This window comes from Corylus avellana, chromosome 8 (assembly GCF_965113065.1).
Source record: "Corylus avellana chromosome 8, dhCorAvel1.hap1.2, whole genome shotgun sequence".
Taxonomy (NCBI): Eukaryota; Viridiplantae; Streptophyta; class Magnoliopsida; order Fagales; family Betulaceae; genus Corylus; species Corylus avellana.
In genome coordinates this window covers 14,319,170-14,463,348 of record NC_142497.1, presented here as the reverse complement: position 1 = coordinate 14,463,348, position 144,179 = coordinate 14,319,170, and the positions used below count along the sequence as shown (strand labels likewise).

General features: G+C 37.1%; 4 protein-coding genes and 1 non-coding gene across 8 annotated transcripts; 4 read left to right on the top strand and 1 right to left on the bottom strand.

Annotated features, from left to right (window-relative positions):
* Window positions 1–52,646: 52,646 nt before the first annotated feature.
* MOM (ATP-dependent helicase family protein) lies at window positions 52,647–103,883 on the bottom strand. 4 transcript variants are annotated; one of them, XM_059574752.2, is made up of 20 exons: window positions 103,523–103,883; window positions 100,181–100,729; window positions 99,202–99,805; window positions 89,010–89,094; window positions 85,117–85,262; window positions 84,693–84,886; window positions 84,288–84,445; window positions 83,596–83,874; window positions 82,356–82,505; window positions 81,201–81,455; window positions 80,741–80,881; window positions 80,310–80,621; window positions 79,567–79,740; window positions 61,033–61,948; window positions 60,636–60,865; window positions 60,421–60,525; window positions 57,504–59,135; window positions 56,673–57,239; window positions 56,376–56,589; window positions 52,647–53,527 (listed from the first exon to the last, which is right to left on the bottom strand). In XM_059574752.2, exons 2-20 carry the CDS (start codon window positions 100,719–100,721, stop codon window positions 52,866–52,868), a joined length of 7,365 nt encoding a protein of 2,454 aa, XP_059430735.2. In that variant the 5' UTR covers window positions 100,722–100,729; window positions 103,523–103,883; the 3' UTR covers window positions 52,647–52,865. The 4 variants fall into 4 exon arrangements, with proteins under 4 accessions (XP_059430735.2, XP_059430737.2, XP_059430738.2 ...); XM_059574754.2 differs by having other exon boundaries at window positions 84,315–84,445; XM_059574755.2 differs by having other exon boundaries at window positions 85,117–85,196.
* On the top strand, window positions 63,566–66,294 carry LOC148584149 (uncharacterized). Its single transcript, XM_088519277.1, has 3 exons — window positions 63,566–63,933; window positions 65,341–65,814; window positions 66,099–66,294. The coding sequence occupies exons 1-3, from the start codon at window positions 63,636–63,638 to the stop codon at window positions 66,134–66,136; spliced, it is 810 nt and encodes a 269-aa protein (XP_088375403.1). The 5' UTR covers window positions 63,566–63,635; the 3' UTR covers window positions 66,137–66,294.
* Window positions 103,884–127,171: 23,288 nt separating the features above from the next.
* On the top strand, window positions 127,172–131,577 carry LOC132162970 (uncharacterized). Its single transcript, XM_088518772.1, has 4 exons — window positions 127,172–127,663; window positions 128,379–128,594; window positions 130,191–130,465; window positions 130,800–131,577. The coding sequence occupies exons 1-4, from the start codon at window positions 127,172–127,174 to the stop codon at window positions 131,575–131,577; spliced, it is 1,761 nt and encodes a 586-aa protein (XP_088374898.1).
* Window positions 131,578–131,590: 13 nt separating this feature from the next.
* Window positions 131,591–132,657, top strand: LOC132162969 (uncharacterized). Its single transcript, XM_059573176.2, has 2 exons — window positions 131,591–131,721; window positions 131,829–132,657. The coding sequence occupies exons 1-2, from the start codon at window positions 131,591–131,593 to the stop codon at window positions 132,655–132,657; spliced, it is 960 nt and encodes a 319-aa protein (XP_059429159.2).
* Window positions 132,658–143,097: 10,440 nt separating this feature from the next.
* On the top strand, window positions 143,098–143,236 carry LOC148584148 (small nucleolar RNA Z247). The gene has a single exon (XR_015913057.1). It is a non-coding gene; the product is annotated as a small nucleolar RNA Z247 (small nucleolar RNA).
* Window positions 143,237–144,179: the final 943 nt, after the last annotated feature.

Below are 144,179 nucleotides of genomic sequence, written 5' to 3'. Positions count from 1 at the left end.
ACTCTTCTTCAAAATCATCTGCTTGAAAAACAGATAAGGGACATGCAAAAGGAAATAGCTGACCTTAAGGAGGATTTAGGTGCTCTCAAGAAATTGGTATCAAGGGTTGAAATTGCCTTAACATCACTTCTTCGTAGAACTACAAACTCAAACTACCCATAGGGAAATGAGGAAGTGTCTAAAAACACAGAGGTTGCAGATGTAGCTCCAATTGAGAGACCCTTCTCTTCTGGATCTTCCTACTGCTCCAAATTTGTCAAAGTTCTTACTCCGATGAAGAATTTTGTGATGTCCCAGCTTTTTGATGAAGAGTCTAAGGATACAGAATGTTTTGAACTTTTCAAACAATGATACTCCTTCATTAAGTTTCTTTTTGATGTTTAAAGTTACTTTAACTAGTAATGTTTGTGTGTTGTTGTGCTGCTTGTGTTTGAATAGTTTATTTTGGATAATGTGAGAACTATCTCCTTGCATCTTATGCCTTACGTCTTAGTTCATGCTGTTGATAAATGTCCCAATTCTAGCATCTTGCTAAATTTTTGTTTTTGATCGTCTAAACACACTTGTTCTAAACCTCTAGTTGTGACTTGTGGCTCTTGTGTGAGAATATGTCTTGATAGCTATCCCTTTGGCCCTTATGACAAAAATGGGGAGAATTGTTTTTGAAATGTTTTCAAAATTTCGTTGGTTGGTGTTGTTGAGTGGTGTTTTCATTTGCCCAAAGTTATTTTCATTGCTGGTTGGTATTTTTGATTTCATCTACTTTGAATAAGGTGCAGTAATGTCTTTTGTGTGACTTGTTTCTGAATATGCTCTTGTTCCTTGTTCTTAAGGTTGTCTTAAGAGTTAAATGTTGAGTTGGTTTCGGGTTAAATAATGCAACAACGGTCTTGGTGAAGTGTCCCATGACCTAGCATTTTGGTTGCCTTGGTTTGGCTTGAAAGGAGTAGTCTTTATGGTGTACTGGTCTTCTGCTATTTCTTTTGTGGCTTTGTGCCTTGTAAAAGTCTTAAACATTTGTTTTAGGGTTCTGTCATTGAATGGCCAAAGGGGGAGATTGTTAGGTTTTAGATTGGCCATATTCAATGACTGTTCATGTAATGTCTATGTGTTTAAAACTTTGTTGAGCCATGCGGTGTTAATTCTATGGTTTTTAGGGCTTTTTGAAGGGTTCCCTATTTTCTCGTCAGAAGTGCCATCAGAACAAGGTTTGTAATGAGACTGAATGAAGAGCCTCTATTTTCCCGTTAGAAGTACCGTCAGAATGGGACATGTAACGAGAGTAAAAGTGGTCTCCCTGGTTTCTTGTCAAGATCAGTGTCAAGACAAGGATGTGTGGGAGCAAAAGTTGGACTCCCTAGTTTCTCATCAGGAACTGCATCATGACGAGGATGTGACAGGAGCAAAAGTTGAACTCCCTGGTTCTTCGTCAGGAAGCTCGTCAGAATGGGACAAGTGACGAGAGCAAAATTGAAGCGTCTGTTTTATCGTCAGGAACCCCGTCAGGACGGGACATGTAACGGGACCAAACTTGGACTCCCTAGTTTCCCGTCAGCTGGTACGTTAAGACAGGGCATGTGACGAAGATGAGACATTTGTTCTTCCCATCATAAAAGAACTGCTTTCTTGTTAAGACGTAGAATTCTCAGATCTACGAATCTGTTCTTTCTGTCATAATAGAAAAGTGTCCCGTTAGGACATGACGAAGAAAATAGGTCTCCTATAAATAGTCTTCTTGTCACTATTCATTCTTCAGACTTTGAAATTTTATTTTGAGAGCTCTCTCTTCTTTGAAGTCTCTTTTTCTCCACTAGCACAGGGTCCTGGTGGTATTGATATTCAAGAAGGGATGTTATATAGATTGAATCTACCCTTTCTCTTGTTTGGCGTCATAACCTTCGGCATGTTGCCTTACTTGCTTGATGATGATAAAGCTGGTATCTTTGATTAGTGCTTGGTGAAAGAAGTATACCGAAGGGTCGGTAAAGGGAGTCACTGTTTGAAGATGGTCACGATGGAGACAAGCTGAGAGGTTTGTCGTTCTTACTAAGTTTAAAGGTCTTGAAAAGAGTGGGTATTGTCTATTCTGTAACTATGAATCTTATTTTAGTGGTTTCATGGGTTTGGTTGCCTCGGAGTGGTTTTTACCTTGAGGCGATCAAGGGTTTTCTACTTCGTAACAAAATCTGTGTTGTGGTTGTGTTTGTTTATTTTTCCGCTGCGCATGTTTTGTGCTTGATGATATGGCTTAGCTTTTATTGTTAAATATTTTGGTTGCAAGAGGTAGAACACGATCCGTATAAATTTTCAAAACCTAAATAAAATACCTTCTTTTTTTTTCTTCTTGTTTCCTTCTTGTAACATCCCCAGCCCGTTAAGGTTGAGTTTGCCACTTTTCTTCTTTTGCAACAAAAGTTTTTGCAAAGATCTATAAGGTCTATCAGAGTACTTGAATTTAAAGGATACGATAAATATATAGAACATTCTTCAAGAGATTTTATTACAAGCAAAATTAGAAAACATTAAACTTTTGTTGTGGAATATTATATTATTAGAATAACTGATATGAAAAGACTTTGAAAGTTAATAATTATTCTCGCCCCCATTCCGGCCTCCTATTCCAGCGTCCTTTCTACCTGAAAACAATAAATAAAACTGAATGAGCCCAAAGGGGCCCAACAAGTAAAGTCCGCAACCATAAATAGTTTTATACATCCAGCCATAATAATATATGTATGTACAGTTGCATCCCCCGTAACATATACATACTATTACATCTAGTAATAAATCATCGTTATAAATCATCATCACAATACATCATTATAAATCATCATTGTAACTCATCATTGTAAATCATCATAGTATATCATCGTTGAAATTATATTATCATTTTCTCATATTAGGGCCCATGTACACTGTTACCCCTGTGAACAAGGGTTGCGGGTCCTTGTGACAATGGCAATGAACTGTGGCATCAGCCATACTCGACCATCAATTAACTCTTTCTTGGTGCACTCAACGGTCATGTTGATAGAATACCATCTTCTTGCATAGCCTCCTTTAGTGGTTTCACCTCCATCCGAGTATCGGTACAAAACTCCTCTCATCCTTACTTATCTTGGGGCCAAAAATACTCTCCTCCATATATGTGCCCTCATTTCATAAACATTTAACTCATTTCTTGTACTTCTCTTTGTACTTCGTTTGATGCATCTTAGGGCAACATGTGGGAGGGTTTATCATCATTCTTCTTTCTTATAATCATCATCATTTCTCAACTTTCTTTTCTCAAAAATGGAAACTTTTCCAAATATAAACTTGTTGTACTTAGAAAGCATTTAAAGAAATAGAAGCTTTCTAAATAATTCTTTTAGAAATCTTTCATGCATGCAACATATCCCCATGACAGGTAAATAAAATAATTATTTACAATTTGATACAAGAATGTATAAATAGCATGACATGAAGAAATTTTAGAAGGGGTAGTGAATTTACTTACCTCTAGACATAAGCTAAAAGTGGTCTGAAGGATCTACTTGCTCCAATCTGACTAACACCACTAGTAGATCTTTTGAAACTAATTTCTCAAGTCCGTTCTCTCTCATGTTCTTTATTTCTTGCAGTGCTTTCTCTCGCCCTTTCTCTCTCTGCTCTGTATAAACACTCTCAAAAAGAAGAAAGACCGAGTGGAAAGCGGAAGAAGGAAGAATATATGGAAGAGAAGAGAGAGGAGTGGTGAAATTTGTGAAGGGGAAGAGCTCTATTTATAGGAAAAACCAAATACTATTCTACCTTCCATTTACAATTCTACCCTCATTTTACTATTCCACCTACCAACACTATTATACCTACCATTGACTATTCTACATTTCATTTACAATTCTACCATACTTTTATTATACCAATACTATTATACTTACCATTAACTATTCTACCTACAAAAACAATTCTTCCTACCATTTACTATGCTATTATTTCACCAATTACCATTCTCTAATTACCACTCTCTATAACACCATAATTTTCCCAAGAATTAAAATCAATGGCTAAAATGGATATTAAAATAACATCATCATCAAAATAATCTATTTAAATAACTTTGAAAATTCTGGAGCGCTACAATCTTTCCTCCTTATTGGAATTTCGTCATCGAAATTAAAGCCTATAAATTATCGTCCAATCTTCAAATTGAGTGACTCAGATTTAAAATATTCTTTTCAATCCTTCATCAGAGCCTACTCTCCAATATTTACTTTTATCATATTGAAATTCCATCTCCTTCTTCTAGGAGTAAATCTTATTTACAGTCTAAAGTCTCGATTTCTGCAATCATTCATTAGTTCACACTAAAAATCTTACCTAAAAATCTTTTCCATTTTTTTTTTTGCCAACCTCAATAAGAACAATCGAATTATTCATCTCCTTATATAAGACAGTCTATAGTCAAGGTTTAAACATCAAATTAAAAAATCATGTGATCACTAGTCCATACGTCCAAACATCATAGTCCTCCTTGCAAGCCCGCAGTAATTTCCTCGATCTAATTTAATCAATCTTATCAAAAAGGTGTAAAAATCATCCCTACCAATATTTTCTTTAGTATCTCAATAATCCAAATCATGCATACAAAATATTAATATGATGCTTTAATAATTAGGGGAAAATGCAATTTACCCTCTGAAGTTTAAGGAGATTTTGAATTTTAACCCCAAAGTTCAAAAATTGGCAATTTATCCCCTTGAAGTTTCAAAAATTGACAATTTAAACCCTCCGTTTAATTTTTCCGTTTAAATTGACGGAAATCTATGAAATTACATCATTACCCTCAAGCATTTTTTTTAAAATTTCCGTCCAATTTAACGGAAATTAGTAAGGGAAGGTTTAAATTGCCAGTTTTTGAAACTTCAGGGGGGTAGATTGCCGATTTTTGAACTTTGAGGTTAAAATTGAAAAACCCCTGAAACTTTAGGGGGGTAAACTGCATTTTTCCCTAATAATTATTAACTTCTCACCATCATAAACTCGTAAAAGTAAATAGCACCAACATTCTACAGTTTATATCTCCCAAAAACGTCATTACATGAATATACCTTAGAAGTGACATCATAATTCGATTCATTCTAAATACACAACCATTTCTATTTTCTCATCCCACCTCTTGTGTCGATGCTACAATATCAGTGAAAATCTCTCTGTACTACATCTTTACTTGATAAATCATAACTCAGGAAAAGAAATTAGGATTCCAACTCCATCGAAATACATGATTACATCAAATGTAAGATTCTTATCCATTATTGACTAATACATGATGTGCTTTTCTGCGTTCTAGAGATGAAATTGATAAGCAAGCAAAGTAGGATATAGGTAAGTTTCCAAGCTGGAAGTCCCAAAACACTCATGTTATAATTTCTCTCTCTTGGGTCTTGCAAGGTCAAGAAAAGAAAAAGAGAGACAGATAGTCCTGTTGTTTTCCAGAAATGAAGATTTAATAAGCATTTCAGGATATGATATGCATGTGACTCCTTTCCGAGACTTTGAAGATACCTACATTAGATGCTCTCTCTCCTTTGTCATGTATGGAGACTTGAAGAAAAGAGAGATATTTATCCTGAGAAGCATGATCAAGGATAATCTTGCTTCATCAGGACATGATCAAAGATTATCTTGCTTCAATGGTTTACTATTGAGAGTATAAGGTGTTGGGTTTGTGAATCAAGTCGTGATGCTACATTTTTCTCTTGAGGATACGCTCAACAAGGAGAAAACTCGAGCTTTCATTGTATGGAAGGCTATTAGCAGAAGATCTCAGGTGAAGGGGTATAATCAGAAAGCATGCGTTGCAATGGAGAAAGAGGTATGAATTTATAGGAAGGATTTCTGGATAATGAACGAGCGCGTGTGGTGCGCGTTGGCATGACAATTCATTCGGTTGCCCACGCATGGAATTCAAAGTCGTTGAGTGAACAGTAAGTTTGAAAAATGAGCGCTGAAAGTCTAATGGTGTCAGTCGAATTTATGATAGGAGACCAGCTCTTGCTTTAACGAGATCTTTTGAAAAAAAATCCTTCGTGGCCCGAGGTTGCCTACGTTTGTTGTTTACTTTTTATTTCACCTGAAGTGAAAAATTTCTTTAAAGCCACTCGTCTGCTGCTTCCAAAAACTTCAAAAAAAAAAAAATCTCTTCAGTTTCTGACGCTCAGTCTCTTCTGCACACTTATTCCCAATACTTCATCTCTCTCAAATTCTTCGTATTCTCAACTATTTTCCTTACGCTCCTAAATATGGCAGCATCATCAGATATTAAGAACATCGATTTGAATGTTGCTCCTGCAGCACAATCCATTGTTATGCCTAATGTGCAACCGAACGTGCCTACTGTTCCCCCTGAAGTGCCTGCTATACATCCCGTCGTACCTGTTGAACACCCTAATGAACCTGCTGCACATCCTGACGTGTGGTAGCCAACTTTTGTCTTTGACAATAGTCTTATCACTATTCACGATTCTATCATGCTCCATGATTCTACTGGTGTAGTGGTGGCTAAAGGTTTCGTAATTCCATGGGATCAAACATTGTTAGCTGATAGGTCGGATATTGATGCCATTAATAATTCATTGGCGATCAGTATCCAAGGTGCTACTTCAGTTTTTAACATGGCACGACGTTTGAGTGCCAAAAATGTTGAGCTGAAAGTCTTAAGAAACCAAATTGGGGTCTTAAAGCGACTGCTCAATTACTACAAACGACAACACATGGATTTGAAGCAGGAGAATATTCAGCTGAAAAAGCAGGTGTTATCTTACGCGGAATACTTGGGACCAAAGGTGCTAGAAATGGAGAAGAATACCGAACGTCTCCAGTGATAGCACGAAAAACTCCGGGTCGATGTCCAGGGGTGTTGCACGTCTCTCCACACAAGCTCTAGTCGGGTACCTCATTAGAAATAAATATTCTCTTTGATAATTCAATTATATAAATATATACGACTTTGCTCATACTAGGTTTTCTTTGTGCAGAAATAATCTTCCTGGAGCAGCTCTAAGGAATCATCTGCTCATCATTACCACATGTCTCTTTATGCAACGATTTTTTTTTTTATTTATTTTTTATTAATAATGGACACTGGTGTGTAATATTATAAGGAGCTTGTTCTCCTAAGATTTCTTTTCATAATCATTCAGTTCTCATTCAATAGTCATTATGTAATCATTCTGTCATTGTAATGACTTCCTTTAGACAAACAATCTGTTTAACAAGTTAATCACTCAATAAAACATCTAAATATGCACAATGACATGTTATCTACCTCTAAAATACCTGAATATCATTGAACATATATCTTATAAAAGAAATTTAAATCATATCACTATATTATATTGTCTTTCAACTCTTACTTTTATGCTTCAAATTATCTCAAGAATAATAATCCATCATCTTTACCTAGTGAAAGAAAATTATATCAAAAGCTTTGGCATGTAACTACCATACCCACTAATGCCTCAAAATTTAAATATTATCAACAACCTAGGAGCAACAATTCATCCTCAAAACTTTAAGCGTCACTTCAATATAGTTTACCTGCATTACAGAAAACCTAACACCTCAAATTCTAAGAAACACCTCAAAGATTTCATGAATTGTACCTTAAAGTCATCACAATCATTTGAAAATACCAAAATCCTTAAACCACAAATGTAAATATGAAAATATCTTATAGTTTCTAGGGTATTCCTCATGTGCATTTATCCCTGCAATACTTAGGCATTCACTTCATGTCACTACGTAATCCCTATTCATCAATCCATATATTACAACATTAATCATAGTGTCATTATTGTCATCAACTAAACCTTAGCCATTTCCAAAAACTCATATAAACTCTTATATCATTCATTCAGTTCAAGAATCATTTCACAACCGACATCTATAAGACCATTCGTTACCAAGTCACTTACACAATTTATCTCACAACCTAAATCCATGAAACCATTTTGTCACCAAGTTAATTACACAAATCATCTCACAATCTAAATCTACAAAATCATCATACGATTTTTAAATACCATCCCATGTATCCATTCGTTTACACAAATCACAAAAGAAACCCAATTTAAATCAAATCATCAAGTGTATTCGTAAGTCACAGCAAGATATCCAATTTAAATCAAAACATCAATTGTATCCATAGAACAAATAACAAGGGCTATCCAATTCTTTTATGAATTAAAAGCCAAGCAATCAATTGTATGAAATTATCTCAAATCATCAAATGTATCCTTGAATCACAAAAGATATCCAACAATCATCTCACAAATTGATTAGAAGTAAAACAATTGAAATATAAAATCTCAATAAAATTGAATAACATTGACTTACATGAACATAATGTTGCTCTTCATTGATGAGGCTTCTTCCTCAACTTTAATTGAGAATTAGCTCCACATGACGGAAAATAAAACCTAAACCTAAAGAACTAAACTAAAAAGAGAGAAAAGTTGTGGATCAAAAATTGTCTATTTTTATTGAAGGCTTAGAGGTCTATTTAAAGGGCTTAGGAGAGTCCTAGAAGCCTGTAATCCTAGGAAATTCAGAGGTCTGTCTCCAAGTCCAAATAAAAGACTAAAAACCCTATCTGGCTTGAAAAAGGAGTCTGGCCACAAGCTATCAGCCGAGTGCGCTCGATCGCACTCGTGCATGTGATGTTTCTTCTACGGCGCAGCGGTCACGCGTTGATGACTTGTTGGTGGGAGAGGTTGCACCCAAACGCAACCATGCTAGGATCGAGCGCATATCCGCTCGAGCGTAGGATGGTGCGCTCGATCCTACTTCTTCAGATGGGTGATTTTCCAACTTTCTTCCAAACTTTGCATTTTTCATTTAAAGACACTATTTTCCTTCAACAACCTACAAAACACTACAAACACATAACTAACCTAAAACATTAGATTAAGACACAACTAAAGGATTAACAAATGTAAATTAAGGGGTCCAAATGTGCAATATTTGGCACACATCAAACACCCCCAAACTTACATTTTGCTAGTCCCTTAATAAAACAAAACGAAAAATAAAATGAAAGCATGAAACCTAAGTCCTCTTTCGTGGGAGAGACAATTGCATTTAGCATATGCAATAAGCCTTTTAAACCCCTAGACATCCATAGTGGACAAGTGAAGTCTTGTGAGAGTTTAATAGAAATAATACCCACAAACATTGTAGCACTATGTTATTGAAAAACATGAAGTTTCACACAAATATTGGTTCTTATTCATGAGTGAACTTCAAAGAAAAAAAAAAAGAAAAAAAAAGGCAAACACCATCATCACAATTAAAAGGGAATCCAGAATCAAAACACTCAATAAATAGACAATCGAGACATCATATGTTCCGATAAGTGCAAAGTAAAATTAGCATATGATCATGAAGCTTCAATTTAATCTGAAAACAAGTTCCTCAAAAGTTGTAAGAATCCCTATTAGATGAAACAACCAAGGCATTTTTTCTTTTCTTTTTTTTTTTTTTTCTTTTGTGTGTGTGTGTGTATGTGTGTGTGTGTAGGCTGTGCAATGTTTAACTCCCTTAAGCTTTCTAATTGACCCATGTAACAAGTGTTAGGCCAATGACTCCCAAACCAAATGGTTTTAGGGCACTAGATGCAAAACATTCCTAAGGGCTTATTAACTCAAGTTAAAAAGGCTACGAAGCCAAATTAGCCATACCTTCAATCAATTTGAACTTCACACCTTTTGACGCAAACACTCAATGCTTAATGAAGCAGGAGGTCCGGTTACTTAGTGAAAAACTCAAAATGATCTTTTTGTTTTTTGTTTTTTTTTAATCTTGCAAGTTTTTTAATTTTGAAAAACTTAGGCCATCCACCAAATCTCAAAAGGAACATGATTAAGGTCCCATATCATACCTCATAGAATACATGCTAATGTGCTCATTAAAATTCAACTCAAAACAAGTGAAATCTCTTTTACCCAAAAATAAATCGAAGGACTCAGATTCCTAAAGACATGATGATGTGTTCAACACTTTAAGCAATCCAATGGAATGTAAACCACAATTACAGTTTAACTCAAACTTGTCAACAACATAGCACAAATAAAAAAAAAATTTACTTTTTTTATAACATAAAGACAGATAAAAAAAACAAACAGAGTGTCTTTCCACACCCCCAAACTTGATTTTCACATTGTCCCTATTGTGTAGCATGAAAATACATTACCAGAAGTAAGAAAATATATGAGTGTGAACACCAGAATACCATAATACATGTCACAAAACTAACAGCAATATTTTCCATAGAAACAAACATCAAAAGATTAATTGCTGCTAGACACAAAAATAAAATGTAATGAAAGAGGAAAGAAAAAAAATCATCGAGTGAAGTGCAGAAAATAAACTTGAAAAGAAAATTTTACAGCGCTTTTCACGATCATTCAGATGTCCAACCAATCCCTTCCACCCTTTCTTCTTCAAAACTTCATAGCACTTTGGAAGGATGTTTCGCCATCTTATGTAGCTAACTTGCTTAGGAAAATGGTTCCTAGATTTTCGCGCTTATGTGCATAAGTCCTTGAATAGCTTGACATAAGATGGCTCTTTGAGACATTCAGGAGATGAAGCTTTAGGTTCTTGATGTGTCAAGAGGGATAATGATGAAAGCAGGAGCTTCAGTACTCACTTCCTTGTCAATGGACAGATTAGGATCTGTTGGGGCCTCAACTTGCTCTTCTTTTTCTTCCTCATTGTTATCCACAATTTCCTCACTCTCGAGTATGGTGGTGGGTTTGACACGCACATGATAAGAATTGCTAGCATCATACTCATTAATCATGCTCAAGTAGTGTTTAATGAATGGAGATTTGCTTGCATGGTGAGAAGGATGCAAACAATATGAGCATGACTTAGGTGGTGCATAAGTGCGATTAAACAAGGCATGGGCAAACCTAGCAGCCACAAGTTGGTTTGCTCTCCCATCTAAGTCATCGATGTGAGCAGTTGCAAAATGTTCCCCACCACTAGTGGAATCATGTTGCACCCAATCAACAAAATGGTTGTTCCAGTCTGGGTTGTAGCAATTAGAATTTGATTTAAACCCCGGGCTGATGTGGGGTGTAAGTGTGAAAAAAATGGGTCAAGGCAAATTCAGCTGCTATGAGTTGGTTTACTCTATCAGATAAGGCATCGATCTTAGCTTGCAGATTTCTGGACTTACTTTCATGAGAAGGACCTTCATTCTTTTAAGAATTTGGAGGATGTGCCCTGCCACTAGTCGAACCATATTGTACCCAATCACAAGGATACATGATCACTCACACTTTTTAGCATGCAAATATCCCACACAAAACATTAACCATTTTTTTTTCTAAGAAATAAAATATAAAAAAAATAAGTATTGTAAAATCAAAAATGAAAACTAACACAGAAGTATTAAACTGAACAAAAATACCAAAGATTAAAACTAAAACTTAAAAACTCACAAAATGAACCAAAATTAAATTTGGCAAAATTTTTCAACTACTGCCAGTCTGTTGGTGCTGCCCACTGCATTGGTACGCTCGAGTGTAGGCTGGGTGGGATCGAGCACAAGGGCCCTAATCCATCAATAATGTTGCCTGCTGTATGCATACGCTTGAGCTTGCGCAGGAATTGGTCGAGTTCAGGTGTGCGCAAATGAACGAGTGTTTGCTTAGGACGCGAGTGCGCTTGAGCGCAAAGTTGATTGGATCGAGTGCAGGTACGCTAATCCATCAATGGTGTTTCCTATTCTTAAACAATGACATATGAATGAATAAAATTTGTCATTAAAATATGGAAGGAAGCGCAATTGAAAATCATGTAAGTGGATTCTTTATAAAATCCCCAACATTTTTCCAAAGATTTATAATAAAATTTGTTGGAGTTTTTGGTGTTGTGTCCCCTTACCTAGCATTGCATGCCCTTATTTTGAATCCGCATCCAACTCACAATTCCTACAATGGAGGTAAAAAGTACCTTAATCTTCAATTCGTTTTCAAGTCTCAATCATGCATCACTTTAGTTGCTAAGGATCTTAACTCTAATCTCTATCCCACCATTGTCTAACCTTAGCAAAAAAAAAAAAAAAACATTACAGTGACATCAAACCCAACCATGCTTGATTTATATGCCTCCCTTAGAATTCTAATAATTAACTCCAATTATATGACATATTAGCACCTAAACCTAATAAGCACCAACTTCTATGGACCCCATAGTAATTTGTGGTCAATTAACACTCTAAACATAATTAACCCCTCCAAATAGCAATTCTAGTGTTCCTACACTAAAAGCCCCAATTTAATATTAGGAATTTAGCTCCATTCTAAAAATATCATAAAAGATATGAAAATATTGCCTTGGCAAGTTCTTATTTTTTTATTTTTTATTTTTAATTTCTTCATCCTCCTCTTTCTTTCTCTTCTTTCTTTTCTTCTGGTTCTCTCCCTCATCTCACGCTCACTTGCTCTCACACTTTTGAGAAATTGAGGGATTTGCTCCACTTAAATACCTACCATAAGTGGGACATTTCACTCAACTTCTGCTACACACAAGACAAGTGTGAGAAATGGGGAGAATTGCTCCTTGTGAGCTTGCCACGTGTGGGACATTTGTCCCACATGCACTCCACTCCAGCTACGACAAAGACAAATGTCCAGGAATGTCTCAAGAGAATGACACCCACCTAGAAAGCATGCTATCTAACACCTGTAGCTTTAGGTGTCAACCAAGCAACTTAAACTTGGTCCCCAAGCAACTTATCATGCAAGGCCATCATAAGCTTGTCAAGCTTTAAAACAAACTCCTTATGCATTTACATTAGAACGTGGTCATAAAAAAATCTACAATTAATCCTCAATGAACCTAAATCTTTCAACTACCACATACCCAAAAATCATGGCTTACAAACATCATTAACCCATCCAATTAATTTTCCCAAATCACAGGCACTTTAACTACTTGACAGCTTGACCTATTAAACTTGAAAAAATCATAACTTTTTCAATTTAACTCCAAATGACACGAAATTTGGGTTGAAATTTTCCTCATTCAAAGACCCACAAAATATCTAAAACTCATGGCAACCCATAACTTTTGGTACCTCAAAAGTCCCTTGAAATCCTGTGCCACTGTTTGACTGAAATTCCTGTTTTGACACTTGCATCTTCTAAAAATCATAAGTCCTTCTACAAGCGTCCAAAAATCATGAAACCACTTTTAAAATCTCCTTTCTAATCATTATATAAGGTCTTAAAACATTTTAATTTAAAGTTACTCATTGAATTTTTTGGCGTCCAAAACAATGTGACTACTCTTTCAATAACCCACTAAATTTCTAACTAGCAATTTCCATCATCTTTCACATTAAGTATAACTCCATGTAAATTTTAATAAAATTGCAAATCCTCCTTATCCTTGATGTTAATATCACCTTTATTCTAGGGTATAAGTTTTGGGGTACTACACCATGACGGGTTATAGGAATCCAAATAGTTGTCGTTCTCCGGTCTAGAGAACAATGTGTTCATATGCCCAAAAGAATTGTTAGAAATTTATCTTATTGAAGACATTCTCTAACATGGTGATAAGGGTCATGGCAAAATGAACATGGTTCATGGGCCGTCGGAATGCCTCCCCACATGTCTGAAAACAAAAATAAAGTAACAAAAAGAAGTTAAAATTAAAAGGAAAATAAAAACAAAATTAAAAATAAAACTGACGAAGATGCAGACTCGAATAACCCTAAATGGAACGAAAAGAAAAAAACCAAATCTATAATTAAAACAGTTTTTGTGCTTCTGTTTGGATGTATGATCGATCGCACTTGCTAGTGCGCTCGATTGCCCTGGAATGGGCGTGATGTGGTATTTTTGTGTCCAAAAATATCAATAATAAAAATTACCACTCGCAATAGTACGAATCCTATAGGATAGGGCTATATTGAGGGTGTCGAACCTCAAGGACTGCAGGGGTTTAATTATCAAAATTAAAAGATCAAAGTTAACTTAATTAAAAGCGAGTGATTTGTTTGTGTGAATTTAAAGTGCATAAAATAAACGAAAATAAAGGAAGTAAATATATGAGAGAGAGAGTAGGGTACTGATTTCACCAAGATCCGCACACCAATGGTTAACCATATTTAATTCTAGCAATTCTTTATATGCATGTTATAAATTAAACAAGAAAACATATAAAAATAAATTCATGCAATCAACGGAATAGCATAACCCATCTTTGGTTGGCATGGATCGTCTACCTAAATTACACTAAACTAGGGTGTAGTACGATCTGTCTTTCCTAAGTATGGTCTATCTAACCCTATTGATTACATGCCAATTAAGAACCATTGTATAACCATCATTCTTATAATCACAGAAAATAAGAATGATTTGAGTTCAATAATAGTAAAATAATTTCTAAGACAAGATAATAATTTTACTAATATTGAATTGGAATTAAAGAACAATTGCATTTAATATGAAGAGCAGAAATCAATTGTAACAATCCTCATAGTTATAAAATCAACATGCCTAAATAGAAAAACTAGAAATTAAATACAATCAAACCATAGTGCTTGGAAAAGGGTTATATCAATACCCCACAATTGGGTTTAGCTGCTCATGCTCTTCTAAGCTCCAAAGACAATTTTACTAAATTTTGCTCTAGAAAGCGGTGCCTGTTTACAATGTTTAGAGCCCTATTTATAGGGATTTGGAAAACCCTAAAACCCTAGAAATCCTTAGAAAATCGGAAGTCAGTCTCCCAGTCCAATTGGGAGACTGAAAACCAAGTTCAAGCTGGAAAATGATTCTTGCCGTCCACTGTACGCCCGTGTGCGCTCGATCCGAGATTATGCGTGCTCGATCCTAGCTGATATGCGCGCGAGCGCAGACATGCGCTCGATCCTTGGCCGCAGATGCTCGAGCGCAGGTGCGCTCGATCGCAGGAGTGCTGCGATCGATCCTAGATCCAGAATGCTCCAATTGTTGTCTTTTAAGCCCAATTTCTAATAGTTTGTCAAATAAGACCTGAAACACAAAAACAAAACAAAATCACACAAATAACAATGCTAAGGAATTAACATATGTAAATTAAAGGGCTTGAATGTGCAACATTCGGCGCTTATCAGGGCGCTCGAGCACACCTCCGGAGGCAGAATAGGAACTAGGAAGAACTAGAAAATTCCAAACAAAATCAAACAATCCCTGGCAACGGCTCCAAAAACTTGTTGTGCCAAATACTGCCTAAATTAATAGATAATAATTAGTGTGTTTTAACTCGCAAGTGTACAAGATCAAAACAGCAGTATAGTGCACCAAGTACGAAATCGTTCCCTCTGAAATTGTTGATTTCGCTTAGAATTGATTAAAATATCAACTTTGTTATGAAATTGATATTGATATATTGAAATTAAATAAAGATAAATAAAAGGTAGGGCTTTGATATCCACCACTAATCATGCTCAAATAATATAATAATATGACAATGCTCTAATCATATTATGAATACCTAATGTTTGCCAACCTAAGGGTATGGGTGTCTACTCCTTAAGCTATTGATCTCCCTAAGTAACGAATTAGGCATGAGTGTCTACTCTAATTCTTTTATTTCTTAAAGGATTTAGCATGGGTGTCTACTAAGTTGCTCTTTAAAAATGCATAAATTTGTGGAAATCGACAAACGCATGAGGCCTAGGGCATAGGGGTCTACTCTCGATTCCCCACGTTGATTAACCCAAGAACCCGTGGTGAGGTTCTTTTGTTACTCTATTAAGCCCCGAACTCGATAATCCAAATTGACTTAAATAACTAATCCATACCACATGCATATAATGACTAATCACACACATATGAAGAATTCAATAAAACAGGAATTAATCAAGTTAAGCATCACAATATAATTATCACAAAGGCGCCAACATTGAAATATTAAATAAACATAATTAGAGCTTCAATCTCTCCCTATTAAAGGTTTAGTTACACATAATTAAAATAAAACTAAAAAGAAAAGGGAAAGAAAGAACCAAAAACGACTCCATGAAGCAGCCTCCACTTCTTCTCCCCAAGAGTTGTCTAAAGATGGATCTTGAATTGTGAGGCTTAGAGGTCTATTTATAGGCTTAGGAATACTCTAGAAATCCTAGAAACCCTAGTAAACTCATAGGGTTTAATCCTAGTGTAACTAGGACTAGAAAAACCCTAATATGGAAAGCAAAAGAAGTGTGGCCGCAGCTTCTGAAATTCTCCGGCACACGAGTGTGATCGATCGCAGCCCATGTGTGCTCGATCGCATGTCTGCCATCGAGTCTCCTCTTGTACGCACGAGTGCACGCCTTGCTCACTTCTTGGCCTGAACCACGTTGGAAGTGCGATCGATCGTACTGTCAGAGCCTCTACCTTTTCCCAAATTTTTCCTTTAAGTTCGATACTTCCAAGAATGCTTCATTTTCTTCCAACAGCCTACAAAAACACAGAAAAGACATAAAAGAAATAAAATAGCACAAACTAACAAAACTAAGGAATTAACAAATATAAGTTAAGGGCTAAAATATGAATATTTTGGCACTTTTAACAGGGTGGAAGGGATTGGTTGGACACCCAAATGATCGCGGAAAGTGCAGTATTTTTTCTTCTTTTTTATTTTCTGCACTTCATTTTTGAGTTCTTTTCCTTTTGTCATTTTATTTTTTGTTTCTGACAACAATTAATCTTTTAATGTTTGTTTCTATGAGAAAATATTGTTGTTAGTTTTGTTGACAGGTGTTTTGGTTTTCAAGTTTAGGGGACGCCTTGGCCTTTTTCACACCTTGATGTCCGTACTTCTGGTAATGTATTTCTTTACTACACATTGAGGGCAATGTGTAATTCAAGTTTGGGGGTATGGAAAGACACTCTGTCTTTTGTTTGTTTTTATTTGTTTGTTTTTATCTGTCTAAAAACAAAAATTGCTATGTTGTTGTTAAGCATGAGTTAGTTGTACCTGTGGTTTGACTTTCATTGGCTTGCGTCATTAGGAATCTGAATCCTTTGACTCATTTTTGGGTTAGAGAGACTTCATTTGTTTTGAGTTGATTATCATGAGCACATTAGCATAGATGTTGTTAAAAATATCTACCAAAATTAATAGGCAAATAATTGCATGTTCTATCCACAAGTGCACGAGGTCAACATAGTAGTATAGGATGCAAGTACGGGGTCATTCCCACGAGGATTGCTAAATTTGACTAAAATAAATTCCAAAAGTAAAATAAAACAAAGATTGGATTTGAGTTGATAATAATAAAAAGGCAGGACTTTGATATCCACCACTAATTATATTTAGATAATATATCAATATGTCAATGCTTTAATCATGTTATGTATATCTAATGTTTGTCGACATAAGGGCATGGGCGTCTACACCTTAAGCTATTGATTTCCCGAAGCAACAAATTAGGCATGGGTGTCTACTCTAATTATTTTCTTTCATAAAGGATTTAGCATGGGTGTCTACTAAGTTGTTCTTTAAGAAAGCATAATTCTGTGGAAATCGACAAACACATGAGGCCTAGGGCATTAGTGTCTACTCCTGGTTCCCCATGTTGATTAACCCAAGAACCTGGTGTAGATTTCTTTTGTTACTTTTGTTAAACCCAGCACTCGGTCATCCAAATTGATTTAACTAACTATTCCATGCCACATGCATATGTTGATCAGGCACACACATATGAGGAATTCCTGAAAGCAGGGATTAATTAAGTTAAATACCACAACATGATCATCACAAAGGCGCCAATATTGAATATTAACTAAACATAACTAGGGCTTCAATCTAGCCCTACTAAATAAATTAGTTACATATAAGTTTGATGTTAAACATCTTCATAAAATAAAATAAAAGAAATGAAAAGAATAAACCCGAAACTTGAACTTGAAGAGCTCCAATTCTTCTCCTTGGAAAGTGTGTCTTTTCTAGCTTCTTCATTCTCAAGGTTTAGAGGTCTATGTATAGGGCTTTAGAAGTCCTTGTTACACTAGTAAACCTAGAAAATTCGTAGGGTTTTATTCCTATTACAAGTGGGAGTTGAAAAACCCTAATATGGAAATACTAATAGTCTGGTCGCCTCTTGATGTGTCACCTGCGTACGGGTGTGCTCGATCACAACCCGTGTGCTCTCAGTCGCACGTCTGCGATCGACCCTCTTCTGTTGTGTGCTCGATTGCACATGGCCGCTTCATGCTTTGTCTTATCTGGTAGTGCGCTTGATCGTAGGGAACCTGCATCGATCGCATTGTCAGGGGCTCCAACTTTTCCCATTTTCTCTCTTTGAGCCCAAATCTTTCAGATTTACTTCATTTTCTTCCAAAAGCCTACAAAAATAAGGAAACCACATAAAGGAACTAAAATGGCATGAATTAACCAAAATTAAAGGATTAACACATGTAAGTTAAGGGCTAAAAATATGAATATTTTAGAACTTAACAATAGAGTCTGTGAGGTATGAAATTTGAACTAAATCATGTGTATCTTAAGATTTGTTGGAGGATTTGTTGATGAATAACCTTGGCTTAAAGACAAAAAAAAAAAAAAAAAATCATTTTGAGTCCTGCCTAAGTAACCAGACCTCTTGCCTCAACAAGCATTGAATGTTCACGTAAAAAAGGTGTGAAACTCAAGATTGGTTGATTTTATGGCTAGTTTGGCTTCATAGCCTTTTTTACTTGAGTCATTAAGCTGTTAGGGATGTTTTTACATCTAGTGCCCTAAAACCATCTGGTTTGGGAGTCATTGGTCTAACACTCGTTACATGGGTCAATAGAAAGCTTAAGGGAGCTAAGCATTGCACAGCCTACACAAAAAAAATAAAAAAATGCATATCTTGCCTTGGTTGTTTCATTTGATAGGGATTCCAACGAATTTTGAGGTATTTATATTGAGAGTAAATTGAAGCCTCATGACTGTATGCTAATTTCATTGTGCACCTATCGAAATATATGATGTCTCAATTGTCCATTTATGAGTTCTTTGACTTTGGATGCCCTAATGAGTGTGATGATGGTGTTTGTCCTTTTAAGCTTACTTATGAATGAGAACCATGGTTTGTATGAAACTTTATTCTTTTCAATGACATAGCACTGACAATGTTTGTGGGTATCATTCCTGTTAAACCCTCACGAGACTTCACTCGTCCACTAGGGATGCCTAGGTGTTTAAAAGGCTTGTTGCATATGCTAAATGCAATCGTCTCTCCCACGACAGAGGACTTATGTTTCTTGCTTTCAGTTTGTTTTTCATTTTGTTTTGCTAAGGGACTAGCAAAATGTAAGTTTGGGGGTATTTGATGAGTGCCAAATATTGTATATTTGAGCCCCTTAATTTACATCTGTTAATCCTCTAGTTGTGTCTTAATCTCACGTTTCGTGTTAGTTTTGGTATTTTAGTTTTTTGCAGGTTACTAAGGGAAAACTGTGGCTTTAAGGTGAAAAATACAAATTATGGAAGAAGGTTAGAAAAATAGCCATGTGAGGAAGTAGAATCGAGCACACACTGATCGCAGAAGTCTTACGCTCGAGCGCATAGATGCCCACAAGCAGTCCATCAGTGCGCAAGCGCTGCACTGCAAGAGAAGTCAAGCATGCTCGAGTGCGATCTAGCGCACCTAGTGTACGATCGAGCACACTCGTCCGACCTAGAAGTGATGAAACCCTAAATTAGGGTTATAAATACCATATATTTCTAGGGAAACGTACGGAGGCGTGCCAGGGGGCGCTGTTCTTTGTCATTTTTGTGTTTTCTGGGTTTTTGTAGCTCTGAACACCAATTCTTTTGTAAGTTATTTGATTTTAATGAATTTAATTAGTTTCTTTATGATTCCTTTTGTCATGAGAGACTAAACCTTCAACTAAGGTTGAAGATGAAGCCTCACCATTGATTTGTTTGCATATTTTTATGTTTTGTTCATACAATTCCGACGTTTAGTGTAATGTATGTTCATTTCAATTCAATTATTTGATTAAGTTCTTGTAATTTACTGTTTAGATTAACATTTGTGCCAAAGTTGGATATTCAATGTGTTTCATCTGATGGATACATTGCATCTTTCAATTTAAATTGGATGTCCATTGTCTTTCATTCATCAAAGAGATACATTGGATGATTTTGATTCAAGTTGGATATGCATTATGATTTGTATAATGGATGGATTCATGGAATCTTTCAATAGGTTATTTTATAAAAAAGAACATGCATAGGATTTTATTGAAATTCAGATGTATGAACAAACATAATAATGTGTGCTTTGATTTGGTGAGTGTGAATTTTAAAACCTTAGTATTTATCTTTTGATTAATTTTATTTTTGTTTTGTTTTCAATTTCAAAAATAAAAAATCTTTTGGAACTAGGTTAGGATTTAATTAGTTTAGATTAAAATTGTTTTCAAAAACACAATTCTCTATGGGATCAACCTCGCACATCAAAACCCTTTATTGCAAATGATTCGTTTCGAGTAATTAAAATTTGCACAACATATTCAATCATTATAAAATTCTTCTCTTGTCTGAAAAAACCATTTATCTTAATTGAACTTATTCCTTCATATTTTCTGTGATTATATGAATGATTGTTATACAACGGCTTTAATTGACACATGATTAATAGGATTCGATAGGCCATGCCTAGGGAAGGCGAATTTGTCTACACCCTAGTTTAGTATAATTTAGGTAGACAATTCGTACTAACCTAAGATAAGTAATGCTTATCCATTGATTATGTCTAATTGATTAAGATATTTGATAGTCCATATGTAGGGAAGATGGGTTGTAACGACCCAGGGAAAAGCGCTAGCCACATCTGCACTATCACCCCAAAAGTACTAGTCAATTTGGAGCTTCCCTAGAATTCATTATAAAGTCAAGTTTCACCTAGTAACTAGGCAATGTGGGACTTAGCACCCATGACTATCTCTATAAACCACCCACTCTATGTGGGCTTCTTCTCATCTTCCCAATATGGGACCGTGGTGTTACAAATTCCCCCTCTGAAACTCCTGACGTCCTCGTCAAGTCCACGTCATGCAGTGCTCCAGTACCACATGACCTGGTGTTACTAGGTGGCTCTGATACCACTTGTAACGACCCAGGGAAAAGCGCTAGCCACATCTGCACTATCACCTCAAAAGGACTAGTCAATTTGGAGCTTCCCTAGAATTCATTGTAAAGCCCAACTTCACCTAGTAACTAGGCAATGTGGGACTTAGCACCCATGACTATTTCTATAAACCACCCACTCTATGTGGGCTTCTTCTCATCTTCCCAATATGGGACCGGGGTGTTAAATGGGTCATACCGCATCTAGAGGTTAGGTAGACGGTCCGTGCCAACCGAAGATGGATTATACTTATTTCTTAATTATGATATTTTCTTGACTACTCGAGTGAGACGAGCCCTATATCATGCATAGTATGAATTTTCCTTGTAAATTTATGATTGACCATTGTTATGCGGTTAGTGGTAAACTCAACCCCCTATTCTCTCTCTCATCACAATCTACTTTAGGTAGATGGCCCGTGCCAACAATCATCTTTTGAATTGTGTTTTATTTGACCTTGACAAGCTTTATAACAACACTTGCGCAATCCTTGAGGTTCGACACCCTCAATATAACCATATCCTACAAGGATTCATCCTATTTTGAGTGGTATTTTATTATTAGTATATTTTTGCTTAAAAAGGACCACATCAAGTGGTCCTCCTTCCATCTCTTCTGATTCCATGTATGATAAGTGCCGAATGTTTCACATTCAAGCCCCTTAACTCGCATATGTTAATTCTTAAGCATTGTTAACTGTTTGATTTTGTGTTTTGGCTTAAAACATTCCTTAGCATTTTAGTGTGTTTAGGTTTTATATGAAGAGGCCAGCAAATTCCATTGATTTGTGGCCTTAAAACATGACTTTTGGAGATGCAGTAGAAGTAAGCTGGAGCACACTCACATCGACTTACTGAATAGAAACGTAGGACTGATATGGAAACAAGCCTAGGTCTCCGAATTCAACTAGGGGATGGAAATCCAGCATTTCTGGGACTCCAACGGCTCCTAGGGTCTATTTTAAACCCTTCAAATAGGCCACTTTGGTTGGCATACCAAAATATATATATGTGTTTTGCACAAGTATGAGGATAACGTAAAATCGGTGACTCAAGGATAAAGAGGTAGAGAATTAAATAGTAGTATCCATAGCCATAATTCTGTTACATAATATTTTATGGAGGAATCATAAATCAACATTAAGTCAAATGGTTTAATTATTTAATCAAAAATATTTATTGAAGTGCAGTCACAATTATTTAGTGGAATTAATTGTAATTAAAATATGGTTGCGTAACAAATGTTGGGGAGACATGGTTACGAACATATTTAAGCCAACAATATTTTTTCCATTAGGTCCCTCTCCAAGCTGATGTTATTTAACCATAATAAGGCTTTTTTATTAATTGGGCTAAATGTTGTATTTATTTAAAACATGGGTTAGAAAGAGATGGTGCAATTGGTCTTGGGATAAAACCTAGTTACTATTGTGAGTTTTAAATGTTACTCACAAGAGCACGACTCTTTTGAAAGTGTGAGGTCGAATCCACAGGGAATTGTGTTTGTGTACATAAACTTCTATCTAAATCGATTGAATTTTAACCTAGTTCTGAAATTGAGTGATTTTTCTTGCTAAAATAAAAACCAAATGAAATTGACTAAATCGGATAAAAATACTAAGGTTTCCAAATTCACACTCACCAGATCAAAGCATACATTCTCATGATTGTTCATACATCCGACAAGCAATTAAACCCTATGCATGTTCCATGTTTTTTCTAAAAATAATCTATTGAAACATTCGACAAATCTATCCATTGTGCAAATCACAATGAATATCCAATGTAAATCAAATCATCCAATGTATCCATTTAATTTACAAATCACAATGGACATCCAATTTACCTTGAATGATCCAATGTATCCGTCGGATGAAACACACCGAATATCCAATGTTTACACAAGTGTTAATTAAAACAACCAATTAAAAGAATTTAATCAACTAATTGAATTGCAATAGAACATCAATACAAAAAATGTTAGAGTTGTACGAACAGTAGATGAAAACATAACGCTAATCAATGGTGAGGCTTAATCTTCAACCTTAGTTGAGGGTTAGCCTCTCATGACTACAAAAATCATAACAAATCTAAAAGAATTCATTGAAATTGATAAACTTACAAAGGGAATCGAGTTCAGAGTGACAAAATGCCAAAAAAATGAGAAAATACAATTGAACGGCACCCCCTTGGTGTGTTTCCCTAGAAAAAGATTATATTTATATGCTAATTTTAGGGTTTCGGCGCTTCCAGGTCAAACGAGTGCGCTCAATCGCACACTAGGTGTGCCTGATCGTACTCGAGCATGCTTCAGTTCTCCTGCGGCGCAGCGCTGTGCAAGCTGATGGCTTGATGTTGGGCGCGGATGCGCTCGATCCCAGGACGGATGCGCTCAAGCGCACTCGTGAATGAGTTCTTCTTAAGTGGCATAGTTGCACTCATGAGCTGCTGTGGTCATGCTCGAGCTCAAATGCGCTCGAGCGTAAGGATGCTAGGCTCGAGTGCAAATGCGCTCAAGCGCTAGTGTGGTGCGCTCAATCCCAATTCCAGAAATGCTTTACTTCAACTTCTATACAACTTTCACTTTCAAGACCACAGTTTTTCCTTACCAACCTGCGAAACACTAAGACACCAAAACTAACACAAACATCAGAACATAATAAACCTAAAGGATTAAGAAATGAAAATCAAGGGGCCCAAATATGCAATATTTGGCACTCATCAGTTACTGTAGTGACCCAAATAATTAACTAAGCTTAGGTAGCTTAGTTAGAGAGTTAATTTGGGCTTTGGGTCACTAGGAGTAGCTATGAGGGCATTTTGAGAATTTTAGACTTTTGACCGGACGTACACATGGGAGACCACGCGGACGTACACCTGCAAATAGTATGCGGACGTACGCCCCTATAGTACAGTATGTACTCTACTTTACATGAAACATCCTACAGCACCCACAGCTTTTCCTACCCTATAAATACCTCTCCCTACTCGACCCTTAAGCCTCATTCTGCCCCTGTTGCCCTCTAGAACCCCTGCTTAAGTGATTTTGTGAGTTGTGAGAGTTCTTGGAGAAGAATGAGAGATTTCTTGGAGGTTTTGCTTTAAGGAGGTAACCTTCTAAGCTTAGCTTGTTCCTTACTTAGTTGTTATGCTATTTAAGTGTTTTTCATACTTAGCTTAGTTGGTAGTTTTGAGCTTCTAGTTATGTTGTTGCCCTTAATCTTGGTTTAAGTTGGTTTAGCGTTTCATCTTTGTTGAACGTATTTTCTTATTCATGGAGGCTTTGTTTTGAGATAGAAAGTCCTAGAAATCCTTTAGGCAGCTTTAGAACCAGTTTGGGAGGATAGGAGGACGTTTGAAACAAATGAGGTTCTACCTGAACCTTCTGGCCGAACGTATGGCCATGAGCCTGGACCTACGATCCGAAGCGTTCTGGGAAACGCCACTTTGGCCAGTCGTCCGATAGCCTCTGTTTTCATGTTCTAAGTTCGTTTTAGTTAGATTTAGAAATAATGATAGGTCTTTTCTCAGTATTCGAGGTTATGGAGCCTCAAGAGGATTTATGGATGAACCTTACAACCCAAGTGAGTACAAACTCACATAGATACTTCTTGTTACTTTTCCCGTATTGCACGATTATTTTATATATCAAACATGCATATTTGCAACTCTCATGAAATACATTTTGGATTGTTGTAAACTCTCTTTTGCAAAAACGTATGTTGAATAACAAGATGATGATGCAACTTGTAAAACTATGCATGTAAAAGACGGATAAGATTAATTACATCGTATGATAAGGTACACCAGTACGTGTGGGATAACGGCCATGGGCTTCTTATACAGGTTAACTTTATGGCCAAGTGTATGTGTGGGCCTTGGATCCAGTGATTTTTGTGATCGATACAACCATTGCCAAATGGTTGGTCATTATAGGACATACATCACTAGTAGCGTGGGCCACCTGAGATTGGACTCGGTCGGGCTATTAGTGGTGGACAGTAGCGTACAATAACCGAGGCATATGTATTGTATTACAGGTCCCTCGGGACAGCACCAACCCTACTGAGAAATTGTAATATCTCGAGTAGACCATACTGTTAAACTATAACATGATTCTTATTTTATAGCATACTAACTCATAACCCGTGCTATGCGCGGGATTTTCCTCATAATTCAAACGCATCTTCGTCGTACTTTTTATCATATGTTAAAAAAGATGTATAAAAATATATCTCACATCCTTAAATAAAAAAAAAAATTTGAAGTTGTACACCAATACATTACTAAACATAGTGACACAAAGTTACACAAAAATATTACATGAATGTATAAATCACAAAAAAATAAAAAAAATGACAATCATAAGACACTTAATTTTATTTTAATCCATACAAATTTAAACATGTTAAAATATTTCTTCCTATATGTATAATTTATAACAAAAAGAAGTACATAGAAAAATTTTTTTTAAAAAAAAAAAAAAAAAAAAAAGCAAGATGAAAATCTGAATTTTGATTATTAAAGCATTAATAGAAAATTAGAATAAATTAATTGTGATGATATTTGTGTAATCCCTATTATATTTCAATACAAATAAAACTCATATAATTATGGACATTTAAAAAATAATACAAAGCAAAATAACAAATCTTTTTTTTATGGATACAAAAATAACAAAATATTTCATTCAATATTTAATGTAATCAAATAAATCATTTCGCGTCATGTTCAATGCTTAATTATATTTTTGGTATTTTGAAAGCGTTTCTATTCCTTTTCTAGACAATAATCAAATAAATTTGTGTCTTACTTCGCTTTAAAAGCAAAAAATTCAAAAAATTATTTGAGTAAATCATTATAATTTAATTTCAAGATTTGAACACATTTTTCTTTCAACCACCCTAATTCGCATATATACATAAAAGAAACTACTATTAGAGTAGAAATAAAATACAATATATGTAAATTTGAACAAAAAATTAGAAACGAAAGAAGAAAACCATAAAGAAATAAAGACAAACAAACGAAAAATGAAAAACACTCATATAATAAAAAAATAACTATATTTTTTGTATACTTTCTTTCGCTACAATGAAATTCATAAATTGTTAGTTCGCTAGATTATGTGAATTTGTAGTATTTTTAGGGAGTATGGAGAGTTTTAGAGAGAGATAATTTATGGTATGAAAGACAATAAATAAGAAAATAAGAGAGATTGAGTAAAAAAAATTAAATCTAAAAGACTAAAACCCACTCTAAAAAATAATAATATATTAGATCAAAAATAGAATACTAATTTAATAAATAAAAAAATAATAATATATTTTGGATTTGGACATTAATAATACTTAATTTATTAAATAATTTATATATAGAAAACTCTTGAAATATAATTAAATGCCCTTAATTAGCAAATTTAATGACCGGTTTTTTAATTAAAAACTGGTTCGCTCTTAAAAAACCAGTTCAAAAAGTATGCCTTAAAAAACCGGATTTGTCTTTTACAAAAAATGTTTTTGTCTTCTAGCTCATAACTCGCGCTATGCGTGCGATTTTTCATTATAATTTAATTTTAAAATTTAAATGCATCTTCATCGTACTTTTTATTATAGGTTAAAAAAGATGTATATGTAAAAAAATGGTGTAATTACCTTTTGCCCCCATGAACTACAGCGCCTTGCCACTTTTCCCCCATGAACTACCAACTATGATACTTGACCCCATCAAACTACATCTTATGACAAAAAACCCACTTCCATCAGTCAAATGAGTTAAAATTGACGGTCAATAGTCAAGTGCAAGCCATGTGCCAATTTAAATTTTTTTCTTCCACTTTTGCCCTCACTTCATACTGAGAAATTGACGCTTATACCCTCCTAAAACCTAATCCAACACATGAAAACAACTTAAAATGAGGGTAAAACAAGAAGAAAAAAAAATTAAAATGGCACATGACTTGCACATAATCGTTGACCGTCAATTTTGACCCCCTTTGATTGATGGAAGGGGGCTTTTTGTCATAAGATGGTAGTTTGATGGGGTCAGGTGTCATAGTTGGTAGTTCATAGGATGAAAGTGACAAGGCGCTGTAGTTCATGGGGTCAAAAGGTAATTACCCCTAAGAAAATAAGAGAGATTGAGTAGAAAAATTTAAATCTAAAACCCACTCTAAAAAATAATAATACGTTAGATAAAAAAAATAGTATACTTGTTATTAGCACCAAATGCACCAAACTTTTGTAAGAATTGAACCACAATGACTATCACATAAACGATTTTTTCTTTTCTTTTTTTTTTTTTTTATAAAAAAAATCCAATATATGGTTTTTTTCTATATATATATATATATATATATATATATATATATATATATATATACACACTACTAATTTTATGGTTTTTTTTTTTTTTTTTTTTTTAAATCAATCGCATCTATTGGATTTTAATTATGGTTTTTTAAGTAAGGTATTAACACGTTCTTTCAAAAAAATAGAATTAGCTAGCCGCCAGAGAGAAAAGCAAAACCCTTCAGCCACACAAGGGAGGAGGGTTGGATGTTTGGCTGCCTCCCTCCTCCCCTCGTCCTCCTCGCTCTTGTTCTAGTTATTTACCTGATGCCCTAGCCCCTGTGCCTCGTCTCTTCCCCTCCCTTGCCACTCCTTTCCACCTTTGTTTTCTCTGTTTTTGCCCCTTCCCTGTTGCGTTTCTTCCCCCGCCTTCATTTTCTGCTGCAGCCTCCTTGGCCTTGTTTTGTCTCTTTGTGGGTTCGGTTTGTGGGGGGTTTTCTTTCAACACCCCCCCCTCCCCCCGGATTTTGTCTGTGGTCGCCGCCGACCAGTGTCACCGCTTCGCTGCCCACTATTAGGGTTTTCTTTCATGCATCCACACTGCATCGAACTCCCACACCCCCTACGCGGCAGTTTCCGGCTACCGTCTTCTTGCTTTCTTCTCCTTTTCCCCATTTTTTCCCTGTTTTGGTGGTTCCTTCTTGTTTTTTCCATTTTTTCTTGTTTGTGGTTCTTTTCAGGTCCTACCTTACCAGTCCTCTCTACGCCTATTCGCCGCTCACTGTCCACTGCTAGGCCTTTCGACGTGTTCCCGCTGCAATGAGCTTCCAATGCCCCTACGGTTTTCGGTTCCCGGCGTGTGCGTTATCAGTATTTGACATTTTTTAAATGCATAAATAAAAAAGAACATGTGTCTTATTTTTATTGAGTGTGATGTGGCAATGTAACGATTTCCATTAAGTCATTTAACGGAAAATGAGTTCAAGCAGTAAAATGTTATTTTGGCCTACCCTAGGGACCTATAAATTATTTTTTAGACCACATGGAGTGATTTGTAAATTTGGCCAACCACAAGGACCAATTTTGCATTTATCCCTTAATTATAGAACACATTTCAATAAGACAAGATGGAAAAATGTTTGAAATAAATTTAATGGAAAAACTGGAAAACAATATTGCTATGAATGACTAAAGAACAAGTGGGATAATTTGAAAAAAGAGTTGAACATTTGGAAGAAATTGATAGGCAAGGAAACTGGCCTTGGATGGGATTCGGTGAAAAAGACAATTAATGCTCTCGATGATTGGTGAGAAAAACTGCAGGTATTATATTTTTACTTATCTGTTTTTGCTTAAATGGTTTATAAAATGTTATTATTGGTTTTTACATATCTCTAACTATAAGAAGTTGCAAAAGCAACGAAGTTTCGCACTGTAGGTTTGGCATATACTATGAAGGTGGAAATATTGTTTAGAGATATAGCTACCATCGGAGAGGGATCTTGGGAACCATAAGTAGGGTTGGTTCCTAATGATATTGGTGTCATAGCTGGTGTATAGTAATGGTTGATGAAGATGACAATACTCTTTTAGAAGGTTTAGGAGTTTTGGAAAATGAATTGAATCTCAATACACATAGCATTGATGATATTCCTACTAATTTAGATATGCAGGATGAAGGAAATAAGAAGGTTGGTCCTATGGTTCAAGGTAAGAAAATGAAGAAAGTAGTTCAAATTGTTAGTCAAGATTTGAGTCATATTTGTGATGTAATAGAAAATAAGAATACAGTAATATCTAAGAACTATGATAAATTTGGATGTAATATTGAAGAGATTATCGGTGTTGTTCGAGGGATTGCTAAATAGAAAATAGCATTGACATCCTTCAGTTTGCAACTAAGGTATTTCTTAAAAGATCACATAGAGAGATGTTTATGACTATCAAAGAGCCATGGTTGCAAATTGACTTCATCAAGCGAATGGGAAATGGAGAAATTAACCGTCGTAGTGTTTTTTAATGTTGTTTTGCTATGAACCATTTGAAAAGGCTACAAGGATTTATTTCAATGTGGTTTTTTTTTTGTTGAATACTTTGAAGTGTTTTAATGTTCCTTTTAACAAATTATAATTTTAATGATGTTAGATATTTTATTATTGCATATTCATTTTGTGTTTTTTTTTTTTTTTTTTTTGCTATTATTAAGTTTGTAATGAAAGCCAATAGATGTAACAGAAGGTGTGATAGAAGTCACTTCAATTTGAATTTGAGGGTGGTGGTAAATGTATGAATTTGGCACAATATGTTATTTCAGATACAATGTCCTTTTTTGTCATTTTTGCAATTAAAAGTATTTTTTAAGTTTTTGATACGAAACATGAGTAACACTCAAAAAAACACTTAAGACATGTAGTTACCAAACAGATAAACAACATTTTATTAGTAGCACTTTTGGCAAAAGCTTATCGACAAAAGTACTTTAGACAAAAACTTCATTTCCCACCAAAATCTCAAAGAGGTCCTAAATTTAATTCATAAATTCTAAGACAAGCACATTCATCCATTTTGGAATAAATCCTGCGATTCTAACAAGTCACAAGTTTAAAGAAATAAAGCAAAAGCAAATATGCTATTCACTTTCGTCCAAGGGTATAAACGCTAACCGCTACAGCTTAACCACTAACCGTCTTAACCGCTGTAATTGCCTAGTGGTTAGAGGTTAGTGGTTATTGGGTTTACTAACGGTAATTGCTAACCGCTAACAGCCTTTATATATAATATATTTTTATAATTATAATTATAATAATATTCATACATATAACATAATCAATTCATTAAATCACAATTTGAGTATTAATATATTATCACTATAATTTATATAATTATATCAAATGATCAATTGTTCATTAAATCATTTGATTATATGATAACAAACTATACATCTATAATATGACATAATTCATAAGTCATAAGAATGCAAGTTCATACTAATATAACAATTAAGTATCTAGAGACTTAGTTCCAATGTATGTTATAAACTTATAAGTCCATATATGTTATAAATTATAATTATACATTATACATATATGCAATTATGCATATTGAATAATATAAAGGGATAAGATCAATACTTAATCATATGATTCAATGACAATTCAAACACTTATTAAAGTTAATCATGTTATTAATGGACAATGATAATGCGATTCATATAATATCAAATTAAGTAATTGACATTGGATTAAACAATGTTTTACTTATAACCACAATTGAAGTACTAATGCATTATCATTCTAATTTATATGATTATATATATATATATATATATATATATATATATATATCACATAAGTCATAAGTATACTAATTCATACTAATACAACTATTAAGTACCTAGAGACTTAGTTCAAATGTATGTTATAAAATTATAAGTCTATATATGTTATAAATTATAATTATACATATATGCATATTGAATAATATAAATGTATAAGATCAATACTTAATCATATGATTCAATGACAATTCAAATATTTTATTCAAGCTAATCTTATTAATGTACAATGATAATGTGATTTGTATAATATTAATTGTTTAACTATTTTCTATTTTCAATTATATAATATCAAGTTCTATTCAATTCTATTTTCTATTTTCAATTGATTTGTATAATATCAATTGTATCATATCAAGTTAATCATATTATTTTTTTTTTTTTAACTATTTTCTCTTAATTTCTTAGTAATTTTTTAAGCCAATTGTTTTATGTTAAACCAAGGGGTATATATTCATCATTTTCTTGATTTCATCTAACCCTAAGTCCTAACACTCTCTCTCTGCCGCCTGCCTCCCTCTCATTCTCACTCGTTACTGTGTCTCACTCCTGTCACTGTCACCCTCCCTCTCACTCTCGGCATTTTCTCTCCTTGTCGATCGCTGTCGCCGCTCACCGTCTCTGTGTTGTCTCTCCATCACTGCTCTGTCTCTATAAGGCTCTCTGTCTCTCTATCTCTCTTATACAATATGTAAGGATTTTTGTTTTTCGAATTGCTATTTTGACGTTTGTGTCATGTTTGGATTTTACATGCCATGATAGGATTTTCATAGTTTAATTATACATATATGCAGAAATTCATGTTTCTTAGTTTAATTTGGGGCAACATGTTTCTTAATGCAATGCAAAAATTACTGTAACGCCCCAAAAATTAATTAACTAGTAATTAACTTTACAGTTCGTCTCCCAGCCTTATTCCACTCCGAATAAGACTCAGGGACCTCTACTCCTCGAAAAGAGAGGATCCTAAGCAGCAAGAATAAAAAGATTCTATAAACATTAATCATTTCAACTAGAGTATCTACTAAAGATCATCAAGTAGCTATACAAGTCATCATCTTTATAAGGGATTCATGCTATACCTCAATATGCAAGCATGCATAAAAGCTCTAAGTCTATAACATAACTCAAAAGTACTAGTTACCATGAGTACCTGCCTTAGCTTGCAATAAGTCCTCAAGCATCTCCCGAGTTGAATAAAAACAAGGTAATCGGATGTTTCGTGGTATACATCTTCTGCTAAACTATCTATAACTGTATAGTTGTACATATAGAGAAAAAAAAAAGGTGGGAGGGAATAATACAAGGGTAAGTCTGACGACTTAATGAGTATAAATGCACATGACGTACCCTTCATTAAATTGTGAACTCAGTTGTTTATAAAGCACATGCAACATTATGACAGTTTATCATGGATGTGATATAGATATAATATATGCTTATAATCATGAGTAACAGTAATAGATCAACTGTATGGTCGACTCGAGATATTACTCATTCTCAGCAGGGTTGGCACTATCTTGAGGGACCTGTAATGCAACACTAGTACCCCGGATATTGTACGCTACTGTACATAACATTAGTGGCACGACCGAGTCCGACCTCGGGTGGCCCTCACCACTAATGATGTCTGTTCTATAGTGACCATCCATTAGGGAATGGCTGTGCCTTGGTCACGAAACCATTGGATCCAAAGCCCACACCACACACATTTGACCATAAAGTTAACATGTATAGTAAGCCCATGGCCGTTATTCCGCACGTATCAGTGTACTATGTCATACGATGCAATTAATCTTATCAGTTGATAAGTGCCAAATATTGTATATTTGGACCCCTTTATTTACATTAGTTAATCCTTTAGCTGTGTCGTTATTTAATATTTTGTGTTAATTTTGTGTTTTTAGTGTTTTTTACGTCATTAAAGAAAAACTACAGCTTTAAAGGAAAAAATGCAAAGTTTGGAAGAAAGTATACTTTGAGAAGACCTAGATGATGTGGTTAAATCTAACTAAATCCAAGAAAAGGTTAAATCGGATTAAAGATCATATTGGATAAAATTTTGGATTTGATTCAAATTCAGATTCTGCACACATCACAGTATTTAAACTATAACTTTCTGCGAAAATATCAGCTTGAAGTGATTCAAACGGCATTGGAAAGCTAACTCAAAATACCACAATTCTTTGTGAAATAGGATTTTCCCAACTCCGATGGTTACCATGCCAAAATCACCCTGCAATTAAATGACACAAATCTGAACAAATCTTATTCCGATTTCAGACTTCTATTTTGACAGGGAGACAAACCTCCAAATTATCTAGGCTTAATAGGGCTTTTAGGACTTTCCTAAGCCTATAAATAGACTTCTTTGCATTCAAGAAAAGATATCGAATTTCAGAGAGCAAAATTATACAGTTTTTCTCTTTTTAGTTTAGGTTTTTTTTAGATTTAGATTTTATTTTTATGTGGAGCTAAATTCCCAACTAAGGTTGGGGATGAAGCCTCACCGATGAAGAACATTAATACTTTCATGTAAGTCATTATTTATATGATTTTATTGGGTTTAATATTTTAATTGTTTTACTTCTTTTTATTGGATATCTTTTGTAACTCAAGGATACACTTGATGATTTAAGATAATTTCACATAATTGATTACTTGATTTTCTTTGCCTAAATAATTAGTTATCCCTCGTGATTTGTTCTACGGATACATTTGTTGTTTCAATTAAGATTTGATACTTTTGTGATTTACAGATACATCTGATGATTTAATTGATATTAGATTCCTTTCATGATTTGTGCAATGAATGGATACATGGGATGGCTTTGATTAACTGTTGAAGCATAGTAAAACATATATAAGATTTTAATTGTGAGAACTTCTGATTAATATTGATAAACATGAAAGTATGTTGTTATGATTTGGTGAGTGCGAATTCTCAAACCTTAGTATTTTATCTCTTAGTTTATTTTAATTAGTTTATATTTATCTTTTAATTTCAAAAATCAAAATTCAAAACCTTTTTGGAACTAGGCTAGGATTTAATTAGTTTAGATTTAAATTGCCCTTTCAAGAATACAGTTCTCTGTGGGATCAACCTCGCACTTGCAATCCATTAAACTACAATCGATTCGTGCACTTGCGAGTTAAATAAATTTGCACAACAAGTTTTTTGCGTCGTTGCAGGGGAATTGTTCAATTTTTTAAACCAATTTATTTCTAAATTAGTTTTATTCTTCTACTAGTTATAATTAGGATTTTATTTTTGTTTTTTTTCTTGTTTTTTTTTGTTTTTTGTTTTTTGTTTTTTTTTTTTTTTGGCTTGTTTTATAGTTCTACCGCAGCACCTTCCACACACCCCAGCTAGTGCGATCGATCGCAGCACTGCTACGATCGAGCGCACTCGGGGCCAAGAAAGCAAGCTCAAGCGCACCTGCGCTCGTTAACTGCCGCATATTCACTCAAGTGCAATCGAGCGCACATCACAGCAAAGGCAGCAATTGACGTAGTTCCGTAGATCTTTTTCAAAAATTTATTTTTGGTCCTTTTTGTGAGTTTTTAAATTTTAGTCTTAATTTTTTTATTGTGTTAGTTGTTTTGTTTTAGTTTATTTTATATATATATATATATATAACGGTTAATGTTCTATGTGCTAAAAAGTGAGGGGGAAGCATGAATTTTCATTTTATTGATTTTAAAGCATCTTGTAGTTATAGGACACCAGCTCCTACTACCTACCCTCAAAATTTTTATACACATGAGCCATTGTCATACTGCTCCAATTCTTATCATAGTTCTAGTAACTATCCACACTGGAGACAAGTTTCTGATTTTTCATATGAGCAAATGAACACTAATATCTCCAGCCCGGGGTTTGAATCAAATTTCAATTTTTACACCCTGGGATGGAATAATCAATCTGATTTTTCATGGTCAGCTCAGGCAACAGGAAATTATGCTCACCAATTTGATGAATTGCACCATTCAGAATATCTGCAATTCGATCACCAAGCTCAACCACCTGCGGATCAATCCATTACTCAAATGCCACAGCCTGCACCACAGTCATCACTAGAAAACATGATGAAAGCATTCATGCAATCAATGGATAAGAACATACAAGAGATAAAACATGATATGAAGAATACTAACATGAGCAATAATCAAGCTATACAAGAGCTCAAGAATTCCAATTCCCAAGCCATACAAGACATACAAGAACTTAAGCAGGCCATGACCAAAATAGAAGGACAGATCGGTCATCTAGTTGCTGACTTCAACAGAATAGAGGAAGAAGAGCTTCAAAGTCAGCTAATGGCTGAAAGGCACTACATGATTGATGAGGATGATTTCGAAAATTCTTATCATGAGCATACCCAAGTCACCATCACACTAGAGAGTGAGGAAATTGTGGATAACAAAGAGGAGGAAGAGAAAGAAAAACAAGTTAAGCACCCTGAGCAAGTTGAGCACCATGAGAATAGTGAGCCCCCAACGGATCCTAATCTACCTAGTGACATGGAAGTGAGCATTGAAGCTCATTTCTACATCATTGTCCCTCTTGAGACGTGTCAAGAGCCCAAAGCTTCCTCGCCTGAATGTCTCAAAGAGCCATCTTATGTCAAGATACTCAAGGACTTGTACACACAAGCACACAAATCTAGGAACCACTTTCCTAAGAAGATCCTTCGAAGTAAGAATTTCTATATAAGATGACGAAATATCCTTCAAGAGGGGTATGAAGTTTTGAAGAAGAAGGGGTGAAAGGTGTTGTGCAAATTTTAATACTCGCAAGTGCACTAATCGTTTGCAATATAATGGATTGCAAGTGCGAGGTCGAACCCACAGAGAATTGTATTTTTGAAAGAGCAACTTAAATCTAAACTAATCAAATCCTAACCTAGTTACAAAAGGGTTTTGAATTTTGGTTCTAAAAATTCAAAGACAAACATAAACTAATTAAAATAAACTAAGAGATAAAATACTAAGGTTTGGGAATTCACACTCATCGAATCCTAACAACATACTTCCATGTTTATCAATATTAATATGAAGTTCTCACAATTAAAATCTTAGATATGTTTTACTATGCTTCAACAATTAATCAAAATCATCTCATGTATCAATTCATTGCACAAATCACCAATGGAATCCAATATCAATTAAATCATTAGATGTATCCGTAAACAAAACATATCCAATCTTAATTGAAACACAAAATGTATCCGTAGAACAAATCACAAGGGATATCCAATTATTTAGGCAAATAAAATCAAGCAATCAATTATGTGAAATTATCTTAAATTATCAAGTGTATCATTAAATCACAAAAGATATCCAAGAATCACTCCACACATTGAGAAGAAGTAAAACAATTGAAATATTAAACCCAATAAAATCAGATAAATAAAGACTTATATGAAAATAGTGATGTTCTTCATCGATGAAGCTTCATCCCCAACCTTAGTTGGAAATTTAGCTCCACATAAAATAAAACCTAAATCTAAAGAAAACCTAAACTAAAATGAGAAAAACTGTAGAATTTTGCTCTCTGGAATTCTATATCTTTTCTTGAATACAAAGAAGTCTATTTATAGGCTTAGGAAAGTCCTAGAAGCCCAAGTAAACCTAGATAATTCGGAGGTCTGTCTCCCAGTTAAAATAGAAGACTGAAATCGGAATAGGATTCGTCCAGATTTGTGTCCTTTAATTGCGGGGCAATTTTGGCATAGTAACCGTCCGAATTAGGAAAATCCTATTGTACAACGAATTGTAGTCTTTTGAGTTAGCTTTCTAATACCATTTGAATCACTTCAATCTGATATTTGAGCAGAAAGTTATGGTTAAGATACTGAGACATGTGCAGAATATGAATTTGAATCCAATCCGAAATTTTATCAAATCTGATCTTTACTCCAATTTAACCTTTTCTTGGATTTAGTTAGACTTAACCACATCATCTAGGCCTTCTCAAAGTACGCTTTCTTCCAAACTTTGCATTTTTTCCCTTTATAGCTGTAGTTTTCTTTATTGACCTACAAAACATTAAAAACATAAAACTAACACAAAATATTAAATAACGACACAACTAAAGGATTAACCAATGTAAATAAAGGGGTCCAAGTATGCAATATTTGGCACTTATCAAACACGCCCAAACTTACATTTTGCTAGTCCGTTAGCAAAAACAAAACGAAAAATATAATGACAACAAGAAACATAAATCCTCTTTCGTAGGAGAGACGATTGCATTTAGCAAATGTAAGAAGCCTTTTAAACCCCTAGGCATTCCTAGTGGACGAGTGAAGTCTCGTGAGGGCTTAACATGAATGATACCCACAAAAATTGTAGCACTATGTTGTTAACAAGAAAGAAGTTTCACATAAACCACGGTTCTTATTTATGAGCAAACTTAAAAACACAAATACCATCATCACAGTCAAAAGGAGATCCAAAATCAAATCACTCATAATTGGACAATTGAGATCTCATATGTTTTGAAAAGTGTAAAGTGTAATTAGCATACAATTATAAAGCTTTCAGCTTAAATTCAAGACAAGTTCCATAAAATTTGTAAGAATCTCTATCAAATGAAACAACCAAGGCAAGATATGCATATTTTTTTTTTCTTTGTTTTTTTTATAGGCTCCGCAATTTCTAACTCCCATAAGCTTTCTAATTGACCCATGTAACAAGTGTTAGGCCAATGACTCCCAAGCCAGGTGGCTTTATGGCAGTAGATGTAAAACATATCTAAAGGCTTATTAACTTAAGTAAAAAAGGCTCCGAAGTCAAATTAGTCATATCATAAATCAACACTGAACTTCACACCTTTTAATGCGAACACGCAATGCTTAATGAGGCAAGAGATCTGGTTACTCATCGGAAAATTCAACATGATCTTTCTTTTCTTTTTCCTTCTCTTTTTTATTTATTTATTTTTTTATATATCTTGCAAGCCAATGGTTATTCATCAATAGGTCATCCAACAAATCTCAAAGAGAACAAGCTTAAGCTTAAACATCATACCTCACAGAAAACATGCTAATGTGTTCATAAAAATTTATCTCAAAACAAGTGAAATCTCTTTTACGCAAAAATAAGTCAAAGGACTCAGACTCCTAATGACATAATAATGTGTTCAACCCTTTAAGCAATCCAATTAAATGCAAACCATTGTCACAGTTTAACTCAATCTTGACAAAAATATAGCACAATTTTTTTATTTTTTATTTTTTAATTTTTAACACAAAAAGACAAATAAAAATAAACAAATAAGAACAAAAATAAATAGACAAAGTATTTTTCATACCCCCAAACTTGAATTGCACATTGCCCTCAATGTGTAGTATAGAAATACATTACCGGAAGTAAGGAAATTTGAGTGTGAACAAGGCTAGGGCGTCCCCCAAACTTAAACACCAAAACACCTGTCAACAAAAACTAACAGCAATATTTTTTTTCACAGAAACAAAACTTCAAAAGATTAATTGCTGTTAGAAACAAAAACAAAAATAAAAACAACAGGTAATGAAAAAGGATAGAAAGAATTTATGGAGTGAAGTGCAAAAAATAAACTGGAGGAGAAAACTTTACAACGCTTCCCCCTATCATGCGGATGTCTAACCAATCCCTTCCACCCCTTCTTCTTCAGAACTTCATACCCCTCTGGAAGGATATTTCTCCATCTTATGTAGAATTTCTTAATTCGAAGGATCTTCTTAGGAAAATGTTTCCTAGATTTGCGTGCTTGTGTGCACAAATCCTTTAGTATCTTTACATGGCTCTTTGAGACATTTAGGCGATGAAGCTTTGGGCTCTTGATGTGTCTCAAGAAGGACAGTGATGCAGGCAGGAGCTTCAATACTTACTTCCATGTCACTGGGTACATTAGGATCCATTGGGGGCTTACTATTCTCATGGTGCTCAACTTGCTCAGGGTACTCAACTTGCTCCTCTTTCTCTTCCCCCTCTTTGTTATCCACAATTTCCTCACTCGCAAGTGTGATGGTGACTTGGGCATGCTCATGATAAGAATTTTCAGAATCACCCTCATCAATCATGTAGTGCCATCCAGCCATCAGCTGACTTTGAAGCTCTTCTTCATCTATTCTGTTGAAGTCAGCAACTAGATGACCAATCTGTCCTTCTATCTTGGTCATGGCCTGCTTAAGTTCTTGTATGTCTTTGCTATTAGCCATGTTGGAATTCCTCAGCTCCTGTATGGCTTGATTGGTGAAACCTTTTATTTCTTGAAGACAACTTTCGACTTTCTTTTCTCTTGATTTGAGAGTTTGCATGTCTTCCAGTGATGACTGTGGTTCAAGCTGTGGCCCTTGAATGGTGCATTGATAAACAGGAGGTTGAGTTTAATGATCAAACTGCATATAGTTTGAGTGGTACACTTCATCAAATTGGAGAGCGTAATTTCCCGTAGCGTGGGTTGACCAAGAGAAATTAGATTAGTTGCTCCAGTCCGGGTTGTAATAATTGGAATTTAAATCAAACCCTTGACTGGAGAAGCTGGTGTTCATTTGCTCATATGGAAAATTAGAAGCTTGTCCCCATGATGGACAATCAATATAATGATGATAAGAGTTGGAGCAGTATGAACATGGCTCATGTGGGTCAAAATTTTCAAGGTAGTTGGTAGGAGCTGGTGTCCTATAATTAGGAGATGCATTAAAATCATTAAAATGAAAATTCATGCTTCCCCCTCACTTTTTAGCATGCAGATATCCCACATAAAACATTAACCAATTTTTTTTATATATATTTTTAAATAATAAAAAAATGACTAACACAATTAAAATAATAAATAAAAACTAAAACTGAAAAGCTCACAAAAAGGACCAAAATAAATTTTTGGCTTAAATCTACGGAACTGCTACAGTTGCTGCCTTTGCTGTGAGTGCGCTCAATCGCGCTGATGTGTGCTCGATCGAACTTGAGTGAAGATGCGGCAGTTAACGAGTGCAGGTACGCTTGAGCTTGTTGTCTTGGCCCCGAGTGCACTCAATCGCACTAGCAGGGCTATGCGGAAGGTGCTGCAGCAAAACTATAAAACAAGCCAAAACAAAACAAAAAACAACAAGAAAAATCCTTTTTTTTTTTTTTTTTTATTAGTAACACGAATAAAACAGAACAAATTGCAAAAGAATAAAATCCTAATTATAACTAGTAGAAGAATAAAACTAATTTAGAAATAAATTGGTTTCAAAAATTGAACAATTCACCGACAACGGTGCCAAAAACTTGTTATGCAAATTTCAATACTCGCAAGTGCACGAATCGTTTGCAATATAATGGACTGCAAGTGCGAGGTCGAACCCACAGAGAACTGTATTTTTGAAAGAGCTATTTAAATCTAAACTAATTAAATCTTATGGTTTTAAAAATTAAAAGACAAACATAAACTAATTAAAATAAACTAAGAGATAAAATACTAAGGTTTGGGAATTCACACTCATCGAATCATAACAACATACTTCCATGTTTATCAATATTAATCTGAAGTTCTCACAATTAAAATCTTAGATATGTTTTACTATGCTTCAACAATTAATCAAAATCATCACATGTATCCATTCACTACACAAATCACAAAAGGAATCCAATATCAATTAAATCATCAGATGTATCCGTAAATCACAAAAGATATCCAATCTTAATTGAAATACCAAATGTATCCGTAGAATAAATCACAAGGGATATCCAATTATTTTGGCAAATAAAATCAAGCAATTAATTATGTGAAATTATCTTAAATCATCAAATGTATTCTTGAATCACAAAAGATATCCAAGAATCACTCCACACATTGAAAAGAAGTAAAAAAATTAAAATATTAAACCCAATAAAATCAAATAAATAGAGACTTACATGAAAGTATTGATGTTCTTCATCGGTGAGGCTTCATCCCCAACCTTAGTTGGGAATTTAGCTCCACATAAAAATAAAACATAAATCTAAAGAAAACCTAAACTAAAAAGAAAAAAACTGTAGACTTTTGCTCTCTGGAATTATATATCTTTTCTTGAATGCAAATAAGTCTATTTATAGGCTTAGGGAAGTGTTAGAAGCCCAAGTAAACCTAGATAATTTGGAGGTCTGTCTCCCAGTCAAAATAGAAGTCTGAAATTGGAATAGGATTCGTCTAGATTTGTGTCCTTTAATTTTGGGGCGATTTTGGCATAGTAACCATCCGAATTAGGAAAATCCTATTTCACAATAGATTGTATTATTTTGAGTTAGCTTTCCAATGCCATTTGAATCACTTCAATCCGATATTTGAACAGAAAGTTATCATCAAAATACTGAGACATGTGCAAAATCTGAATTTGAATCAAATTCAAAATTTTATCCAATCAGATCTTTAATCCAATCTAATCTTTAATCCGATTTAACCCTTTCTTGGATTTGGTTAGACTTAACCACATCATCTAAGTCTTCTCAAAATATGGTTTCTTCCAAACTTTGCATTTTTCCCTTTAAAGCTGTAGTTTTTCTTTATTGACCTACAAAACATTACAAATACAAAACTAACAAAAAATATTAAATAGCGACACAACTAAAGGATTAACTAATATAAATAAAGTGGTCCAAGTATGCAATATTTGGCACTTATCAAAAGGGATTGGTTGGACATCCGCATGATAGCGGAAGCGCTATAAAGTTTTCTTCTCCAGTTTATTTTCTGCACTTCACTCCACAAATTATTTCTTTCCTTTTTCATTACATGTTGTTTTTATTTTTGTTTTTGTTTCTAACAGCAATTAATCTTTTGAAGTTTTTTTTTTTAAAAAAATATATATATATATTGTTGTTAGTTTTTGTTAATAGATGTTTTGGTGTTTAAGTTTGGGGGCGCCTTGGCCTTGTTCACACTCAGATTTCCTTACTTTCAGTAATGTATTTCTATATTACATATTGAGGGCAATGTGTAATTCAAGTTTGGGGGTATGAAAAAACACTTTGTCTGTTTATTTTTGTTCTTATTTGTTTATTTTTATTTGTCATTTTGCGTTAAAAAATTTGAACTAAAAAAAAAAAAAAACAATTGTGCTATGATGTTGTCAAGTTTGAGTTATTGTAACTGTGATTTGCATTTCATTAACTTGCTTAAAGGGTTGAACACATCATTATGTCATTAGGAGTCTGAGTCCTTGACTTATTTTTGGGTAAAAGAGATTTCACTTATTTTGAAATAAATTTTATGAGCACATTAGCATGTTTTCTGTGAGGTTTGATGTTTGAGCTTAAGCATGTTCTCTTGAGATTTGTTGGATGACCTATTGATGAATAATCATTGGCTTGCAAGATATAAAAATAAATAAATAAATAAAAGTAAAAAGAAAAGAAAGATCATGTTGAGTTTTCCGCTGAGTAACCAGATCTTTTGTCTCACTAAGCATTAAGTGTTCGCGTCAAAAGGTGTGAAGTTCAGTGTTGATTTATGATATGGCTAGTCTGGCTTCGTTGCCTTTTGACTTAAGTTAATAAGCCCTTAGGGATGTTTTACATCTAGTGCCCTAAAACCACCTGGCTTGGAAGTCATTGGCCTAACACTTGTTACATGGGTCAATTAGAACGCTTAAGGGAGTTAGACATTGCAGAGCCTATGAAAAATAAATGCATATCTTGCTTTGGCTATTTCATTTGTTAGGGAGTCTTACAAATTTTTTTGGAACTTGTCTTGAGTTTAAGCTAAAAGCTTCATGATTCTATGCTAATTACGCTTTACACTTTTTAGAACATATGAGGTCTAAATTGTCCATTTATAAGTGAATTGATTTTGGATTTCCTTTTGACTGTTATGATGGTGTTTGTCTTTTTAAGCTTGCTCATGAATAAGAACCATGGTTTATGTGAAACTTCTTTCTTGTTAACAACATAGTGCTACAATGTTTCTGGGTATCATTTCTGTTGAGCCCTCATGAGACTACACTCGTCCATTAGGGATGCCTAGGAGTTTAAAAGGCTTGTTGCATATGCTAAATGCAATCGTCTCTCCCACGAAATAGGATTTATGTTTCTTGCTTTCATTTTATTTTGTCGTTTTGTTTTGCTAAGGGATTAACAAAATGTAAGTTTGGGGGTGTTTGATAAGGGCCAAATATTGCATATTTGGCCCCCTTTATTTACATTAGTTAATCCTTTAGCTGTGTCGATATTTAATATTTTGTGTTAGTTTTGTGTTTTTTGTTTTGTAGGTCATTAAAGAAATACTACAGCTTTAAAGGGATAATGCAAAGTTTGGAAGAAAGAATACTTTGAGAAGACCTAGATGATGTGGTTAAGTCTAACCAAGTCCAAAAAAATGTTAAATCAGATTAAAGATCAGATTTGATTAAAGATCAGATTTGATAAAATTTCGGATTTGATTCTCAAATTTAGATTCTGCACACGTCTCAGTATTTTGACCATAACTTTCTGCTCAAATATTGGATTGAATTGATTCAAATGGCATTAGAAAGCTAACTCAAAATACCACAATTCGTTATGAAATATGATTTTCCTAATTCAGAAGGTTACTATGCCAAAATCACCCCGCAATTAAAGAACATAAATCTTGATGAATCCTATTCCGATTTCAGACTTCTATTTTGACTGGGAGATAGACTTCCGAATTATCTAGGTTTAATAGGATTTTAGGACTTTCCTACGCCTATAAATAGACTTCTTTGCATTCAAGAAAAGATATAGAATTCCAGAGAGCAAAATTATACAGTTTTTCTCTTTTTAGTTTAAGTTTTTTTTAGATTTAGGTTTTATTTTTATGTGGAGCTAAATTTCCAACTAAGGTTGGGGATCAAGCCTCACCGATGAAGAACATCAATACTTTCATGTAAGTCTTTATTTATCTAATTTTATTGGGTTTAACATTTCAATTGTTTTACTTCTTTTCAATGTGTTGAAAAATTCTTGGATATCTTTTGTGATTCAAGGATACACTTGATGATTTAAGATAATTCCACATAATTGATTGCTTGATTTTATTTGCCTAAATAATTGGATATCCCTTGTGATTTGCTCTACGGATACATTTGGTCTTTCAATTAAGATTGGATATCTTTTGTGATTTACGGATACATCTAATGATTTTAATTGATATTGGATTCCTTTTATGATTTGTGCAATGAATGGATACATGGGATGGTTTTGATTAACTGTTGAAGCATAGTAAAACACATCTAAGATATTAATTGTGAGAACTTCAGATTAATATTGATAAACATGGAAGTATGTTGTTATGATTCGATGGGTGTGAATTCCCAAACCTTAGTATTTTATCTCTTAGTTTATTTTAATTAGTTTTTGTTTGTCTTTTAATTTTCAAAACCAAAATTCAAAACCCTTTTGGAACTAGATTAGGATTTAATTAGTTTAGGTATAAATTGCTCTTTCAAAAACACAATTCCCTGTGGGTTCGACCTCGCACTTGCAATCCATTAAACTACAATCGATTCATGCACTTTCGAGTTAAATAAATTTGCACAAGAAATTTTTGGCGCCTTTGCCGGGGATGTATGCATGTAATAGAGAGTTCACAATAGTTCTAAAATGTATTTAATGAGAATTGCAAAATATGCATGCTTGATATAAATATATATAAAATAGACGTGCAATGCAGGAAAAGTAACAACAAGCATCCATGTGAGTTTGTACTCACCCGGGTCGTAAGGTTCCTTCGTAAAATTCCTTTGAGGCTCCATAACTTTGAATACTGAGAAAAGATCTATCATTAATTATAATAAATTCAACTAAAACGAACCTAGAACATGAAAACAGAGGCTATTGGACGACTAGCGAAAGTGGCGTTGTAACGAGCCCGATGGGAAAATTAATTAACTAGTAATTGACCCCATGGTTTGTCTCCCAACCTTATCCCTCGCGGGACAAGACTCTGGGATTTCAACATTTCTCGTCAAAACGAGAAAATATCAGCAGAAGACTTTCGAAAACTATAGGAAATAGAGAGCAGTAAATTTAACATCCACACAACATGCACCAGAGTAAATATAAAACCTCATAATATATATATCACCATCAAATGTACAAGTCATCTGAGTGTCATCAAAATAGGAATACAATCCATAACTTAACATTATTGTCCCAACAAAATATCAACAGATCAAATCCTAGATCCAAGCTTGAGTAGGGCTAACGAGATTAAAATCTCGATCATATCATCATGAGCAGTTCCTCCATCCTTCCACATGGACTTCAACCATACCGGGTCCATATCCTAAAAAATGACTCGAATCAGATCTTGTGCAATCACTCAAGTCTGGTACGACGGCATCCTCTTCTATGATAGTTAAACCGCACAAATATTAGTAATGATAGGGGAAAACATAAATAAAAAGGGAGGTAAGTCTAAGACTTAGTGAATATTAACGCATATAATGTCCATGCCAGTTTAGTGATGAACTCTAATTTTTAGTAAAGCAATAGTTCCAACATGACTAATGTGGTATTTTTGTGACCAAAAATATCAATTATAAAAATAACCACTCGCAATAGGACAAATCTTTGTAGGATACGGCTATAGAGAGGGTGTCGAACCTCAAGGACTGTAGGGGTTTTGTTATCAAATTAAAAAGATCAAAATTAACTTAATTAAAAAGAGAATTGATTTGATTTTCTTTAGAACTAAAGTGCATGAAAATAAAAGAGATTTAAAATAAGAGAGAGAGCGTAGGGTATTGACTTTACCTCTATCCGCATAACAATGGCTAATCATATTTAATCCCAAAAATTCATTCTAGTCATGTTATAAATAAACAATAAACTACCTTATTAAAGAATAAGCATAATTTATTTTCGGTTGACACGAATCGTCCACCTAACTATTAAGATACTGTACGACCCGTCTTCCCTAGGTATAAATTGTCAAATTCTTTAACAGGATTCATACAATCAATGAATAAGTGTAACCCATCTTTGGTTGGCACGGACTGTCTACCAAAATTACACTAAACTAGGATGTAGTACAATCCGTCTTCACTAGGCATGGCTTATCAAATCCTATTGATCATATGTCAATTAAACCCATTGTATAACCATCATCCTCATAATCACAGAAAACAAGAATGATTTGAGACCAACAAAAGTAAAATACTTTCTAAGACAAGAGAAGAATTTCATAAATATTGATTTTGGAATTTAAGAACAATTGCATTTAATAATTAAGAACAGAATCAAAAGGTAACAATTCTCATAGTTGTACAATCAACATGCATAAATTGAAAATCTAGAAACTAAATACAATCAAACCATTGTGCTTGGATATGGTTACATCAACACCCCACAAAGGGGTTTAGACGCTCATGATCTTCTAAGCTCCAAAGACAAATTTATGATTTCTAGCTCTACGAAGCGGTATGTGTGCTTACAATGTTTAGATGTCTATTTATAGAGATTAGGAAAACCCTAGAAGCCCTAGGAATCCAAAAAAAATCGTACCAGTCAGATTGGGAGACCAAGAAAAACTTTCCTTATCAATTTCTGATTCCTTTTTGTCTCCGCCGCCCATGTGCGCTCGAGCGCACTGTAGCTGAGCTCAAGCGCACTGTAGTAATTGCTACAGTAACTACTATAGTGATGTTGCAGTACCCTACTACATTAAATTTCATTTTAAGCCCGAAATCAATGGTTTTTCTTGTATTTGTCATTTGAAGCCCTAAAAGATAGAAACAAAATAAAATCAAACAAATAACAATGCTAAGGAATTAACATATGAAAATTAAGGGGCTTGAATGTGCAACATTCAATGCTTATCACACCGCCAAACTTACATATTGCTAGTCCCTTAGCAATACAAAACATAAAATAAATTAAAAAACAAAAGAATAAATCCATCTTTCGTGGGATATACGATTGCTTTTAGCATATGCAACATACCTTTTAAACTCCTAGGCATTCCCTAGAGGACAAGTGAAGTCTCGTAAGGGTTTTTCAGGAATGATATCCACAAACATTGTCATCTTTATGTCATTCAAAAGGATAAAGTATCACAGAAATAATGGTTCTCATTCATTAGCAAGCTTATAAACTCCATCTTTACAATTCCAAGGAATTTACAAGTCAAATCACTTACAAATGACAGATTGAGATACAAGAAGCTTCAATTAGTGCAAAGTGAACTAACACATAATCATGAGGCTTCAAAATAATTCCAATATGAATGAATCAACATCTTAGAATTCTTTGGACTTCCTATCAGATAAAACAACCAATGCATACATTTTATTTTTTTTTTCTTGTAGGCTTTGCAATGCTTAGCTCCCTTATGCTTTCTAGTTGACCCATGTATTGAGTGTTAGGCCAATATCTCCCAAACCAAATGGCTTTAGGGCACTAGGTGTAAAGACACCCCTAAGGACTTACTAACTCGAGTCAAAAAGGTTACGAAGCTAAGCTAGCCATTTTATTAATCAACCCAAAAATTTCACTTTTTGACGCGAACACTCACTGCTTAATGAGGCAAGAGGTCTGGTTACTGAGCGAAAAATTCAAACTTGATTATTATTTTTTTATTATTATATAGCATGCCAAAGTTATTCATCCAATATGTAACCCAACAGAATTCAAGATATTGAAAACAAACATAATTGGTCTCAAAATTCATACCTCACAGACATGTGCTAGTGTGCTCAAGATAGATTTAAATTGAAACAAGAACCATCTCATGTTGCCAAAAGTAAGTAACAAGACTCAAAATTCCTAAGTCAACTGATCATGTGCTCATAACTTTAAGCCTACCAATGAAATTCAAACCAAAATCAAAGCTTAACCATATGCTTAAGAATGACAAAACAACAAAAATGGACCGTGTTTTGTTTTTCCATACCCCCAAACTTGAATCATGCATTGTCTCCAATGTATTTATAGAACTAAAGAATAAGATCAAGAGTATAGGAACGTTGTTCAGTACAAGGGCGACTAACACTTACGTCCATAAAGTGCTTCACAGCATTCCAATAGTCACCGGTAGCTAACTTGATCAAAGGTAGGTACTGAATCCAACTACCCTTGAAGTCCAATGCGCAAGCCGTGACATGTCCTCTAGGATTTGGTTAGTCCGCTCCAACTGACCATCCGTCTATGGGTGGAAATCAGTACAAAACTCCAATTCCGCCCTCTTCTCATCCTTGTACATCTTGGTACTTCTGGGATGTAGAGTATAGGGAGAATGGTGAGCCTTGCTCATGATCTCCTTTCTTAGTCCTTCGTCCCCCAACACACACTTATTTGAAATGGGTGAGCAACCTATCATCCTTAAGGCAAAACCCTTGTGTCATAGCAACTGCTTGATCTTGGTGCACTAAGGGTCCTCTAACTGAGCGACCTTAATCCTAGCAAGCAATTCCGATCCAACCACCAGGTTAGACAAGCGTGCAAGCACACCCTCATCTACCACTTCTACTCCCATCCTAGCTAATTCCACAACCAATTGGGGTTGGGAAATTCCAAGAGCGGCAAGCTCTACCGTCGACTTTCTACTTAATGCATCAGCTACTACATTAGCCTTGCCAGGATGATAATTGATCTTGCGATCAAAATCCTCAGATTAGCTCTAGCCACCTCCTTTGTCTCCACAGACAACTGTACCCGAGAACTCCTTAGTCCATTTAAGTACAGAAATGTCCTCTAGAATCTTTTAGCTAATAAGCAACCCAAAATCGTGTAATCCATGCCCATATGATCCAAACCTAAGCGATTCACCAATCGCTGTTTACCCCATCTCAAAGGAATCCAAGTTCAAGAATATCGTGCCTTAACATACTTATAATGGGCAATTAACAAAATCATGAATCTTATCATCACACACCAACATAGCGTAACAAACCTCATGCATTAACAAAACTCTTAGTTAATGTTTCACTTTTAGGTCCAAAACCCCAAATCAAGTGCAAGTACAAAACAAAATACAACTGGTTGATGTCTGAGTATTCATCTAGTAACCCAGCGCCTAACTCCAAAACAAAGCAAACCCGCATGCCTTAAACAATTCTAGTGGTTATGCTTATCCCATGTCTTGCCATCATTTCCTTCCAAGTAGACCAGTACCATTCCTTTTGGCTTGGTTGCAGTTTCGAACGAAGTGTCCCACCTTGCCACATCCATAGCACAAATTCTTCCTTGATCTGCATTTCCCAAAATGTGGCATGCCACACTTATGGCACCAATGACTCTATTCCTTGTTGGACCGCAACTCTTGGGGTGTCCTCTTCCTTAAGCTCCACAAGTATTCCCAATAGAACTCTTCCTTGAATCGGGTCCATGTAATAGCATCCTCGCTTCCTAATTCCATCACTAGCGAGTTCCTCTTAGCATACCACCATCACCTTGCTTCTCCAGAGAACTTGTAGGCTGCATACTTGACTCTTTGCTCTTTACTGTAGTCCATGGCTTGGAGCAGCACCTCTAAGTTCATAAGCCAATCCCTCACTTCTCCAAAGTTTAGATTCCCCTTAAACACAAGGAAACGATGCTTATAAAACTCCTTGAAAGAACAACCCTTGATTCCACTTGGAATCCCTTCTCCTCATACGTTGACCAAAACCCCCACCAAAAAACTTGCCACAGTTTCCAATGTTTGGGAGGCGTCCAGAACATTCCTTGTCTTTTCATCAGGATGGGATGGCCTCTTCCATCATTGCTCCTAATGCCATCGTGTAGTGACAAGTCACATCTCACTCAAAACGTCAAACCTAATCGCAAACCTATCCTTACTAAGGGCCTAAGCTACTACCACCTTGTCCAATGTCTTAATGTAGATCTAAGCTTAAGACCTTAAGTAGCTATCTTAGTGCAGATCAAACCTAATCTCCAAAGTTGCATCATCAAAGCGATCCTAATCTTGACTTCAATACCATATTGAATTCCTAAGATCCACAAGTCCAACATCCTCAAGATCATTAAGTATCAAAACTCTGTATCCCTTGTATACATTAAATCAATCCTATGCTCTTGTAGATCACCCTAGCATCTAATAGATCAATTCCTATAGTCTGCGGAGCCAAAAGCTCTAATAAATCTAGACCTAATACTTAACAGATCCATTCCTAAGGTTCGAAGAGCAACTGCTCTGATACCAACTGTAACGAACCATAAATTAATTAGCTACACGGTTCATCACCCAACCTTATTCCACTTCGAATAAAACTCAGGGACCTTTACTCCTCGAAAAGAGAGGATACTAAACAGCGGAAACAAAAAGATTCTATAAACATTAATCATTTCAACCAGAGTATCTACCAAAGATCATCAAGTAGCTATACAAGTCATCATCTTTACAAGGGATTCATGCTATACCTCAATATGCAAGCATGCATAAAAGCTCTAAGTCTACAACATAACTCAAAAAGTACTAGTTACCATGAGTACCCACCAAAGCTTGCAATAAGTCCTCAAGCATCTCCTGGGTTGAATCCTCCAAGGTAACCAAATGCTTCGCAGTATCCGTCTTCCGCTAAACTATCTATAACTGCATAGTTGTACATATGAAAAAAAAAAAAAAAAAAAAGGAATAATACAAGGGGTAAGTCTAAAGATTTAGTGAGTATAAATGTACATGACATACCGGTCATTAAATAGTAACTCAGTTGTTTATAAAGCATATGCAACATTATGATAGTTTATCATGGATGTGATATAGATATAATATATATTTATAATCATGAGTAATAGTAATAGTTCAACCGTATGACCTACCCAAAATATTATTCATTCTCAGCAGGATTGGCACTGTCCCGAGGGACCTGTAATACAACACTGGTACCCCAGATATTGTATGTTACCGTACATAACATTAGTGGCACTGCCGAGTCTGACCTCGGGCCACACCACTAATGATGTCCGTCCTATAGTGACCATCCATTAGGGAATGGCTACGCTTTGGTCACGAAACCATTGGATCCAAAGCCCACATCACACACATTTGACCATAAAGTTAATATGTATAGTAAACCCATAGCCGTTATCCCGCACGTACCGGTGTACCATGTTATACGATGCAATTAATCTTATCAGTCTTTTACATACATAGTTTTACAATCCTCATCATTATCTTATTAATCAACATATGTTTTCGCAAAAGAGAGTTCACAGTAGTTCTAAAATGTATTTTATGACAGTTGCAAAATATGCATGTTTGATATATATATAAACGTGCAATGCAGGAAAAGTAACAACAAGCATCCGTGTGAGTTTGTACTCACCTGAGTCCTAAGGTTCCTCCGTAAAATTCCCTTGAGGGTCCATAACCTCGAATACTGAGAAAAGACCCATCATTTGTTCTAAATCCAACTAAAACGAACCTAGAACATGAAAACAGAGGCTATTGGACGACTGGCCAAAGTGGCATTCCCTGAAACGTTTCTGACCATACGTTAGGGCTCGTGGCGGTACGTCCGCCTAGAAGGCTCGTATGTCCGGTCTCATGGCCGTACGTTCGCCCAGAAGGCTCGTATGTCCGGTCTCATGGCCGTACATCTGCCCAGAGAGTTTCAGATAGAACCTCAATTGGTTCAACCATCCTCCTATCCTCCCAAACTACTTCTAAAGCTACCAAAAGGATTTTTAAAACCTCCTATCTCAAAACAAGGCCTCTATGAAAAATGAAATATGTCCAACAAGAATCAAACGCTAACCCATGCTTAAACCAAAATAAACTATTAAACCGCCAAGATTAAAGCATCACCTAGCTAGAAACTCAAAACCAATAACTGATTTAGCAATTAAATAGCATAACAGCTAAGAAAGGAGCTAGGCTTAAGGATATTACCTCCTTGAAGCGAAACTTTAAGAACCTCCTCTCTTCTCCACTAAACACACAAAATCTCACAAAACACTTTCATAGAGTTTAGGGAGCTTGGGGGCATAAATGAGCATGTGAAAGTAAGGTGGGTAGGGCGGTATTTATAGCAGAGGGTGCTACCAACTTCTCTGAATAGTAGCGAACATCCAGGTATTATTGGGGCGTATGTCCAATATTGTTTACACAGCGATAAGGCTGTAGCGTACATTCCAGTATTACCTAGGGGGTATTCCAAAGTAGAGTACGTCTATGTACTATTGGCAGAGTACAACATACTATTGTCAGCGTACGTCTGGTGGTCCCCATGCGTACGTCCTCAACTACAGACAAGAGTGTACGTTCGGTAACCCTAGCGTACCTCCGGTCTGAAATCCCAAATCTCAAAATGCCCCTCTAGTTGTTGCTAGTGACCCAAAACCCAAATTAACCTTCTAACTAAGCTACCTAAGCTTAGTTAATTATTTGGGTTACTAAAATTACCTATCTACTTTAATAGATGTAGGACACCCAAAAACAAATGAGGGTAAAAAAAATGATACAGTGATCCAAAAAAAGCCCAAAACTGAAAATTAGTTATATGTTTATCTTGAGAAAGCCCAAAAAGTTTGCGCCTTTCATGTTGTAGATGGTGCGTTCGCGCCTTTTAAAATTGCGCCTTTTATGTTGTAGATGGTTATGGTTAGTGATTTTTGTCAATAATCACTGACCGTAACCACCTTTACATCCCTACTTTCTTCATTCTAGAAAAATCTTTCTAGCAGAAAAAACATAATAAAAATTAGGAAAAAAAAAAAAAATGAAACATAATATTAGTACCAACTATCATTTTCATTTTGCGGTAACGCCTACTACAATCTGACGATTACTCGCTAATTGGAATTTGTCATTGTCATGCATAACATATAATTACTTCCTCACATGCATATAATCACATCATCCCCGACTAAACAAAAAATTAACTTCGCGCCACCCCTTCGGGATTATTAAAAGTACCAACTTTCTGGGTAAAAATTTCCATATTTCTGAGATTGAATATCAAAGTTGTCAGTTGAAGACTCAATTTCCAATAGTGGGGGGGAAAAAAGGGAATATTTAACAATTAGAAATAGAGAATGATTTTACATTACTACACAATTTCAACAATATTAACATCTGGCACCAGCTCTGCTCTCTCTCACTAGTCACTAGGCCATTGTCAAAAGCCCTCTTGGGGGCACAAAGGTTACCTTACAATGTATCATGGGTGGGTGGGTTAGTCATCATCTGATAAACAAACAATGTCAGCCGTACGTACAGCATTAACCTGCACGCTATTTGTGCCGCATTCAGATAGTTGTCGGGGCATATTTGGTGGATTTGCACCAGATCGACAGTCAAATTCATCGACAGTTTCAAGCCTCGGGCCCCTATTGTAAGGACCAGAAGATAGGCATGAAGGTGCTACTCGGGTTGTAGCAGTGTTGCCAGGTGCCTGCTGACGTGGAAGAGAAGGCAGACTGTTTGTAGACATGGATGTAGCAGTGTTGCCAGGTGCCTGCTGACGTGGAAGAGCAGGCAGACTGTTTGTAGACATGGATGTAGCAGGTCTAAAAGGTTGCAGATGTGGGGCTGGAGCACGAATTTCACTGCCAATCTGGAGATTTCCTGCGGGAGGGGAGATGGAGCTGATGTTGGGGGGTCTTGTAGGAGTATTCAAGTAAACCGAAGGATGGTGAGACTGCACAGCTGGGCTTGTAATATGAGGGCTAGCTGCAGGTACACTGGTAGTCTGTAGGATAGCTGCAGGTACGCTGGTAGTCTGTAGGATAGCTGCAGAAAGGCTGGCTGAAGATGGACCAGCAACAAGAGAAGGCCCTTGTGCATTTTGCTGCATCGATAGCTGAACCACCTGCTGCATGAAACTCGAATTCACATCTGCGAGGAAAATGAGATATAGGGGGTGATGAGGGAAAACTAGCAAATATATGTAAATTCAATATACATTCAGCAGTTAGTGATATTATGTGGATACACAACAAATATTCATGAAGATCACTTCCATTGAGGAAATAACACTACAGCCAAACTTGAGAAAAGGCACATACATAATATAACACACAGCTCTAGTTCTGAGAAAGCTAACCCTCCACCAGCTTTTTACCACCAAATTTGTCCAAAGATAAACCATAACCTTTGATTGCCTTTCCGAGGAAAGAGGAACAAAACAAAAGGTTACCTGCCAATCAAATACTCTCATTCGTTTCTTTTTCCATTTTTGTACCTTTTTTTCCATTTTTTTTAAGTAATAATCATGTTTAATTAAAAGTAATAATCACTTATATAGACTACGTTGAAGAAAATTCCTCCAACTCAGTTTGGAATAAAACTTTGTCCTTTATTAAAAGTGTAAGGTGCCCTTAGGTACACTGGAAGTATACATGAGGAAACACCTAAGTAGAAAAATAAAAACGAATAAAAAAATCAGCATAACTAATCGACAAAGGGGAAAGATATCCCGCAGTCCAAAGCTACAAAGTACGCAGAAACGTGGAAAGAATATCTTCTAATGATCTCTCCAAGTCCTCAAAGTTCCTATTATTTCTCCCTCCAAATAGTCCAGACGAGACAAATAGGCACGATTTTTTTTCCATTTGTATAAAACACATAACACAAATCCACTATGTTTAGTATTTAAGTATATAACTAATTTATATTTTGTCTTTCACTTTTGCTCTTACAAAACACATAACCCTCATCCACTATGTTTAGTAATTGAATACAAAACTATGTTACATTCATAACTAGAGATAAACTTGCCATGCTCATACAACCTCATGATTAATCGGACCTCTTGATTAAATATTCAATAATTTGTTTCAGTAAGCCCGTTAGTCTGCCATCCCAAGCTGTCATTGACTCCACCCAATTTGAAACTTTTAGCAAATATTTGCTAGATCAATTAAAAAGCATCCAAAATCAATAGGAAGACCTCAACGACCACATAAAAACCACCAATAATTGGTGTCTGAGTCAGAGAGGTCAGCAAGGAAGTGGTCTTGAAATACCCAGTGTATGTATGATAAGTTTTGTGTCTGAACAGCCTAAAGAGAATTCTGAGGATTCTCAAGAGCCACCAAAATAAAAGTTCTGGGCTCTCAGACGACTTTAAGGTGGTAAATTTTTCTGAACCTACCTTTTGATCCTGTCAGTAGGTGTCAAAAGGTTTCCTATGCTTAGGACAATGCACAGGTTCAAGTGGGTTTGCACTTGTAGAGTTTCTAAGTCAACCAACACAGTTGTCACTTGTCAGTCATGATCTTCATGGTGAGACTCGAAAACAAATTCAAGCAAGCCGTACCCAATATAAAATTGAGGTCGACTTATGTCAGCATCTCAATGACTTCAATATTTGGAACAATGTCATGGTCCAGATTATTCGAACAGTTTCCACTTGGACCTGTTCGAAAACTACAAGCTCATAGTGTTGGGCCTTTGAAAGTGTTGCAGTGGGATACACCAAATGTGTTTGTCAGTGATGTTCCACCTGATCCTGGTATTAGCTCCACATTCAATGTAAGGGAACTAATTGCGTATCCAGTCCACACCATTCTTCCAGACAATCCTCTTGAATAACCTCCCCTTTTCCCCAACACCTACCCTAGGCATGATCCTACACAGCAACCCCTCCCACCAGCACATCAAGAATGTATTGATATCTTTTTAGATGAGCAGGTTGTTTTTCCCAGGGATGGAGGAGTTCAGTATTTTCTAGTCTGTTGGAAGGGCCGACTAGATTCATGGATTCCCGAGGAGAACTTGCAGCAGATGATTATGCTTTTCATAGTACTACCAGGTCTACCGTGAGCTAAACTCGACGAGGTCGAGCTCTTCCCACCACAGGAGAGTGATAGGGAGCACCATACATGTGCCACAGATCACACCAGCCCAAGATCTTGTGGTTGGGTGATTGAGAGATAGATCATTATCGGGCTTGTTATTAATTTTCCATCTTTGTTTTATTAGTTATTTTTGGACTTTATGTTATTTTAGCGGGTCATTAGCCCAAGTATGTTACTACTTTTCATTTGTATTAGCAGATTTTGATGAATAATATTATTGACATGGTTTTGTCGTCCTCTTCTTCCTCTTAACTTTTCTTTCTTCTCCTGGTTCTATTTCTTCTTTTTCTCCTATTTTCTCTTCGCTTTTAGACTTTTGTTGACTGTCCTACATCATTGTTACTATTCAAAATTCATATTTACTGAATCGTTTTTTTATATGCATGAAATCCACTAATCATTGTATCTACTTCTTCCTCTCAATCATCATAGATTTTTTTTTGTATTTAACCTAGTTTACGTTTTTTATTTGCTTTTTCTTCTTTGGAAGAGGAGCTGCAGGGAGAGGGGGAAGAAAAAGACACTCTTTTGTAAGTGCGAAAGCTGCTCACGCGCACAAGTGGGCGGTGATGTCAAGTGAACCAGTTTCCAACATATAGTCGACCATTGTGATAGCTCTATTCCAAAAGTGAAGAAGCATCCTACACAAGAAGTTATATCTTTCATACAAAAACAGATTTTCAATTGATTAGAAAACATGAAGCAGAAGCATGATTTGTAACATGCCCTAAGTTATACAGAAATAAAGTCTAAGGACCAAGGTATACATTCTGCATCAACTACAGAGCTTAAGTAAACAACATTACTCATCTTAACATCTAAATTTGAGCAGCCAACTAATGAAATGAACACTAATCGTTAAAAAGGAATGAGATGCAACATACCTTGCTTTCCTGATGAACCAGGTGCCATGCATTTAGACCTGAAAGCGTCAGCCAAGATTTTGTTCATCAGCACTTTGGTATGATTTACATCCAGTTCCTTCTTCTTAATATCAAACTCAGCTTCCATCTCCTGAATTTTAGTCTCATACTTTCTACGAATTTGAGCAACAACCTCCTCAATCTCCTTCTCACAATCAGATTTGACCTGCAACTTCTGCTCAAAAAGAAAAACTTAGCTGTTAGATAATGAAAAAAGATTATAACTACATCAAGCAACCAAGTAAACTGGAAACGGACCATATCTTCATGAATTTTGATCGTGTGATCTGTTTCTTTACGTATTCTTTCCAACTCGTTTTGAAGCGGGTCAGGATACAAAATCATAGGCATGCGGGATGCCACAGGGGGTGCAGTTTGTATAGGACGATTACTAAATTCTGTGGCAATGGGCATACTCCTTGTGTCTGATAATTGTGTTCGCAAGCCACCTATAGGTTCATCAATGGGAAAATGCAACACATGTGATGTTGAAGGTTGCAAAACAGCTTGTTCTGAAAGCTCAACAGGGTTCTCAACCACTTGCATGGGAATCTGAGCAAATTGGCTGGACGTATGGCCTTCAAAGCTTGGCACATGTTCAACTCTACCAGCTGAATGTAAGTCAGAAGCACTGTTGCCAGAATGTGAATCAGTAGATGGTAACTGTATTTGCATTACAGGCTCTATTCTGGAAAGTACAGCATCATTTTGATGGGATGCTAAAAGTTCAACTTGTTGCGGAGTATTCTGCATGTCAGTAACTGGGTCTTCCCCAACTGGCAACCCAGCAGCTGTGTATGGTAGGGTACATTCATCTTGGAGTGCCTGGACATATATGGATTCATTAGTAAGAATTGGGCAGCTAAACTGACTCTTTTCTTTTCAATTCTTTTGACAGATATTATTGTAGGAGAATATGGACAATAGACAAAATGAAATCAGATTAACAATTAACCAAGAATGTTATAGCATACATATCTCTACATGTGTTCAGAAACCCTTTAAAAACTACAATAATATTACATTGTTCCGTCCTCAGAACAAAATTACATTCCTTGATATGTGCATTATGATAGTAACATACACTACCTGATTACATGGCACAGGACCACCTTGAGCCAAGTTTGTCATGGGCTGCACTGAAGGTGAATTTACCAGGAAAAGCTCCTGAGAATGAGGGTTTTGATGGATGGTATTACTTGCTGCATCTTGCTGGTCGACTCCAGTAAAATTATCTGAGGCCACAGCATATGCTCTATCATTCTGATTGTTGATGTTATCAACCTCCACTACTTTACAAGGAGCCGCTTCACACACTACCAATTGAACTTCTCCATCAGCCATGTTTGATGTGGCTCCATTAGGAATTTGTTCATCAGATGAAGGTGGACTCACAGAGGAGAGATTCTCTGGACCATTGCTGGATCTGACAGTTTCTGGCACTCCCAATGGGACCCCTTTATTTGGCACACTGGATCGGTCAGCCCTTTGTTCTTCTGATGGTTGATTCACGGAGATAACATTTTGCTGACCATCATTGGAATTGACAGTTTCAGGCAATTTCAGTGGGACCTCTGCATCTGGATTGCTAGACGTGGCTTCATCAGCATTATGCTCTTTGGAACAAGGATTAACTGAGTCAATGTTAACCTGATCATCACCTGAACTGCCAGCTCCATTGCAGTTCTCAAATCCTGTAACTGAGACACCCTCAGGAGCCATGGTATTTAATTCATCACTCACACTATCCTGCCTACACAGGAGAGCTGGAGTTTCAACAGCACTGCAGCATCCTACAGCTTCGTCAGGAACAGTTTCAGAAATTCCATAAAATCCCAGTCCATTGCCTGGTGAGCTTTGTACAGGTCTGTCAGGACAATGTTCTTCTGAAAGATGACCAGAAACAAGTGCAACATTCTCGGAACCATCATGAGCTGCAATTCGGTCACAAGTCTTCAAGCATTTCACCCCATGCCCAGGTTTATTTGAAGGTGTCTTATTTAATAGCTCAACTTGAGCCCAGGACTTCACTTCTTCCACCAAAAGGTCCCTCCTCTCAACCACGTTTTTCTTTGCAACCAGCAGTGCTTCCTCAAGACGCTTAAGGCGTATCTCCATCTGGTAGTCCAGTTCTTCAATTCTTTTTGCATGTTCGTTATCCATTATCTTAAGTTTATCTATTCTCATAGAAAAATTACTTTGTAAATAAGCACAGATTATAGTTGACTCCATTCTGTGCCTTTTCTCAAGCTGTGCCTTTTCTTCCTCGGTAGTTCTCTTAATCTTATCCTTTTCTTCCTGTTGCTTCTGATCGAGTTTCATCAACTGCTTGTCACACTTCTTCCGAATTTCTTTGATACTTTTTGAAACATCTTTCTTTGCTAGCTGGGAAAGGACTTGTTTATCAGAGAATTCTTCATGCAGTGACCAGGCTTCAACATCTCCCTTCACCTTTTGCAAGTTAGATATTGTTGGTTGTGGAAGCCTTGCATGTGAAGGCTCCTTCGTAACACCTTTAGTTGATAAACCCGAGACACTTGAAGACTTCATAACTTTACAATTTCCTGTACGGTATAAAAATATGTTCTTCAGACAGCGCAACAATGAGTAAAAATAGTCCACCTCTTCTTTCTTGCAGTCAAAATTTAAATGCTGCTTTGCAAGTGCCAGCGATTCTTTGTGGTCAATTTTGTACTTTAGCAATGATGCTGCAGTCCAACACTGAAATTTGAACAATGCACCAGTAAAACATCTTGTTAGAAATGCCATAGTATTATGGAAAAAGAAAAAAAAAAAATTGCAGACATGCAAACACAAGTCCAGTACAATAGTAAAATATATAATGACATGTTTAAATATTTGTGTTCATTATTTTCAATGAATGAAAGTCTTGTTCAACCTAAAAAAAGATACAAAGCTGTTTAGGGCAAAAAGAAAACAAGCAGCTTTGTTGGCGGCATGGTCAAACACAAGTAGAAACAAAAGAGTTCCCAAACATTCATCAGAGAGAGAGGACTAGCTGGATAGAAGTTCTAAAGGATCAGCCTTGAGTCTTTCCAAGTATAACTAGCCACATGATGTTTTTAGGCTGAGCTTTATTTTTAACTTGAGTGCAATAATGCCGTTTAGCAGTAAGGAAGCTAACGTCCTGCACTGTACAAAGCTTTTCTCAAAAACAATCATCTCTCTCCCTGCCAGTAGCAACTACAATACGCACAAACAAGAGAGATCCACTGTACTGATATTGATTTTGGACCAATTCTGGCTAGACTCCAGTCCACTAGCCTCCCAAGTGGACAATATATAGAGCAAACATTTTCATGTGCTCAAACAATGTATGAACTTTTCAAATATATACCAATTTTCCTTCACTTTGCCTACTGGGTATTCCATATCAGTTTGGTCTAACTACTGTGGACATTTACTTACAAAAGCTTGATAAAACTTTTTGAGAGCAATATCCTTTCTTTGCGAGTGGGAGTGCAGGCTTTTACACGTGTTGCAAGAGATATTGCCAGTTAAATCAGTTAAAAATATCCACGTACAAAAAGACTACACAGAAAGACATTATATGATCTCTATAAAAGGCTAGGCAAGTTACACCCTCAATTCTCCATTTTTTGAGAGTGCTGTTAGGTCATTCATTGAACCAACATGCATTAAGCTGAATACATCCTAAAACGGAAAAATTGCTTTTTCATGTATGCTTGCCAGAGGAAACAGAGGCCTGGATGATGAAGACGCTATGACATCTGAACGGAAAAGAAATAAAATAGGATAAAAATATAAATATTAAAGAATTAAATAACAATTCTAAGTTGATAGAAAGAGTAAGCATACATTTAATTGCATTTCAAATATTCATATACAGAAAAGATCACCAATTACATTTCATTCAGGATTGGACAGATACTTCACAAACAAACAGATGATAGACAATAGTTAAAGATTAAGAGAATGAATATTTTTCTTTTCCATTAAAAAGAGAATGGGGAAAAATTCTAACCAGAGATATCTGAAAAGCCTGCAATATTGTCGCTGGTTCTCTGTTGACATGATGATTATTCATCACATACTCAAGAAACTTTTCAACCATGCCCTTGACATCATCCTGCATTAACATAACATGTATTGATATCATTGTAGAGGAAAAGAAATATGGCAGATCAACAAGTATTATAAATATAATATTATCAGGAGGGGAATGAGTTTCATACATACCGAGAGTTTTAGAATTTGGCATAGTTTTTCTATCTGTGGCTTCAAAAGAAGATGAAGACTCTCCTGCTCATCACGCAAATTTCTTTGATCCTCAGATTCAACCATATTACCTTCCAGTGATTCTGAGATACTATTAACCAGCCGAAGTGTGGTAGGAGCTGTTTGTGCATGAAGGCTATCATTCACAAGAGCAGTTGGCCTACACAAAGATGGAGTCACAGTATCTGCACCTGCAGAAGTAAGGGATGCCATAGCAAGCTAAATTTAGGATTAAAGAAATGTAAAATCCTTCCCTACCAAGGATAACACTGAATCTCCTTGCACCAACAAAAGCCTTATCAAGGATAATGGAGAATGTCACAACAAAGTGAAATTATTTGTCTCATCAGCCACTTACCTTCATCGTCTCTAGAAATTATTTTTTCCTCTAGTCCAGGTTTCAGAGAGGTCGGATCAACATTACTGTTGAGCATCTTCTTGCGCTTCTTTACAACTTGATCATTCTCCACTTCTGGTCTCTTTGGCAACTCATGGTGAACCCTTTTCCGGATCCTTTGAGATGAACCAAAAGGATATTTCCATTGAAGATGCTTTCCCTCCAACAATTTTGTCCAAAATATATGGGGTTGAGCTTCATCCAACAATAGAACTGTACGCTCACCGGGCAATGAACTTGTGCTGTAAATTCCTCCAACTTGTTCAACTCTCAAAATCATAGACGAGTTAGTTGTGCCAGTGTCTTCACCATTCTGAAGGATGGACAAGAACTCCTGGACTACATCTTTCAGAAGTGATTGTTCAGACACAGAACTTGCACTAGGAGCAGGGGTATTGGCACTATGGAACTTATCCAAATTATCAAATAATTGAGATACCCCCAACATGAGCAGCATATGACAAGTACTCTGGATTATGTTCTGTAAGCTATCACTGATCTTATTTTGCTTTGCAAGGATTAGAACATTTTCTTCCACGGTAAAAGATGAATATAGGCGGAAAAGTTTTATCTGCTCAAGTTGTGAATCGATTGTTATCTTTTGCAGAGCTTTGAAATTATTCATGGGGGTCCAGTCACTATCAAATATGATCACAGTATCAACTGATGATAGTTTGATGCTAGGAAGACACGCACGAAATTCTAATAAAAACACAAATCTCCCACACTCCTTGTTGTTGAACTTGTTTAAAGCAGCTGCCTTCTTAGAAGGAAGAATTCCCATTTCAACACGTTCATAAGAATCTGGACCAAACCTTTGACGCAGGAAGTCATCCAAAATATCTCCAACAGAGTCCCTTCCAGAACCACTAATCGACTGTCAATAAAAAATATTTATAAAAACATTAAAATAGCAACCAAAAGATGCAAATTATCCAGCATGCAAGCGAACACCAAGGGAGAGAGAGAGAAAGAGGGATAAGTATTTCTACAGCACTATTATTACAGGTCAAGAGGTAGATGAAGATTTAGTTCATAAGCACATATGTAACTTGACTTTCTTATTTCGTAGACTGAAGTAAATGCAGTTGTTTATCTAGCACAGTAGCTAACATAACAGACTTCCTAGAATAAGCTATGCAAATTGATTACAACTACTACTATGAAAAGGACAAAATACCTTTTGGTCGTACTTTGTTACTTGTTTCACTTTGGCCCTTGTGTTGTTGATTTTTTTCAGTCAAATCCTTCAAAATTTTCTAACTGTTGGAATGTATTCCTCAAGGGACCATAAAAGAGGTTACAACAATCTCATAGCTGGCACTTTTTTTTGATGTGGTATTAACGAAGTGTCAGTCAGATACGGTCTATATATATCATTATATATTTAGCCATAATTAGTCTTTCTAGTTATGGCATGTTCTTGTATTATAGCTATAGTATATTGTAATTAATAGATAGATTTTAGTTACCTTATTTATTTCCCTAGATTGCTGTAGTCGCTGAGATACAGCCTGTAAATACCTAGACAATTTCTATATAATACGAGGAACCCTCACATTGAGAGGTATTCAATACAATTGACATGGTATCAGAGCCATCATCTAAATTAGGGTTGTTCTAGGTTTTCAGTTACCTGTTGTTTTTTTTGTGGCGGTCGATAACTTCGATCATTCTGGTGGGTTCTAAACTGCTATTTGGCAGTTTTTTGTTGAGGGTCGAGGCAGTCTACATTGATTAGTGGCTGTCGGGAGAGCCTTTGGAGGTTGTGGAGAATCCTTGGTGGCTGTCGGCGATCTGGGTTGTCTGAGATTTGGTGCTGTCGGCAGGTTCAGGTGTGGCGGATTCTATTTTGGTGTGGTGTGGAGCGTTTCCGGCGATTTGTGGTGGTTGTCGGCAGACTGGGGCTTTCGGCGATCTCCTTGGTGGCTGTCGGCGATCTAGGCTGTCGGTCGTTTTTGGGCTGTCGGCGATTCTGGTGTATTTGGGGCTGACGGCGGCGTGGTCGTGAAGGATTTGGGGCTGTCTGCGATTCTGGAGGAGTAGGGGCTGACGGCGGCGTGGTCGTTTTGGGCTGTCGGCGATTCTGGAGGATTTGGGCTGACGGCAGCGTGGTCGCATGATCGTTTTGGTTGCTGTTTCTGTTTGGTGAAGACGTGAGGTGTTATTTGGGTGCTGTTTGGTTGCTGTTTGGGTGCTGTTTGGTGGGCTTGGGCTTGATTGGTAGCTGTGGGCTCATATTTTTAGTTGCTGGTAACTTTGGGTTTGCTGGGCTTGGGCTTAGTTGCTGTTTGGGGTTGCTGATTGGTGTTTGACTTGTGTGGACTTGGGCTTGCTGTCCAACAGATCTGGTGGGCCTATTACTCCTTTATCAGGTGTTTTAATTTCTAATTTTCTTATTTCATCATGTCTTCTAGCGAGGCTTTTGGGGTTCGTTTTACTGAAATTCCCAGTTTCAATTATTTGTTATGGGAAAAGAGTTGTGGGGCCATATTGACGGTAGTGATCCAGCTCCTACGGAAACTAAGGAGTTGGCTAAGTGGAAGGTCAAGGATGCACGTGTGATGTCTTGGATCTTAGGGTCTGTTGATCCTCTTATTGTGCTCAATCTGAGGCCCTATAAGACTGCGAAGACTATGTGGGAGTATTTGTTGAAAGTTTGTCATCAGGACAATACCGCACGCCGTTTTCAGCTGGAATATGAGATTGCTAGTTACACTCAAGGCAATCTCTCCATTCCGGAGTATTTTTCTGGTTTTCAAAATTTGTGGGGAGAATTCTCTGATATGGTTTATGCGAAGGTACCTGCTGCATCTCTCTCTGCTGTTCAGACAGTTCATGAGCAAAGCAAGAGAGATCAATTCCTGATGAAATTTTTTTTTTTTTGATAAGTAAATATGATATAAAAGAGCGTAGAGGGGCGCAACCCACATACACGGGAAGTATAAAAGAGAGCGCCTAAGAGGGAGAGAAATGAAAAAGGAAATCAGAGAAGCTAATCCCTATAGGAGCTAGCCAAGCGGCCGTCCAGGAATACAAAGTAAAGAAGAAAAAATGAGTCAATTCCTCTATAGTCCTAGTGGAGTCCTCAAAGCATCTAGCATTCCTTTCATTCCAAATACACCACATAAGACACAAAGGAATCATCTTCCACACTACCGCGCTTCGGGAACGACCTCCCGACCACCAACCATCGAACAAGCCCCTCACCTTGCAAGGCATGACCCAAGACAGCCCAAACCGATTAAAAATAGTATGCCAAAGGACACTTGCAATCTCGCAATGGAGAAGAAGATGATCAACCGACTCTCCATTCTTCTTGCACATACAACACCATTCAACTACCACTAAGTTTCTCTTCCGCAGGTTGTCGTGAGTCAAAATTTTGCCTAAAGCCGCGGTCCACCCAAAGAAAGCCACTCGCAAAGGGACCTTAGTACGCCAAATGCTCTTCCAAGGGAACACCTCATGGTCACATTTGCACATAGCCTTGAAGAGAGACTTAACCTCGAAATTGCCTTTCTTAGACGAAGACCATCTAATACAATCCATAGAGCCTATGGATATCTTGTGCGAGTACAACAGGTCGAAGAAAGAAGAAATCAAATCCATCTCCCAATCCTGAACTGACCGCATCAAAAGTGACATTCCATTCGACAACCCCATTCCTCCAAATAAAGTTATCCTTCACCCAAGCTTCTTTGTGTCTGGCTATGCTGAACAAAGACGGGAAAGCATGCTTCAAAGAGGAGTCCCCACACCAAATGTCCTGCCAAAAGCGAACTTTTGAACCCTCCCCTACCTCATACCGAATACCTTTGGCAAAAAAATTCCAACCTTGACGAATGTGCTTCCATAAGCCCACACCATGGGAACCCGAAACCTCCTTAGTGCACCAACCACCCTCCTGATCTTCATATTTAGCTTTGATAACCTTATACCATAGAGCCTCACTCTCATTAGCATATCTCCAAAGCCATTTACCCAATAGAGCTTGATTAAACTGATGCAAATTACGAATGCCAAGCCCGCCGTACCGAAGGGGACGACAGACTTGGTTCCAATTTACAAGATGTAGCTTAGGCTCGTCTCCCATCCCTCCCCATAAGAAGTCTCTTTGAATTTTTTCAAGTCTTTTAGCTACACTCATAGGAATCGGAAACAAAGACATAAAGTAAGTCGGAAGATTAGAGAGCGTACTCTTAATGAGAGTTATACGACCTCCTTTAGAGAGATACATTCTCTTCCAACCTGCCATCTGACGCTCCATTTTGATGAAATTGCGCCCTGAATTTGAGGTTATTCGCTCAAATTTAATGAATCGGGATCCTTCTCCATCTTTGGATGTTTGTTTTGGAGAGTTACTTCGCGAGGAGCAGCGTCTTCTCACACAGGCTACGTTCCAGCAAAATTCCAACCCGAATCCAGTAGCCTATGCAGCCCATGGGAAAGGGAAGGGTAAGGATATGCGCAAGGTCCAGCGTTTCAGCTGCAAGGAGTATGGTCATATTGCTGCCAACTGTGCAAAGAAATCTTGCAACTACTGTAAGAAACAGGGCCACTTTATCAAAGAATGTCCCATTCGACCTCAGAATCGTCAAGCTACTGCCTATCAGGCTGCAGTGAACACCTCTTCTGCTCCAGTGATGTCCTCAGCTTCTTTTGCGGCCGGATCAGCTATTCTTACTCCTGAAATGGTCCAGCAGATGATTATGTCAGCCTTTTCAGCCTTAGGGCTCCAAGGTAATAGTACTATTTCTTCTAAGTCTTGGCTTATTAATTCTGCTGCATCCAATCATATGACCAGATCGTCCGATACTCTTTGCAATGTTCGTCCATATCATGGTTCATCCCATATTCAAGTAGCTAATGGGAGTCATTTAGCTATTACTGAAGTAGGAGATATCAATCCTTCATTCAGAGATATTTATGTATCTCCTGGACTTTCTAGTAGTCTTATTTCAGTTGGCCAGTTAGTTGAAAAAAACTGTGATGTCCATTTCTCTCGTAATGGTTGTCTTGTGCAGGATCAGGTGTCGGGGAAGATACTCGCGAAGGGGCCTAAAGTTGGCAGACTATTTCCACTGCACTTTTCAATTCCTAGTTGTTTATCTTTGGCTTGTATGACAGTTAACACTCCGAACGAAGTATGGCACAAACGTTTGGGTCATCCAAACTCTGTTATTCTGTCTCATATGTTAAATTCTGGTTTGTTAGGCAATAAAGAACGTGTTTCTAAAAATTTGTCATTTGACTGTTCTGTATGCAAGCTTGGTAAGACTAAAACTCTTTCGTTTTCTTCTCATGGTAGTCGTGCTGCAAAATGCTTTGATATTGTGCATAGTGATGTATGGGGCATTTCTCCTATAATTTCTCATGCTCGATATAAATATTTTGTGACATTCATAGATGATTTCAGTCGGTATACTTGGGTCTATTTTCTTCGGGCCAAATCTGAGGTCCTGTCTGTTTTTCAGACCTTTGTAGCATATATTGAGAACCAATTTTCTACAAGTATTAAGATTTTGAGGTCTGATTCTGGTGGAGAATACATGTCTCGCGAGTTTCATGATTTCTTACACCACAAAGGAATTGTCTCTCAGCGCTCTTGTCCTTATACTCCGCAACAAAATGGGGTGGCGGAACGAAAGAACCGACATCTCTTGGACGTTGTTCGCACCTTATTGCTTGAGTCATCTGTTCCTTCTAAATTCTGGGTTGAGGCATTATCTACCGCAGTTTACTTAATTAATAGACTGCCCTCTCAGGTCTTGAATTTTGATTCTCCTTATTATCGATTGCATCATCAGCATCCTAGCTATCTTGATTTGCATACTTTTGGATGTGTTTGCTTTGTTCATTTACCTCCTCATGAACGTCACAAACTTTCTGCTCAGTCTATTAAATGTGCCTTTATGGGTTATAGTATTTCTCACAAAGGTTATGTTTGCTATGATCCTTGTTCTAACAAAATTTGTATATCTCGTAATGTTGTTTTCTTTGAGAATCAATGTTTCTTTTCTACACATGTTGAATCATTGCCTGAGATTAGTATTCTACCTTGTTTTGATGACTTGCCTCTTTTGCCTGAGCAGTTCAAACATGGAATTGTGTATACTCGACGTCTACCAACTTTGCCCCTTACCGAGACTGACCCTTCATCTGAAACTGTTCCGACAACTCCTCCGATTGACCCGCCATCTAAGACAGTTCATGAGTCTGGTCCTCGACGCTCTACTAGGGTATCACGTCCTCCTGATAGGTATGGTTTTTCCCACACTTCTTATAATGCTACTTTATCTTCTATTTCCATCCCTACATGTTTTTCCGAGGCTGTAAAATATGAATGTTGGCGGAAAGCGATGGATGAGGAACTTCGGGCTCTCCAAGACAATCATACATGGGATGTGGTTCCTTGCCCCTCTCATGTTAAAGCCATTGGTTGTAAATGGGTTTACTCGATTAAGCTTCGCTCTGACGGGACTCTGGATCGGTATAAGGCCCGATTAGTTGCTCTTGGGAATAGGCAAGAATATAGGGTGGACTACAAGGAGACATTTGCTCCGGTCGCGAAGATGACCACAGTGCGTACAATTATTTCTATTGCCGCCTCCCAAGGCTGGCCACTTCACCAGATGGATGTCAAAAATGCTTTTCTTCATGGTGATCTCAAAGAGGATATTTACATGACTCCTCCTCCGGGTTTGTTTTCTTCTCCATCTGCCGCTGTGTGTAAGTTAAAGCGGTCTCTCTATGGCTTAAAACAGGCTCCCCGGGCATGGTTTGAAAAATTCAGGTCTACTCTGCTTCGCTTGTCCTTTGTCCAAAGCCAATATGATTCTTCTTTGTTCCTTTGCAAGACTCCGACTGGTCTCGTTCTTTTACTTGTGTATGTGGATGATATTGTCATTACGGGCACCGACTCCAGTTTGATTGCACATCTCAAGCGGAATCTTCAAGACTCTTTTCATATGAAAGACCTTGGTCCTCTTACGTATTTTCTGGGGTTGGAGGTGCACACTGATTCTTCCGGTATATTCTTGAATCAACACAAATATACCCAGGACTTGATTAGCCTAGCTGGTCTTCAGGATTCTTCTTCGGTGGATACTCCTATGGAGGTTAATGTGAAATATCGACGTGAGGAGGGTGATCTTCTCTCTGATCCTACTGTGTTCCGACAGTTGGTAGGCAGCTTGAACTATTTGACTATTACTCGGCCTGATATTTCCTTCGCTGTCCAGCAGGTTAGCCAGTTTATGCAAACTCCACGCCATCTTCATTTAGCTGCTGTTCGACGTATCATTCGATATCTTCGAGGGTCCCCTGGCCGTGGGTTGTTCTTTCCAACCGGCTCTCCTCTTCGCCTTGTTGCTTATAGTGATGCGGATTGGGCAGGATGTCCTGACACTCGGCGGTCTGTCACGGGTTTGTGCATGTTTCTTGGTGATTCTTTGATTTCTTGGAAGAGTAAGAAGCAAGCTCGCGTTTCTAAATCATCTACTGAATCCGAATACCGGCAATGTCTGCTGCTTGTTCTGAGATTGTCTGGCTTCGTGGGCTTCTGGCTGAGCTTGGTTTTTCTCAAACTGATTCTACTCCTCTTTATGCTGATAATACTAGTGCCATTCAAATAGTTGCTAATACTGTTTACCATGAACGTACGAAGCATATTGAGGTAGACTGTCATTCTATTCGGGAAGCCTTGGACACTCGTGTTATCTCTCTTCCTCATGTTTCCACTGATCTCCAGATAGCTGATGTCTTCACGAAGGTTATGACACGACAGCGTCATCAGTTCCTTGTGGGCAAATTGATGCTTCTTGATCGACCAGCATCAATTTGAGGGGGGATGTCAGTCAGATACGGTCTATATATATCATTATATATTTAGCCTTAATTAGTCTTTCTAGTTATGGCATGTTCTTGTATTATAGCTATAGTATATTGTAATTAATAGGTAGATTTTAGTTACCTTATTTATTTCCCTAGATTGCTGTAATCGCTGAGATACAGCTTGTAAATACCTAGACAATTTCTATATAATACGAGGAACCCTCACATTTAGAGGTATTCAATACAATTGACACGAAGCGCTAGGGCTGAGCACCAGCCCCCTTGGGTCCAAACTTAGCTCACACCAACGGCCAAACCGAAAGAACCAACCAATCGACTTTTACCTTTGATCTCTTACCTACTAAATTTTTTTAAAAAGTACGACGATTGCAGAGGAAATGCTGGGGGACAGAGCAATAGAGAGCAAACGAGAGAGAAACGGAGCTGAAAGAAGATCAGAGATGGCAAAGAGAAGACATTAGGTAAGCGGCAGCTAGCAAAACCACGAAAGGGTAGAAGAAAAGAGAAGAAAAGGGAACGGAAGAGAAGAGAAGAGCAATGAGAGTAGAAATAAAAGAGAAGAGAGTGAAAAACTAGAATATGTGCCGGCTAAAAGAAAGTAAGAAACAAAAGAAGAGAGAAAAGTAGGGTTAAGGAAACAATTTTAAAATATTAAAAATTCTATATACAAAAAGTACTAAAACTATATATAATAAGTGGTATGTCAGGTCAGATATGTTGGGTTTACCGACACCCTCAATCCAACACCCGACCCTAGGGGTGTACAAACGGGGCGGTTATAACCGCCTCTCAACCGCTAACCGCATAACCGCTTTAGTAGGCGGTTATAAAAAACCGCTAACCACCTAAGGCGGGGCAGTTAGTAGTTTAAGGGGCAGAAAAAAGCGGTCAATAACTGCCTACCCTTATATATAATAATATAAATATATATTTTATATTAAAAATATAACATTAAAACGACGTTGTTTCGGTGTTTAACACCAAAACAATGCCGTTTTAAATACGAATTAAGGATAGGGTTTCATCATATTCATTGTTTTTTGAAACACTTTGACCCAAAACTATTTAAATAAGCCCAAAAATAGGCACAATGAAGCCCATATAGAAAAAAGAGGTTATAAAACCGCCGGTTATTGGTTTGAATAACCGCTAACCGCCTAAGCAGAGTGGTTGCGGTTATTAACATCCAATAACCGCCTTACGTGATTGCGGTTAGCGATTTTAACCAATAACCGCTAACCACAACCGCTTATACACCCTTACCGACCCTAACATTGTTGGAATGTTAATTTTTATATCAGCTGACCTCCGAACGAACGTAATCGGTTTGGGTTGGAAGCATCAGATTGATGGGTTTGGGCTAACCCAATGTGACATCTAACCTGTTGAGATTGAGGGTAAGTCCAATCTGGCCAATTGAATTTGAAGGTGACTTGGCTTGTTGAAATTGAGATATTATCCATGGTTAGAATTTTTCCAAAGCCAGCAGATCAAGCAAAGAACACCACTCTCAAAGGAGTCTTATTCTGCCAAATACTCCTCCAAGGGAAAGGAGTGCTATCATGGGAACGACGACAATTTTTTTTTTTTTTTTTTTTTTTGATAACGTAAGAGAACTTTAGTCAGATTAATTGCACGTTGCAAACGCATACTGTACAACAATCCTCACCGTTAATCAAACTCCTACGGATAACTGACCCCACCCGACGACGACATTACAGTATGATATAACATCAAACAACCCTCTCTTGGAAGATACTCAACAAAGCTTGTATTCGTCACCCCATCTCAATCTGAGGGAGTATAACAAATTAAAAAAAGGAGAAAAAGAGATCCATCACTCAATCATGAGCCGCTCTAAGAAAGTTAACATTCCACTAATGAGGGTCGCTAAAAAGAACCAAATGGTTTGCCATGGAGGCATCCTTACAACGAGCCAAACTGAAAAAGAGTTCAGAGCTACCTTGAGGGCCTAATCCCCACACCACATCACAACAGAATCTAATATTAGAGCCATCACCAATCTCAAATCTAGTTTGACTAGAGACTCCCTCTAGCCCCTCCCGATTCTTCCATTGCCCCACCCCATATGAATCATGAACCTCATTAGAACATCAACCACCTCGTGCTTCCATATTAGAATCCACTACCTACATCACTCTCTCATGAACACAACACCAAAGGCACTTCCCCAAAAGAGTTCGGTTGAATAAAAGTAAATTACGGGCCCCCGGCCCTCCTTTAGAGATCAAAAAACAAGCCTTAATCCAACTAACCAAATGGAAATTGAATTCTTCACCAATACCACCACACAAAAAGTCCCACCACAACTTCTCTCTGCAGTTGGCAACTCCAACCAGGAGGGAAAAGGAGGCATGAAAAAGGTGGGTAGATTAGATAAAGTCCTTTTAATCAAGGTAACCCCTCCACCCTTGACAAATATATTCTCTTCCATCCAGCCAAATGATATTCTATCTTCTCAATAATGCCATCCCATATAGATTTTAAAAGTTAAAAGGGTTTGAAAAGACCAATAACAAGTGGACCAAACTGAATATAAATAATGTGTTTCCAATATCGAAAGTACAAACATCTATCAACATGTTAATATATTTTCCATAGTAACATTCAAATTATAAATATACCAATCGCTAAATAATATGCTTACAGGTAGATACGCAACGCCATCAACATGAGAGAAAAAGAAAGGTTTTTTGCTCAGTAAGAGGAACGGGGAGTCAATGGACCACCTTCCTCTTCATTGTGACGTAGCTTAAGCCATTTGGATTGCCTTTTTTTAGTCGGTTTAGTTTGTCCTGGGTTATGCCTAGATGTGCAGTTGATATGCATGCTTGAGGTAGGCCTTTGGCAGTCCGCGGAGTGCTGGAGTGTTGTAGATGGTGCGTTCGCGCCTTTTATGTTGTTTATGGAGGTAAAGGAATAACAAAAGTTTTGAGGACTAGGAAACGACATTGGAAGACATTAAATCTTTATTCTTCAAAACTTTTTTTTTTTGATAATTAATATGAATATTATTGAAAAAGCGCAGAAGGGCACAACCCTAATGCAAAAATATATACAAGAAAACCCCTACGGAATATACAAATAGCACATATTCAAGAACTCTTCTATAGTTGGGACATCAATACGGTGGTGAGCCAACACCCACAAGTGTAGCATAGATATCATATTCTGCCTCATCCCATCCACCGAACACTTCTTATCCTCAAAAGTTCAGGCATTCCTCTCCCGCCAAATACACCAAGTGACGCATAAAGGAACCATCCTCCAAATGACTTTAGAGATAACCATCCTTCAAAACTTTATATTTATAGACAACTGCTTATGTGGCACTTTGACAGTTAGTGATAATGATTTCCTAGTTCTTTTTGCTACTTTTAATTAAGTGTTTTGTATACTTCCTGTATACTTAAGGAAAGCTTACGCTTTAATTATATTTGTCGATTACTTATCAAAAAAAAAAAAAAAAGTTCCTTTAAAATTGATTTCATTCAAGTACTAATGAACTACTCATTCTAGTACGCACAAACTATTTTGCAATCTCTAAGAAAAAGAAACTGATAAACACTTAACTAATACTCTCTGCATCTCAATTTAGATATCTTATTTTCCATTTTTTTGTTAGTAACAAACTTTTTATTAAAATTAAGCGAAAGCACCGAAAACACGCGTAGCTAGGATGCATACACAAAGGTCTCCTTAAGGATTATAATAAAAAAGAATTACATATAGAAGAGAAAGAGAACCAAATTCTAAAAAAGAACTCATAATTATGGTTTCAAGCACACAAGACCTCTCTGAACAATGATCTCAAACATTTTAGTGTTAAATTACCAGTTATCCCAAAAGGTTAAGCTGATAGGAAGAGGTAAATATAATCACTTAATCATTAGTTTAATACTCCCCCTTTACATGTCGGCTCAAACTCCCTTTTAATAGGTGAGGCGCAACACGTGAAATATTTAATTTAAATTGGGGTAAATTGACGGAGTTAAGGTTTGATCTCAGGACCTTTGGTTCTGATACTATGTTGAATTACTAGTTATCCCAAAAGCTTAAGCTGATAGGAAGAAGTAAATTTAATTACTTAATCATTAGTTTAACACTCTCCCTCATGTGTGGGCTCAAATTTAGTAAAAATTTTATTTTAAAAACATCCTAAAATATATGTCCACTTATTAAAAGTATAAAATAATTTTTCACTTCCGATGCTACCCCAACTTTTTATCTTTTTTCAAAAAGCAAACAAAACCTTTCAGAAAAAGTCATATCCCTTCTAATATAAATTAAGACTTCAATGAATATCAATATATATCTTTTCATGAGTAATGGCATCATTTCAAACAAAGACACCTACTTTATGATGTTGTGGATACCATACACTATAGAATACTTGAATAAGATTTGCATGGAAAAAGTGCCATTGTTGATGCTGATGTATGGTCCATATATTCGTCATTAAGGATTCAAGTCATATTAGTCATATAGATATGACTGTCAAAGATATTGATGATGATATCTGGATGTAACTATAGCCTATGGGATCACAATAGAACTTCTCAAAAAGAATTTGATATTATTAAGATACTTAGGATGTAGATAGGTAAGAAGGCCATATGCACAATACTAAGAGTAGGGCTGGCAAAACGAGTTGGCATGTCAAATTCGTTTCAACCCGTTTATGACATGAACCCGTTTATGCCAACCCGAACATTACACGTTTAAATAAACATGTTGAACACCCAAACCCGAACACGACACATTTCTTAATGGGTAAGAGGACACGGCACTTGTAATCTGTTTAGATAAACGTGTCATGTCGGGTTGACACGACATGACCCGTGAACACATTTAATTTAGATGTTAATAGGTTCCAACCCGACACGACCTATGAACACGTTTAAATGTATATCTACAAATTTGAGATAAAAAAAAATATATATATATATATATATATATATATATATAGATCAAACGTGTCAACCAGCGAACCCGCGGGTTGACACGAACCAACACGTTTATTAAACGTGTAATAAATGGGAGACCCGTTTATGACCCGAACCCGTTTAACCTAAACCCTAATCCTAAAATTATGTGTCGTGTTCGTGTCGAGTTTGAGGGTCACGGGTTAAATTGCCAGCCCTAACTAAGAGCATAGTTCTTATTCTATGCTTACTTTTCTTCCCTTTCAGTTTATTATCTGCTAGAATAAGATATTAAAAGAATTCTTTTTTCGAAATAAACAAAACTTATGTATAATGCGACATTCGGTAATCAACTTTAAAAGAGCATAAAGATTGTACAGTAAATGCTATGTTAAGATGGCACTTACCAAAATATGTTGGTTTTCCACATCCTATAAGTTCCATAGCTATCGTCCAACCTATATGCTACAAACTAATTACCGAAAACCGTCAAACCGTCACCTAGAATCTATATTAATTTAATGAATAATAATTTATTAGAAGGAGAAAATCTCATGTACACAAAAAGCATACAAGAGAAGCAACCACCCTATTGGGGTCGAAAATCTAAAAAGTTGACAAGATCTAAACTAGAGTTTATATTAATATTCGTTGGTATTTCATCTAAAAGTTCATGTTTGCAGCCAAATGCATCATTCTTTCAAACGATATTGATGTAGGATTGCCTTCCAATGTGAATATTAGAAACTTCCTATGATTGATGGAAGAGGGCCAAACACTTTAAATTGAGGGGTTTGTTAAATAGATGGCTAGTTCAAGTATAATGAAAATTTGGAATTGAAATACCACAAGAACTCAAATCAGTAGGTGCTATTCCAGGGCTGTCAACAGTACTCAGGAACAAAAAAGGCTTAGGCTACCTTCAAATATCACAAAGGTTTTCTTGGCACTTATCAAACATGTTCGCTTTCCATATCCTATACTTTCCAAAACAATAGGAAACTCCTTTTTAATAAAGGACGTCAAAAAAAAAATATTTTGTTGTCCTTTTGTTCCAACCAATGTAATTTTTTTAAAAACTTTTTTTTTTTGTTTTTTTTGATCGGTTTAACGGGGGGTGCAACACGAGGACTTCTCAGGAGGTCACCCATCCTAGCAGTACTCTTGTCCAAGCGCGCTTAACTGCGAAGTTCTGATGGGATCCGTTGCATTAGTGTTGCACTTAACTAAAGTTTTCTTAAAAACTTTTGTGCCCCTTACTGTGTAAGCGACATTATTTTGTTAGTCTTTTGTGTCGTTCGCTTCAAACGATGTTACTTTTAGAGGTAACGTCGTTCGCTTCAAACGATGTTACTTTTATAAGTAACGTTGTTCGCTTCAAACGATGTTACTTTTATAAGTAACATCGTTTGAAAAATAAAGGACAGTAAAAATAACGTCGCTTAAAAGGTCAAAGGACGTTATTCATAAATGAACTAGTAAACGATGTTACTCTATTACTCTATGAGAAAGAGCACACGTCTTTCCCTTCATTCAAACTCGCATCTCTCTCTTAGACGACCTCTCTCACATGTGTCTCTCTCTCGCTCATCCTTCCACCGGCGTTGGGCGTTCCGTGTCTCTCTCTCAAATCTCAACCGGCATGGGGCTCCTCCACCTCTCTCTCTCACACCACTACTCTGACTCAGACAGCCGCAACTTCAAAGGAAACGCCTCTCTCTCTCTCTCTCTCTCAGACTCTCTATCTCTCTCAAATACCCCTTTTCCCCAAATCCCCCCCCCCCCTTCTCTCTCTCTCTCTCTATTAACCTTTTTCCCCAAATCCCCCCCCCCTTCTCTCTCTCTCTCTCTCTCTCTCTCTCTCTCTCTCAAAACTCCACAACCAGAAACACCTCTCTCCGCTACTACTCCGGCTCAAACGTACCCTAAGAGATGATGGGGAGAGTGTACAGGGCAGTGACACTTGCGTCGAGTCCAACTCCACCATCCAACTCTTTTGCCAAACCTAGTCCCTCCCTGAGCTCCAAGGTTTCCTTGTTCAAAAGCTTAAAACTTTATCTTAAAACGACCACGTGTTGTGCTTGTTCACTACTTGCTAGTAACAAAAATTGATTCTAAGTTTGAATTACATTGCCTCGTCTAATTAGATTTGATGATTTGAAGCTTTTTTCCAACTCTAATCCATTTTTCTTTTTAGGCTACAACCATCTAATTTGATTAGCTTCAATTGGAATTCCTTCTTTTGGTAAAAACATATGTATGAATCTACAATTTATATGGATTTACGTTACTCTAGTTATACACCAGAGTTGAGTTTTAATGTTATGTAATTCCCGTAGATTAGGATGGTACAGTGTAATGTTATGCACACCCTCCCCCTTCCTCACGATAAGAGATGAAAAAAGGGCATGAGGGTATACGCCAGGGACAAAACCCCTCTTCCCCTCCCTTAGAACAATCAACCAATTCAATGCCTTAAAAGCAACCACACTACTCGCAACCCCCACTTGAGAATCAATCAAAGGAACGGCACCATCATTACCTATAGGAATTCCCAAAACCAAGGACCCAACATCCCCCACACTAATAATAGAAACATCTACTTCTGCCACCAAACTTTCTGTGACCTAATTGCTTGGCATCAACGATATTGTAGACATTAAAAGCCTCAAGACTAACGATACGCTGCAACCCTCTAAAACTAGAGCTATCAACATCTAAGAGGGTCCAAGACCCAGAGACAACTCACTCTGCGTCAACGTTAGCGAAAATCTGGGTTGGGGACTGAGAGAGACACTATGACTCAGTTACCCAAGATGGTGTTGTAGACTGAGAGTCGTCGGCGAGATCAAATTCTGCTATTTTGCCCTCCAAAACATACTACTACTTTTCGGATGAACTTCTTCGACTTCGTGACGATGTGATAGAGCCAACTGAGGGCCAAAAAGCTTACCCAAGCTCACACCTGCACCATAGAGACCAAACCGACACCCGAAACCTTGTCTAAGACAAAGGAAGACCCAACCCATTTTTTAACTACCCACAAGCTTGGTTTTTAAACCAAACCTAGATGGAATAAAAACTTGTGGCCCACTAGTAACGAGTGAAGAACGAGTGGATGTCTTGAACAAGTGTCGGGCCCTACTTAATATATATTTATTTTTTTTTATAAGTACCCTTAATATACTTAGAGCGTGTTTGGGATTGCATTTGAGAGCTCTAAAAGTGCTTTTAACACTCAAAAAGCCCATCTGAAAAAAAAAAAAAAAAAAAAAAAAAAAAAAAAAAAAAAAAAAAAAGGTACTCATTTGTTAAAAAATTAAAAGCACTTTTAAGGGTCCAAAAAGCCTAAAAATAGCCAAAACGCACTTTTGGCAAAAGCTTAAAAATGAAGCTTTTACCCAAAAGCTCTTTTTGACTTAAAAGCTCTATTTCTCACATGCAATCCCAAACAAGCTCTTAATATATATTTATTATAATTAATATATATTAAGTACCCTTTCTTCCACCTCCGAAGGATGGAGTGCAACAAAAGAAGTATCGAAGTGGTCATTGGACCGACTAACTCAAGCTATAAAGGCCCCTTAGGTAGCCAATCATTATCCAGTAAGGATGAGCACCTTACGGAAACCAAAGGAAGCTCAATGAATGGAGAAAGTACACGGGGTCTTTACCTCTTAAAACCTTGCAAAGGTTGCGTCCCTCCAAAAGAGATGGGCTTTGATCCAGCTAAAAGGCTCGCAACATATACTTCATCCGTAAGCAATCCATTTCCCCTCTCAAAACCTCAAATTGTTTCTTCAAAGAATAAAGGACAATACTAACATCCTTGAGACCGCCATGCATACCCTCTATAGAATCCATGAAAATTCAGGGACCCTCAACTTTCCTTTCTCCATACATTTCTTGACCGTCGGTGCTCAGAATTCTTAGTATTGTAGTGTCTAGAGGAACCTTTACTATGCCTCGGCCACGCCAAGACCTTCGCATACGATTGCTTGTCAACCACCACAGCCATTTCGCATGTTACCAATGCTGAAGGATGCTCTACCAAACTAGACCTTCACATCCCATCTAACATAACCCATGAACGCCATTCCCTCTTACCACCACCGTAGGGTGACTAGAAAGAATCAAGGAACTTACACAGCTCAAGAATGAAGCCCAACCAACCACAACCTCCTCTATCCTACAAGATGATCACAAAGCCTCTTTGATTCCCAACTCTGTATTATGCTACTGCCAAGAAACAACCAAAACGATTCAAACCAAATTGGGAAATGAAGGTTCCCCCACCCTCAAAGACTTCACAAATTCACTCGAGTGCTCTACTTGTAGGAAAGCCCACGTGGTGTCCAATAGCCACAACACACCGACCTTTCCAAGTGAGACTTAATGAACAAAACTCTACTTCTTTCATACACCCATAAAACTGAGACCCCCTCTCCTCACCGACAGAACCATCTTGAAGTAACCAACTCGACCAGCCCATAACCAACGAGGCCAGAAAAACAAAGAATCCTAACACAAGAGCCCGGAAACCAACAAGCAAGAAAGAAAATGACAGGACACGTCAACACACACTATCGAGAGAGAGAGAGCTCATGCAGAGAGGGTTTGTTAGAAATCCTAAACCTCCTGTGTCAAAGTGATAAAAGAGCAAAACTAAAGACCAAATTATATAAGAAGATCCATGATAAGACCCTTGGACCACTATAACCCATGTCCAGCAAATGTAGAAATTACTAAAATATACTAACTCCAACATAAACATAAATTTAAGGAGAAACTTCACTTACCTTCCACTCCTACCCCCTGTGAATTGTCAAGTGTTTTGCAATCATAATCTCGAATTATCAAAATTTGCAATGTCGGGTTCCCAATTATCAACTCCTTTTAATTTCACCCTCTTGGGATTTTACAAAAAGTCCTGAAGGATGGTGCCAAAATGACCAAAATACCCCTATTTTTAAATTGAAAAAATAAATAAATAAACTTCATACTGTTTAGATTTTCTTTCTTTTTTTCTTTTTTTTCGTAAGTTCTTAAGGGCAATTTTGTATTTTTATAAATTATACATTGTTATAAGAGATATTTCACCTGTTAGCCATTTGATTTAACGCAAAACCCTAACAGTAGGAATGAAATTAAAAGGAGCTGAAACATGAGATACCGAAATTGCAAAATCCTTGACAATTTAGAGAAGGGTAAGAGTGAAGTTTCCTCTTAATTTAAACAAACTACCAGCATGCTAATCCAAAGAATCGTGAAATCAGCACTCAATATTATCTAGGATCGTCTTCAAAGGCCCCAATTAGCACTATCGAATTTACAAAGTCCACTTTTTTTTTGGTCTTTAAGCTTCTTTTTTCATGAGCATCTTTTGCCCTGTTTCAGATATCAATATCTCCATACAACAAAAACCAATAAGAATCTGATACTATTATCTTTTCCCATGGCAACTGAATATCATGTAAAACTTATAAGATCCATTTGAAATAATTGATTCCTGATTCCTCAATCAATGACTGTTTTTCCAGATTTTGATAGATTACATCAACGTTCAACATCATTTCGCAAAATGACAATATATTGATATTCAAAAGTAATCAAGCATGAATCAATCAAGAGGTACCAGAAAAACTTGTGTAGAAAATAATTAAAACAAAAATAAAATATAAAATAAAAATACCTGAAACAGTATAAGTACTCTTAAACCTCGGTTTTTCATCTCCATAAGCATCATGTCAAGAAGTTGCAGCTTGCCACTAGCTTTTATTCCAACGTCCAAATACTCAACTTCTTGAAGGCCTTTAGTTAGCAATACTTGGAGGGATGGATCCACAACATAGGGATGATCACACAACTGTCAAGAAAACAATTCAAGTATCCTTAATGAAAATGACAATATACATGAAAAGGGCTACCTTTCTTCTCAATAGACATTGCAAACAAATATTACTTGACTCAGCTTGAAGCATAAAGGAGCACAAACAAAGATTTAAAAAATGCAAACATTAGAAACTTCAAAACTCAGGTTGCCCAAAAATAAGGTAAAAAAAAAAACAATTAAATAAAAAGTTCAAGATTGCAGAATTTAGGAGTTTCAACTTATATACAACTTAAGAACACAACTTAAATTCCAAATACTAATTACAAATGATAGAAAATCAAATTAAAACCTTTAGAAATTTCGTAGATTTCAAATTGCATGGGATCCTATCTATAGTAAAAATTCAATTATCTTGACAGATTTATAACCAATCCCATATAAACTTCACACATAATTGCATACAAAAACTTGATATTAGTTATATAATCTTGGAACAGCACAAAGAAAAAATATCAAATATTTTTGGACTACAAAGTTAAAATGAAATAGAATCTAGATTTCATGCAACCACTGATTAAGGCAACAAGCTCAATCAAGTCAACCTTCCGGGTAGAAATAAGAACATCGCGGAGAGCCCCAATAGAGTCATTCTTTGAAAATGAGCGAAGTGCCATGGAGTTTGAGAGTAGGGTAGCACAATACTGCTCAAGCTGCAGATTGGATAATTGTGCAGGTACCCAATACTCTAAAAACCTAGAAGCATCTAACTTGCATCTATGTGCAATATATCTCGACAACCTCTCTTTCAATCTACAGATATTGTCATTGGAACTGGTTATCAAAGCATCACTGTTACTCAAATCACTCTGAGACTCGAGCAAAGACAGCAATCTAAGGTATTCATCTTTGCTATCCTGCAAAATCCAGTAGCATTGCATGAGTGAACCTGTGAAAAAAAAGAATAAATACATACACACATTCATTTATACATATAGATGTAATAATACACAAAAATAAAATATAAGAAACAAACCTTTAAGTGACCACTGACAAGGAGAAGTCTCCACTTAGTATGTAGCATCTTAATAACTTCACAATGTGAAGAATTTATACAGCGTTGGCACTCATCAAGTACTATAGCTTCCCATTGTATGCGTTCTAACATATTGAGATCCTGCAGAGCAATACAGAGGAGGTCAATGACTCAATATGACATGCGCGTGGCAAATGAAAATTGGAAAACCAGTATGTGGCAGTGGCTTTTTCTTTCCTCCCGAAGGAAACCTATTATGCATATGACATTCTAGAAAGCAGCACCAGCTCTTACGATCTTGGGTCCGCATTAACAGAACAGGAAGGGTGAAACTACCATGCATTAAACAAAAAAAAAATCTTTTAGTCCATCTTAACTAATGGGATATATCACTCGTCTACCTCACCACGACTGAAGATCATTTAAAGCTAAATAAACCATGCAAGCAGCAAAGATATACCATCATTACAACTTCAGGTGAGGTTATAAGTATTTGAAACAATACGCAACCACCCTCCTCATAGAACTCCAGTCTTCTAATACTTTTCCGGATATCTTTGTTTCCACTGTAAACCACAACATTAAGAGATGGTGCCAAATGCAAGAATTCGTGATCCCAAACAGATAGTGCTGCAGGAGTTGAGATGACAAGAAATGGCCGATTGACATCAGGCTGCAAGGATAAAATTAATGCAAGCACCTTCATAATGCGTTCCTGCAAACATAGATTAATCGGCATCACTGCACACGAAAACCTTAATGCATTTAAAGAAAAAACAATCAATGAAATATGCTATGGGACCAAACTAGTTGTTGATATGACAGATTTAGAATAAACAAATGCATATTGCAAACACAGAGAGAGAGAGAGAGAGAGAGAGAGAGAGAGAGAAGCAGTAAAAGAGGATTGGAAGCACTTATACATTATGACACCAACACATTCTAACGCACAAAATCCTAAGACAGAAAATTATCAAAACAGTGCAAAAAGAAGAGATGCTATTCAATAACACAATAGATGGTCTTCATTAATGTGCCTCAATTTTCTACTGTGTCTCAATTTTTATCTTTATGTTCTTCTTTCTGCCTTTAGTGGGGCCTTTCTTTGTATACTTCCTGTGTACAAGGGTTGCGCCCCTTCACGCTTTTCAATGAATCATTTATTTATAAAAAAAAAAAAAAATTCATATTGAAATATGTTACTATTCAATATCTGACCTTATGATCCAAAAGCATTCAAAGGGAAAAAAGAAAACAAAAACATATATAATAGATAATTTATTTGAATACAACCATAATATTTGACATATATTACATCTGTTATGTACAAAAAATATATAATTATTATGACATTATCAGTTACATCATTTACATACTTCAAATAAATTATCATAAGTTCCATTAGATCAGATTTTTATCAGATCAGATCATTCGATATATTCAAATCCAATCCTTTAAACAGAAAAATCATATTTGAAATGATTGTCAGGTTATTGAATTACATGCCTCTTAAGAAATTCAAATTATCTGACCAAAATCTCATTTGGCTAGAAAGGCCTTCATAGCAATATTATTGATTAAGCTCCTAAATCACAGAATTAGTGATTAAGCTCACCTGATCATCCATAACAACCGCATTCTGGCCTTTTTCCCTAAACTCACATAGCTTGTTAATGTAATCTAGATGATTATTAACAAATCCAGGTGAAGCTCCAGCGGCCATCTGCGAAAATTGATCTAATAAACTTTTTTTCCTCTCTGGTATCTGCAGTTAGTTGATAATGACCAAGAAGGCAAGTTAAAGATATGGAAAGGAAACATAAATAAATATGCTATAACACGAACAGTAAGAAATAACATTAATGGCAGAGAATTGAAGGAATAAATTCAATTGAGAAATGGCAATTTCTAGTTTGAAAATTCCTTCGTTTGTATTAGGATTTTATTCAAGTTTATTGTGCAAAAGGTACTTGAGTATTTCCATAATTCCTGGACAAGGGCCCTAGTTGCAGGCAACATCTCTTAAGATGTTAGTAAGTGAACCTAGTTCGAGCTATTGTGCCTCTACATGTTTTAGTCCGTCAAAGTACTAAGTCCTCTATTTCCATATTAGAAGTGCTTGCTAATGAAAACTCTGCCCAAAGAAGAATTCAAGAGTCTATAATAATCTCTCACTTGTACTAACAAATCAGAATTTGGCTAGTGAGAATCTGAGTATTTTGATCAGTGTATTTGCTCCATCCTATTCAAACAAAATCAGACTTTCGACTGCTAAACTTTGACTATGAGAATTTGAGTATTTCAGTTTGCTAATGCTTGCATAATTTGATTCTTGTCTCTCTTTATTTCTTCTAATATTATATATTTATTCCTGTAATTTCCACGCCTAGGCAACCGATCTAAACCCAAAACCAGATCCATGTATAAAATAAAACAAAAACATAAGAAGTACAGCAGGTACTCCAAAACCAGATATATGAACTCGTCTCTCATCCAATTTGAATCTTACAAATGTTGAAAATATCCTAATATCATTACAGAAACCCACAACAGGAATGCATATGTTCAAAAATCCAAGTAGTAGTCACAAGAACAGCTTTAATGTATACATCTTGCAGATTGACTGGTCGCTCTTCAACTTAAAATCTTACAATCTTAAAAATATCCTAATGCCCTTACACAAACCCACAACATGAGTGCATATGTTCAGGAATAAAAGTAGTAGTCAACAAAACATCTTTAATGTATACATCTTCACAGATTGGCATCCATACGTGCATTGTGCTGAACAAATTCCACAAAGGTAAAGCAATCAACATAAAATAATCCATATGTAATCTTGTTTCTGGGGGCACCTTATCCACACTAGAAGTTAACTCTGACTTCCTGCGACGACTTTCATAATCTCTTATCAGGCCCTGACCTTCCTGTGAATTTAAAAATGAAGAATTTTCCAACTCCCATGTAACATGTTCATAGTTTAGACCACGCCATTTCACAAGCCATTCATAATGGCAATCTACAATATCACCAGCGGACCCCTTATGATATTCAGCACGCTGTCCAGGAGACATTAACAATCTTTTTTGTAGCAAACGATGTGGCACAGTCCACTCTTGCTTCCACCTCAAGACCTGATGAACAAAAAGCACATCACAAATGGAAACACATATTACATAAAAGGAGTCATTTATTTGATTTTTTTCCACCTGTCAATTATCTGTTTCTTTTTCTGTGTTGGAGGGAGAGTAAGATAAATTAAATCAGACAAAGTTTAGGAGAAGGCCCGAAGGGCATCACACAAGTAAAACGACAGCAGAAAAGTATCTCTATCCCTAAAGGCAAATTAATATCTACAACATAAAGGCTTGAACAAAAAAATGAAGAATAAAAGAGAGGCTTCAAACAAAGAACGAATAAGATCCACAGAAAAACAAATTCAATCTAATGCAAAGACATCTCACTGCCATACAACACATCTGTATTACTTTACAAATTGCCCACATTATCTATTTAATGATTAACAAGTGAAACACCAACAATTTACCAATACTTTATCCAAGAGGTAAGGAACCTGGTTTTTTGGGTTGAATTTTGCAACAAGCGATGGAGCTTCAAGAAGCAGTTGATTTTCTGGCAACCAATGATTATGAACATGAGCAAGACCTTTGTATTTAACAAAATACTGCTTCTGCTTCTGCAAACCTACAATCAAATACCATAAGGCCTATAATAATATTATCAGAAATCATCATGATTTCTCACAGCAGTATGAACACAGAGCAAGACTAAAACTTTAAGCAAGTGATTCAAAAACAATTTTTTTTTTTTTTTTTTTGATAAGTAATAGCAAGTGATTCAAAAACAATTAACAACATAATAGTGGAGCAAATGTCAAAGATTAAGCAAAATATCGAAAGAAAGCCCGAGTTATGTAGTATTTTGCCCATACGATTAACATCTGACACATCCACTTCTCTTTCATCCCAGATTGACTCTACTCCCTCCGATACCGAATGTACACCTGATTCCATCTTCTTTCTAATACATGCAACACAGTGCCAAACTCCAAGAGGAACATCCTCCAAAGGAGGATCTAGACAAGAAAGATGGTAGCTCCTTCTGCACCCTCTTCCATCACAACACCTGAAAGTGAACATAAAATATAAAGATCATGTCATATCACAGAAACCATGAAGCTCAAGGCCAAAAAGTACAGATGTTGCATTTGCATATGCATGTGGATATAGCTATGTAACAAGAAATATCCATGTATTAAAATGGGAAGATGCATTTGGCATGGAAATCCAAAACAAAAGAAAACTCATAGCATCTAATCACAGCAAAAAATAAACAAACAAAAAAGGGTTACCCACAAGAGCTTCCCACCAAGCTTGCAGACAAGGCATGTATTTTGGTCACTTTCTGATTGAAGATCGGCAGAAGACTCCTTTTGCTGCAAATAAGTGGTGCGATTTACAGAACAACCAGCAGTAAGAGTGGCTCCAGGTTTCCCTCTATCCTAATGCAACACATTAGAAAAATGATATTCATAACAAGATCAATGCCTCATCTAGGATATATGCAAAAGCACTATCCACCAAGTTTTTAAGTCAACTAAATGGCACAGCCTACCTATTTGAAATCATTGAGCAAAACTAGGGCTTTATTATAGTGAAAACTAAAAGAATAAAAGAACCTAGAATAGAGAGACAATTTATATCTATGATAAATATAAATTAAGCATGTTCTCCATCACATATTGTTTAATAGGCCAAAGAACATGTACTCTTGTAAAGCTTAAATTTTAAATTGTGATGAAAATGTATTATTGCTTCACAAGAACACCACATCACAACTCACCCCCTACAAAAGAAATAGGAAAAGTAGGGAGGACAAATTTTCTTCAAACCTTCTAAGATAAGCCAATAAAATGATCCATTTGAACCGTCTAAGAATATCATCTGCTTTTCTGATTTTGTGGATTTTCGTTTCCTCTTTCGTTAGTCCCCTTTACTCTCTTAGCCCTAGCGGTGGCGCATAGAGGCGCCGCATGCTAGGGTCCAGCGAGTCGTGATGGAACATCGATTCTCATTGAAGCTAAATCCTTTTGCTTTTCGGCAAAGGAAGGGTTTCCTAACCTTCGTTTGGAGGAAAGGAGAAAAGGCTTCGTAGGGTTTATATTTGTAAGCAAACAATGTTCTTCTTGGATGGTGGATACGGTGGAAGCGGCGAGTCAGGTGAAGGATGATATCGCCAAGTCTTAGCGTGAGGGAGATAAGGTTTTGATGATTCATGGGGATGGCAATAAGGCAAGAAGGTTCCTGGAGGTGTCCGTTTATACGGAGGGAAGTCGTAAAGGAGTATTAAGGCTCCCGGAGGGCTGCTTTGGGTGGGGCTAGCGTAGTTTTGCGGGCGAGTTGCGTATTATGTTGCCCCCCTCCCCCCCGGAAGGTAAGATTGGGCCTGTGGAGTCGAAGACTATCTTTTTGCCAAGGATGCAGTATAAGCAGAACAAGACCGCATGGGCTGATGATTCTGCGGGATGTTCTCAGGATCGTTCCTTTGCGGAGGTGCTACAACGAAGCCTTGTTCCGAGTCGAAGGGGAGGCCTTCGCTTTGTATGGATATTTTACAGGTAACGACGCGGTCTGAGGTGGGGAATGGCGGGGTTGATCAGTGGATCGCAGTGGATTGTTTTGAGCTGGAAAATTCTTATTTGGCGGCTGGCCCGTTGAAGAAGAAGAGGGGTAGTTCTGTCAAGAGATGGGTTAAACATCTACTAGGGTTTTTTAATTTAGAGATGGATCGGTTTCTTACTGGGTTGTTAGAAAGCCTGTTTGCAGGGTTTGAAGGAATCCCTTTACGAAAACGGATTAAGGCTTTTCTTAAAAGCCTGGACGGTTTTAAGGGTTTCGGGTTTGGGCCATTTCTAAAGCCCAATCCCGCTGGGCATCTCAAGTGTCTCAAGTGTTTTCGTAAGGTGCAGACTGGCGTTAACAGCTTTGGGTTTGGGTATGCCCAAAAGCCCAAAACCTCTGGGCGTCTTAAACTTTCTCGTAAGGTGCAGTTGAAAGATCGGGATAGGCCCTTCCTATCTTCGGCGGTTTCGGAGTCTCCTTCGCCTGGTGTGGGTCCAAAGTCTCCTTCGTCGCTGGTGTCTGAGCTTCGGCTAGGTGCGCTAGTGATCACAAACAAACTCTTGCGAGCAATGGTTTGGTTCCGTTGTCGGTGGGCGATATCGACAATAGTATTGGGACTGGCGTTGATGGATCTACGTCCGACAGGTACGCGTCGGGGTTGGGTTCTGGTTCTACTTTGTTGCCGGAAACTATGCCGATCCGGCAGATCGCCACAGTGAGTATTCCTGTCTCTCAAGCAGTCACCCCTATGTCATCTGCGGTGGCTATTTCTCTGGCAAGCCGTCTAAGCAAGGAAAGGGAGGTTGCTTTTTCTAGGGCAGCAGATTCTGTATTCTCTCTGGTGACGGAGGAAATTGCTAAAGCTTATTGGATCCCCTCTCCAGCAAAAGGTTCAGACAGGGGTTTTTTGGTACAAGAGTTGTCTCTCCTCGTCTAAGGTGAAGGAGGCGTCCTTGACAACTCAGGGTCTTAAGGGTGACAGATCCTTGGGGGCGGTGAAGCTATGCAGGGCTAGGGAGGCTTCTGGCAATGATCTTTCGGCGAAGGAGGAAGTTGAAATGAATCCTGTTTCGGCGGAGGGCTTGATCCATCGGGGGTCTTTAGGGTCGAATAGGTGGTGGAGGAGGTGCTCTCGTCTATTCAAGGTGCTAAGGTTAGCAATGTAGAATCTCAGGACTACTGTCTCGATTTCTTCTCACTCCCTTGGGGCGGCTACTGTCTCCAAGTCTCAACTGGGGTACTCCCGGAGGGTGAAGGAAAAGGTTGCTAAACAACTGCATAAAAACAAGGAGCTGCTTGCCAAGGTTGAGGCAGAAACTCCGGCAGAGGGGGTGGAGGGCTATTCCAAGGTGGTGATCGATGCAGTGAACTTCACTTCAGTGATGGGGTTGTCCAAGGAAGGTGATGACAAAGATCTTTTGGATCTTTTTTCTATCATTGAAAAAGAGAGAGTCTATAATTGACGTTTCTGCTCCAAAGGTTAAGGGGAAGAGGGAGCTCAAAAATTTAGAATGCTCCATAAATTTTGAGCCTAGAATCCGGAGGTCTTCTCCGGCTAAGTGCCAGAGCCGGCGGAGTTTTTTGGGTCTAACAATGCATAAGGGGCTTTGGGTTTTTAGGGCTGTTATTGGGCTTTTGTGGGTTTTAGATTTGGATTTTTTCAGTTTTTTAGGGTGTTTTGAGTGTGGGTTTTGATTGGGTTACCTATGTATACTTCCTTGTGTACTTAGAGGCGCTTTGCGTTTTTTTTTATTTATACAACATTACTTATCAAAAAAAAAAAAGAATATCATCTGCTATAAAACAAAATAAAAAATAAAAACTCTATTATGAACAATGTTAGTCCCCGAGTATCCACAGGTGTAGAGGGTAACTTATATTCATGGAGGTCACCCAAATGCTTAGATCACCTCAATTCCATGTCCAACCAAAACTGACCTAACTTTTTATCATGAAAAAACCCTCAGCCTCGTCATTCTTTGCACCTCTGCTATTACATTTTACAGTCAATTTTGTATAATGGTGATAACCAGAGTGAGAATCAACAAAAGACTGTAACATGAAGATAACAACAAAACTGAAAACTAGAACCCTTATCTAAACAAGTACGGTACTATTTCTAAGGGGATTCAAATCAACTAGAGAAAACAAAATCTATGTTTTCAACACATGAGATCCATTACTCCGTTCCTCACTTCTTGACACTTCTTGGGTATCAAGAGCACCCAAATCACTGAGTGCTATATCATGAGACAATGGTCCTCCATCATTTTGCCAAAAAGAAGTGAAACAAGTCAAATAGAAGCACCACCCCCTAAAATAAAATGGCCTGTACAGCTCATCTTAAGAAGTGAAAAAATGATCACGCATACCTGGTAACCAGAAAGAGAGGCACAGAAATACCATAAGGTTTAGTTTTAGTCTATCAAGCAAGAGCTACAAAAAGATTTATAGAATTCATAGTATTATTTCTGTGCCATATTTAAGGAAAACTAAGAGAATTTGAAAAATTAGTAGTGGAAGCACAGTGAAAGGAACAAGAGCTAAAGAAAAAATATTTCCCCACCTTCCCCCCCGCCCCCCCCCCCCCCCCCCCGCCCCCCATCTTGTAAGTAAAAGAAACCAACCTTATTAATAGACGTGTCACATGACTCCTCACTTAACTGTATATTGCAAGAGCAGAACTCCTGCTTTGTTGAATCATGATCTACTCTGCAAAATATATAAAACATAAGAAAAGCAAAAACAGGCTGGGAAATACAGTTTCTAATTAAACACATACCTAGTATCAAAGATTACAATCAATCTCTCAAATCAATCAGTTTTACTTATGAGTTTAAGATTGCATTTGTCAAATGTCTTAATTACCAATAGACAACAAGAATATAAGCCAGAATGTTCAAAAATCATAATCCAATAATGGATTATAATTGTCAGTGTTAAACTTGTTATATTTTATATTAGCTTTATATTCTTATAGCTTAAGGGTATTCTTGTAATCCTGTTATATGTACCCTAAATATAAATATGTGCTACAGTGAAGGGACTTCCAACAAAAAGTCCTAAACCTTTTTTAAATTCTCTTTGTTTTGAACTTTACAATTCAACTTGGTATCTAAGAAACCAATCCACTCATAAAACGCGTTGATATGGGGAGAGTCCATTGACCACCTATTCCTACATTGTGAGGTTGCAAATGAGGTGTGGAGTGTTTTCTTTCAACTCTTTGGAGTGAGTTGGGCTATGCCGCGAAAGATAAGTGATATCTTGGAAATTTGGAGGGGTCAATTGGGTAATAAGCATGCTTTGCGTATGTGGAAGTTCATCCCATTATGTCTGATGTGGTGTTTATGGCGTGAATGGAACGCACGCAGCTTTGAGGATAAGGAGAGCGGCATGATTGAGTTGAGGAAGTTGGCGTTACATACTTTGTTCTCTTGGAGCGGGACTTGGTTGAACTCGCATGAGTCCACCTTTTCTGATTTCTTAGAGCTTTGTAAATCTTTTTCTAGTCAATAGGGGTTAAATTTTATACCTCTTGTATACATGGGTTGCGCCCCTCTACGCGTTTTGATAATACACTTATTACTTATCAAAAAATAATAATAATGATATGCCTAAATCAATTACATCGAAAAAATTGGATGTTCTAAATTATCAAACTTAGGCACATGCTATGAAAATCTTCCTTCATGGGAAATGAAGATTGAAATATTTGATGGACAACCCACCTGATAAGGGAGATAAAACTCATGAGGATTGGATGAGTGAGGATTTTGTTGTTATGGGATGGTTGTGGCATAGTATGGAACCCTACATAGCTACTACCGTTGAATTTAGTGATTCTTCTAAAAAGAATTAGGAATTTATTGTAGAATCCTTTTCACACCAAAGTAATGTTTCTCGGGTAAATGAGATCTAGGAGAAAATTTTCACTACAGTCTGAGAGACCATTGTCTGAGTACTCTTAAAAATTTGTGGGATCAATTAATGCAATATTGTCCCTTTACTACTGATTTGGAGCAACATAAGCGGCATTGGGAGGAATTTATGATTGTTTCCTTGCTATTTGGTTTAGACTCTGATCCATGTGGGTTCAAAGATCAAATTCTTGCTAGTGAGACCTTACCTACAACTGCTAATGCTCATTCTTGATTATTGCGCTCATCCTTGCGACAACATTCCACTATCACTTCCTTGGAGCCTTTTGCTTTAGTTTCGAGCAATGGTGGCCATAGTAGTTCTCATGGTGGTTTTCACGGTGGTTCTCATGGTGGCTCTCGTGATGGTGGTTGTACTGGTGGACGTGGTGACAAGAAGTGTGATCATTGTGGTCGTACTAATCATATTGAACCTTATTGTTGGGTGAAATATGGGAAGCCAAATTATGTGCATCAGGTCATTGATGGAACTACTAAGTCACAACATACTTATACTTCTTCTCGACATATAGCTTCTGGCTCTGATTCCTTCTTCCCCACCCCCCCCCCCCGGCGCCCCCCCGGCGTCGTCTTGGGCGATTGACTCCAGAGCTAACAAACATATATTTGTTATATTATCTCTGTTTTCTAATTTGACTCCTATTGAACACCAAATTGTTTTAGCTGATGGTTCTTCTCAGCTTGTTGGAAAAGGTGTCCTTCATCCAACCAAGGTCAATGGGAAAGGGCGGGACTCAACAGTGGTTTAATGAAGCCAAAAATTTTATCTTGGAATGTAAGGGGGTTGAACGTGGAGAAAAAACGAATGAAGATTAAGGGCCTCATAGGAGAATGGAAAGCGGTATTGTGTGCTTACAAGAGACTAAATTGCAGCATGTAACTAGGGAGATAGCCAGGAGCTTGTGGGGTTGTGCACATATGGATTGGTGTTATTTAGGGTCTCAAGGAGCTTCCGGGGGTATTTTGCTTATGTGGGATAGAGGGTGGTGGAAAAGTTGGAGGTTTGTGTGGGGCGTTTTATCATTGCATGTTCTTTTCGAAGTGTCAGTGATAACTTCGAATGGGCTTTCGCAGGTGAGTATGGTCTCAATGATGATAATGATAGGCAACTATTGTGGGATGAATTGGTAGGCATCATGACTTTGTGGGAAGTGCCTTGGTGCATTGGTGGAGACTTTAATGCCATTAGAAATCCGAGTGAAAGGGTAGGTGCTGCTCAGTCTTCCAATCCTATGGGGGAATTCTCTAGCTTCATTTTTGATCAGGGCCTAATGGACATCCCTTTCGTGGGTGGACAATACACATGGTCAAATAATCATTGCTGGTCTAGACTCGACAAATTTCTTTTATCTCCTAGCTGGGAAGAGAGGTTTCCTGATGTGGTTCAGAGACGATTACCTTGTCTACTGTCGGATCACTCTCCTATTTTACTTGATTGTGGAGAAAGGAAGAGAAGAGGAAGACACTTCAAGTTTGAGAATATGTGGTTAAAATCTGAGGGGTTTGTGGATCAGGTGAAAACCTGGTGGCAATCCTATCAATTTAATGGGAGTCCCAGCTGTGTGCTATCATGCAAATTGAAAGCTTTGAAAGGTGACCTGCGACAACGGAATAATGAAGTTTTTGGGCATGTCGGTGAACGAAAGAAGGTGTTATTGGATGCTATAAGAGAGCTTGACATCTGTGGGGAAGGTAGAGGGTTGAACGAGGAGGAAAGGAGGCGCAAAGATGAGTTATCTTCGGAGTTGGAGAGATTGTTGTTGTGTGAGGAGATAAGCTGACGTCAAAAATCTCGAGCTCTATGGTTAAGGGAGGGGGACAAGAATACCAAATTCTTTCACATAGTGGCAAATTCAAACAAGAGAAACAATGTCATTGAGTCTTTAATTATCAATAGTTCTGTCTTCGGAAGCCACTGATATCACACATTGTTCAGTTCTATACGCAATTGTTCACTGAAAGTTGTAGTTGGAGGCCTATACCGGATGGTTTATCGTTTCAATCTATTGGAAGTGAGGAAGGTTTGTGGTTAGAAAGGGATTTTGAAGAAAGTGAGGTGCTAGAGGTGGTAAAGGAGTTACAAGGAGATAAATCCCCAGGCCCCAATGGTTTCTCATTAGGTTTTGCGCAAACATGTTGGGAAGTACTTAAAGAAGATATAATGGTTGTGTTCAGAGATTTCCACAACAAGGGAAGGTTTCCAAAAGGCCTTAATGCAACATTTATAGCACTCATTCCAAAGAAAGCAGGGGCGGAGGAGTTAAAGGACTTTCGACCTATTAGTTTGGTGGGCATTGTGTATCAATTGATTTCCAAAGTGCTAGCAAATCAACTAAAAAATGTGTTAGATAAGATAATATTGAAATCTCAAAATGCATATATCAAGGGGAGACAGATTCTAGATTCAGTTCTGATAGCTAATGAATGTATTGATAGCCAGCTTAGATATGGTGAACCCGGTTTGTTATGTAAATTGGACTTAGACAAGGCGTATGATCACGTGAATTGGGAGTTTTTGCTATTCATATTGCAACGAAGTGGGTTTGGAGAGAAATGGAGGAATTGGATAGCGTTTTGTATTTCCACAGTTCGATATTCAGTTTTGATTAATGGAGAACTCTCAGGCTTTTTTAGTAACTCCCGGGGTATAAGACAAGGGGATCCACTATCTCCTTTTCTATTTGTTATTGTGATGGAGGTGCTAAGTAGAATGATGGAGGCTACTCTTACGCACTTTCAATCTCGCTTTATTGGGTAAATGGTTATGGCGATATGCAACGAAAAGGGAAGCGTATTGGAGGTTGTTAGTAGAAGTTAAGTATGGGTGTATGAACGGTGGATGGTGTACCAAGGTGGTGGAGGGCCCTCATGGAGTTGGGGTGTGGAAACATATTCAAAGAGGGTGGAAAGTTTTCTCGAAATTTATTACCTCTGGAGTAGGAGATGGCTCCCACATTAGATTTTGGCACGATATTTTGTTGCGGGGATCAGTCCTTAAAGGAAGCATTTCCTGCATTATTTCGAATTGCGAGTAATAAGGAGGCATGGGTTAGGTATCATATGCAGCTGGTCAATGGTGTTATACAGTGGAATGTTCCTTTTTCCCAGGCGGTACAGGATTGGGAGGTAGAGGTGGTGATGGCCTTTTTTGGGAAGTTATATACTTTCCGTAATCGTATGGGGGTGTCGGATTGTATGCGGTGGACTCCTTCTAAACGACATATCTTTGAGGTCAGGTCCTTTTTTTCGTAAGCTTTCTTCCTTGGGGACATCCTCTTTCCAGTGGAAGAGTATATGGAAAATAAAAGTTCCATTGAGAGTTAGTTTCTTTGTGTGGACAGCGACTCTTGGAAAGATTCTGACCTTGGATAATTTGCGTAAAAGAGATATCATTGTGGTGGGATGGTGTTGTATGTGCAAGCATAGTGGTGAGTCTGTAAACCATCTTCTCCTTCACTGTGAAGTGGCTCGGGCTTTATGGAGTATGGTTCTCTCTTTTTGTTGTTAATTGGGTCATGCCTAGAGGAGTGGTAGACTTGTTAGCTTGTTGGCGCGGTCAGCGAGGCAATATTTCAGATAAGGAGGTGTGGCGAATTGCTCCACTGTGCGTCATGTGGATTATTTAGCGAGAGCGGAATGGGAGATGTTTTGAAGATCAAGAAAGGTTAATGGAAGAGCTCAAAAAGTTGTTTATTCAAACTCTGTTCCATTGGGCCGACGCTTTTAGTGTGTCTCAATTTTCTACTATATCTCAATTTTTATCTTTATATTCTTCTTTCTGCCTTTAGTGAGGCCTTTCTTTGTATACTTCCTGTGTACTAGGATTGCGCCCCTCTACGCTTTTCAATGAATCACTTATTTATCAAAAAATTATTTATCCTTACCATCTTTTTTTTTTTTTTTTGATAAGTATTTATCCTTACCATCTAGTCTCTATGTTCTAGATTTTCCTTTTAATTTGCTTTTTGTTAGCTAATTAACTAAGAGAAATGATTGGTATCAATAATTTGCCCATATTTTCTCCATATTCTCTTACAAATTCAATAGATCAACTATTAAATTTGTAGGGTCCATATAAGTCTACAAATCTAAAGCTTGATTTGTAAGATGAGATAGGAAAAATAGACACCAATCATTTCTCTTTAACTAAAGCCTTCAAATGTGAAATTTGTTTTCTCTTACTTCTTGTAACCTTTAGGATCTCCAGACAATGAAGATGATTAGTTCAGGGTATGAAAAGGATGGCCTGATATGGATCTTGATGGCTCTTTTTCTCTCTTTTCATCGATCTTGAGTTCTACCATCTCTTCTCTCTGGTGGCATTTTCGTTTGGGTCACTCAACCTTGGCCACACTCAAGCCAGCATTTTCTGCATTGAGCCATGTGTCTAGTTTAGAGTATGAAATATGTCAGGGAAACATCATTGAAGTTCCTTCCCAAGTAGTAGTCATAGTCGTCTATCTAAGTCTTTTGATGTAGTCCATACAAACATATAGGGTCCTTCCTACATTTTTATTTTGAATTGATTTCTTTATTTTGTTATTTTTGTTGATTGCTCTCGAATGACATGGTTGTTTTGAATGAAAGAGAGATCTGAGTTACCCCATATTTTTTTCTACATTCTATAATGAAATTCTTGTTCAATTTAATAAGTGTATTAAGGTTCTTCGCTCTGGTAATGCATTAGAATATACTCCTGTTATATGAGATTTTTTGTGGTAATCATGGTATTATTCATCAGACTAATTATGCTCACACTTCTCAACAAAATGGTGTTACTAAGCACAAACATCGTCATTTGTTGGATGTTGTTCGCATATTGTTGTTCAATATGAAGGTACATAGACATTTTTGGGGTGACGTTGCTCTCACTGCTTGCCATCTAATTAAATGTATGCCCTCCGGTATCCTAAATTATAGGTCTCCATTTTCTCTTTTATATCCTAATCTTGCACCTTTTCCTCTTACTCCTGTGTTTGGTTGTGTCGCCTTCGGTCATGTCCTTCTATCTCACCAAGATAAGTTATCCCCCTAGGCTCGTGTGTTTTTTTTGGGTACTCTCGTACTCACAAAGGCTATCGTTGTTACAATCCTAAGTCTAGTAGATACTTTGTGTGTGTTGATGTTACCTTCTTTGAGTCCACCTCCTCCTTCTCACTTGGTCAAAGTTTGTCTCTAGCCTCATCTCTAGTAGTGAGTGCGAGTCTTGATTATCTTCTCCTACTCTTCCGCTATCTTTACCTTCCCTTCCTAATCCTCTATCGTAAGTTTATCGACTATATCGAGATAGACGTGTTACTTCATACAACCCCGACACTACATCTTCTTTGTCTGAAGTCCCTACTCGATCCTCCTCTCCTTTGGATACTGAAGATTTACCTATTGCCTTACGACAAGGTTAGTGTACTTGTACTTAACACACTATTGCTGCTATTTCCTACAATTGTATTTCCTCTTGCTTGCATTCATTTGCATGTGCCCTATCCTCTATCTCTATTCCTTCCTCTTCTAAGCGGGCTTTGGCATCATGTGGATGGAAGCATGCCATGGATGAGGAAATGAGTGCACTTCACAAGAATCAAGCCTGGGAGCTTACTACTCTTCCCCCTGGGAAGTAAACGGTTGGTTGTCACTGGGTATACACTGTTAAGTATATTTCTGATGGTTCTGTTGAACGCATTAAGGCGCCATTGTCTTGATTGTTTATGCGGATGACATTATCATCTCTAAAAGCGTGTTACGTGAATGCTTTTTTTACAAGCACACAATGGGATAGATTGTTAGGTTTTGAAGGAACCAAGAAACTTTAGATTTGTTAAAAAATAAATAAATAAATAAAAAATAAAAAAACCCTAAAACCTTTTTCAAACACTATGTTTGAGAATAATTTTCTGCTTTTGTTTTCATTATTTCATCACTTAAATAGAAAATATTACAACCCTAGATGTGGAAATAAAAATAAGTATGGTAATCAAATTATATGATTTGATTACCATCAATTAATCATTCATCTAAAAGGTAATTATTCCATAAGGTAAATATCCTATCATAACAAATTTTGGGTCGAGAACTGTTGTTCCTTCTCTGACTAAGGTGAACGAGGCATCCTCGTCGACCCTGGTTGCTTAGGAAGACTCTTCAACTTCTTCTCAAAAGATGGGTCCTCCGACAGCAGAGTCACAAGCCAGTCTTATAGTCTCTACGGCTGCTCACCCAGGGTTTTCTGGTGGTTCTTCCTCAGGGGCGACTGAGCTAGGTACGAGACTTCACCTCTCTCATCCTAGAATGACGAAGAGTAGAGCACCTATTTATTCTTCTGTTTCCAAGTCTCAGTTGGGGTATTCTCGGAGAGCGAAGAATAAAATAGGTAACCCGCTGAATAAGAACAAGAACTTGCTGGCTGAGGTCGTGGCGGATACTCCAGCTGTGGGGGTGGAGGGCAATTCTGAGGTGGTGCTCGGTGCAATGGAACTCGTTCCCACTTTGGGATTGACTTTTGAGGGTGATGAGAAACGCCTTTTGAATCTTTTTTCAGTTATTGAAGAGGATCAGTACCATGAAGAGAGGGTTTCTGTTTCAAATACTAAGGGGAAGAGGGAGCTCAAAAATTTGGAATACTCCATTAATTTTGAGGCTAGAGGTTGTGGCTCTAGTAGGATCAAAGGAAGGGTGGTTTAGGCTTGCCTTGTGAGCTTAGGGTTGATTTGGGTTTTTGGCATCAAGGTTTCTTTAGGCTTCTTTTGGGTTTTAGGGTGCTCTTATGGGGTTTTTTGTGGGTTAATGCGGGGTTTCTTTCGGCTTCTTTTGGGTTTAGGGTCCTTTTATGGGGTTTCTTTGTGGGCTAATGCGGGTTTTCGTATGTATACTCTTTGCGTACTTAGAGGCGCACTGCGCTTTTTTTGATATATACTACATTACTTATCAAAAATAAAAAAAACATATGCTCTAACATAAATAAAATATATTACCATATCACATAATTTAATATATTATAATATTAATTACTCTGCGTAAAACCCTATTCTCGTAACAAAGCGACTCAACAAGTATTGGTGATTTGAAAAGATATTTGGCTAACCAATTTCATACCAATGACTTGGGTGTTCTTCACTATTTTCTTGGGATTGAAGTTTCTCGATCTTGTCAAGGCATTTCTTTATCTCAACAAAAGCATGTTCTTGATCTTTCGTCTGAGACTAGTCTCTTGGGTACTCGACCTGCTGATACTCCTATGGACTCTACTATTAAACTTGATGGTGAGCAAGGTGCTTTGTTTACTAATATCGGTTGATACCGCTAACTGGTTGGGAAGTTAACTTATCCTATTGTGACTAGCCCTGACATTACTTATGTTGTTGAAGTGGTTAGGTTGTATACACATGCTCCTCGTCAACTTCAGTTTGATGTTGTTCGTCATATCTTGCATTATCTAAAGTGTACCCCTGGTCGAGGATTGTTATAGAAGCCAGCTGCTAATTTGTCTATCACAAGTTTTAGTGATGCTAATTGGGCTAGAAGTGCTCTAATAGACACTCCACTTCCACCAAAAAGTCCTAAACCTTCTTTCCATTCTCTTTGTTTTCTCTCCCTTCACTCTCTTCTTGAACTTTTTTTTTTTTTTTTTTTTTATAAGTAATGTTGTATATATCAAAAAGCGTAAGGCGGCCCTAAGTACACAAGAAGTATTCACAGGAAAACTAACATTGCCCACAAAAAGAACCCATTAAGAGAGCCCTAATCCCAAAAAATATATATATATATATATATATATATATATATATTCAGATGTCCTAAACCTTTACGAGTGTCCTAAACCTTTTTTCCATTCTCTTTGTTTTCTCTCCCTTCACTCTCTTCTTGAACTTTACAATTCAGATGTCAGAAACTTCATACACCAACAAATCAGGTACAGCTTCTAAGTCACATCCACCCTCTTGAAGACAATTTTGTAACCAGTTGGACTTAAAAGTTTTAAGTGGCTAGTCAATTGCATTACTTTACCAATAGACATCAAGAATGTAAGGCAAGGCTCCAAAATTGGGGCAAAGGGAAACCATGTTGCTCTATTGCAGTGCCTTGATACATTTGCAAATTCAATCAAGTAGGACGAATATCTAGTATAGTAAAATTTCAATAGAAAATCAAACATGAATTTCAGGCTTAATGTAATGAGGACCAGGCAATTACAATCACAAAAGGAAGAATGGCAGATTGCAAGTGGGCCCGACTCATGAGTTGATGGGGCCCAGTGCCTACCATATGGCCACATGGTGGAGTATTTCAACTTGAAAAGTAATTTCATGGCTAAAAGACTTAGAGAGATGTCTCACTTGGTAGAGGACTTCAACTGAAATATACATACACACACACACAGATAGATAGATAGATAGAAAGAGAGAGCTATTATAAGCGATGGCATAAACAGCCAGGATAATACTGAGCCAAATGCTTACTACTTAACCAGAGCATGATCACATTACTATGCACGCACATCAGCTTTTTTCTGAGCCATATATATAAAGATCAGCTAAAATTACTTAAAATGCCAGAATTATACACTTTGTTTTAATTATAAACTATGAATAAACTTAAGACCTTTTTATATAAGGTAAGAAGGCAGCAAGCATCAGACAAAGTCAAAGTTCTAACAAAAATAATATCTCATGGTGTAACAATAGTGACAGGTAATTCAGAATCCAGACCTCTAAGATGAAGTAATGGAAACCATATATCCATATGCACCAACAGTGACAGACATCATAAACTGTAAAGAATTTAGAATAGCTACCAACCATAAAAAAAAATATATATATATATATAAAATAAAAAAAAAATAAAATAAAATAAAAAAAGTGGATGATTTCGAGCAAATAAGTACCTTTGTCTTTTAAAACATGTGCCACATTTCTCAGCAAGATTGTATCTTTCATCCCCAGATGGCAACAAAGAGATGGCATCAGCAATTGGCCTGCAGGTATCTTTACTTGCCATTATTGCAGAAGCATCAGAATCCATGCCCACTGACTTTCTTTTTCTATTTAAAGGTATGACTTCCAGCAGCCTTTCCAAGTTATTGTCAGAAGATTTCAACTCCGGTGTTTGCAATTTTTCCTGTACCCTTTCAGTATCATCACCAATATCTTTCGCCACAGCATCACAGGATGACAGCTGAGAATCACCACTCTTAGAAACTTCCACAACATTTTGATCTAAAGACTCACAAGTTTCATAAGCGGAGATATGCCCCTGGCTCGGGTGGGACAACTCCACCCTTCTGTTATCTTGTAATGTTTCCTTTGAGAATTTATGTAAACTAGAATTTGATCCCTCCAAAGCTCTATAACAAGCTACGCCAACAGATTCTTCTCTAACTTGCTCCTCCCTCCTTTCACTGCACTCATTGGCCCCATCAACTTCACCCCCAGAATTGCTGCTACCTCCTTGTGAGAACTTATCCAGCCTACTTTGTTCCTCATGATGAACTACATTTCGAGCAGCAAAGAGAAAGAATCAGCAAGAGAACTTATTGAGCATTTCTCTTTTACAATATAGTTTTACACAAGCAAAACAAAAACAGAAGTTGCTATTATAGAACAACTGCTCTATCATAGGAGAACTGGGATTAACAACCATCAGATTAAAAGAACCAAGCATTCTTAAGTCCACTGCTGCAAAACATTTTTTTTTATACATAATTTTTTGTCCTCAAGGGGAGCTGCAAAACATTTTACATTCAAACTGTCACTTTCATTCAACTAAATTCCTGTATTTGCAATACATTTACTCCCAAGAAAGAGCACGCCTTCGAAGAATGAGTAATCAAAAAGAAAAATGGGGGGCAAAGAAAACTCAGTTACCTGCTGCCGTAACCTTCTTTGGTTGTCTTTTAAACAGTGCCCTATAAGTGCAAGCATCCATTCGCTTCTTTTTCACCGGTGCAGATTCCACATCCTCTATTTCACTTTTTCCTACTTCTTTAGTTTCCAGTGTCAACAGTTTCACAGTCTTCTCCTTTTTTTCCTTTCTCTGCTTCACATCTGCTGAGCTCGAGCTTTTATCAGATTTCTTTGATCCAGAACTTGACCGGGAGAGCTTCTTACCCCTGTCAGACCTCCTGAGAGGAGTCAGCATCCCCTTTTTCTCAATTCTCTCAGATTTCCTATCGGCTGTATGTGGAGTTGGTCTCTGCTTATCAAGACGCTCAGATTTCCGACTACTTGGAGGGCTTGGAATCATCTTTCTCTTCAGTGATGCTTCTCTAGTAGACCTTCTTACACCAGATGTATCTGATGCTGCAGAGCCCGAGGTAGTTGATTCTTTGCCACCGTTATGCCTCCCTTTTGAATTGCTACTTTCATTATCCTTGATTTTGCGACTAGATCGACTATCATTTGCCATCCCTTCAACTGTAAATGGCCAAAAAAGTGCAATCCATTAGAAAAAGGTGAGGATGAATGGCTACCAAAGATATCTAACATATCACTCAGTATTTTTGCATCAGTTTCAAAAATGCTAAAAGATAAGAATGTCATTCGATGAAAAAGAATCCGCCTTCATCAAGGATAAGCATCAGGCACATCTTTCAATGCATGTTCGAACTACCTTCTAAAATGTTAGCATACAGAAGTTAAATCCAGCCTTCTATTAAGATTTTCAGGTTCATTGTAATTCTACAGAATACAAGATGTACATGGATCAGCTACATGCTACTCCAGCCCAACTGAGCATCCCACAAATGGTTATTCACCAAGAGTGATCCTATGATACTCTCACTGCTGCTTCACAAAGAACCATTGGGAAATGAGCAAAGGGAAAACTAATCAGCCACACACATATCCAAAACGAAGGTCCACACGTAAACTACTGACCATAGTCAAATCCAACCATCATTATAAGGGGAGAAAGATCAAACCCCTACTACTCACTAAAGAATGCAGATGATTGTCTAATCATATACTCACTTAATGCTAAGAGAAATTCCCATTCCAAAAGATCTGAGATTTATTTTTAGAAAATCAACCAGATAAAGATAATAACAAAAGAATGAGAACATACATGCTTATGAAATATATTTTTATTCCATGAAAACTCGAGCATGCTTTAGGATATAATCACTGGACGTAAGCACCATCCGGACCCAAAAGTACAATGATTGCAATCTTATATTGACTTTAGCAAACAAATGAACATATCAGATTTTGACTAATGCATCAGAACAGATGCAAATCTATTCTTTCAACAGTGAGTTTTACAGAAAGGAATCTGCATCCAGTTATTTTTTATAAGGAATTAAAAAAAAAGTACTTGATTTTTGCCAAGCATGGGAATACTTATTGTAGGCATATATGATAAGACAATTCAGTAGTCCTCAATCATGTAGAAATACATTAGTTACTCATTCCATGAAGGAAATTTTCAAAATAGCATTTTCAAAATTTTGGACAATGATACAGCACACAGGGCACATTCAATTCCTAGTGTGGAGATAATAACAATATAAGGATGATGATAAAGATCATGCTGATGATAATAATGATAAATTAAAAGAACCAAATTGCACTAAATGAACATGAAACAGAAACAAGACAGAAAAAGAGAAAAGAAAATGTTTATGCTATGATAAATCCAAGTAACCCCTCCAACCTACGATCAAGAAGAATGGATAATTATAGTAAAAAAAACTCCCGCTAGCATGGTATTAAGAAATGGAAAGAAGAGTTGCCAATCACTCCTTTTTTAAATAAGTAAAAAAATAAATAAATTTTCGTAAGTAACAAGGTAAAATCAATTTTGAGAACCCAATAAATTGGTTCTTTATATGTCTTGGAAACAATGAAAGGAGAGAATGTTCTGAAAAATGAAGCCATTCTTGGATGTCTAACACCAACCGCTAGCAACTTACTGCCTCTAACAGTTACAAATACGCTATCAGTTGCTATATATATTGGCTTCTTCTGTGGGAATGTTCCGGTTTGATGGGCCTGCACCAGTTAGCCTTCCCCTTTTATCTTTGGAACCCATGATGGTCCTTGATCAACATGTGGTTCAGTACAAGGGGGAGTTCAGGGTTCAGCACGAGGGGGGGTATCCAAGACTGTGCTACGAGCAATGGAGATTGGCCCTATGTTGGGGATTTCCTGTGGTGGTGATAGGAAATAGTTGTTGGATCTCTTGACAGCCCTTGATAAGGAACATTGTCAAGAGGTCTCGGCTACTCCTTCCAAACATGACACAAAAGGTAATAGGGAACTTAAAAAACTTGGAATGTTCCATTAATTTTTAAGGCACTAGTCATGACAAAGGCAAGAGTTTCCTGAGGTTTGGGTTGTGATGTTGGGGGTGTCCACTTGTAGTTTTTGGTGGGTTTCAAGGGTGAGGGTGGGGGTGGGGGTTTCACTTTGGTTGTTGTTTTGGGATTTTGTGGGTCTTTGTTTCCTTTTTGTTTTCTCTTTCTAGGTGTTCCTTTTGTATACTTCTTGTGTACTTAGGGGCGCCTCACGCTTTCTATAATTTGACATTACTTATCAAAAAAGTTTCTACATATAGCTACATTTCTTTTTCTTTTTTTTCATAAAGGAAACTTGCCAGGCTCATCATCCAGCATATGCAATCCTCCAACATATTACAACAAATATTTAACATGCCCATTACACTTATCATGCCACTGCACCATCACCATGTTCAAAGGACCAGCTCATAGTCATGTTAAACACTTCTACTGATGGGTCACCTTAATGGAATTTCTATAAGCGCAAACTCATAACCAACCTATGCCTAAACAGAGTACAAGACTTGCCACCTACTCCAATAAATGAGCCAACAAAGTAGCAATTTGTGAACATAGATGAACACGACCATGCAAAACAAGGGCAATATATCGAAGCAGAGATGACAGAAGAGCATGTGGCTCATAGAAAACGTCAAAACCAAAAATGCAACTTAGTCAGCCAAGACAAAAGTTCAAATTAGATCTCAATCACACAATGCCACAGCTCTGATACCCAGAAACCCTAATTTACCCCCACAAACAACACCAGTAAACCAAATCAGCATCAATTAGCAACACACACATTTACTTTACCGGATCATAAAGAATTCAAACCAAAACCCTAATTAACAAGCAAGGACAACTTTCCGTCCAATACAGTTCCATCGCAGAACACAGGATAATTAAAGAAAGGCGAGAGAATTTCACTCACCTGCAAGCAAATTTAGGTGTTGAACAACTTTCCAGGAAAAAAGGAAAGAGGGGTTTTTAGATTTAGAGGCTGTTTGGTTTGGGTCTCGCGAAATTCTCTGAGAATGGTCTACATATTTTTCTCTATGGTTCTCTAGGGTGCTGAGACTAAGGGGAAAAAAAAAAAAAACAAAGACAAAGCAAAACGAGAATGGTCTACATATTTTTCTGCCCCCGTTGCTGTTCTCGCGCCACCGTGTGGGGGTTGGGGAGCCGTGAAGTGGTGGTACGCTGCCTAGACGAACGGAGAAGAAATTTTTGGAGTGACAGACAGAGGTCTGTGCGATTGTGCGATCTGGGCATGAATCCAGGTTGCTGGAAAGTTTAATTGAAGAAAATAAAGAGTGAACTCTAGTCCACCCCTATTCCATTTCAAGGATATCCTAATCCTCATTTAAAGATTCATATTTATTCTGGTTTAGTAGCAGGTCTGCCCTGTTTGGATACGTTTTCAAGATAAACCTCTAGATTCTGTTATTCGGCGGATAGCTTTGGAGTGACAGACAAAGGTCTGTGCGATTGTGCGATCGGAGCATGAATCCAGGTTGCGGGAAAGTTTAATCGAAGAAAATAACGAGTGAACTCTAGTCCACCCCTATTCCATTTGAAGGATATCGTTATTTAAAGCTTTGTATTTATTCTGGTTTAGTAGTAGACCTACCCTGTTTGGATACATTTTTAAGATAAACCTTCGTCCAGGTTCTGTTATTCTGCGGACAGGTTAGTTTGTATTAAAAAATTAAAAAAAAAATGTATGCCTAACACGTGCAACCAAAAGCAAGTGCTAGAAATTTTTGATTTGACAGCTTATTCAATAGCCTCCGATAGTAATTTCCCACCCCTGAAAGCAACTCCATTAGAGTCACGATCCAACTCTAGGTTTATAAAGCAATTGAATGAGCTTATTACGCAAGTAATCCAGAAGGATCACAATACAAGGCCATCTCCTCCTCAGTCTCCACCTGCTACACAGGAGGATCACAATACAAGGCCATCCCCTCCACGGTCTCCACTTGCTACACAATGCCACAATACTAACCCTCACTTTCCACGCATGAAATTGAACTTTTCTCGATGGGATGAAGACGATCCATCTGGTTGGGTGTCAAGAGCGGAACACTTTTTTCGTTTCTATGGAACGCCAGAAGCTTCTAGAGTTGATATTGCATCCATCAATCTTGAAGTTGAAGCCATCCAATAATATGATTGGTTTGAGGCAAGCCGTGGAACTCCCACATGGGCAACCTTTGTGGAAGGCCTTCTTGTACGATTCAGCCCCTCTGCATTTGGGGACGTCGATGGTGAACTAGCCAAGATCTGACAAACTTCCTCAATCAACAAATATCAAAGCCAATTTGAGGGCTTGGTCAACCATGCCCACGATTGGTCTTAACGACAGCTAATCGGTACCTTCGTTGAGGGTCTTCGACCTGATATCAGGAGAGAAGTTAAGACCTATCGGCCGTCGACCATAGTAGCTACATTTTCCTTTGCACAAGTACAAGAAGGAAAGCTTAGTGAAGAGATACGCAGAACAACCCGGATGTCAAGTAGACCAATCACTGGAGGTAGCGGCTCTTCCTCAACACCAACACGAAAAACTGTCCATTTGACCCAGGAAGAACTTAAAGACAAAACAGCAAAGGGGCTTTGCAGGCATTGCAATGAGAAGTGGCAACAAGGGCACGTATGCAAACAAAGGAAACTTTTGATGATTGAGCCGCTGGTAAAGCAAGTTGATATTGAAGTGTCTGAGAAAGAAGACAATGATAATGTTGGTGACGAAGGTGAGGTGACTCGTACTGTACATGGCTTGGCTGGCTATTCAAACCCACAAACCATGAAGGTTAGTTGCCTCCTCAAACGCCAGCCTGTTACAGTATTAATTGACACAGGTAGTACCAATAACTTTCCTGATGAAGGTATTGCTCAAAGACTCTTGATCCATGTGGAGAATTGCGAGCCATTTGAAGTTAAATTAGCAGATAGGGGCACCCTAACGTGCAAAAGTAATTCCTCCAATGTTAAGTTGATTGTGCAAGACCACGAGCTATGAGCTGATTTGTAGTTATTACCTGTTGTGAAATTTTATTGTTCTCTCAAGTGCGTGAATCATTTTGCAATATAGGGATGCAAGTGCGAGGTCGAACCCACATGAAATTATATTTTTGGAAACTAAATATATCTAAACCAATTAAATCCTAACATAGTTCTAAAAGATGATTGGATTTTGCCGTGAATAGGAAATCAAAAGCGTAAGCAAAATAAAGTGAAAGTGATCAAGTAACGAAGCACTAAGGTTTCAGAATCCACACTCACAAAATCATAGCAACATATTCTCATGATCAATAATATTTTTAAAAGCATATGTATGTATGTTATACTTTACTTCAAAGAATTAATTAAAACCATCTAATGTATCCATTCATGTACAAATCACAAAAGATATCTAATTTAAATTAAATCATCAAATGTCTCTGTGAAACAAATCACAAAAAATATCAAATTTAAATCAAATCATCAAATATATCCGTAAAATAAATCACAAGGAATATCCAATTTTTTTGACAGAAAACCCAAGCAACCAATTAAATGAACGTCTTCAACTAATTGAATTGAAAGAGAACAATTGGAAATTCAAACTCATGTAATTGGAAAATATTATATCACATGAAAATATTGTTGCTAATCATAAGTGAGGCTTCATCCTCAACCTTAGTTGAGGGTTTGGCCTCTCATGGAATTGAAAAATAATACAAGAGTAATTGAATCCATGAAAGTTTTGAGAAGCTTACGAATTGAAATCCCCAAATTGAGAGCACCAAAGGCTAGGAAAACCCTAAACTTTCTTCTCTCTACTCTAAAATTTCGTACTCAGCAGCCTCTATATTTTTCTCTGAAATCCCTTATATTTATAGGGCTTTTTCTAGGGTTTTCTAGGGTTTTAACCTAGTAAACGGCAGCTAGGTCTGATAGGTGCGCTCGATTGCACATTAGGTGCGCTCGAGTGCACTCGAGCATGTAGCGTCCTCCCCCAGCGTAGTGCTTGAGCGCGGGTTGCTTGGCTATGGGCGTGGGTGCGCTCGAGCGCAACCCAGCTATGCTCGAGCGCAGATGCGCTTGAGCATAAGGCAACTTGGCTCGATCCCACGTTCGTTGATAGGTCTTTTTCCAGCTTTTGCATTTTTCGCATTAAATCTGCAATTTTCCCTTAACAGCGTGCAAAACACTAAAACCACAGAACTAGTACAAGGCATTAGATTATAACACAGCAAAAGGATTAACAAATACAAATTAAGGGGCTCAAATATGAAATATTTGGCACTCATCACATACCCCCAAACTTACATATTGCTAGTCTCTTAGAAATATAAAACTAAAAATAAAATGAAAACATGAAACATAAATCCTCTATCGTGGGATAGACTGTTGTGAGTTTTAAAAGTACTCGCAAGTGCACGAATCGTTTGCAATAAAGGGTTTTACAAGTGCAAGGTCGATCCTACAGAGAATTGTTTTTTTAAAAAAAAAAACAATTTTAATATAAACTAATTTTATCCTAACCTGGTTCCAAAAGGTTTTTGATTTTGAAAATAAACAAACATAAACTAAATAAAATAAAAATCATCATAAGATAAAAATACTAAAGTTGTGGAATCCACACCCACCAAGTCGGAACAACACATTCATGTTTATCAATAAAATATTAAGTTTTCACAAATACAAACCTATGTATGTCTTGTTATGCTTCACAAATCAATCAAAAGATCTCATGTATCCATCCATTGTACAAAATCACAAAAGATATCCGAATTTAACCAAATCATCAATTGTATCCGTCTAACAAAAAACAAATAGATATCCAATTTTATTTTAATAAAGATCCAAGCAAACAATTACATGAAATTCTCCTAAAACATCACATGTATCCGAGAATCACAATAGATATCCAAAAGTAATTTCAATAATTGAATTAAAGCAAAACAATTGAAACTTTAAAACCCATAAACTCAGAATAATATTGACTTACAAAAGTGTTGTTGTTCTTCGTCGATGGGGCTTCATCCTCAACTTTAGTTGAGAATTTAGCTCCACATGATTATTAAAAATAAATCTAAACCTAAGGAAAACTAAACTATAGAGATAAAAACTATAGAAAATCTGACTTTGTCACCAACCCCCTTTTCTTGAAGCTTAATAATGTATTTATAGAGGCTTCTAGGGTTTAAAACCCTAAAGACAGCGCTAGGTTATATTTGGCAAATGAGTGCGCTCGAGTGCATGGCTAGTGTGCTCGATCGCACTCGGGCATGTAGCTCTTTCCTTGCGGCGCGGCACTTGGGCGCTTGCGGCTTGCTGGTGGACGTGAGTGCGCTCGAGTGTGACCCATTTGGGATCGAGCACACATGCGCTCGAGTGCGGGATGATGCACTCGATCTTACTTTGATGGCACTTTTTCCAGTTTTCTTCCAAACTTCGTATTTTTCACTTTAAATGCACAATTTTCCTTCAACAACCTAAAAATACTAAAAACATAAAACTAACACAAAGCATTAGATTACGACACAACTAAAGGATTAACTAATATAAATTAAGGGGTCCAAATGTGCAATATCTGGCACACATCAAATATCCCCAAACTTACATTTTGCTAGTCCCTTAGCAAAACAAAACGAAAAACAAAATGAAAGCAAGAAACATAAATCCTCTGTCATGGGAGAGACGATTGCATTTTGCATATACAACAAGCCTTTTAAACTCCTAGAGGACGAGTGAAGTCTCGAGAGAGTTTAACATGAATGATACCCACAAACATTATCCATGCTATGTCATTGAAAAGAATAACGTTTCACACAAACCATGGTTCTCATTCATAAGCAAGCTTAATAAGACAAACATTATCATCACAATCATTAGGGAATCCAAAATAAAAAAACTCATAAATGGATAGTTGAGACAACATATACTCGGATAGGTGCAAAATGAAATTAGAATATGACAAGTGTTAAAATATTCATATTTTAGCCCCTTAATTTACATTTGTTAATTTCTTAGTTTTGTTAGTTTGTGCACTTTTACTTCCTCTTTGTGTTTTATGTCTTTTTATAAGTTTTTGATGAAAATGAAGCAATTCTGGAAGTATCGGGCTTAAAGGACAAAATTGGGAAAATCTAGAAGTTTTGGACCAAGAGCAAGTATTCAGGTTTAACGCTCGAGCGCACCACACCTAGGCTCGAGTGCATCCGCGCTCGAACACCCAACAATAGAGATCAATCGCAGGTGTGCGATCAAGCACATTACGCCTTCGATCGAGCGTACTCATGCGCTAGAGGAAAAACCAAAGGCGGCTAGGACTCCTTTTCCTTTCCAAACTTGGATTTCCAAGTCCTAATTGTAATAGGACCTAGACCTCTGAATTTCCTAGGATTACTAGTGCTTCTAGGACTTTCCTAAGCCCTATAAATTGACCTCTAAGCCTCACAACTCAAAACACCATTCAATAGACAAATTTTAATATGCTTGCTTGGAGAGGAGAATTTGGAGGCTACTTCTATGAGCGGTTTTCGGTTCTTTCTTTTCTCTTTATTTTAATTATGTGTAACTAAATATTTTAGTAGGGCTAGATTGAAGCTCTAATTATGTTTCTCTAATATTTCAATATTGGCGTGTTTGCTACAATCATATCGTAATGCTTAACTTGATTAATTCTTGTTTTATCGAATTCCTCATATGAATGTACTTGATCAACATATGTATGTAGTATGGATTAGTTATTTAAGTCAATTTGAATGATCGAGTTCTAGGCTTAATAGAGTGACAAAAGAATCTCCTCACGGGTTCTTGGGTTAGTCAACATGAAAAACTGGGAGTAGACACCTATGCCAGGTTCCATGTGTTTATTGATTTTCACAGATTTTTGCTTTATTAAAAACAACTTAGTAGACACCCATGCTAAATCCTTTGAGAAAGAAAAGAATTAGAGTAGACACCCATACCTAATTCGTTGCTTAGGGAGATCAATAGCTTAAAAAGTAGACACCCATACCCTTAGGTTGACAAACATTAGGTATTCTTGATATGATTGGAACATTGACATATTGTTATATTATTTAGCATGATTAGTGGTGGATATCAAAGCCCTACATTTTCATTTATCTTTATTTCTTTTTATAATATCAATTTCGTGACAATTTTGGTATTTTAATTTATAAAAACAATTTTAAACAAAATCAACAATACTCATAGGAATGATCTCGTACTTGCACCTTATACTATTGTTTTGATCTTGTGCACTTGCGAGTTAAAACGTACAAAATATTCACCTATTAATTTAGGTGGGTATTTGGCACAAGAAGTTTTTGGATCATGAGGTTTCAATTTATTCTCAAGATAAATATCTCAAAATTCGTTGGAATCCTTATCAAATGAAACAATCAAGGCAAGATATGCATATATTTTGTTCTTGACTTTTTTTTTTTTTTTTTTTTTTTTGTGTGTAGGCTGTGCAATGTTTAGCTCCCTTAAGCTTTCTAATTGAGCCATGTAACGAGTGCTAGGCCAATGACTCCCAAACCAAATGGTTTTAGGGCACTAGATGTACAAACATCCCTAAGTGCTTAATAACTTAAGTAAAAAAGGCTACAAAGATAAACTAGCTATACTATTAACCAACTTGAATTTCACACATTTTTACGCGAACACTCAATGCTTAATGAGGTAAGAGGTTCGGTTACTCAATGAGACACTCAAAATGATTTTTTGTTTTGTTTTTTTTTTATTTTTTTATTTTATTTTCAAGCCAAGGTTATTCATCAACAAATCATCCAACAAATCTCAAGATATACATAATTCAGTTCAAATTTGATATCTTATAGACTCTATGCTAATGTGCTTGTGGTGATCAACTCAAAACATGTGAAGTCTCTCTAGCCCAAAAAATGAGTAAAATGACTCAGATAGATTCCTAATGACATGGTGGTATGTTCATAATGTTAAACAAGCCAATGAAAATCAAACCACAGCTACAACTAACTCATGCTTAACAACAACATAGCAATTTTTTTATTTTTTTTTATTTTTTTATTATTATTATTTTTATAACAAAAAGACAAACATATAAACAAAAAGATTTCATACCCCCAAACTTGAATTACATATTGTCCTCAATGTGTAATGGAGAAATACATTACTAGAAGTAAGGAAATAACTGAGTGTGCAAAAGGCTAGAGCGTCCCAAAAACTTAAACACCAAAACACCTGTTAAAAACTAACAACAATATTTTCTCAAATGATCAAATATCAAAAGATTAATTGCTGTCATAAACAAAAAATAAAATGATAAAAAGAAAAGAACTCAAAAATGAAGTACGGAAAATAAAATAGAAAAAATACCGCACTTTCTCCGATCATTTGAGTGTCCAATCAATCCCTTCCACCCTTTCTTCTTTAGAATTTGATATCTCTCTAGAAGGATGTTTAGCCATCTCAGCTAGCCTAATTGCTTGCTTCGAAGATTCTTCTTAAGAACATAGTTCCTAGATTTATGACCTTGTGTGCATAGATCCTTGAGAAGTTGAGCATGAGATGGCTCTTTGAGACATTGAAGAACTGAAGCTTGGGGTCCATGAAATGTCTCAAGACGGATTGTGATGAAGAAATGAGTTTCATTACGCACTTCCTTGTCATCGGACAAACTTGGAGTTGGCGGGGGCTCAATTTGCTCCTCTTTTTCTTCCACCTTGTTGACAACTTTTTTCTCACTCTCAAGTATGGTGGTGATTTGGACATGCTCATGTGAAGACTTGCTAGCATCATCCTCATCAATCATGTGATGGTTACTGAATGTGCAATCGTTTATCCGGTGAGAAGGATGATAACAATATGAACATGACTTATGAGGTGCGTGAGTGTAGGAGGCTGGGTATGGGCATGCCTAGCTGCTATGAGTTGGTTCACTCCCTCCACTAAGTCATCAATATGAGCAGTTGGAAAATGTTGCACTAATAATTCTTGAGAAGGATAATTGCAAGATGAAGGCAAGGAAGATTAGTTGTCAAACTAAGGATATTCAGGATGGTGCAGCTCAGGAGATTGGGGAGCATACTTTCCTGTAGCATGAGCTTGCCATGAGAAATCAGCATGGTTGCTCCAGTTTAGAGTATAAAAGTTGGAATTTGAGCCATGTGAAACTGGATGACTTATTAGATGAATGCTTTGGTGTGTATATATATATATATATATAATGATCATTGATAAGCTTTTCACTAAGTAACTGGACATCTTGCCTCATTAAGCATTGAGTGTTCACATCAAAAGGTGAAGTATTTTGATTTGGTTAATGTCATGGTTAGTTTGGTTTCGTAGCCATTTTGACTCGAGTTAGTAAGTCCTTAGGGGTGTCTTTACACCTAATGCCCAAAAACCACCTGGTTTGGGAGTCATTGACTTAACACTCATTACATGGGTCAATTAGAAAGTTTAAGGGAACTAAACATTGCACAACCTAACCAAGAAGAAAAAGAAAAAAAAAAAGAAAAAAAAGAAAGTTATGCCATTGTTGTTCATTCTGATGGAAATTTCAGTGAACTTTGAGATACTGAGACATTGCACCTTGGAATTACTTGAAAGCTTCATATTTTTGTGTTAGTTCACTTTACACTATTTCAAATTTGTGATGCCATTGCCTGCCTTTTGTAAGCAATTAGACTTTAAAATTTCAATTCATTGTAAAGATAGAGTTTGTCTTTTTAAACTTACCAATGAATGAAAATCATGGTTTTGGGTGACACTTGAATTTTGGATAACATGACTTTAGCATAATGTTTGTGGGTAACAATTCTAGAAAACCCTCACGAGACTTCACTCGTCCTTTAGGGAATGCCTAGAGGTTTAAAAGGCTTGTTGCATAAACTAAATGTAATCGTACATCCCACAAAAGATGAATTTATCTTTTTGTTCTTCATTTAGTTTTGAGTTTTGTATTGCTAAGGGACTAGCAATATGTAAGTTTGGGGGTTGTTAAGTGCCAAAATATTCATATTTTAGCCCTTAATTTACACTTGTTAATTTCTTAGTCTTGTTATGTTGTGCTATTTTATTTCGTTTTTGTGTTTTCTGTGTTTTTGTAGGTCATGGAAGAAAAGAAAGCGTTTCAGGAAAAATTCCAAGCTCAAAGGGCAAATGAGGAAGACCTAGTAGATATGGTAAAGCTTAACCAATCATAATAGATGACTTATATGATGTGGTTACGTTTAATCAAATAAAGGAAATGATTAAATCGGAATTTCTCTAATTGGAGTCAAAATCGGATTGGATTCAAATTTGAATTCTGCACATGTCTCAGTATTTTGACAATAACTTTCAGCTCAAGTATCTGATTGAGGTGATTCTAGTGGCATTGGAAATCTAACTCAAAATTATACAAATCATTCTGAAATAGTATTTTCCTAAATCAGACTTCGGCTATGCCAAAATCGTCCCATAATAAAAGAACGCAAATCTAGACAAATTCTATTCCGATTTGTACTAGGATTACTTCCTAATTGGACTAGGAGGCTGGATTCCAAATTTCCTAGGAATACTAGGGCTTCTAGGACTTTCCTAAGCCCTATAAATAGACCTCAAAGCCTCACAATTTAATACACAATTTATGAGACATAATTCCATACACAATTTCAAGGAGAAGAATTGGAGGCTCTTCAAGCTTAAATTTTTGGGTTTCTTCTTTTCTTTTTTATTTTGTTTTATGATGATGTTTAACATCAAACTCATGTGTAACGAAACTCCTTAGTAGGGATAGATTGAAGCCCTAATTATGTTTATTTAATATTTCAATATTGGCCCCTTTGTGATAATCATATTGTGATGCTTAACTTGATTAATTCTTGTTTTATTGAATTCCTCATATGTGTGTGATTGGCCATTATATGCATGTAGTATGGATTAGTTATTTAAGTCAATTTGGATGTCGAGTGATGGGCTTAATAGAGTAACAAAAGAATTTTTTCACGGGTTCTTCGGTTAATCAACATGAAAAACCGGAAGTATACACCCATGCCCTAGGCTCCATGTGCTTGTCGATTTTTATAGATTTATGCTTTCTTGAAGAACAACTTAGTATACACCCATGCTAAATCTTTTAAGAATGAAAAGAGTTAGAGTATACACCCATGCCTAATTTGTTGCTTAGGAAAATCTATAACTTAAGGAGTATACATCCATACCTTTAGGTTGGCAAACTTTAAATATTCATAATATAATTGGAACATTGACATATTATTATATTATTGAGCATAATTAGTGGTGGATATCAAATCCCTACCTTTTCATTTATCTATATTTATTTTCATAATATCAATTTATTGACAATATTGATATTTTAGAAACTATTCTAAACAAAATCAATAATCCTCGTGGGAATGATCTCGTACTTGCACCCTATACTATCGCTTTGATCTCGTGCACTTGCGAGTAAAACGTACCGAATATTCGCCTATTAATTTAGGTGGTAATTGGCACAACACAAATCAATTAAATCATCTACTGTATCCATCTGTTACACAAATCACAACCTTAGTTGAGAATTTACCTCCACATGATTATTGAAAATAAAACCTAAACCTAAAAAAAAAAAAAAACTAAAGGGAGAAAAATTGTAAAAATTCAGACTTAGTTTCCCAACCTCCGTTTCTTGAGGCTTAGCCATCATTTTATAGGGGTCTCTAGGGTTAAAAACCCTAAAAATTGAGCTGACGCTAGTCTTAGAGACGAGTGCGCTCGAGCGCATGGCCAGTGCGCACGATCACACTCGGGCATATACTCTACCCTACGGCGCAGCACTTGGGCGCTTGCAGCTTGCTGATGGGCATGGGTGCGCTCAAGTGCAACCCAGGTAGGATCGAGTGCAACAATCATGTCAACTTAATACACGAAGTAATAAGAGTTTGTTCGCACCCCAATCGGGGCTACCGAACTTCCAGAAAAAGTTGTCTTTCAATTGTCAACATCGGGGGGCAAGCGAGCTCATAAATCTCTTTATCCGATTTGTACAAAATTTTAGGATCGCGTGAAAAAACTTTGAAGTGATCATGTCAACGTATTGCACAAAGTGGTCTGCGTTCGTTTTCCCCCCATTCGAGGCTTACGAACTTCTGAAAAAAAAAAAAAAAAAAAAAAAAAAAAAAAAAAAAAAAAAAAAAAAAAAGTCTTCCCTTTTTCAACATTAGGGGGCAAGCGAACTCAAAAATGACTTTCCTTGATTTGCATGATATTTTACGAGCGCGTAAAGAACTTCAAAGCGATCTTGACGACATGTTGCATGAAGCCATCCAAATTTGTTTGCGGCCCGGGGCTATTGAACTTTGAAAAAAGTTGTTCTATTGCCAACATTGAGATGCGAGAAAACTCAAAATGATTTTATCCGATTTGCACAAAATTTTATGAGCCCATGAAGAACTTCGAGGTGATTGTGTTGATGTACTGTACAAAGTAATATGAGTTAGTTTGCCCCCTGATCTGAGCTACTAAACTTTCAAAATAAAGTTGTCATTTTGTTGTCAATATCGGGGGGGCGAGCTAACTCATAAATGACTTTCCTTGATTTGAACGAAATTTTACGATTGCATAAAAAATTTTGAGCCGATCGTGTCGACGTATTGCGTGAAGTTATCTGATATCGTTTCCCCCACAATTAGGACTACCAAACTTCCAAAAAAAGTTGTCAACAACGGGGGGCTAGCGAACTGATAAGCGTCGAATGTTGCACGTTCAATCTGCTTAACTTGCATATGTTAATTTTGTTGGGATTATGCCGAGAATCCCAATGATTTTATATCCATGTTGACTTTCAGATGTTTGTAATGAATAAAGGTTTTATTCACTAATAAAATTGTTTTTGGGCAACTGACGTACAAAATATCTTCACATCCTTATTACCAGAAATGTTCATCATATTATATTGTGCATGTGAAAGGTCCATGGATGACATTGAATATGGATATGGGAGTGAGTAACTTTGTTATCACACAAGTTCATAGTCCATAATCCTTGGATCTTTAAAATAGAATGTTCACAGTCGATAAATGGAACTGGGGCAATTTCATTTTGAGTAAGATTGTTACACATTGAATCTTGCTGATCTACCTTGATCAAGTGGAGCAGCATCTACAGGATTGATGTGTTAGGTGCTGAGACCCTAAGGCATTGAACGGGCCAATGAGTTACCTTTCAACAAAATACTGTCCACAAGGAAAGACAATAACTCCTTAAAGACTATTTACAACTTTGATTATAAATCCTGAGGGAATTGTAGACTCAGATGTTGTATGTAGGTTGCTTTGATGTGTCAATCAGTGAGACCTATCATCGGTCAACAATGTCTCGATACATTGGGCAACTATATGCAATATTGTACGAAAGCCTTTTCCAAGAAGGAATCAAAATCCTTTGTTAGCAAACATACAGATAAGAAACGTCCCCTTGTTTTAGGTTTTATGGATTTATTCTCAAAGACTCTGGCCAGAGCTTTTTGGTTGGCGCACCAATATATATATATATTGTGTGTATGTATGTGTGTCTTAAGCATATATGAGAATGTCATGAAAACCGGTTATTCAAGGAATAAGAGGTAGAGAATTAAGTAGCTATATACTTAGCCTTAATTTTTCTACAGAGTGCTTCATGAAGGAATTATAAGTTAATATTAAGTGAGTCAAATGGATTAATTATTCAATAAAAATATTTATTGGAGTGTAGTCACAATCTTTTAGTGGAATTAATTGTGATTAAATACTGTTACGTAACAAATGTGTGGGAGATATATTATGAACATATTTAATCCAATTATTATTTTTCCTGTTAGGTCCCTCAACAAGCTGATGTTAGTTAACATGGGTTAAAAAAAATATCTATAGGCCAAATGTTTTTTATTTAATTAAAACATGGGTTAAAAAAAAAAAAAAAAGGAAGAAGAAGATAAGCATTGGACATAAAGGAGAAAGGACTAGGATTTAATCCTAGGCCTAGTCCCCAGGCAAGGGAACGCATGGCCCAGGGAGAAGGGTTTTATCTCCCTAGTCGTCCCTTTCTCCTAATATGACTTGGATTCTGCTAATCTTCTCCTTGTCCCACATTGCCAAGATCTAAAACTCTACCCCCTACTAAGTCTATAAAAGGAGAAGGAGCTTTTAAATCATTCCATCATATTCTATCATAGCAAGTTCTGCTTGATATATAATTTTCAGTACTCTGAAAATTATAAGTTCTTGTGTTAACTCATGAAGAACAAAAGTTTAAGATTTGAAGAACTAAGCGAGAGCCCACACTCTCTTGGTTACTGTCAATCATTGGTAAGCAGATCTAGAGGTCTCAATATTGATTGAGAGGATCTTGTTCTTGGAGGAGAGAAGCAAAAACAAAAAAATTTGCTCATAACCAAAGAGTGGCCGTTGATCTTCAAGTAAGTAAGTAATCTGTTCTTGCTATTTATTGAAATAACATCTGTTCTTCATCTGTTGTTCATAATGTTTTCCTGGCTTAGGAATATGTTTATTTTCTGCTGCGCAAATTTTTGATTTGCGTACATATTCCCAACAAATTCCTTAGCATTGTTATCTATTTGATTTTGTTGTTGTTTTAGTGTTTTCAGGTTGTTAATGAAGATGCAAGAAATTTCATTGATTTTGGGCTTAAAACACACTTTGAGAAGACATAGAAGATGTGGTTAAGCCTAACCAATCATAATAGATGACCTATATGGTGTGGTTAAATTTAGTCAAATCAAGGAAACGATTAAATCAGAATTTCTTTAATTGGAGTTAAAATCGGATTGGATTAAATTTTGGATTCTGTACACCTCTCAGTATTTTGACTATAACTTTCAGGTCAAGTATCTGATTGAGGTGAAACTAGTGGCATTGGAAGGTAACTCAAAATACTAAAAATCATTGTGAAATAAGCTTTTCCTCATTCGGACGTTTGCTATGTCAAAATCGTCCCAAAATATAAGGACAAAAATTTGGACGAATCCTACTCCGATTTGTATTAGGATTTCTTCCTAATTGGACTAGGAGACTGAAACACGATTTTTCTAGGATTTATAAGGCTTTTAGGGTTTGTTTTACACCCTATAAATAGGCCTCTAAGCTACGAAGAGAATGTTTGCTTAGCTTTAGACAGAAAATATCTTCTTAGAGGCTTGAAGAGTTGAAGAGTAGATGAACATGGTAGGAGGCCACTTGTAATAGGGTGTTGATGTAGCAATTTCCAAGTAACAATAGTTTAATTGTATTTTAATTAATGGATTTTCTATATGCACGATGGTTGTATAACTTAGAGATTTGGTTTTAAAGTTTATATTCAATCATTATGAAATTATTCTCTTGTCTTAGAAAGCTTTATCTTGATTGAACTCAATCCTTTATATTTTATGTGATTATATAAATTATTGTTATACAACGATTCTAACTAACACATGATCAGGAGGGTATGATAGGCCATGCCTAGGGAAGGTGAATTACTCTATACCCTAACTTAGTGTAATCTAGGTAGACAATTTGTACGACCCAAAGATGAGTTATGCTTATGCCCTAATTGTTTGTAACTAATTAAGCGAGTTGATAGTCCTTATCTAAGAAAGACGGACCGAACCACATCTAGAGGTTAGGTAGACAGTTCGTGCCAACGAAAATGGATTATACTTATTTCTTAATTATGGTATTTTCTTGACTAATCGAGTGAGACGAGCCCTATATTATGCATAGTATGAATTTCCCTTGTTAATTTATGATTGACCATTGTTATGTAGTTAGCAGTGAAATCAACTCCCTATTCTTTCTCTCATTACTATTTATCTTTACTTTTATTTTAATAAAAGAAAAACAAAACAATCATCTTTTGAATTGAGTTATATTTGATCTTGACAAGCTTGATAACAACACATGTGTAGTCCTTGAGGTTCAACACCCTCAATATAGCTCTATCCCAAAAGGATTCGTTATATTGCGAGTGATAATTTTTATTATTGATATTTTTTCACAGAAAAAGACCACATCATGAACTAAAATGATTTTATTTTCTAAGTTCTAGGATTCAGGGTGGCTTTAGCTTGGACTTAGAACTAATACTAGGCCTTTCACAAACTTGGAGAACTTGGAACCACTAGAGGGAATTTTGGAGGATCTATACGACCTGGGTGAGTACAAACTTATATGATACTAGCTGATATTTTTCCTGCATTGCACGACTATTTTGTGTACCAAACATGCATTTTTATAACTCTCACAAAATACATTTTTCTATGTTATGAACTCTACATTTTTGTGAAAATGTGCTACTTAACAAGATAACGAACAAGATAGGGTTGTAAGAGCATGCATGTAAAATACGGGCAAGAATAATTGCATCATATGACATGGTACACCGATACGTGCGGGATAACGGCCATGGGCTTACTATACATGCTAACTCTTTGGTCAAATGTGTGTTTGGATATGATATATGGGCCTTGGATCCAATGGTTATTTCGTGACCGGCGTAACCTTAATTGACGGGACAATACAAGACGTACATTATTAGTAACGTGGGCCATCCGAGGTTGGACTCGGTAGGACTGCTAGTTATGGAGGGTAGCGTACAATGGTCGGGGTAGCGACATTGTATTACAGGTCCCTTATGATAGCGCCAACACTCATGAGAATGAGTAATATCTCGGGTAGACCATACAGTTGAACTATCATTGATTTACATGATTATAATATGTACTATATCTATACTGTATTCATGAATAATTGTCATGCCAAAATGCTGCATGATTTATTGAACGGAGTTCATCATTAAATGGCATAAGTACCATGTGCATTTTTACTAACAAGTATTTAGACTTACCTCTTGTATTTTTCCTTCTCCATTATGTATAAATTGGGCAGTTTAGCTAGCCTAGCAGAAGATGAATTCCGACTGCCAACTTGTGGTTACGAAGGACCTGATATGAGTCATCTTTGAAGACTTAGACCCGGTATGGTGTTGTGAAATTTTAATGTACGCGAAAGTGCACGAATCGTTTTGCAACATAATGTTGCAAGTGCAAGGTTAAACCCACATGGAATTGTGTTTATGAAAGAAAAAAAAATATATCTAATCCAATTAAATCTTAACCTAGTTCCGAAAGGTGAATGATTTTTGAACAGAAAATAGACAAAATGAAAACTTATCAAATGACAAAGCACAAGGTTTTGGAATCCACACCCACCAAATCATAGCAACATATCCTCATGATCATCAATACTTCCGAAATTCTCTACATAACACTCATGATTCTCATCAAGATTGTTGTAGGTAATATGATAATTAAAGCTTAATGAAAATCTTATGCATGTTCTACTTTGCTTAAAAGATTAAATTAAAACATCCAATGTATATGTTTATTGCACAAATCACAATGGATACCCAATTCAAACCAAATCATCCAACGTTTCCGTTTTCAAAGCAAATCACAATGGATACCCAGTTTAAACCAAATCATCCAATGTATCCATAAAACAAATCACAATGGATATCCAAAATTTTGACAAATGAAAATCCAAGCAAATCAATTAATAGAAACTATCCCAAATCATGAGAAAAACACGATTGAACTCATATCCAAGAATCGTCTCGCTAATTGAATTGAAGTAGAACATTTAAAATATCAAAACTCATAAATAAGGAAAATATGAACTTACATGAAAATAAGATTGTTACTTATTGGTGAGACTTCATCCTCAACCTTAATTAAAAAATTAGCTACTCATGATATTAAAATACTTAATAATGTACAAATAAAGAGACATGAAAAAGAAAGAACTTGAATTTTTGGGACAAATTCCTTTCATAAAAGCTTCATTATCTCTCTCTTCTCCTCTGCGGCATGCTTCCCTCCTTTTTTTTTTTTTTTTTTTTTTTTTTTTTTTTTGGGTCTCTGGGGTGTATTCACACAATTGTCTAAAATGGCCCTCCTTTATAAAGGGTAACAAAACCTTTTCTTTTCACCTTACAACCCTCCGCTTTTCTTTTTGGGCTTTTTCTCTTCTTTTTTGTCTTCTTTATTTGTTCACTTGGTCTCTTCTCTCCTTTGCCATGGCCCACACCTTAGATTTTTCTCCTTTTAAGTCTTCTTTATTTGTTTTGCTAATTCCCACCTACACATGCCTTATTCTTTTTCCTCTTGTATTTCTTTCACTCTTTTTTGATTGGTCCCACGTAGGTGTATCATGTTCTATTTATTTTTTTTTTTTCACATGTCCACACAAGAGGGGGGGAGGGGGGATTCGAACTAGTGACTTCCGCTTCATGAGGCGTGGTCTCTAGCCAATTGAGCTACCACTTTCCTACAAAAGGCAATAACAAACTCGCATTTAATAATTACACATTATTCCACTATTAAATATAAAATGCAAGAATTTGTATAACATAAAGTATGATAAAGCTTATTTTCATAGAGAAAATAGACACTTTTAAACTATCATCATATGACTCAAGTCCATGTGGGACGATGGAGGATCCACCCAAGTGGAGATGATTGAGATCGTAATCACGTCAACTTTACTTAGAGTTATGTGTTGGTGTTATTACAAAACAATTATTTGTGGTCTGTATTATCATGATTATAAGTTTCTAACCAATACATTTGGAGATCTATCTATGTTATGATGCTTTCTAATTACTCTGGTTATTGTGATTACGGTTTTTAGTTATTCCTATCTCTATTATGTGGATATAAGTCTTCCACTATAGTTTCTCTCCTAGGAGAGGTTAAGATTCCTGAGTCTTGTTATGTGAGGGACAAGGCTGGGAGGCGAACCATGGAGTCAATTGCCAATTAATTGATTTCCACGGGGCATTACACTACCTGATCTTTCAGAAAAAAGTTGTCTTTTAGTTGTCAACATCGGGTGGCGAGCGAAATCATAAATGGCTTTCTTTGATTTGCACGAAATTTTACAATTGCATGAAGAACTTCAAGGCGATCATGTCGAAGTATTGCACAAAGTGATCTGAGTTTGTTTCCCCTCGATGGAGGCTTATGAACTTTCGAAAAAAGTTATCGTTCTTTTTTCAACACTGGGGGCGAGGGAACTCAAAAATGACTTTTCCTGATTTGCACGATATTTTACGAGTGCATAAAGAACTTTCGAGGTGATCGTGTTGACGTGTTGTACGAAGCGATCCGAATTCGTTTGCCAACCTGATTGGGGATACTGAACTTCTGTAAAAAGGTTTTTGTTTTGTTGTCAACATCGGGGTGCGAGGGAATTCTTAAATTACTTTCTCTTCTTTGAACTAAATTTTACGACCATGTGAAGAACTTCGAGGTGATCTTGTCAACGTATTACACTAAGTGATCAGACTTCGTTCACTACCTGAATGGGGCTACGAAACATTTCAACTAACTTGTCTTTCAATTGTCAGCATCGAGTGGTGAGCGAACTTAAAAATGACTTTATTCGATTTGCACGAAATTTTACGAGCAAGTGAAGAACTTCAAGGTGATCGTTTCAACGTGCTGCATAGTGATCCAAATTTGTTTGCCCTCCCACGATCATGTAACACCACCAAAATTAGCATTGGCTAACCTAGCAAGGTTATTGGCAATTACCCCAGTTGCAACTACCCCAGTTAAGCCAACTTGTGGCTAAATGAGGAATCGTCTCTTTAAGCATTATCAGAGTTAATGCATAGGAATGTGATATAAATCTGAGAAAACTATCTAATCATAAAATGGTGTGCATATTCTTGAAGATTAAGACATGGAGCATCTAATAACAATAATACACAAACTTATTGACTGCAAGCAGGTTCTAAGCAAGGTCCGTAGTGGCAGCCAGGCCACTCTTGGGTTCTAGAGACAAACATCCTAAAAGGAGTAATACCAGCGTAAGTCTAACGACGTAGTAAGTAAACCTCACAATTAGGTAAGATATGAGTCCCGTTAAGCATAAATAAACATACAGTTTAGTAAACATTCGAAAGGACATGTTGTCTCTGTTAATACACCATAAAATAGCATTTTGGTTTTCAAAAGTGTGGTGTACTACTGGCGACAATCACCTAAGTATTTTAATGCAGGAAGAATAATACTTTTATAGGTCATAACTCTCATGTATGGTCTACCCGAGATATTACCCCTTCTCAACAGGGTTGACGCTGTCTCGAGGGACCTGTAATACAATGTTGGTGCCCCAGCCATTGTACGCTACCGTACATAACACTAGCAGCACGACCGATTCTGACCTCGGGTGCCCCACACCGCTAATGATGTCCGTCTTGTAGTGACTGCCCATTAAGGCTGCGCTGGCCACGAAACAACCATTGGATCCAAGGCCCATATAACAACACACATATCATATCATACTCGTATCATACTCATGGTCAATCAACTGATATATCCCACGTTTTTAAAGCAAGAGTTCGTAAGTGTTTACTTACCTCGTACACTCGCTTTAATCCTCCGACTTTGCTAAATCCTGCTATAACACAACATGACACGTCGTTATGCGTAGTTATAGAGGACCCTTACGAGTAAAATACTAAGCCTTATCTAACAAAATGATTGCTATACTCTAAAATACATACGAGTGGGGCTTTAAGGGTTGGTGCCTGGCTTTCTGACCATATTTTCGGGCTCGAGGGTGTACGTCTGGTCCGTGAGTTAGGTCATCCGTCTAAAACTTCAAATTGTGTTTTAAGACTTTTACAAAATCTATAGGCTACTATATCTCCTTCTAGGCTAAGGGATGAACACATTCAACACAAGAAAACTTAACATCAAGCAATACAAGGAATCAAAGAAGCTTTCGAAACTATTTTGAGAACATCTCTTGTTTTGTAAGGAAAAGAGTAAAGAGCTTAACATAACATCTTTTGAAACTCACAACACTGAGGAAAGCAATAAAAACAGTAGTGAAAGCATATAACGGGCAAGGGGTTACCTTGGAAATCAGCAAGAACACACACAAATGCTTCCTTCCTTCTCAAATCACAAAACTCACAAAGATATTCACTCAAGGGGTTTCAAAGGGCCTTAAGGCGAGAAATTTGTTTGAAGAGCGATAGGGGGTTGGGTATTTATAGGCCATAAAAGCTGAGGGCGCTACCAATTACTCCGAAAAGTAGCAGACATCCGGTACTATAGGGGCGTACGTCCGATACTATTACACATTGGGTAAAAGGGTTTAATGTACGTTCTGGGTATTATCTAGGGGTTTTCCAAAAAGCAGCATACATCTGGTGTGGTCCCCTAGCGTACGTCCAGTGCTAGAGACAAGAGTGTACATCCGGTGGTCCCCACACGTACGTCATCTACTAAAGACAAGAGCATACGTCCTCACTAAAAACAAAGGTGTACGCCCGGTAACCCTAGCGTACGTACGGTCAAAAATGGTAGCTTTGCGTTTTACTTCAAGGCTTTATGGTAAGTGTGAGGGCTTTAAATTATGCTGAGATGGCTTAGGGTTTTTTGTTTAGGGCTGATTTAGAAGGCTATTTGTTGAGTAAGGGTTTTAAAACTCTTTTTAAAATAATTTAAAAGGTTGGGCTATTACAGATCGGGGCTACTAAACTTCCAAAAAATAATTTCATTCTGTTGTCAACATCGGGGTCTGAGCGAACTCAAAAATATCTTTCTCCAATTTGCATGAAATTTTACGAGAGCATGAAGAACTTCGAGGCGATCCTGTTGACTTACTGCACTAAGTGTTCAGAGTTCGATCGGCACCTGATTAGGGGTACCGAAATTTTTTTTTAAAAAAACTTGTCTTTTAGTTGTGAACATGGAGGCGAGCGAACTAAAAAATGACTTTCTCTTATTTGTATGAAATTTGACGACAGCATGAAAAACCTAGAGTCGATCGTGTCAACGTATTGTGCAAAGTGATCTGAGTTCGTTTCCCCCACTATCAGGGCTATCAAACTTCAAAAAAAAGTTGTCTTTTAGTTGTCAACATCATGGGCCTAGCGAACTCAAAAATGACTTTCTTTGATTTGCATGAAATTTTACGACCATCTGAAGAACTTCAAGCCAATCGTGTTGACATACTGTACGAAGTGATCAAAGTTCATTCACCACTCGGTCCGGGCTATGGAACTTTAAAAAAAAAAAAAAAAAACTTGTCTTTCAGTTGTCAACATCCAGAGGCGAGCGAACTCAAAAATGACTTTATTCAATTTCAACAAAATTTTACGAATGGGTGAAGAACTTCGAGGTGGTCGTACCAACGTGCTGCACGAAGTGATACGAATTTGTTTGCCCTCCAATCGGAGCTATAGAACTTTCAAAAAAGTTTTCGTTCTATTGTCAACATCAGAGGCGAGTGAACTCAAAAATAACTTTCTTCAATTTGCACGAAATATTACGAGGGGTTGAAGAACTTTGAGCCGATCGTGACAACCTACTGTGCTAACATTCTTCAGAGTTCTTTCCTGCCTTAATTCATGAAACTTAATGTGGGTTTCCGCATATGGCAAGTCCGTCATAATTTTATGAGTAATGCTAGGTATCATCTTTTTACCCTCATAAAATTCTCCTAAAGCTGATGTGAGTTTTAAAATCATCATTAGATTTTAGATAAATCATACTTGAATTTTGATCCAATTGTGATTTTGAAAGCCACATCAGCTTTAAGAGGATTTTAAAAGGATAAAAAGATGGTACCTAGCATTACTTTAATTTTATTGGGTTCAATACTTGACAAATTATTTACATTAACTTTTCATTTCTAAAATTAAATTGGCAGGGTATTCAATTGGCAAACTTGGCTTTAAATTCATCTTGAGCATAAAAAGGTGTTGATATGTCTTAGAGCATTTATATTAAGAAAGTCTTAAGCCTTAATTGTATCTCCAAAACAGTTGTGTTCCTTTAATTTCCCCGTAATTTAATTATTTGTTTTTTGTAGTAACTCTAGTAATTAATGACATCCTTAATTGTTAGTCCTCTCTAAGGTTTTGCTTTGCGAGACCTATTAGGTGAGGGAAGAGTCTTCCACTGCTTGGCGGAGAAGGAAGAGTTTTAATGGTTTGAAGCCAGTCTCAGTGATAGAGATGGTGGAGGAGTTGGAGCGTCTGTGTAGTAAGATCTCCCTTTCCGAGGGGGAAAAGCTTGGTATTACGGTGACTGAGGGGGAAGTTGTAGAGGTCAAGGAACAAGGTGCAAATTGTTTGGTGGGCAAGCTGTGGACAGAGAAAGTAGTCAATAAGGAGGCCTTCAAAGCAGTTTTGTCCCAAATATGGCGTACGGTAGAGAAAGTAGTTTTTAAGGAGTTACAAGATAATTGTTGGTTATTTGAATTCTCTGGAGATATGATAAGAGAAGAGTTCTTGAAGGAAGACCCTGGTCTTTTGATATATATGCTCTAGTTCTCAATGAGTTTGATGGTAAATCATCGTTATCTCAAATGGAATTCAGGTATTCACCCATCTGGATTTAGGTGCATGATATACCCCTTCTGTGCATGAATAGAGTAGTGGGGGAAAAGATTGGAGCTTCTTTGGGAGTAATTGAAGACGTGGATGTAACAGGTGATGGAGCATGTTGGGGTCGATGTTTATGATTAAGGGTTGTTATTGACTTCTCCAAGCCTCTAGAACGGGGTAGAGCGATCAACTTTGGAGGGCAGTCACACTGGGTCACTCTTAAGTATGAGAAGCTGCCATTGTTCTGTTTTCAATGTGGACGTATTGTGCACGAGAGGCAAACATGTCCCATTCGTAAATCTCAAAGGGTTAATGCTGATGAAGGGGAGAAGTATTGGGGCATTTCTCTAAGGGTGGATGACCAACGAAGGGAGAGGAAGGAAAAAAGTAGAATTGGTGGTGGGTTTAATCCTTCGACGGAGTATTCAACTACAGACGGAGGTCATCAGAAGGATAGTCCATCAGAGAAGGGAAGCGCTAGTTGCGGAGGAAAACCTAGTTATGAAACTGAACGTGCATCAAAAGAATTGGGGAGAGAATCAGATGCATAGGTTGGGGTAACCACCATGCATGGAATCTTTCAATAATATGAGACACCCACGAAGAATGACAGTTACGAGGGTTGTGATTTAAGGAGAGATAATAAAGGAAAAGACAAGACAGTGGAGGAGCTGACCACGTTAGAAGGTGAAATTGAAAAGAGGAGTCAAATGGGTCAAGAGGTTTTGGGTTACAATTCTGAGGCTAGGTCCGAACCGACTATGTAACCAATGATAAGTAGTGATGGGCTTTTATGTGGGCCTGATCATACACATATGGAAATTGTATTGGACTCTAAGGGGAAAGAAGATATTATGCAAGACCCTATGGGTACAGGTATGCGCAGTAAAATTGTGGAGGTCGATAGCAGTACTACATTTGTTAACAGTGTAGATGGAAGAAAGGGGGACAAGAGTTTTAGAGGGTGGAAGAAGCAGGCACGGGTAAGGAAAATTGTTCACTCACTGACTTAGGGAGAAACTTATAAACGCAAGCGAAGAGGTAACGTGGAAGTGGGATCAGCAGAGATGGAGGGTAGAGCAAAAAGAGGGAGCAATAATACAAAAATTATGGGTGCAGGATTTGATGAGTTGGTGGTGGCTAAGTTACAGCCCCACCAATAGCCATGAAACTCATAAGTAGGAACTGTCGAGGGCATGGGAACCCCTGGATAGTTCGTGATCTTTGCCAAATGGTGAAGGATAAGAGACCCTCTATCTTGTTTCTCATGGAAACAAAGAGTAGACAACAAAAGATGGAAGGATTAAGAGTGAAGTTCGAATTCGATGGAGTATTTATGGTGGATCCGGTGGGGAAGAGTGGTGGTTTAGCGCTGTTATGGAAGGATTCAGATGGGCTGGAAATTCAAAACTACACTCGAAGACATATCAATGCGGTGGTTAAACTCCCTGGACGTAATATTTCTTGGAAACTAACATGTTTTTATGGTCATCTGGATGCTTCTAAACGATATGAATCGTGGGTTTTGCTTAAGCATCTTCAATCTTTTATTTTGGAGGCATGGCTGTGTATTGGTGACTTCAACGAGGTGGTTGAGCAAGCTGAAAAGGTTGGTGGAAATATACGAAGAGAAAGTCAGATGGCTCAATTTCGCCAAGTATTAGAAGAATGCAGGTTAAGTGATTTGGGGTACCTTGGGTCCAAATATACTTGGAATAACTAGCATCAGGATGTGTCTTTCATGAAAGAACGTCTTGACCATGCTATTGCAAACAAGGAGTAGTGTGAGCTATCTACAAGCTGTGAAGTAAGGGTATTGGTAGCAAGATCATCTGATCATAAGCCCTTGCTCCTCACCACAACTGATATATGAGTCCCAAATCAGCTACCACAAAAGTTTCAAATTCGAAGCCAGTGGGTTGGCTGATGAAGAATGTCTGGGGGTGATAAAGGAAGCATGGGAAACGGGAGATGATGGGAGTGTAGGGATGCAGTCAACAAGATTATGTCTTGCTCAGTGTCAGACCAATCTAGTTCGATGGAGTACCCATAAGTTTGGCAATGCTGAAAAGCTCCTCAAGAAAAAAACCAAGCAACTAGAAGAATTACAGCGGAATGAGGGAGAGTAGAACTGGGCAGCAATCAAAGAATTACAAGGAAAGATCGATTTTATTCTTGAGCAAGAAGATGTAAAATGGAAACAGCGTGCTAAACAAAGCTAGTACCAAAAGGGAGATCGTCACACTTCGTTCTTTCATGCATGGGCGAATCATAGATGGAGAATAAATCGGCTAGTGAAGATAAAAGATGAGGAGGGCAGGGAATGGAAGAAGTAGCACGAAATTGGGCATGCTTTTACATTGTTTTTCCAGGGGTTGTTTTCGGCTGGGGAAGTATCAGGGGTAGAAGATTGTTTGGCTGCTTTGGAGTGTAGAGTTTCGGAAGAGATGAATGCAACTTTGTTACGTGATTTTACAATGGCAGAAGTGGAGCTAGCACTTAAACAGATGCATCCTCTCAAATCCCTTGGGCCAGATGGTTTCTCAGCATGTTTTTACCAAAACTCATGGTCTACGGTGAAAGTAGAGGTATGTCAAGTGTTGTGCAAATTTATTTAACTTGCAAGTGCGAAGTCGAACCCACAGGGAATTGTGTTTTTGAAAGAGCAATTTATATCTAAACTAATTAAATCCTAATCTAGTTCCAAAAGGTTTTTGATTTTGATTTTTGAAATTAAAAGACAAACATAAACTAATTAAAATAAACTAAGAGATAAAATACTAAGGTTTGTGAATTCACACTCACCAAATCATAATAACATACTTCCATATTTATCAATATTAATTTGAAGTACTCACAATTAAAATCTTAGATATGTTTTACTATGCTTCAAACAATTAATCAAAATCATCTTATGTATCAATTCATTGCACATATCACAAAAGGAATCCAATATCAATCAAATCATCAGATGTATCCGTAAATCACAAAAGATATCCAATCTTAATTGAAACACCAAATGTATCTGTAGAACAAATCACAATGGATATCCAATTATCTAGGCAAATAAAATCAAGCAATCAATTATGTTAAATTATCTTAAATCATCAAGTGTATCATTGAATCACAAAAGATATCCAATAATCACTCCACACATTGAAAACAAGTAAAACAATTGAAATATTAAACCCAATAAAATTAGATAAATAAAGACTTACATGAAAGTATTGATATTCTTCATCAGTGAGGCTTCATCCCCAACCTTAGTTAGGAATTTAGCTCCACGTAAAAATAAAACCTAAATCAAAAGAAAACCTAAACTAAAAAGAGAAAAAATTGTATAATTTTGCTCTATGAAATTCTACCCCTTTTCTTGAATGCAAAGAAATCTATTTATAGGCTTAGGGAAGTCCTAGAAGCCCAAGTAAACCTAGATAACTCGGAGATCTGTCTCCCAGTCAAAATAAAAGTCTGAAATCGGAATATGATTCATCTAGATTTGTGTCCTTTAATTGCGGGGCGATTTTGGCATAGTAATCGTCTGAATTAGGAAAATTCTTTCACGAAAAATTTTAGTATTTTGCGTTAGCTTTTCAATACCACTTGAATCACTTAAATCCGATATTTGAGCAGAAAGTTATGGTCAAAATACTGAGACGTGTACAGAATCTGAATTTGAATCCAATCTGAAATCTTATCCAATCTTATCTTTTATCCAATTTAATCTGATTTAACCTTTTTCTTGGATTTGGTTAAACTTAACCAAATCATCTAGGTCTTCTTAAAGTATGCTTTCTTCCAAACTTTGCATTTTTCCCTTTAAAACTGTAGTTTTTCTTTAATGACCTACAAAACACTAAAAATACAAAACTAACACAAAATATTAAATAACGACACAACTAAAGGATTAACCAATGTAAATAAAGGGGGCCCAAGTATGCAATATTTGACACTTATCATCAAGCGGTACTTGGGTTTCTTAATCATGATATTTTTGATGTTGATATCAATTCTACTCATATTGCGCTCATTCCAAAGATTAATAATCCTTCTAGGGTAACTGATTATAGGCCCATCAGTCTATGTAATGTGTTGTATAAACTTATTTCAAAGGTTCTTGCTAACCGTTTGAAATAAAATTTTATCCCTTATAATCTCCCCTACCCAGAGTGCATTTATTCCAGGTGAGGTTAATTACGGATAATGTTCTTGTGGCGTTTGAGGCGATGCACACTATGGATAGTAGGATGAAGGGGAGGGAAGGTTACATGGCTTTAAAGCTCGATATAAGCAAGGCCTATGACAGAGTTGAGTTGGATTTTTTAGAGGAAGTGATGAAAAAATTGGGGTTTGCTAGTAGATGGATTCAACTTACTATGACTTATGTCAAAACAATGACTTACTCGGTGTTGATCCATGGAAAACCTTATGGAAAAATTGTACCAACTAGGGGAATCAGGCAAGGGGATCCTCTGTCTCCATATTTTTTCATCATGTGTGCGAAGGGATGAGCTCACTTCTTCAAAAGGCGGAAGCAGAAAGGTGGATTACGAGTCTTCCTATCACTCGAGGGGGTATGAGGCTTATCCATTTGTTTTTTGCTGACGATAATTTGCTTTTTTATAAAGCAAATACTCTTGAGTGGCTGCGTATCCAACAAGTTCTAGAAATGTATGATAAGGCATCTGGTCAAAAGTTGAATAGAGAAAAACATCAATTTTTTTTAGCAGAAATACAAGAAGGGAAGCTAAGGAACATATTACTTCTATAGCGGGTATTAATCCCACAAGAAGGTATGAGAAGTATCTTGGGCTTCCAGCTTTAGTGGGGAGATCATGTGTTGGGGCTTTTTCAGCTATTAAAGGGCGTATATGGGATCGTATTCATGGGTGGAAGGAAAAATTCCTTTCACAAGCTGGGAAAGAGGTCCTTTTAAAAGCTGTTATTCAGGCGATTCTCACTTATACGATGAGCGTTTTTCAGCTACCAAAAACTTTGTGTAAAGAAATTAATGCAATGATGTCCAAGTTTTGGTGGGGGCATAAGGATAACGATGCTCGAATAGCTTGGATGAGTTGGGAAAGATTGGGTATGGGCAAGGAAAAAGGTGGGTTGGGATATAGAGATTTGGAGAGTTTTAATTTGGCTTTGTTGGCTAAACAAGCTTGGCGACTTCTTCAAAATCCAAATTCGATGGTGGCTAGAGTCTTTGGGGAGAAGTATTATCCGAGGGGAACATTCCTCGAGTCCAGGTTGGGGAATCGACCCTCCTTTGCATGGCATAGTATCTGGAATTCTATGAAGCTGCTGAACCAAGGGCTGATGTGGAGGGTAAGAGACGATTCTTCAATCAAGATTTGGCAAGATCGTTGGATACTGGTGCCATCAACCTATGCTATACAGTCCCCAGTGAGCACCCTACATAGTGAATCAAATGTTTGTGAGCTTGTTGATGTTACAACTAGGTGGTGGAATATACCACTCATTCAGGAGATTTTTATGAGGGAGGAGGCAGACATTATTTGTTGGATGCCAATCTGCCCAGGGAAACAATGTGATAAAAGGGTTTAGGTGGGAACAAAAAATGGTGATTTCTCGGTTAAAAGCACGTATCATTTGGCAAAAGATCTCATTGAGGCTGCTAAAAGAAGTAGTTCAGACAACACGGCAAAAATCCGGCAATGGAAGTGTATATGGCATACCAAAGGACCTATGGTGGTTAAAACATTTCTGTGGCAAGCTTGTAATGATATTCTACCCACGAGGGTTAATCTCCATAAAAGAGGTATAATTTCTAATCTGGTATGTCCCATTTGTGGAAGGGTTGGAGAAACGGTAGGCCATATTTTGTGGACTTGTCCATTTGCTGTGGATGTGTGGACAGAGTGTATGATGTCAATCCAGAAATGCACCTCATATGATGATTCTTTTGTTAATATTTGGCTGATGCTTAGTAAGCGTATGGAGGAAGATGGGATGCAATTAGTGGCGGTGATTGCACGTCTTATCTGGCTGCGTAGAAACAAAGTGATTTTTAGTGGTGAATTCCAATCTCCCTTTGTTCTGTACAGAATGGCCCAGGAACAAGTGGTGCAATTTCAGAGAGCTGGGACGAGTAGGTGTGTGCAACGTGTTCCCCAACAGACCCATGATGTACAGAGGTGGAAAAAGCCTCCGTTTGGTGCTGTCAAGTTCAACTGGGATGCTGCTGTTGATAAAGAGGGGCAAAAAATGGGGATTGGCATTATACCTCGTGATCACAATGGGGATATTGTTTCTGCTCTTGTGGTGATGAGAATGTTTATTACTGATCCAACAACTGCTGAAGCTTTAGCGGCATGGAAGTTGGCAGATCTGTGTGTGAGAATGGAGTTGGACAATGTTATATTAGAGGGGGATTCTATGGAAGTTGTTCAAGCTTTGAGAAAGGAGGAATGCACATGGGGCTATTATGGTACTTTGATTAATGATGCAAAGCTTTTGCTGCAGTGTGTCCAAGAGTGGAGTGTTTGTCATGTAATGCCTAAGGCTAATGAGGCATCCCATAGGCTTGCAAAGATAAATCTCACTCTGGGTGAGGAGCGATTATGCACTGAGGATTTTCCTTTGTATGTCCGAAATACTGTTCTCGATGATGTTTTTTCTGATTAATGAGAATTGATCTCTTTTCAAAAAAAAAAAAAAAATCCTTAATTTCCTTTTACACCATCAAGTTGATCAAATTCCAGATTATTGTCCGAGTCAAAATTCCAGTCCAAAACGTGCTTCGACTATGACCTTCCCTGGTCAAATATTATAGACCTCTTCGGAAGTAGCCTCGCAGTTTCATTCAGCTAGATTATTGGTTTATAGACGGGGAGTCCTTGTCTTTTTTTTCTTTTTGTTATCAAGATGGGTAAAATACATGGAATAAAATTCTCTCTCTCTCTCTTTAAAAGAAAGAAAGAGGTGTCTAATAATAAGATGTATTTCACATTCTAAGAAGCTAACAAATTGATTTTATAATTAAGAAGACTAAACTAACATTTGACCAATTTATGCCAACCGTAAAAGAATCTGATCTCTCTCTCTCTCTCTAATTAAGTGAACCATTTACGAAACGTATATACAGACATAATTATTTGCACGTACGTGCGTGTTTTTTATATATCAAATTAATGGCATCAGTCCACTTATCTCTCGTACGTATATTACTTGTGTCTAAAAAAAAAAAGTAGCGCCGCGAGCGGTGCTGGGGGGTGTGGATTGGCCATAGCCTATATATATATATATATATATGTTGTCACAAAAAACCTTTGCTGGATCTCAAACGCAGTATAAATGGAGGCGTCGTGCGCCTGGTTGAACAGTTGTGATACATATCTAAAGGCAACATATCACGTAAAATATTATATAAAAATATAAACCAACAATGATAAATTATCCCAAGAAAATAATATAACCAAGTGTTTGATTATTAAGTTTGATGTAGGAAAGGAAACGCTCAACCTAGCTTGTTCAAAATATAAATGCTGCTTTCATTCAATCCTTTAGACAAGCAATTAAGTTCCGCTAAAGTATGAGCAACTTCATGGTAGTGGATGGGAAACTTGGTTATTGTTGAAATAAGTGTCCACCTTTAATTTTGAGGTCTATAATTAAATTGCTTAGACAAGAAGGCAAGGCAGACATGAGACATGAGACATGGAGACGGGCAAGAAAAGAAAGAAAAAAAAGGGGTTGGGAATTGTGTTGCTGCATATAGTTATATATATACTATATATTTGGCTGGGAATTGTGTTGCTGCATATACTCTACTTTTATGGATTACCATCCAAAGATGAAGGCGTGTCTTGCTCAGTTGCTCCATGGATTCATATATACATGACATGATCATGATGACGCAGTCGGTACGTGTCGGAGGGAGGGGCGCCCTTGCCTCTGCTTTCTGGGGTACCTACTTAAACTGTATAGATTGATCAAATATAAAGCTCTTCATTATTATTGCCCCTTTCGTTTTTTTTTTTTTTTAAAAAAAAAAGTTCTCTTACAAAATTGATAGTTTAAATCATTTGGGATTGTATTATTTTTCTTATAATTCATAGTATAATTAAGTTATTAAACTGACTTATTATTTATTAACTTAAAATAATTATTTTAAAAAATATTATGCGATTTGTACTACTTATAGATCAGAATGAAAAACACAGAAATAGTCAAATGGATGTTATCCAATAATGTTATATTAAGGACATATGTTAGAGATTGAAAATTATCTACTTCAAATTTCAAATTGTGATTTATAAAGCTCATTGTTTTCCTTGCTGTTTCTATGCTTTATTGTTTGTAAGCTATGTTCAACAAATCGATCGAGTTCCATTATCTGTATTAATATTATTATTTAATTCCTTAGGTTTGGAAAATAGTTTGTGTGCAGGTTAGAGTGGAAATAAACATTCAAGACTAAACTATATTTCACTGCTGTAATATTATTGGCAACTACAATTGAACATTTCGACAGCAACAAACAATGATAAAATAAAATAATAAAAAAATAAACAAAAAATTTATTAAAAAACATATGGTGGTTCAGCCACCCCATTTTCACCCTAGGGGGTGGCCGAGAGTGGCCCAACCCAACCACCCCCTGTGGCCCTTGGGGGTGGCTTCGGCTACCCCCTATGGCCAAACCTATATATATGGGCAATTTCATAGGTATTGCCATGAATCCCAATCTCAAAAGTTAAAACATGATAAATGCTAGAAATACAACTGAAAAAAACTACCTTGTATGGTCCCGGTGGAGTCACCTCTTCTCTTATATACCTTACCAAATTCTCTTCTATTAAAAGGTTAACCGACAAAATTGAAAATTTAGTAAAGACACTATTATATTAATAGAAGTAATCAATTATAATCTGAGATGATACAGAATAATTAATTTGCCCCTAAAATATTAAGATCATTGGATTGGACCAAGTGGACCTCGCCAGGCCCAGATGATTTTAGAGGAATCCAATCGTATGAATAATGTTCCAGTGCCCGATGGACCTATTAATTTTCTATTTCTCATGTCAAAGGTTATATGCATATGGGTTTTAATTCTACCTTATGACAAATTAATAAATGATCTTGGGGCTTCTGGGCCATGAAAGATACAGTATGAATTATTTGTTAAATTGGGCCTTTGACAGGCCTACATTTTGCTGACCGTAATTAATCTTAATTTTGGCCCAGAACATGCCCCTGTCTTGTCTAAATCATGTATTTGGAACTTTCTGAGGTCAATAGTACTCCTATACCAAAAACAAAATCAATTTCATTTTATATATTGATGTTAAAATTCATTGATTTCTTTCTATATTTAAATTGTATCATTTTGTTATCAAATGATATCAGAATCTTGTACATTACGACGATATTTTCATTATTGGATTTAAATTCTTTATATTATACATTTATATAGCTTATAAATAAGCATTTCATTGTATTATCAAGTAAATCAATAAGATCATTAGATCAAGACATAATCCTCCTATACATAGGCTGTAGCTCACTTCTTAGTAATGGACATAAGCCTCTAGAGCCCAACCATCCAAATTCTGTATTATCTTTCTTTCCTTAGCCTTCCTATATTTACAATCTTTGATATTTTTAATATTTTCTACAATGGAGTGGAGAATTAAGCTTTGAAGAAAACAACACAACAAATATAATAGCCTTTCGTCCTGAACATTTGGATCTTTCTGAGATGAATAATATTCCACGTGAGTTTTTCCAAGGAAGAAAATATGGCATTAATTCCACCCAACCATTTACCAGCTTGGGTGTTGCTCCAATTAACGTGCACAGTTCTTTCCTGCCTTAATCCTTGGAATGTCTCATAGGTTTCCGGATGATACTTTAATTTGGTCATAATTGGTTGGCTTCGATTCCCGAACCTGGTTTTTACATTGATGTATAGTAGAGAGAAAGAAATGTTATAGTGCAATAAAAATATTATTTTTAACTTATAAAAGTCTTAGGTTGCAGGAGGTTACAGGCCCCTACGTTGCTACAGTAACACAAACTGTGGTTAGGGGTCGTGATACATAAGACTTTTATGAGCAAAAAAATAATCTTTTTATTACATTATAACATTTTTCTATAATATATATTTTAGAGTCTTGCTCTTTTTCTCCGCCTTGTTTTTCCCAAGTACGTAATTAATACATACGGGAAAGGAAAGTTATAAAGGAGGATATATATCCTTGGTTGTTAGCTTTTCAGCTAACTTCAAAGAGTTGTACCATTCAATGTGAGAATCATGCTATTGTGTTGCTCACTTGATGCTTGATTATAATAAGGTCAATTGTTTGACCCATTCCATTGTTCTCTTGCTCCTCTGATCTTCTCTGCTGGAGAGGACTGGTTGGGGTAAGATCAGCAGGCTCCTTATTCACAACTGCATCTGATTGACCAGCATTCCTCTCTCTCAATCGGTTGCCACTATTTGATGCAACCGATCGCATAGCCATGAGTAACTTTAGAGGGATGTCCTCCTCAATAGCACTACTATTATCTGGCTTCTGGGGGGCAGCAGTGTTTTTTGGCGGCAAGGACGGTGTGTTGAATCTCAAGATACTCTATCTCCGGAAAAGACAACAAAGCAACGGCTACTATGTAAAACCTAACAAAGCAACGTCTAAGCCACACTAAATCCAAGGAATCACTCTAACTTCGAGGTCTCTTGCGGGTTGATTGGTGTCTTTATTCCAATGGTTCTCTCGGTGCATTCCTCAGGATACATGAGTCTTCACATCCTTATTTCCAGCCACATTTCACGCTTGATACAGCTTCCCAAAACAACATTGGTTTCAGCAAACCAACGTGTCAGTTGCTATAGGTTATAGTAATTTGTTTTGTCTCTATCTCTTGTAAACATGCCACCTCACCATGGCTCTAACACATGTATTCTTTTTCCTATATATTCTGCTGTAAGCTCACTTTTTAATAAAGTCAATTCAAACAAAACAGAATCTCCTCTTATATTGTCTTCATTTTATGGTATCAGAGCTACCAAAGGATTAACATCTGTTCTCCCTTTAATTTTTTTTCTCTTTTTTTTTCCTTTCCTAATCACCAGCATGCCAACTATCTCTCATAACTCCTCCTTTGACAACCCCTCACCCACTCTGTCCCTTCCATAGCCTCTCAACACCACCAATCACCTCTCCAACTTCAAACTCACTCGAGGAAATTACCGCTTGTGAAATACTCTAGTTATTCCCTACTTGGAAGGACAATCCCTCTTTGGATATGTCAATGGTGACAATCCCTCTAGAACAAGCCTACCTCATCCTCAGCATGTTGCTCTCCACTCTCATTGAGATTCTTCTAACTCATGTAGTTGGAATCAAAACCTCACATGAGGTATGGCTTGTTCTAGAGTGCATGTTCGCTGCCCAATCCCAATCCCAAGTGATGCAATCTGTTAAAGCATGTAACAGAGAAGTTTGAAGCTCAAGTGTGATCAATCGCAGGATCGGTCACAGTACCAGAAGCTCAAGTTGAGAATCAGAAGTTTGACGCTCAAGTGTCATCGACCGTAGGATCTCGGTCGCAGTACCAGATGCTCAAGTTGAGAATCAGGTTAATTTGCGCTCGAGCGCAAGCCTGATGCGATCGAGCGCAGATAGGCGTACAAAGCAATCTCACAGCTACAGGAGAGCTGAAACTCAATATGGAAAGATTCTCTATATTCCTCAACCTCCTATGACAGCATGCAAAGTAGATTTGGGAGTATCAACTGGCTGTGATAAAATCGTTTGTAAAAGGAAAGAAGCTCAAGAATTGAAAGACTTGGAGACCAAGCTAGCCAATGAGAAGATCTCATTTTCCTTGTAGTAAATTGATTTGTTGCAGATTTTGATTTTAGGGCTAGCTGTGTCTTATGTCAAGTTGTATATATATTACACCAATGTAATTGTAAAAATCATCAACTTTGAATATACCTTTTACAAAGTTTTTCATAGTATCAGAGCCACACTAGGCTAACGCCAATTCCAAAAGTCTTCTTTTCTGTTTCCAATGGCCTCAAACACTGAATCCATTCACACCACCAAATACCACTCTAAACTCCCTTGTCAAGCTTAAAGCTAGGAATTATACCAGCTGGGTAACGCAGATACACCCGATTCTGCGCACCAAATTGATGGCTCAAAAAAATGTCCTCCAAAGATGACTATAGATGATCGAGGAAAAGAGATACTCAATCCAGAATATCTTACCTAGAACAAGAAGGATCAATACCTGCTTTGTGTCATAACAGCCTCTCTTTCAGAAAAGGTACTAGCCACGGTCTATGGTCTCAACACATCAAACCAGGCGTGGACATCCGTTGCAACTAAGTTTGCCTCAAAATCCAAATCCACAATTTCAAACCTCAAAAAGCAACTCCAAAGTCTATCACAAGCACCCAAGTCATGTTCAGATTATATGCAATCTACAAAACTCATTGCAGATCAACTTGGAGTTGTAGGTAACCCTATCTCTGATGAAGAATTAATCTCTTCTATCCTTAATGGATTGAATTCCAATTTTACTCACTTTATCACAACCTACACGTTCCACACTAGAACTAATGAGTTTAGCTATGAAGATTTTCAAGATGAACAAATTAGTCATGAGATGTTGCTGAACCAACATCAAAATCGCACTCCATATCAGTCCACCTTTGCACTCATAGCAAACAGACCCTTCCAACAGTTCAGAGGATGGCCTCCTATGCATTCCAGATTTCCACAGAAAAATTTTTCTCCAAGGAATGCCCATGGGTTCTCCACACCAAGATCATCCTTTCAACAATACAACTGTGGGCCTCCACAGTATAATAGAGGACCTCCTCAAGGTCATTCCACCTTCACCAACTGTGGCTCCACTACACACAATCAAGGGAACTCCTTCAACAGACAACAACCTCAAAATCCTTTGCAGCAAGGTAGCAACTTTTCTCATGGCTCAAGTGCCCCATGCCAGATTTGTGGTAGGTTAAACCATCTAGCCATTGACTGTTACCATAGGATGGACTATTCCTTTTAAGGTAGAAATCCACCTACACAACTTGTAGCAATGGTTGCCCACACCAATTCTGCCTATGAAGAGCAACAATGGCTGGTGGATAGTGAAGCCAATGCCCACATTACTAATTAGCTAGAGAACCTGCAGATTCAACTGCCCTTCCAACAAATAGAGGAGGTGGCAGTAGGCAATGGGACTGGTCTACAAATAGAGAACACTAGTTTAACTCTCTTACACTCTCCTACTTCTTCATTTCAACTAAAAAATATACTGCATTGTCCCCAAGCTTCTACTAATCTGATTTCTATACAAAAAGTTTTGCCATGACAATTCTTGCTATTTTGTCCTAACCTCTTCTCATTATTATATCAAGGACCTGCTGACCAATGCAACACTCTTGGAGGGGAGGAGTAAAAATGGCCTATATCCACTTCGGCTAGGAAGGAATCTTCTCAAAGGCTCCAAGACTTTTACAGCTTTGATAGGAATAAGAACCACAACTCTAGTGTGGCACTTTAGGTTAGCTCATCCATCACTTGATGTTGTTAAGGGTAAATCCCTTCCTGTTTCCAAGTTTGATTTCAATAAAACTTCTGCTTGTGCATCTTGTCAATTAGGCAAGAGCAAAGAGCAGCCCTTTTCTACCTCTACTCATATATCTATTCAACCTCTAGAGCTAATTCATACTGACATTTGGACCTCTCTAGTACAGTCCATTACTGGCTATAAATATCATGTTATCTTTGTTGATGATTACTCACGTTTCACCTGGATTTACCCCCTACATAACAAATCTGAAGTGTTTGAGAATGTTGTTAAATTTAAGCTTCTAGCAGAAAATCAATTCTCATCTAAAGTTAAACAAATTCAATCAGATGGAGGAAGAGAATACACCTCAACTTAGTTTCAAACCTTTCTCACCAATCATGGCATAGGTCATAGAAAATCTTGCCCGTATACATCTCAACAAAATGGACTAGCAGAACGCAAACTGAGACACATACTTGAAACCGAACTCACACTTCTAGCTCACTCTCACCTGTCCAATAAATACTGGGTTGATGCTTTTCTAACTGCTGTCTATATCATTAATAGGTTACCCATTCCTACTTTAGATCACAAGTCACCCTATTTCAAGCTTTATCATAGAGAACCTGATTATGAAAAGCTTAGGGTTTTTGGTTGTCTCTGCTATCCACTTCTTCGACCCTATAGCTTGCACAAGTTAGAGTATAGGTCCAAACCATGCATTTTCCTGGGACACAACTATGCTGGCTATAAGTGTTTGGATCATGTTACTAACAAAGCTTATTTGTCTAGACATGTCATATTGGATGAAGATTTTTTCCCTGCCAAGGATCAAGCTATTACACACCTTCCATCCAAGATAAATGCTCAAGGTGAAGCTCCTTTCTCTCTCTCTGTTCCTTTTTCATTGCCTAGCGCATTGCTTGTTTCTACTAATCCTAATGCAGCTACCTTCCCTTTTGAGCCTTGTTCACCCTCCATTATTAGTTCATCACCTAGTTCAGCCTCCACTTCTAGTTCCACACCAAATTCAGCTAACAATCCCATTGCCCCACCTATAGGATCACCAAATGTCCTCCCTACAGCATCACCTCCTTTACTACCCACCCACTCCATGATAACTAGGTCTAGAATAGGCTCACTAAAACCCAAAGCCTTCTCAGACTTTTAGCTTTACCATACTAGTGTCTCTGAATGTGAACCAGGAACCTATAAACAAGCTGCCACTGACTCTAGATGGATGGAAGCAATGCAACAAGAGTATGATGCCTTGATCAAGAATGGAACATGGACTCTCTGTCCAAGACCTCTCCACCACAATGTAATTCAAAACAAATGGGTGTTCAAGATTAAGAGAAAGGCTGATGGCACAGTGGAAAGGTTCAAAGCTAGGCTCTTAGCTAAGCGTTTTGATCAGCAGAGTGGAATAGACTATACAGAGACTTTTAGTCCAATGATCAAACCCTCAACCATTAGAGTTGTCCTTACCCTTGCAGTACATTTTGACTGGGTCATTCGGCAATTGAATGTCTCAAATGCCTTCTTGCAAGGTCATCTAAGTGAAGAACTTTTTATGGGACAAGCCCCAAGGTTTATAGACAAGTCACATTCTGATTAGGTATGCAAACTACACAAGGCTATCTATGGCCTCAAGCAAGCACCCAGAGCTTGGTAGACTAGGCTACATACCTTTTTGCTTGAGCTACGCTTTCAAGGTTCTCTGGTTGATACATCTTTATTTCTCTATCTTCATGGTCAGATTCAGATCTACATGTTGGTTTATGTGGATGATATTATCATCACAGGCACTCATCCTCATATGATCATTGATATTATTGTTAAACTACAATATGAATTTCCACTAAAAGACCTTGGTCCTTCGAGCTATTTTCTTGGTATACAGGTTACCAGAGATGCATCTGGTCTACACATCTGTCAAACCAAGTACATCACATAGTTATTGCACAAGACACAAATGAGTGAAGCCAAACCCTCAAAATCTCCCTGCATCTCTGGATCCAAACTCTCCAGATTAGATGGTGAACCATTGTTTGATCCTACACCTTATAGACAAGTGGTTGGGGCACTACAGTACTGCACACTTACCAGACCCGAAATAGCCTATTCAGTCAACCAATTGTGTCAACATATGCATGCACCATCATCCACTCACTGGACTACTACCAAACGAGTACTGAGATATCTCCAAGGCACACCTGATCATGGACTTTACTACACCAAGGGCAACCTCCAACTCAATGCTATTTGTGACTCTGATTGGGTAAGATGTTCGGATGATAACAGGTCTACCACAGGGTTTGTTGTATTCTTGGGAGAATGTCTAATAGTGTGGAGTGCCAAGAAGCAAGCTGTAGTCTCAAGGTCAAGCACTAAAGCTGAATATCGCTCACTTTCCATCACCACTGCAGAATTGTTTTGGATACGAATGTTGTTCAAAGAACTCAGAATTTGTCTTACAGTACCTCCAGTCTTGTGTGTGATAATATTGGAGCATTAGCCTTGGCATCCAATCCTGTGTTCCATGCTAGAACTAATCAAATTGAGGTAGACTATCACTTTGTTAGAGAGAAGGTACTCAATGGTGATATCTTGATTAAGTTCATCTCCACACATGATCCAATTGCTGATATTTTTACTAAATGTTTGCCCTCAGCTCGTTTCATCATTCTTAAGAACAAGTTGTTGGTGGTTTCTCCCCCCATCAACTTGCGGGGGGATGTTAAAGCATGTAATGCTCTTAGGGGATCGAACGCAGGTCAAGTGCGCTTGAGCGCAGGCTCGAGCGCAATACTAGAGAAGTTTGATGCTCAAGTGCGATCGATTGCAGAATCGGCCGCAGTACCAGAAGCTCAAGTTGAGAATCAGGTTAATTTGCGCTCGAGCGTAAGCCTGATGAGATCGAGCGCAAATAGGCGTACAAAGCAATCTCACAGCTGCAGGAGAGCTGAAACTCAATATGGAAAGATTCTCAATGATCACAGGATCAGTCACAGTACCAGAAGCTTAAGTTGAGAATCAGGTTAATTTGCGCTCGAGCGTAAGCCTGATGCGATCGAGCGCAAATAGGCATACAAAGCAATCTCACAACTGCAGGAGAGCTGAAACTCAATATGGAAAGATTCTCTATATTCCTCAACCTCCTATGACAGCATGTAAAGTAGGTTCTGGAGTATCAACTGGCTGTGATAAAGTCGTTTGTAAAAGGAAAGAAGCTCAAGAATTGAAAGACTTGGAGACCAAGCTAGCCAATGAGAAGATCTCATTTTCCTTGTAGTAAATTGATTTGTTGCAGACTCTGATTTTAGGGCTAGCTGTGTCTTATGTCAAGTTGTATATATATTACACCAATGTAATTGTAAAAATCATGAACTTTGAATATACCTTTTACAAAGTTTTTCACAATCCCGTTATCAACTTGCTACCTTGAAAAAAGGAGCTTCTTTCATTCCTGACTATTTTCAAAAGGCCCAAACAATTGCTCACCAACTTGCAGCAATTGCTAAACCTCTTAAAGATTCTGAACTAGCTTCCTATGTGCTAGCTGGCCTTGGATCAGATTATGATCCCCTCATCACTTTCATCACAACCCGCATTGATCTTGTCTCTCTTGAAGATCTATACGCTCATCTACTGACCCATGAATAACTCCTTGAACATGCTTCTTCTGTAGGTGATTTAGCTGTTCCAAGTGTCAACACTGCTCAAAGAAGCAACCCCACTACCAATCAGTTTCCACGCCAGCTCCACTTTGGTCGTGGACATGAGAGAGGAGGACATGGCCGCAACTCCTCTCATCTGCCTTCCTTCAACCAGCAAATCTACCAATTCTGCCTTAAACCTGAACACATTGTTGCCAAATGCTGCCATCGCTTCGATCACTCCTACCAAGTTGAACCACCTCAGCCTTCGGCTTTCCTCACCACTCCAGCAAGTTCCCCTGACATGAATTGGTACTCCAACACAGGTTCCACCAACCACCTCACCAATGAGCTCTCAAATCTCACCCTCCGTGCCGATGAATATCGTGGTTCAAATCAAATTCGCGTTGGCAATGCCCAAGGTTTGTACATCCTCCACACTGGTTTGGCTTCCCTACCTACTCCTAACTGATCTTTTACTCTACCCAATCTTCTTCATGTCCAACAAATAAAAAAATAAAAAATAAAAAAATAAAAATTTATGTCCATCGGTTCACTCATGATAACCAAGTGTTTATTGAATTTCACCCCTCCTTTTTCTTTGTCAAGGATCTGCGAACGAGAGCGTTACTCCTCCAAGGGCCGAATAGTGGTGGACTCTACCCATGGCCTTCGTCCTCCATGTCGTGTGGTACACGTGCTACCTTCGTGGGTGAACGAGTGTCTCTTGATCAATGACATCATCACCTTTGTCATCCTGCTTCTCTACAAGTTGCATTTTGGTTCAACATCTTCTGTTCCCAAAATTCCTTTGGATCTTTTGTTCCTTGATGTATAGGGCCCTACTCCTATTTTATCATCTAATAATCAACGCTATTTCCTTTGCATTGTTGATGATTTTAGTAAGTATTTGTGGATTTATTCCATGACATGCAAATCTGATGCCCA

Excerpts from the sequence above, each read along its gene's own strand:
- LOC148584149 (XM_088519277.1), top strand. The coding sequence starts at position 63,636 with ATGTCTTGGATCTTAGGGTCTGTTGATCCTCTTATTGTGCTCAATCTG. Across the intron at positions 63,934-65,340 it reads GCAAAGCAAGAGAGATCAAT|TTTTGATGAAATTGCGCCCT; the intron begins TCCTGATGAAAT and ends TCTGACGCTCCA. Across the intron at positions 65,815-66,098 it reads TTCAGCCTTAGGGCTCCAAG|GATCAGGTGTCGGGGAAGAT; the intron begins GTAATAGTACTA and ends TGTCTTGTGCAG.
- MOM (XM_059574752.2), bottom strand. The coding sequence starts at position 100,721 with ATGGCAAATGATAGTCGATCTAGTCGCAAAATCAAGGATAATGAAAGT. Across the intron at positions 85,263-89,009 it reads GTGACACGTCTATTAATAAG|GATAGAGGGAAACCTGGAGC; the intron begins GTTGGTTTCTTT and ends GTGTTGCATTAG. Across the intron at positions 81,456-82,355 it reads CGGTTGTTATGGATGATCAG|GAACGCATTATGAAGGTGCT; the intron begins GTGAGCTTAATC and ends CTATGTTTGCAG.
- LOC132162970 (XM_088518772.1), top strand. The coding sequence starts at position 127,172 with ATGAAACTCATAAGTAGGAACTGTCGAGGGCATGGGAACCCCTGGATA. Across the intron at positions 127,664-128,378 it reads AGATGGCTCAATTTCGCCAA|GGGTTGTTTTCGGCTGGGGA; the intron begins GTATTAGAAGAA and ends TTGTTTTTCCAG. Across the intron at positions 130,466-130,799 it reads GTACCAACTAGGGGAATCAG|GTATGAGAAGTATCTTGGGC; the intron begins GCAAGGGGATCC and ends TCCCACAAGAAG.
- LOC132162969 (XM_059573176.2), top strand. The coding sequence starts at position 131,591 with ATGGTGATTTCTCGGTTAAAAGCACGTATCATTTGGCAAAAGATCTCA. Across the intron at positions 131,722-131,828 it reads GGCATACCAAAGGACCTATG|GGTTGGAGAAACGGTAGGCC; the intron begins GTGGTTAAAACA and ends CATTTGTGGAAG.